This window comes from Gnatocerus cornutus, chromosome 10, assembly GCF_029298725.1.
Source record: "Gnatocerus cornutus isolate USDA-ARS CGAHR chromosome 10, icGnaCorn1.1, whole genome shotgun sequence".
In the NCBI taxonomy this organism is placed as follows: domain Eukaryota; kingdom Metazoa; phylum Arthropoda; class Insecta; order Coleoptera; family Tenebrionidae; genus Gnatocerus; species Gnatocerus cornutus.
In genome coordinates, this window is record NC_142242.1 from 684094 (window position 1) to 818724 (window position 134631).

The 134631-nt window shown below is 35.6% G+C and overlaps 22 protein-coding genes and 1 pseudogene across 36 annotated transcripts; 9 read left to right on the forward strand and 14 right to left on the reverse strand.

Annotated features, from left to right (window-relative positions):
• Window positions 1-13647: 13647 nt before the first annotated feature.
• On the forward strand, window positions 13648-16023 carry LOC148166923 (peroxidase-like). Its single transcript, XM_088047675.1, has 9 exons — window positions 13648-13928; window positions 13972-14297; window positions 14346-14690; window positions 14737-15076; window positions 15123-15279; window positions 15325-15495; window positions 15542-15740; window positions 15788-15893; window positions 15942-16023. The coding sequence occupies exons 1-9, from the start codon at window positions 13822-13824 to the stop codon at window positions 15997-15999; spliced, it is 1809 nt and encodes a 602-aa protein (XP_087903801.1). The 5' UTR covers window positions 13648-13821; the 3' UTR covers window positions 16000-16023.
• Window positions 16024-16943: 920 nt separating this feature from the next.
• On the forward strand, window positions 16944-19099 carry alien (COP9 signalosome complex subunit 2 alien). The gene is made up of 7 exons (XM_088047219.1): window positions 16944-17125; window positions 17260-17454; window positions 17503-17628; window positions 17676-18018; window positions 18066-18395; window positions 18441-18582; window positions 18630-19099. Exons 1-7 carry the CDS (start codon window positions 17072-17074, stop codon window positions 18772-18774), a joined length of 1335 nt encoding a protein of 444 aa, XP_087903345.1. The 5' UTR covers window positions 16944-17071; the 3' UTR covers window positions 18775-19099.
• A 54-nt stretch (window positions 19100-19153) lies between these two features.
• On the forward strand, window positions 19154-21535 carry LOC148166925 (protein ABHD8-like). Its single transcript, XM_088047218.1, has 6 exons — window positions 19154-19919; window positions 19965-20226; window positions 20457-20707; window positions 20754-20927; window positions 20985-21195; window positions 21243-21535. Exons 1-6 carry the CDS (start codon window positions 19537-19539, stop codon window positions 21354-21356), a joined length of 1395 nt encoding a protein of 464 aa, XP_087903344.1. The 5' UTR covers window positions 19154-19536; the 3' UTR covers window positions 21357-21535.
• Window positions 21536-21572: 37 nt separating this feature from the next.
• wal (electron transfer flavoprotein subunit alpha wal) lies at window positions 21573-22910 on the reverse strand. Its single transcript, XM_088047220.1, has 4 exons — window positions 22740-22910; window positions 22277-22694; window positions 21862-22229; window positions 21573-21812 (listed from the first exon to the last, which is right to left on the reverse strand). Exons 1-4 carry the CDS (start codon window positions 22773-22775, stop codon window positions 21636-21638), a joined length of 999 nt encoding a protein of 332 aa, XP_087903346.1. The 5' UTR covers window positions 22776-22910; the 3' UTR covers window positions 21573-21635.
• Window positions 22911-22973: 63 nt separating this feature from the next.
• LOC148166927 (patj homolog) lies at window positions 22974-27572 on the reverse strand. Of its 2 annotated transcripts, XM_088048033.1 has the most exons (4): window positions 27497-27572; window positions 26679-27442; window positions 24516-25228; window positions 22974-24333 (listed from the first exon to the last, which is right to left on the reverse strand). In XM_088048033.1, the coding sequence occupies exons 2-4, from the start codon at window positions 27417-27419 to the stop codon at window positions 23289-23291; spliced, it is 2499 nt and encodes an 832-aa protein (XP_087904159.1). In that variant the 5' UTR covers window positions 27420-27442; window positions 27497-27572; the 3' UTR covers window positions 22974-23288. The 2 variants fall into 2 exon arrangements, with proteins under 2 accessions (XP_087904159.1, XP_087904158.1); XM_088048032.1 differs by having other exon boundaries at window positions 26679-27542.
• A 1608-nt stretch (window positions 27573-29180) lies between these two features.
• Window positions 29181-39326, reverse strand: krz (beta-arrestin protein kurtz). Of its 4 annotated transcripts, none has more exons than XM_088048038.1 (12): window positions 39234-39326; window positions 32721-32833; window positions 32636-32666; window positions 32356-32416; window positions 32071-32261; window positions 31831-32021; window positions 31490-31771; window positions 30654-30797; window positions 30268-30411; window positions 29547-29633; window positions 29353-29496; window positions 29181-29271 (listed from the first exon to the last, which is right to left on the reverse strand). In XM_088048038.1, exons 2-12 carry the CDS (start codon window positions 32753-32755, stop codon window positions 29181-29183), a joined length of 1401 nt encoding a protein of 466 aa, XP_087904164.1. In that variant the 5' UTR covers window positions 32756-32833; window positions 39234-39326. The 4 variants fall into 4 exon arrangements, with proteins under 4 accessions (XP_087904164.1, XP_087904160.1, XP_087904163.1 ...); XM_088048034.1 differs by lacking the exon at window positions 39234-39326 and adding an exon at window positions 36870-37023; XM_088048037.1 differs by lacking the exons at window positions 30268-30411; window positions 39234-39326 and adding an exon at window positions 36870-37022.
• Window positions 39327-40153: 827 nt separating this feature from the next.
• On the forward strand, window positions 40154-44597 carry Rab6 (RAS oncogene family member Rab6). Of its 2 annotated transcripts, none has more exons than XM_088048039.1 (6): window positions 40154-40383; window positions 40649-40707; window positions 42110-42269; window positions 42319-42524; window positions 42576-42642; window positions 44030-44597. In XM_088048039.1, the coding sequence occupies exons 1-6, from the start codon at window positions 40314-40316 to the stop codon at window positions 44098-44100; spliced, it is 633 nt and encodes a 210-aa protein (XP_087904165.1). In that variant the 5' UTR covers window positions 40154-40313; the 3' UTR covers window positions 44101-44597. The 2 variants fall into 2 exon arrangements, with proteins under 2 accessions (XP_087904165.1, XP_087904166.1); XM_088048040.1 differs by lacking the exon at window positions 44030-44597 and adding an exon at window positions 42739-43827.
• Window positions 44598-47773: 3176 nt separating this feature from the next.
• LOC148166930 (dual specificity protein phosphatase 3-like) lies at window positions 47774-49191 on the reverse strand. The gene is made up of 4 exons (XM_088047569.1): window positions 48648-49191; window positions 48438-48601; window positions 48168-48391; window positions 47774-48120 (listed from the first exon to the last, which is right to left on the reverse strand). The coding sequence occupies exons 1-4, from the start codon at window positions 48669-48671 to the stop codon at window positions 47900-47902; spliced, it is 633 nt and encodes a 210-aa protein (XP_087903695.1). The 5' UTR covers window positions 48672-49191; the 3' UTR covers window positions 47774-47899.
• Window positions 49192-49307: 116 nt separating this feature from the next.
• nkd (NKD inhibitor of WNT signaling pathway naked cuticle) lies at window positions 49308-56353 on the reverse strand. Its single transcript, XM_088047756.1, has 5 exons — window positions 55931-56353; window positions 51953-52161; window positions 51698-51811; window positions 50780-51375; window positions 49308-50720 (listed from the first exon to the last, which is right to left on the reverse strand). The coding sequence occupies exons 1-5, from the start codon at window positions 56025-56027 to the stop codon at window positions 50024-50026; spliced, it is 1713 nt and encodes a 570-aa protein (XP_087903882.1). The 5' UTR covers window positions 56028-56353; the 3' UTR covers window positions 49308-50023.
• Window positions 56354-61527: 5174 nt separating this feature from the next.
• woc (zinc finger protein without children) lies at window positions 61528-68264 on the forward strand. Its single transcript, XM_088047345.1, has 16 exons — window positions 61528-61891; window positions 61938-62625; window positions 62672-62776; window positions 62821-63071; window positions 64131-64319; window positions 64367-64634; window positions 64681-65392; window positions 65442-65653; window positions 65703-65999; window positions 66285-66463; window positions 66511-67020; window positions 67065-67275; window positions 67321-67568; window positions 67614-67752; window positions 67797-67896; window positions 67943-68264. Exons 1-16 carry the CDS (start codon window positions 61880-61882, stop codon window positions 68115-68117), a joined length of 4296 nt encoding a protein of 1431 aa, XP_087903471.1. The 5' UTR covers window positions 61528-61879; the 3' UTR covers window positions 68118-68264.
• LOC148166933 (major facilitator superfamily domain-containing protein 6) lies at window positions 68230-70889 on the reverse strand. 2 transcript variants are annotated; one of them, XM_088047347.1, is made up of 7 exons: window positions 70769-70889; window positions 70243-70720; window positions 69210-70145; window positions 69013-69164; window positions 68813-68968; window positions 68433-68767; window positions 68230-68389 (listed from the first exon to the last, which is right to left on the reverse strand). In XM_088047347.1, exons 1-7 carry the CDS (start codon window positions 70887-70889, stop codon window positions 68255-68257), a joined length of 2313 nt encoding a protein of 770 aa, XP_087903473.1. In that variant the 3' UTR covers window positions 68230-68254. The 2 variants fall into 2 exon arrangements, with proteins under 2 accessions (XP_087903473.1, XP_087903474.1); XM_088047348.1 differs by having other exon boundaries at window positions 68433-68761; window positions 68810-68968.
• A 2142-nt stretch (window positions 70890-73031) lies between these two features.
• On the forward strand, window positions 73032-79638 carry LOC148166934 (uncharacterized; annotated as a pseudogene). The gene is made up of 7 exons (XR_015770888.1): window positions 73032-73763; window positions 75595-75800; window positions 77416-77478; window positions 77902-77914; window positions 78100-78331; window positions 78433-78481; window positions 78532-79638. The product of XR_015770888.1 is annotated as an uncharacterized LOC148166934 (transcript).
• Window positions 79639-79672: 34 nt separating this feature from the next.
• capt (adenylyl cyclase-associated protein 1) lies at window positions 79673-85510 on the reverse strand. 4 transcript variants are annotated; one of them, XM_088047698.1, is made up of 8 exons: window positions 85368-85510; window positions 81464-81569; window positions 81066-81417; window positions 80684-81014; window positions 80481-80638; window positions 80227-80433; window positions 80035-80178; window positions 79673-79985 (listed from the first exon to the last, which is right to left on the reverse strand). In XM_088047698.1, exons 3-8 carry the CDS (start codon window positions 81378-81380, stop codon window positions 79899-79901), a joined length of 1242 nt encoding a protein of 413 aa, XP_087903824.1. In that variant the 5' UTR covers window positions 81381-81417; window positions 81464-81569; window positions 85368-85510; the 3' UTR covers window positions 79673-79898. The 4 variants fall into 4 exon arrangements, with proteins under 4 accessions (XP_087903824.1, XP_087903825.1, XP_087903823.1 ...); XM_088047699.1 differs by having other exon boundaries at window positions 81464-81581; XM_088047697.1 differs by lacking the exon at window positions 85368-85510 and adding an exon at window positions 82988-83506.
• A 244-nt stretch (window positions 85511-85754) lies between these two features.
• On the reverse strand, window positions 85755-90202 carry Naprt (nicotinate phosphoribosyltransferase). Of its 2 annotated transcripts, none has more exons than XM_088047669.1 (8): window positions 89789-90202; window positions 88795-88965; window positions 88619-88745; window positions 88485-88568; window positions 88292-88416; window positions 87649-87961; window positions 86177-86852; window positions 85755-86127 (listed from the first exon to the last, which is right to left on the reverse strand). In XM_088047669.1, exons 1-8 carry the CDS (start codon window positions 89865-89867, stop codon window positions 86050-86052), a joined length of 1653 nt encoding a protein of 550 aa, XP_087903795.1. In that variant the 5' UTR covers window positions 89868-90202; the 3' UTR covers window positions 85755-86049. The 2 variants fall into 2 exon arrangements, with proteins under 2 accessions (XP_087903795.1, XP_087903794.1); XM_088047668.1 differs by having other exon boundaries at window positions 87571-87961; window positions 89789-90201.
• A 909-nt stretch (window positions 90203-91111) lies between these two features.
• LOC148166937 (uncharacterized) lies at window positions 91112-93661 on the reverse strand. Its single transcript, XM_088047457.1, has 6 exons — window positions 93468-93661; window positions 93078-93248; window positions 92842-93033; window positions 92281-92795; window positions 92046-92235; window positions 91112-92001 (listed from the first exon to the last, which is right to left on the reverse strand). Exons 2-6 carry the CDS (start codon window positions 93207-93209, stop codon window positions 91846-91848), a joined length of 1185 nt encoding a protein of 394 aa, XP_087903583.1. The 5' UTR covers window positions 93210-93248; window positions 93468-93661; the 3' UTR covers window positions 91112-91845.
• Window positions 93662-94672: 1011 nt separating this feature from the next.
• LOC148166938 (uncharacterized) lies at window positions 94673-102286 on the reverse strand. Of its 2 annotated transcripts, none has more exons than XM_088047876.1 (6): window positions 102046-102286; window positions 96652-96790; window positions 95640-96600; window positions 95063-95595; window positions 94882-95014; window positions 94673-94832 (listed from the first exon to the last, which is right to left on the reverse strand). In XM_088047876.1, the coding sequence occupies exons 2-6, from the start codon at window positions 96785-96787 to the stop codon at window positions 94769-94771; spliced, it is 1827 nt and encodes a 608-aa protein (XP_087904002.1). In that variant the 5' UTR covers window positions 96788-96790; window positions 102046-102286; the 3' UTR covers window positions 94673-94768. The 2 variants fall into 2 exon arrangements, with proteins under 2 accessions (XP_087904002.1, XP_087904003.1); XM_088047877.1 differs by lacking the exon at window positions 102046-102286 and adding an exon at window positions 96864-96951.
• A 994-nt stretch (window positions 102287-103280) lies between these two features.
• Window positions 103281-108427, forward strand: LOC148166939 (uncharacterized). The gene is made up of 15 exons (XM_088047765.1): window positions 103281-103638; window positions 103688-103923; window positions 103969-104087; window positions 104136-104412; window positions 104458-104571; window positions 104619-104866; window positions 104913-105342; window positions 105738-105797; window positions 105844-105926; window positions 105977-106065; window positions 106118-106429; window positions 106476-106599; window positions 106648-107181; window positions 107227-107940; window positions 107992-108427. Exons 1-15 carry the CDS (start codon window positions 103435-103437, stop codon window positions 108165-108167), a joined length of 3720 nt encoding a protein of 1239 aa, XP_087903891.1. The 5' UTR covers window positions 103281-103434; the 3' UTR covers window positions 108168-108427.
• Window positions 108428-113359: 4932 nt separating this feature from the next.
• Window positions 113360-115239, reverse strand: LOC148166940 (mid1-interacting protein 1-like). Its single transcript, XM_088048082.1, has 2 exons — window positions 114997-115239; window positions 113360-114165 (listed from the first exon to the last, which is right to left on the reverse strand). Exons 1-2 carry the CDS (start codon window positions 115041-115043, stop codon window positions 113571-113573), a joined length of 642 nt encoding a protein of 213 aa, XP_087904208.1. The 5' UTR covers window positions 115044-115239; the 3' UTR covers window positions 113360-113570.
• A 4259-nt stretch (window positions 115240-119498) lies between these two features.
• On the forward strand, window positions 119499-122752 carry LOC148166941 (uncharacterized). Its single transcript, XM_088048026.1, has 7 exons — window positions 119499-120161; window positions 120211-120346; window positions 120394-120689; window positions 120744-121164; window positions 121212-121411; window positions 121459-122217; window positions 122265-122752. The coding sequence occupies exons 1-7, from the start codon at window positions 120015-120017 to the stop codon at window positions 122448-122450; spliced, it is 2145 nt and encodes a 714-aa protein (XP_087904152.1). The 5' UTR covers window positions 119499-120014; the 3' UTR covers window positions 122451-122752.
• A 167-nt stretch (window positions 122753-122919) lies between these two features.
• Window positions 122920-127713, forward strand: lbk (leucine-rich repeats and immunoglobulin-like domains protein lambik). Of its 2 annotated transcripts, none has more exons than XM_088047179.1 (11): window positions 122920-123318; window positions 123426-123569; window positions 123637-123780; window positions 123831-123974; window positions 124022-124165; window positions 124213-124435; window positions 124490-124655; window positions 125291-125605; window positions 125655-125936; window positions 125988-126263; window positions 126314-127713. In XM_088047179.1, the coding sequence occupies exons 1-11, from the start codon at window positions 123146-123148 to the stop codon at window positions 126802-126804; spliced, it is 2502 nt and encodes an 833-aa protein (XP_087903305.1). In that variant the 5' UTR covers window positions 122920-123145; the 3' UTR covers window positions 126805-127713. The 2 variants fall into 2 exon arrangements, with proteins under 2 accessions (XP_087903305.1, XP_087903307.1); XM_088047181.1 differs by having other exon boundaries at window positions 126326-127713.
• A 17-nt stretch (window positions 127714-127730) lies between these two features.
• spidey (hydroxysteroid 17-beta dehydrogenase 12 spidey) lies at window positions 127731-130559 on the reverse strand. Its single transcript, XM_088047184.1, has 4 exons — window positions 130401-130559; window positions 130166-130344; window positions 128516-128638; window positions 127731-128467 (listed from the first exon to the last, which is right to left on the reverse strand). Exons 1-4 carry the CDS (start codon window positions 130442-130444, stop codon window positions 127803-127805), a joined length of 1011 nt encoding a protein of 336 aa, XP_087903310.1. The 5' UTR covers window positions 130445-130559; the 3' UTR covers window positions 127731-127802.
• A 78-nt stretch (window positions 130560-130637) lies between these two features.
• LOC148166944 (glutaryl-CoA dehydrogenase, mitochondrial) lies at window positions 130638-132858 on the reverse strand. Of its 2 annotated transcripts, none has more exons than XM_088047183.1 (9): window positions 132636-132858; window positions 132420-132484; window positions 132333-132362; window positions 132135-132269; window positions 131854-132087; window positions 131550-131679; window positions 131053-131502; window positions 130846-131006; window positions 130638-130746 (listed from the first exon to the last, which is right to left on the reverse strand). In XM_088047183.1, exons 2-9 carry the CDS (start codon window positions 132469-132471, stop codon window positions 130685-130687), a joined length of 1254 nt encoding a protein of 417 aa, XP_087903309.1. In that variant the 5' UTR covers window positions 132472-132484; window positions 132636-132858; the 3' UTR covers window positions 130638-130684. The 2 variants fall into 2 exon arrangements, with proteins under 2 accessions (XP_087903309.1, XP_087903308.1); XM_088047182.1 differs by having other exon boundaries at window positions 132420-132549.
• Window positions 132859-133442: 584 nt separating this feature from the next.
• LOC148166945 (caveolin-3-like) lies at window positions 133443-134104 on the reverse strand. The gene is made up of 3 exons (XM_088048028.1): window positions 133959-134104; window positions 133735-133914; window positions 133443-133688 (listed from the first exon to the last, which is right to left on the reverse strand). Exons 1-3 carry the CDS (start codon window positions 134091-134093, stop codon window positions 133491-133493), a joined length of 513 nt encoding a protein of 170 aa, XP_087904154.1. The 5' UTR covers window positions 134094-134104; the 3' UTR covers window positions 133443-133490.
• Window positions 134105-134631: the final 527 nt, after the last annotated feature.

The window sequence follows — 134631 nt, forward strand, 5'->3', positions numbered from 1 at the left end:
ATATGCTACATTTCTTGGCTTCTCAAGTTTGCGTCACACATGCGAGCACTTCAATATTACCCGGCAATAAAAATAAAATTTTCACATATGCCGTGTTGTTGTTTAAGAATCATTTTCATTTCCCTCGAAAATCAATGACTGGGCTCTATCTAGATAGATAGATACCTGTCGTGTCTGTCCATGAATAATACAAACATCTGTCCAAAGAAAACGCTTGATGGATATCACCTTAAAATAAAAAGAACTTTATTAGAAATATATAAATCATGTTATCTCCTGAATTTGATTTTCTTGGAATCGTACCAGTTCACCCTTCTGAACAAGATTTGTCTAAAGAATTCCTCGAAGCAACGACTATTTCTCACCATGAAATGTACCATTATTGTTCTTCACACGGATTTATAGGTTGGCTATAAATTTCGATTTTTGTTGGTATTCTCTAAGTTAAACAAAATATTTTGCTGCACTTTACACAATACATCAAATTTCTAATAAATCTTCTCAAAACCATTCATCAACTCCTTTCCGCTAACAGCACTAATTAAATAAAACTAAATACACCTCCAAGTTTATTTAGCGAGTTATTAATTGAAATTTTCTAGTGTTGACGCTGATTTTAATTGACAAGTCCAATTAGGGACTTTTTATTTAAAAAAATATATCCCGGCGCATCCACCATTTTTTAAATTGCGCTCCAAAATTCTCAATATTTTTTTTGCTCCCTCAGGAAAAAAAAAATATGAAAAAATTACTCTCAAGCAACTTTTGTAGTTGAGAAACTTAATTAAATTTGAAAACATTATTTTACAAATATCTCATTTCGATTTAGAATCAGGGAAGCCAATTCTACTTTGGAAATAACTTTTGAGTGGTCGAGTAGAAATTTCGTGTAAAATGTGTTAATTAGTTTAAGAGTATAAAAGTGAGTTAGTGGTTGAAGAGTGTTTGTTTTTGTTATTATTAAAGTTGAGTTGTGTAGGTACAAGAATAAGTATGAAAAATGATAAAACGTAAGAAAACGGTAGTATGACGTGTATTGATAAATTGCCGTGAAAAATGGATACATTACACGATGTAACATTTTAACTTGTCACAAAATATGCTTATACTAGTAAACGGCAGTTTTTGCCACAACTGCACAACTCGACTCCTAACATTTGTAAGCGGCCAATTTCCTTGAAAGCATCTAAAATGGTACAGGTAACACAGACGAGATGTGTAGCTGATCCTTTAAAAATGTAGTGGTGGCTCGAGCCAGGCCGAAACGTGAAAAATAAACTCTTATGTCTGCCTCCCACACAAAGAATCTTAAACATTTAGAACAAGACCAACGAAATGACGTGATTGGCTCTCGAACGAACTTCACTATAAATCGATCCTTCTTGAGCGGTATTTAGAAATATTGCAATCACTTAAATTTTATTGGCGTTGTCAAATATTGGAGATTTTCCACTCGCTCTCGATCTTTAATGACTCGGTGCGATATGATGACACCGCAGAATTTCAGAACTCAAGTATCCATCGGATGAGCACTCGCTGACGCTAAATAAGAACATCACAAAATGGGGGACAACAAAGGAGAACGGCAAAAAGAGATGCACATGCAGAATATGAGTTCTTTTCACTAAAGGGCGTCATCGCAATCACTGTGATTACCAAGCATAAGCAAACGCAGCGCATCTCAAGAAATTATTTCGGATGTGCGCTGAATAACCGCGTATTTTCACACCTCCTCCGCTTCCATTGAACCCGAATGTCAACAAACTGACAATCAATCTCGGCCACAATAATTACTTCCAAACACCTGATGTGCTCTCGACCTTTTCTACTACAAAACCTCGCGCCAAAGCAAAAACACATCAGTTTCATTTTTATGACATTTATTACCTCTTTTAACGCCAAACTTACCGTATTTTCTTTTCATTTACTGACGGGCTAATACGACTCACTACCTCCGACCTTAGAATAGTTTTAACCTGGAAAACTTGATGCAAACAAATATTTCTCTGCCTTCTCGCTCTGAATTTTTCAGCTGGATAAGACTGCAAGAATATTTGTCATGGATCTTCCAAATGAGCACGAAAAACGTGTCGAGTTTGTATGGAAATACAGCAAAAGCGTTTTAATAAAACCTCTCTCTACTGTAATATTTGGCGAGAACGTCTAATACCAAAACCATTAAGTCACAAACTAAATAGAAACGAGAGCCCAACTACGACTAATAAAAAAATTTATTTTTCAAATGACAAAATCTAGTACAAAATGTGCAGCAGTATGCTTACAAAGAATTTATTCCAAAGTTGATCAAGTGCATTTAAAAGCTTCGTTGAGCGAGGGATTTTAGGTCAAATTTAAAACATTAAAATTTTATACATATGAATAAAGAGACGAATTTTCTTGAAAATTCATCATGTTATCCGTTGCAGGAATTATCTGTAAATGTAAAAGTACAGATATCAGAGCGTTTAATTTACTTTTAAGCTGTTTGTTAGAATTATATGTGAGAATATTTTGTAAAAGCTGGCAGAGTGTTTGGCAAACATTTCATCTTGGGAGCAACGCATCCACTGTAAATGAAGTTTTAAGTAAACAATACTTTTTATAATAAATTTGCGGTGAATGTAATTATATTTTGGACAATAATATCGGGTCGCTTGAGAAGATTGAAAGTAAATATAATAACCGGGCATAATTAAAAGTAAATTAATTTGAATCTCAATAAAATTTTCCCCGAAATAATTAACGTGAAAAGGTGTTTATTGGAATAATTCGTTTTAAAAGAAATAACCACCTGTAGCACCGCTATTACCATCATTGTCCTACACTTTCGCATTTAAATCTGATTATCAAGTTCGTTACAGCTTGTTCCGGACGTAAACATCGTCACTTAACTCGAACCAACAATTGAAATTGCGTATTATCGAAGGGAAAACTGAAAACATTTTTTTTTCATTCAAGTTTGTTGTTCATTTTTTCACTTATCGATTTCTCGGGTCGCTCAGGATAATTGATCGCGCTTTTTTCTTCCTTTTACTATTTGAGGTTTTGTTCAAAGGAAGCCCGTAATCGACAAAAATAAAGCATAATCAATTTCGTTGCCGACAAAGAAAATTCTTATTTTTGTGGTATTTTACTCAAGTGTATAAAATAGAGGTTCAACCCTCTTCCAGATAACCGACTATTCAGTATGTCTACTCAGCTAATAGATTTTGCTTAGTGGTCCTTAAACTGTTATTTTGCGCTGACGTACGATGCTCAACCGGACCAAAACCGTATTACATTAAAACTTACACAGTCAGCTTTATAAAACTACTCATTTAACCATTTAATTAATCAAATAATCCCAAATAACCCCAATTTTACTAATTAGCATTTACATTCTCCGAGTTCCGCTCAACCGAGATTATCCCACATATGAGCCAAAACTCAAATTCTAACTCTCACAACCACACAAAAACATTATTTAATTTTTTGTTATTTAAATATTTTGTGATTCTGTTAGAGCTTGGGACACGATGTCACAAAGCTTCTAAAAAATTTACATTTGAAATGTTGCAATGTGTGAGCAGTAACGTGCGCTGCCCTCTCTGCGTGATGACATGCCAGGCGATCTAAATTATTTACTTTCCAACAGATGGCAGCATTTATGAACAAAACACAAACTGTTGATTTAATAAATATGCCTATAAATAAAATGACAGATCGTTTTAATTTTATTGGAAATGTAAGCAGCGTACATATCCCCGCTCATGGAAAAACAATTAACTTCGTTACAATAACATTGCCCGTTAATAATTGAACATGAACTCAAATTGAAACGTATGCTGATTCAGCTATAGCTCGTAATTGACCGCTCATCTATTAAAATTCTGCAGCAATGAAATAGGCAATGCTTCAATTGACCAAACTGAAACCACCGCACGTGATTCTCGGTTACTTGGTTAATTTTAACACTTCCAGCGTTGATTTGTAACAATGTATCAACTTTACCGCTGATGAAACTTCATTCGCCAAATCCAACGAATTGCACTAGTATACTACTACCTCCTCTGATTTTTAAGTTTGTTTTTGGTCACAACTGCTTTTTATAATTCATAATACAAAATGGTAGAAAAAGAATAGTACGTTACATAATCTACTATTAGGGAACTTATTGAGAAATCGAAGAAAATATGCTGGAAACTGTTGCATTTATAAGAGTTGTTATCGGTTTTTTTTAACGCTTTAGAAAATTCCTTGTTATTAACAACCACTTTGTAAATACCTACAAACTTAAAGTGCCCTCGAGAAACTTACTCTTTACCTAAAAACAAAATTCTAATGGAAAAAGAAGTAAATCAATGCTTTAGGTCGAGTTTCTACACATTAATTCCGAAAACACAGTTGTTATTCTGTCTGTTTGAAATTTGATTTAAAAATTCTCAGGATAATTGTGGAGTTAATTTATCGAAATAAATAGCGTTATTAGGTGTACCGTGTGTATTTAAAGTTTGGCGCAGTAAAATTGCTTTAGTAGGATGACAATAAAATAAAAACAAACACAAGGCAGGTTTCATTAGCACACGTAACATCGTGAAAGCGCAATCCTGAGCCAGTAGTGTTTGGCTTATACGTGAACCTATGATACTATCCAGAAGTTAATTGAAACCAACAAGAAATGTTCAATGAAGTAATATGTGCGATCGCAACATGGTGCCAATAAAATCAAGACACGTTTGAGCCTTTTATACAGTGTCTTAAACCCTGAGCAATTACTGGGTGATTTTCTCGTTGAGAAGAATAGAAGCGCGTTGAAAGTCCTAGAGGAATCAATCATCATGGATGTCACATGGTTTCTTCTTCGATTAAATAAATATTTTTTAAATCCGATGTTGGAAATTTTTTTCGGTTAGCGGTCGGATTTTTCATTAAGTAGTTATTTGAGGGATAGTTTCGTTGAAAAATGAGTTTGAGACGTGATTAAGCATGTGGTCCACGCTGTAATTGAGAGACCATTGGTCAGAATTATGAAGACGGGGAATAAGGCAAGGGAATCACGTAGAGTTTTGACACTGACAGATTTATCCTATACATACACGACTGCGTTGCAAGATTTGAAGAAAATATAAAACCATATCTAGTGTATTCACACCCAGAACGCCCATGGGCATGAAAGTGAGATGCATGTTTCCATGATGGTTACAAGGTTAATCCTGATTTATGATATGTTGGAGAATCCTTGAAGGACATAGAAAAACATCTTGGAAATAGGAAATATATTGCGGCTTTATACACTACCGTGAACGCCTGAACGGCTTTGCGCTACTTGACAACGGAGAAAAATGTTCGCATTTCTCATCATCACTCAACTTTATTGTAAACTCTAAGCATGAAATAAACTGCTACACGAAATGCGTTCGAGTTCATTTTCCATGAAACTACCGTTGTCGTTAACCTATTCTTATTAACTTGAGTCTGCTGCACGACAGGGAACCACAACCCCTCTACCACTTCAAATGGCCATTCACATCCCCATAACTGTCAGACTTGAACAAATTTATATAAAAAGTAGCCACGCAATTACATCTACTTTATACCACAATAACATAATTACTCAACAATTCGCACATCGACTAACCCTCACACATTGCTGCATTTAATCGTTAACAACTCTCGTTAATGTCACCACAAGAAAATACGTAAAACATTTATCAAACATAACGACAGGAAGCTGTTCAATCTGATTATTACCTTTAACACCTTATCCGATAACACTTACAAGCTATAAACTACAAATTTACATACATCTAGAAACACAAATACAAGAAAAATTTTAAAAGAATTTTGCAAACCCCAGTAGAATATAATATAAGGTAAAAAAAATTTAAATAATCTGAACTAATTTGAAGAAAAAAACGATGGTGAAAACCGCATCTTTCTCTCTGTCATAGTTCCGGAAACATTGAGCTTCAAAAATTGCAAACAACTGACCCTTACTCAGTTAATTAAAATCTGCGCAAAATTCTGTGTAAAATAAGTTCTACTTTACTCCAAAAATAAACGAAATATCGACCTCACAACTCTAACATAGTTTTAGTCATGAATTTTTGCGAAAATTTGCAAATTTCGACTGTAGAAAAATCAAAAAACTATTTCCTATGTAAAAAATTGCGAGAAAAACGATGGCGCAAACCGCATCTCAATATCTGAAATAGTTTCCGAGATACCGAGCACGAATTGTTCTGAACCTTCAAAAATTTGGCCCTCTGGCGACAACCCAAAATTTTAAACGGCCATAACTTGGTTATTTGTTGACAAAAATTAAAAAGTTATCATGTTTTTGAATTCAGCGTAAAATTCTGCGTAAAATGAGACCCAAATTTGTTGAGTTTGCTTAATAAATAAACGAGGTATTGGCCAAAAACTGTTTTGGAAACATCATTTTAGGGTGATTTTCAATCAATGTTTTCAAAATGAAAACGACGATTAATAGCATTGAATTATACATCAGTCGAAAGAGGAGCTCAAAATCTATCTAGTGGCCAAATTTGAGATCGATCGGACAAATAGTTTACAAACTTAGGCCAAAAATAAAAAAATTGAAAAATTTTTATCGTTTGAGTCTGAATTTTTTTTCGCGAAAAATCGACTATCGAATTTTGGCCTTTTGAGAACATTTTCTAACGTAAAATGAGCCGAGAAAAAGAATGGCGCAAACCGCATTTCAATATCTCAAATAGTTTTCGAGATATTTAACTTTAAAAATTACGAAAAATGAGAAAAAATGAAAATCAACTTTCCGAAACTTTGATCGGCCATAACTCAGTTATTTGTTGTCGGATCTGAATTTAAATCCCAAATTTGAAATCTGCGGAAAATTCTGCGTACACTGATGTAGAATAACTTAAAATTACTCGAAAAAATAAGCGAGATATCGATATCAGAAGTTTGGCATAGTTTTATTCATGAATTTTTCCGAAAAACTCTCGACTCTTGCGCCCAGGGCCCCAACTTGGATCCGCCCCTGACTTTTTTAACGGCTCACAGAAGTTTTTATTATTACAAATTTACTGGACCAGACGTTAATAAAAAAGAAAATTGTTTTTACAGGAAAACCGCGTCTTTCTATTGTCCCCTTCGTAATAGCAAAGACATAATTCGAAACGAAAAATTAAATTTAATGGAGCAAACGTAAATATTAAAATATGTGTCTGCAAAAATGTAAATGTCGGCGGATCTTCGCTATTATTAGCAGCAACGCATGGTAAAGTTGAAATTGAAAGAAAATCGTGTTTGTTCGAACTTTACCATGTGTTGAGTTGGGAGTTAGAAAACTGAATTTTAACGCAATCAATTGTTATAACTCGTTTAAATAAACACTTAATTAAAAAAGTTTGGCAGTGAAGGAAGACGAGGAAAAAACTAACTATAAAAGAAATGTTATTAAATATCGGTACTAATAAGTGGAATATTTTTCCGTTTGCACCTAAATGATCAAAGTTAGGAAAATTTGTCATAAAGTTAGGAAAATCTCGTGAAAGTTGTTTTTGTCACGTCCACCTGTGGTTCCTGATAAGAGACGAACAACGAGCTCGTTTTTGTCGGGACTCATACAATCCGCAAGGCTATACCCTGATTTATATGCCATGTATTGGGAAACGTTATTGTTTCAAGTACAATTTTGGCTATATGACCATTGATTTCACATGATTGTTATTAACTAAAGTAGTTAATAGCAAATAGGTCAAGCACTTCACATTGAGATAACATCGGTTATCGAGGTTCAAATACATTTGATATAATCCTTTAAAGGCGACCGGATATTTGCTTCACTTTGTTTATTTTGATGACATGAGTGTTTTTAGGTTGACAACAGTCTCATGACTCACAAAACTGTTTTTTAAAGGATTTAAATTATACGACTTTTGTAATGAAAATACAAACGTCTGTCGGAGGAATTATGGCTAATAATATAAACCAGTCGAAATTTAAATTGAATTTAATAATTCAGTGCACACTTCAGAAACGTTTTTCAATAGTGGTATCGGCGTATCCTTTGGGAAATTTTCGAATATTCCTCGGGGCCAGTCCACCCCTGGTTGACTTGAACGGTTCTCAAACCACGCACTGTTGTCCGAGGAATTCACATATGACCAACTTTAAGACTGACACGTTGTAATATCACTATACAGAGCGATCTTTAATCTCTTGTTATTTTATCCTGTACAAACTTGTATTAAGTGCAAAGTTACTGTGTGAAAGTGAAAAGTCTAAGTTTTAGTAATTATCGTCGGATTAAGCGTACTTGGAAACTTTCATAGTTTTTTTCTTACATGTGCTGTTAAGATAAGCTTTTTTTGCTTGAATTTGATAACAACCTACACATGATATATTTTTCATTGTAGGATGACAACGAAATTGTGTTAGTATTTAAGCCGTTATTAGAAGGAGCGGAAGCTGTATACAACGTGGGGGAAAAGGAAATCAACAAATGCACAAGAAATAAAGCAAGTGGAATGACACGATAAAGCTCGCTTTGCGTTTTGCGAGCGTGTCGCTAGTAACCAGTACGCACAGTTCGTTGTTTATGTTATTAACGCTGGACCATTCATCCTAGCAGTAGACAGATACAGAGCTTAATAAAAGAGTAAGCAACCACCGTAAAGGAATAAAACGTCACCAAGAGGAAAACATGCGGAGGAGAGCAATTTCAAACATATTGCATTATATTGTGGACTGTGCGAGATCGTACCCAGGGGCGTAGCGAGATAATTGCTCGTGAAACGCCGAAGCCGGCTAATTTTTAAAAAGAGCTTATCTTTACCCACTGACATCAATAAGTCACGCGAATTTCTGCGTTTCCAGGGGCATTGCCCGATTTCTTTACACAAAACATTGACTTTCATTGAATATTTACAACTGCTTAAATCTTTTGTAGAAAACTCATCTAACTAAAATGTCAAGATATTTCAAAAAATCGGAGAAATCTTATTAAAAAAGATTTAGAAACGATAAAGACGAGGGCGAAAACTGCTAAATTATGCACGAGCGTTAATGTACATGCATGAGTGCAAGAAAGTCCTCGATCCGAAACCAGAATTGACCACAACTTAGGCTGTATGTAAATTTAAAGCCCCGAAAATAAGCGAGATATCGATATCAAAACTTTGCCATAGTTTTAATCCTGAATTTTCGCAAAAAACTGCAACTTTCGACTTTTGGAAAATCAAAGAACTATTTCTTATGTAAAAAGTCGCGAGAAAAACGATGGCGCAAACCGCATCTCAATATCTAAAATAGTTTCCGAGATATCGAGCACGAATTGTTTTAAACTGTCAAAAATTTGGCCCTCTGGCGACAACCCGAAATTTCAAACGGCCATAACTCGGTTATTTGTTGAAAATAATTATAAAATTATCATGTTTTTGAATTCAGCGTGAATTTCTGCGTAAAATGAGACCCAAATTTGTTGAGTTTTCTTAAGAAATAAACGAGGTATCGGCCAAAAACTGTTTTGAAAACATCATTTTAGGGTGATTTTCAATCAATGTTTTCAAAATGAAAACGACGATTAATAGCATTGAATTGTACATCAGTCGAAAGAGGAGCTCAAAATCTATCTAGTGGCCAAATTTGAGATCGATCGGACAAATAGTTTACAAGCTATGGCCAAAAATAAAAAAAATGAAAAATTTTCATCGTTTGAGTCAGATTTTTTTTTCGCGAAAAATTGACTTTCGAATTTTGGGCTTTTGAGAACATTTTCTAACGTAAAATGAGCCGAGAAAAACGATGGCGCAAATCGCATCTCAATATCTCTAATAGTTTCCGAGATATTTAACTTTGAAAATTGGGAAATATGAGAAAAAATTAAAATCAACTTTCCAAAACTTTGATCGGCCGTAACTCAGTTATTTGTTGTCGGATCTGAATTTAAATCCCAGATTTGGAATCTGCGGAAAATTCTGCGTATACTGATGTATAATAACTTAAGTTTACTTTAAAAAATAAGCGAGATATCGATATTAAATGTTTGGCCATAGTTTTAGTCATGAATTTTCGCGAAAATTTGCAAATTTCGACTGTAGAAAAATCAAAGAACTGTTTCTTAGGTAAAAAATTGTGAGAAAAACCATGGCGCAAACCGCATCTCAATATCTAAAATAGTTTCCGAGCTATCGAGCACAAATTGTTCTGAACCTTCAAAAATTTGGCCCTCTGGCGACAACCCAAAATTTCAAACCGCCATAACTCGGTTATTTGTTGACGAAAATTCAAAAATTCTCATGTTTTTGGATTCAGCGTGAAATTCTGCGTAAAATGAGACCCAAATTTGTTGAGCTTGCTTAATAAAAAAACCAGGCATGGCCAAAAACTGTTTTGAAAACGTCATTTTAGGGCTATTTTCAATCAATGTTTTCAAAATAAAAACGACGTTTAATAACCTTGAATTATACATCAGTCGAAAGAGGAGCTCGAAATCTATCTACTGGCCAAATTTGAGATCGATCGGACAAATAATTTACAAGCTATGGCCAAAAATAAAAAAAATGAAAAATTTTCATCGATTGAGTCGGAATTTTTTTTCGCGAAAAATCGACTATCGAATTTTGGGCTTTTGAGAACTTTTTCTAACGTAAAATGAGCTGAGAAAAACGATGGCGCAAACCGCATCTCAATATCTCTAATAGTTTCCGAGATATTTAACTTTGAAAATTGGGAAATATGAGAAAAAATAAAAATCAACTTTCCAAAACTTTGATCGGCCGTAACTCAGTTATTTGTTGTCGGATCTGAATTTAAATCCCAGATTTGGAATCTGCGGAAAATTCTGCGTATACTGATGTATAATAACTTAAGTTTACTCTAAAAAATAAGCGAGATATCGATTTTAAATGTTTGGCCATAGTTTTAGTCATGAATTTTCGCGAAAATTTGCAAATTTCGACTGTAGAAAAATCAAAGAACTGTTTCTTAAGTAAAAAATTGTGAGAAAAACGATGGCGCAAACCGCATCTCAATATCTGAAATAGTTTCCGAGATATCGAGCACAAATTGTTTTGAACCGTCAAAAATTTGGCCCTCTGGCGACAACCCGAAATTTCAAACGGCCATAACTCGGTTATTTGTTGAAAAAAATTAAAAAATTATCATGTTTTTCAATTCAGCGTGAATTTCTGCGTAAAATGAGACCCAAATTTGTTGAGTTTTCTTAATAAATAAACGAGGTATCGGCCAAAAACTGTTTTGAAAACATCATTTTATGGTGATTTTCAATCAATGTTTTCAAAATAAAAACGACGTTTAATAACCTTGAATTATACATCAGTCGAAAGAGGAGCTCGAAATCTATCTACTGGCCAAATTTGAGATCGATCGGACAAATAATTTACAAGTTATGGCCAAAAATAAAAAAAATGAAAAATTTTCATCGATTGAGTCGGAATTTTTTTTCGCGAAAAATCGACTATCGAATTTTGGGCTTTTGAGAACTTTTTCTAACGTAAAATGAGCCAAAAAAACGATTTTGCAAATCGCATCGCAATATCTCTAATAGTTTCAGAGATATTTAACTTTAAAAATTAGGAAAAATTAGGAAAAATAAAAATCAACTATCCGAAACTTTGATCGACCATAACATAGTTATTTGTTGTCGGATCTAAATTTCAATCCCAGATTTGGAATCTGCGGAAAATTCTGCGTAAAATGTTGTAATTAACGCAAGTTTACTTCAAAAAATAAGCGAGATTTCGATATCAGAAGTTTGGCATGAAAATGTTGAGACTTCCTTACATGCTGAGAAATCTAAAAAACGTTCGAAAGAACCCTAAAAAATATAAACATAAATATAAACAGATGCTGTGCGGACTCGCAGAGCATCAGTTTTCATTTAAGACATATCTTCCAGGTAGCAGTTCAGTTCATTTTTTATCGTACGTTAGGTTGATATAATTTAGTAAAACGAACGTTTTTCGTTGGAAAGCATTCATTTTAATTAAGACGAAGTATACGCTTTGATCGGAACGAAATGTCATAGGTAAAAAAAAATGTAGGCACTAGCCAATAGAATGTCGAAAAAATACGGGAATATTCAAACCCGACTTCGTGATATTTCAAATTTTAAATATTTCCATTTGAATTATTTATGTTACATCGTCCTGGAGGAATAAGGAAAGACACGGAATCCTTTGCATTAATTTTAAAATATGAGTCTTAGAATTTGTACCAAATAGCATTATTGTGTTTATCAGAGATGTAAAATACATACCGGACTCGGTAATGTAGAAAATAGCGAGAAAATTTTATTTATTCCAGGGATGCATCGGATCCTTTATATCAACACATATCCACAACTTACAGGTGTCTCCATCACATGTCAGAAACACGCGGTGCTTACAGCCTTTCGAGCTTTTGGAGCTTTGTATCTATGCTCTGAAAATGCGAGCTGCTATAGAAATTTTCCAGGAAAAAAAAGGAAACGAATACTTTTTATCATAGGTAATGATTTTGCCATTTACTCGAGTCTTTAGTCGATACCTGTTACTGCGGCATATAAAATCAAAATAAAGGTGAAATAAAAACTGACGCTATCGATGCGAACCGCATATAACAGGATAGCTTATAAACGTATCAAATACAAAGGCAGCAATAAAGTAGGCAATACAATTCAAGAGAAAGTCGATCATCGAAACAATGCAAGCATTGCGAATATATGCCAAAAATCCTACCGAAATCCTTGTTTTATCGCACGATCGCTTAATTCATCGTTGGGGATTTTGCAACAAAAGCGCAATCACACAAGCAAAAACCTCATTAAAACATCTTAAAAACTTTCAACTATTCACATGACTCGGGTTTGATTTTTTCAACAATGAAATTTTCTGTGTGCTTTTATTTGTCCAAAATTTCATTTTTAAAGCACCAATTAATCCACTTGATACCCTTGACATTTATTTATTGATTTTATCTTAATTTTTGTCGCGGAAACATCCAAACTCACTTGATGCTATTTGTTTAATTTCGGTGCAAACCTGATCATTTTTAAAAGCACAAAACAAATAGAATATTGAAATTCTCCACAGTTAACAGTGGAAGTCAAGATAAAAATACACGCGACGATTACTCAACCGCAGGTGTGAAAATTATCAAAATATTGAGCTTCCAATTACCAGAGATTAGTTATTAATACTCGTATAAACAAATTTGGCATGCATGAGAAAGCCAACCCCTGTTCAAGCTTCGATTGCTGCTTCGAATATTCATGTAATTTCATACCTAATGTTGTAAACAGTAACGCAATAAGCAACTATAAAGTGCAGATTCGATGGATCACTTAATACCTAATTCTACTCTAATGCACACTATTGTTTAAATATAGTCATGTATTACATATAGTTTTGGTATAATATATGAAACTTTATCAAATTCTCACAGTCGGATACCTCGAATTAGAATTGGAAACTCAATGGAGAAATTATAATCTCCAATAGACAATAAAAACAAATATTGATCTTTAATCAGGTAATTACGAGTGATTGATTGCCAAATATCCGTCAGTTTTAAACACATGAGATTCCCTTATCTTCTTTTTTTGAATCTTTACGTACTGCCAAAGTGGATAAGTAACACTTATGTTGTTTGATGTTGAATTAGTAAGGAAGATTATCATCAGTGGTGCCAAAAAAATCAGATAGAACTAGTACCCCTACCTCCGCATTTTTTTTCCAAAAATAACCGATAAATCCTTCCTAATATTTGTTTTTATTGCTCAACAAAAGATAATGCCCCTCTTTACAAACCTATAAAAAGAGACACCTCTAAAGTTTGCTACTGATTGCAACCATGAAGTCCGTTTTAATTCTGTTTTTCCTCGGTCTCTGTGCCGAAAATTTCGCGTTCAAACCACCAATTAGTCCTCTTTACACTGTCGACAAAACCAAAGGACGCAGGTACGTTTCCGTTATTAAAATCGTGCTCTAATAATAAATTTAGCAATCTCAAATCGTACGACACCTGTTTTTTGGAGGCTCCAGAATGTGACCCCGCAGCAAAATATCGAACTTTTGATGGTTCTTGCAACAATCTGGATCACCCAACTTGGGGAATGGCAAAATCAGCTCTAGTCAGATTATTCGAGCCTCGCTACAGCGATGGAATAGAACTACCACCGGTGTCAGTAGATGGAGCGGAATTACCCAACGCTCGAAAAATAGTCACGACTATCTTTTCCGATCACGATGTTCCCGACACCGTGTCTTTGATTGTAGCCCAATGGGCACAGTTTATAGCCCATGACTTTGCATCAAACGTTAACAAAGGTAAGAGCTATTAAACTAGTCGTGGTATTATACTAACTTAAATTGTAGAAGGAGTTGATGACTGTTGCGCTTCCGATGATCGAATTGTTTGTCTCCCAATTATGATCCCAGAAGACGATCCGTTCTTTGCACAATATAACAAGACTTGTCAAGCTCTTACTCGAACAGCAACTACAGTTTGTGGCGAGTGTAGTTCAAAAGAAGCCAAAGTTCCAATAAACGGAATTACGCATATTCTTGATGGCTCTCAAATTTATGGTTCTGATGCAGAGTTTGCAAAAACTTTGCGCTCTGGAGAAGGTGGACGTTTAGATGTACGAGTTTTGGAAGATGGTAGATGTTTCCTACCATCCTCTGGTTCTTGTTACAATTCAGATGTGTGCTACGTCGCAGGTAAATCCTCAAAAGTCAATTATTGGATTTATAAGGACGGTTTTAGGGGAATCACGTGTGAACCAGAACACGCACTTAACTATTTTGCATACTATGTTAGTGAGAGGCCACAATATTATTGCTGATGGACTTGAACTCTTTCATCCTGAGTGGGATGACGAAACCATTTATCAAGAAACTAGAAAAATCATCGTTGCTGCTTATCAACACATCACTTACAATGAGTTCTTGCCGTATATTTTAACAGAGGAAATGGCGATTAAAACTACACTAAAACCAAGTAGAGCAAAATATCAGTATGATCCAGAGCTTCCAAATGGTGTTATTGTGAGCTTCAGTAATCCTTCATTCAGAATTTTCCATTCTGGTCTTCAAGGAGCTCTAGCGTACGTTGTTTTATCCCAAACTATAAAATATTACAGTTTGTTTTAGGTTGTACAACTATCATTTAGTGATGACAGGTCAAATCAACCTGACGGACTATGTTAACTCTCCGGGAATTATAGAAGAAGACGATAACTTTGATGGGCTCATTTTGGGTGTTATAACACAACCCATGCAAACTATTGACGAGTTCTACACTTCCCAGGTTAGATTCTTTTGTGAGTTGTGGCGTATTAAGTCGTTTTTTTAGATTGAAGAGAAATTATTCCGTTTTGCCAATCCGTACGGAATTGATCTGAACGCTATTGATATACAAAGAGCAAGAGACCACGGCGTTCCTGGATACCCAACAATTATCTATGCTTGTAAAGGTATAGAAATCAACGATTTTGATGATCTCGCTAATCTGTGGCCCGCTGAGGTAATTTCTCAATCAAACAAAACCGCTAACTAAGACAAATTTCTAGAAAATTGAACTCGTTCGTCAAATTTACTCTTCCGTGGAAGACATAGATTTGTTCGTAGCCGCAAACTTCGAGATTAAACAAGAAGGACATAGATTGAGTCCTGTTTTGGAATGTTTGATAGGAGAACAATTCTATCGATGGAAATACGGCGACCGGTTTTGGTACGAAATTGAAGATCAGCCTGGTAGTTTTACTCCAGGTACGTATTTTAAAAATTCTGTTCATATGCTTAAACTCTAATTTCAGCGCAATTGGAAGCTATTAAAAAAATTACTTTGTCTCGTTTGGTTTGTGTTACTGGAGACCATATAGTAAACGTTACTGTCAACGCTTGGGCCCCTCCTGGCGACAAGTAAAAAGCAAAAAAATTGTAAACAAAATGTTTGATTGATTTTTTTAGCAATCCGGTTGTTTCATGCGATGATATTCCAGCTCTGGATTTAACACCCTGGATCTAATAAATGGAGGAAGTGATAATTTAGTTTAGTTATATATCAACTCATTTAATAAAAATGTTTATAAAAATATGCACTTTTTTTTAATCGAAGCTGTACCAATGCTCGTATTTTTTGGCTCAAATTTGAAAATGTCTTGAAATATCTAAATTGGAACAGTTATCAAAAAACGGCAAAAAAAACAAATTTTGGACTAGTAGTCCTTTAAAATCCTGCATAAGGACAAGGATGGATTTAGCCCCGTGCTATTTGCGATTTAATTTTCTAAAAAAATAAATACATACGCATGGTTTATTTGTTAGTTATTTTACCTAAAATATAATACACAAAATCAAAAACAATTATCAGAAAAAATATTTTATTGATAGTTACACAGTACCCTTTGACGCTACATTTTTACGCGCCACTGAATGACATTTTCCCTTGCATCCGCTTCCGCTTCATATGTCGGTTATAAAAATTGAGTCTGTTAAGCGTCAGCCTAAAATTCAGAAAAATTGTGTTTTCTTGTACTGAAGAACTAAACTAAACGTTTAGTCAACATTTGAAACCATGGTTGAAGAGAGAGATTACTTAATATATGAAATTGAAGAGGATTACCGCTGGGTAAGCTTACATAACCTCTTGAGACAATTCTGCAAAAAAAAACCACTTTCAACGTTATAAAAAACAGCAACAAAAAACAGATTTCGGACCTCAACAAATGTGTCCTAAAAATCCAATCAAAAATGCACAGGCAGGCATTTAGTCAAGGTTTTGGGATGTAATTTCCTAAAAAAATGCGTGGAATCCGTACCTCCACACTGAAGGGAGGTCAAAAGGAAAATATAATACACATAAAAACAATTAACAACTGAAGAAATGCTTTGTTGGTAGTTGCACAAAATACCCTTTAACTTTGCCTGTTGATACGCCACTGGTCGAATTTTCGACCCCGCCGCCACTGTGTATTCGTCCTCGTCATCTGTCAAACGTTTTAAAAATTGAAGCTGTCAATCGGCAGCCGAAAATTCAGGCAAATTGTGGCTTTTCTCAAATTTTACATCTTTTAAACGTTTATCGAACATTTTAAAGCATGTCTGACGCCGAAGACGACTTTATGTGTGAAGATGAAGAGGATTACGGCTTGGTAAGCTTACATAACCTCACTTTCTGGGACGATCCAACAAAAAATACTATTTTTAAACGTTGTTTGGAGCCTGTCATTTTATTTTATAGTTTTTTAGTAATTTTCATTGTTGTTACTTGTCATGTTTGTTGTAGGAATATTCTGAGGATAGTAATTCAGAGCCTGACGTTGATTTAGAAAACCAGTACTATAACAGCAAATCTCTGAAAGAAGAGGAGCCCAAAGCTGCTTTGGCTTCATTTCAAAAAGTTTTAGATCTGGAAAGTGGAGAAAAGGGAGAATGGGGGTTCAAAGCTTTGAAACAAATGATAAAAATCAATTTTAAATTGGTACAAACTGACCTATTATAACTTCATGATTGATTTCTGTATTTTTAGGGGAATTTTGAGGAAATGATGAGCCGTTATAAACAACTGTTGACTTATATCAAAAGTGCAGTAACGCGGAATCACAGTGAAAAATCAATCAATTCAATTTTAGACTATATATCCACTTCTAAAAATGTGAGTGACTGGCAACTTTCTATACAATATCACCGTTTTTCTTGTAGATGGAACTGTTACAAAACTTTTATGAAACTACTCTAGAAGCTCTCAAAGATGCAAAAAATGACAGACTATGGTTTAAAACAAATACAAAGTTAGGCAAGCTATATTATGACCGTGGTGATTTCAACAAATTGGCGAAGATTCTTAAACAATTGCACCAGTCGTGTCAAACTGATGATGGGGAAGATGATCTGAAGAAAGGGACACAGTTACTTGAAATATATGCCTTAGAAATCCAGATGTACACTGCACAGAAAAATAACAAGAAACTTAAAACTTTGTATGAACAATCCTTACATATAAAATCAGCAATACCACATCCTTTAATCATGGGGGTTATTAGAGGTAATTTTAATTTTTATTCCTACCTAGTCTTTAATTTTTCTCCCTAGAATGTGGCGGTAAAATGCATTTGAGAGAAGACGAGTTTGAGAAAGCCCACACGGATTTTTTTGAAGCTTTCAAAAATTACGATGAATCCGGAAGTCCGAGAAGAACGACGTGTTTGAAGTATTTAGTACTCGCCAACATGTTGATGAAGTCTGGAATTAACCCCTTTGATTCACAAGAAGCTAAACCTTATAAAAATGATCCTGAAATTCTAGCAATGACTAATTTAGTGAACGCCTACCAAACCAATGATATCAATGAATTTGAGTCAATTCTAAAACAAAACAGGCAAAACATTATGGATGATCCATTCATTAGAGAGCACATAGAAGGTAATGATAAAATAATTTGAGTTTTTATTATAGCGTTCTTTTTAGATTTACTCCGCAATATTAGAACCCAGGTCTTAATCAAACTAATTAAACCATATACTCGGATCCAAATTCCTTTTATTTCAACTGAGTTAAATATAGATGTTTCTGAAGTAGAAAATCTTTTAGTTTCATGCATTTTAGATAAGTATGTCTTTCATTGTTGTATTTGCAGAGATTTATTGTCGGTTTTAGTACCATTGAAGGTCGCATTGATCAAGTAAATCAAGTTCTTTTCTTGGAGCGAGCCGCGGTAAACATGGCCAGATACAACGCTTTGGATCGATGGACAAATCAGTTGAACACTCTTCACTTATCAATAATTAATAAGATGGCTTAACATCTTCGTTTTTTTGGGTTTGCAGTTTTCAACTAACCCTATCATATTTTCAAATGTTTTAATAACCATTAGTTATTGTTGTATACATTGTAAACTGTATTTCATTTTAATCTATTTAAATGACTGATACGATAGCTATTTCAACAATAGCCTGTAAAATGTGATACTGGTGTAAAATTTATTCAAGCAGATCACATTGTTAATATGTTAATTTAAAAGTTTTAATTAGCGCATGATACTTTTTTGTTGTGGCAGATGTAATTTTGTATTTTCTGTAGCCATTTCCACTTCATGAAAATAAATTTGAAGGTTTACACGCAAGAAACTAGTTTCAAATTATTTTAAATTTTCGTCCGTCAGGGCCACCAACTCCATTTTCAAAAAGCCCCGTTACCTGTCAACTGTCATTCCACTTGTCAGAAATGTTTTGTTTATTGGTTTCCAACAATATTTACACGTTTAAATGATAATTCCTAAGACTGTGATAAATGAAATGTGGCAAATATTAACAGAAATCTGAAACGTTTTTCGAAAATAATCACCTTTTTGATAAGAACCGTAAAACTCGGCGCTCCTTTATTTATTTAATTTAACACATGAGTGACTCAAACATTAAAATACTTTTAGCCTAATTTGCGCGTTCGTTCCACCAAATACAGCTTCAAGTATACAAGGAAATGTAGAAAGTTCACTTGTAATTGACCTATCTAAATGAATGTGGGCTGGTTTTTAACACTGAAGATGGGTGTAACATAAGGCAAAATGACTGAAGAACAGTTCATTTCAAATTCGAGTGGATGTCTCCCCAAAGTGTTTAATTCGTGGCAACAGTTCCTCTCAACTTTAAATTTTAAACATCCAGTGTACCCCCTTGACCCTGTTGCACCTGAAAACAGTGAGTTTTTCATAATTGAGTCAAAAACTCGCATCAGAATTATACACGTGGGGCTCGAAAATGTCCACAAAGTCGTCAGTGCAAGATACAGCTTGGAACAAGGATCTAAAAGAAATTCACTCTCGGAAGAATACTGGTTCACTAAATGGAACAAACCTCTGAAAATTGGGAACTGTAACTGCTCTTTTCGCAAATCTTTCAGACTCTCAGTGTTCTCAAACCAACCAAAAGTTGAAGAGAACAGAGAAAGGTGAGTTACAAAAATTGGGATTTTGGGTTTAAGTTGGGGTTTTAGTACCTCCAGTTTTGATGTCATCCCTAAAAGAATCGTCAATGTTGAGACTTTTGTTGAGAGGATCATTCAGGAGACTATATTTGAAGCATTTCAAGAATATTATATTTTGAGGAATCATGAGAAAGGGGTTGTTAATTTGGGGTTCCAAAAAGCAGAGGATGAGGATGTTGTTATAAGGAAAAAAACACTTGGGGGTGTCGCAAAACAGAACAACAGTGGGGGAGGAAAAGCTCATTGTTTGCACAAAAAACATTCCCAAAAGGTAACTGAGAACTGAGATTTTTATACTTCCTGTCACTTAAAACACACACTTTACAAACTAGTTTCCTCAACACCCACAGAACAACTGAAGTCATATTGGTAATTAAATTCGTTAAAACTGAGTAATGAATTTTTACGGTTGTCTTAATCACCTCTCACTACAATTACTTAACACCCTGTATAAAACAATAGTCATGGTCGTTCTGGTATTAAAATCGATTTTTATTGCAGAAACCCCTCATTATCCTCCTCCACGGAATCGGCAACTCTGCAGATGTATGGTGGTTTGTCATTAACAGCCTTGTTAACAAAGGCTATGAAATCATTGCCCCTGATATGTTGGGACATGGCTACAGCTCAGCCCCCAATAAAGCCAATTTGTATACATTTCACAATTTACTAATCCATATTATCACGATCTTTGACCATTACACCGCCTCAGACGACAAAAGAAAATGTATTATAATAGGACACTCCTATGGGTAAGTAATGTGTGTGTTAATAAGGTCCATTAACGCACGATTCTAGGTGCAGTTTGGCCACGGCTCTATACAGACATAGAGCGCCTCAAATAAGCCAACTTATCTTGATAAGTGGTGGTGGCCCCACTCCGTTAGCTGCACCAGTGACGAATAATGAAATCTCGCCGTTTGGTTGCATTCACACTTTGTTTAAACCACTTCTGTTTTGTGGTTTAAAAAGGTAATATAAAAAAACGTAAAAGCACCAAGCGATTGCTAAAATATCCGTTGATTTCAGGAGCTTTTTATTTTCGTCCCGTGGGAAACACTTCAAAATTTGTGATGCCGAATCTGCTATCCCCCCGCAAATTGTAACTTATCTGTCAATGGGGCAGAATTGGCCTGAAGGGGATGCAGCTTTTCACAGACGGATTTTGGTACCGACTTTGTTGGTTCATGGTTTACAAGATAAACAAATTACGCTTGTTCAACAATGTGAGATGGAAAGGGTAAGAAAGTTTGTTTTTTAGACAGGGGGGTAATGATTTTTTTCTAGACAATTCCACGAGCATTTCTCGAACTGATTCCAAACGCTGGACACATGTCGATGTTGGAAACACCAGAGCATCTCAGCCACATGATCTTATGTTTTATCGACACTTGGAGTTAAGATTTTCTAGGAATTTTACCTCAGAACCATATTTTTGTATTAGTAACTTATTAGTAGGGAAGTAACTCAAATCACTGACGTACGATTAATTGTGATACTAAATTCGAAGTAACAAACCGTCCAATTTTATACACTTTACACTTGTTAACTCTTTTTTAAATAAACATTTCTAAGCAAAACTTGGGTTTGATTGGTATAGAACAAAAAATGCAAAACTATCAACAATCTTGTATCTCAAAAATAGTTATATAAAATTCCGAGCAACATAAAAACGTGTTCTTACAACTTGCCAGTGAGCTCTGGCACCGCCTTGAAAAGATCCGCAACGAGTCCATAATCAGCCACTTGGAAAATGGGGGCTTCTGGATCTTTATTAATAGCAACAATAGTCTTGCTGTCTTTCATCCCAGCCAAATGTTGAATCGCGCCGGAAATTCCAACAGCGATGTACAAATCCTACAGAAAAACCTCAAAATTTTCAAAGTTGCAACACAAAAAAACTTACAGGTGCCACAATCTTCCCTGTCTGTCCAACCTGGAGGTCATTAGCGACGAATCCAGCGTCAACAGCAGCTCGGGAGGCCCCAACAGCCGCGTTCAATTTGTCAGCTAGATCGTAAAGAAGTTTGAAATTATCTCCAGACTTGAGTCCTCTGCCTCCACTGACTACAGCTTTAGCACTAGTCAATTCTGGTCTGTCTGATTTGCTCAATTGTTGGCTGACGAAAACTGTTAAGTCAGTGGCGCATCCATCTGCTGAGACTGTCTCAGATTTGGCGGAGCCACCTTCTAAGGTATCAGGCTCAAAGCTGGTGCCTCTGACTGTGAGGATTTTGATCTTATCGTTGGCTTTAAGGGTCTGGATTGCATTACCTATGAAATTAGCTCTATTAAAGTTTCTGAATGGTTAAAGAACATACCCGCGTATATACTTCTAATGAAGGTATCAGGAGCTTTAATTCCAATGACGTCTGAGATTGGTGAGACGTCGAGTTTTGCAGCAACACGTGGAAGAAGAGCTTTTCCAAAAGCAGAAGCTCCAGCAACAATATGTGTATAATTAAACTGTTTTTGCGTCGATAATACCAAAGGTGTTAAACTTTCAGCAGTAAAACCATTAAAAGCGTCGCTTTCAGCGACTAGAACCTTAGATAAACCATTGGCTTTAGCAAGGGCTTCAGCAGCTGGGCCACATTTAGTCCCAGCTACCAAAACAGAAATTTCTCCTCCTAGTTTCTTTGCAGCTGTTAAGGCATTTTGGGTTATTGGAAGCAGACCTTTGTTGTCGTGTTCAGCGATGACCAAAGTACTTTGAAGCCTTTTAAGGTGGTTAGCAAACTAGAAAATTTAATTAAAATCAGAATTTTTACCAAAAACACAAACCTGAGAGGTAAACTGCCGGGAACTAGTGGACAACATCTTTGTTTCAGTCGCTTTTAATTAAAATTGTCCAGTTTCCCCGAAATTTAATCTTATTAATCCAATGTTCAAAGTACACTTTCACAAGTGAAGTTAGCTGCGTAGTCACGTGACTCAATGTCAAGTATTGATTGAATACACATAGTCGACTCGTTGGGAATGTTTAAAAGGGGTCGGAAATAATTTGAAGTATTTTGTTTCAACAGAATGTTTATTTATATTGTCTAATAAATGTAAAATTACAATACAAATGAACTTAACTATGAAAAATATCTGAATATCACGTTGGCCTAGTTAGTAATAAAATAGAGTATGTGATAATAAATATAACATATTTTGATTAGAGTAACTAAAAGCAACTTAATATCACATAAAGATCAAGCAGGAATGACAAACCTGACTCCCTATATAATTTTGTTATAAAAATTTAGAAATAATGATATCGCCAGGTCCTCGTTTAAAAAGTGAGTTTAGACGAGGACTAGACAACATAATTCGCTCGTATCACTTATGTTATTCTTGATTTACTTTAGAATTATTTGTAACAAATCGATTTTGATCCACATCTACTAATGAACTGTGAGCAACTGTGTCTGGAATTGGCAAAGGTTTAGCTACGCCGATTCTAACGATTCCTTTAGGTGCTCCTTTAAGAGCTTGCACAGCTTGGTCTAAAGAGGCATTTTCTAATACTGTATCATTAACAAACAATAATCGATCACCAGGTATTAACCTGCCATCTAACTGAGCTACCCCGCCTGGAACTAAGCTTCTAATAACAATGACAGTATCATTGGGATCAATAGGATCCTGATAATCTAAAATAGAAAATCCAAGACCCCTCTCTCCTTTTACTAACTCTATAATCTGCGGTTCTGAACTCCACATAGCTAACCCCGTGAGAGGTTCTAATGACCTGGATTTCATTTTATTGAAAGAACTATCTGAGCTGACTGCTGCGATGCTACTGGCTAAAGATCCATCCGATTTAGCTTTAACTAATCTATCTGAAGCCGGCAGTAGATTGTGTAAACTTCTGTTAAGCGCTGCTCTTTCCGAAAATGCCGAATCTTCAGAAGAGCGTTGGTCAAATAAGTTAACTGGACTCCTTCCACAAACCATGCATACGTTAATCGGTAATTCTTTTAGTATAGAAACAACTTCATGGTGGTTCATTCCTAGTAATTTGTGGCCGTTCACTTCTAAGAGTTCGTCACCTGATCTGAGGGTTCCGTTTTTACCGACTGGTCCCTCAGGCAAAATCGATCTGATATAATGATGTGGTCTTACTTCTTGTCCATCCTCAACATCAACAGTTCCTTCCAGACTAATGCCTAGTCCGCCTTTTTCACCAAATTTTGTTAATTCCGCGACCACAATTTCTGTTTCAGGGCCCATTACTTTCTGCCACTTTTTTCGTATTTCTTCTTCTGTCAATGGAGTTGGTTTGTCTTGGGCAGTTTTTGCATATCCGCAAAATAAGTCATTTTTTGCCTCAACCGGTTCTTCGGTATTGTCATCGTTACGAATAAAATTCCCATCTTCTCCTTTAGGATATCTGAAATTCATATACATGATACTTTTAAAAACAATACAGTTTACTACATCCAGACACCTTCATTAGTACATTAGGTAGTGTTAGTAATTAGTAAAGACTAGACAAAGGATTAAGGTTTAACGATTGAGAAAAGCAACTAAGGGGATTTAGCACTTAAAAAATTCCACGTATTCATCTATTACCGTGGCACTTCAGTTGGACTTGATGGTGTTGGTGGTTTTATTTCACTAGCTGCTATTGCTTGTTGAAGTTGTTCATACTTTGGCCCATGTAAATATCTTTCCAAGCACAATTTTACCACGTTTCCACAGTTCCGCAAAACCTCAACAGCTTGAAGATTTGTGTATCCCTGCAAGGACTGTCCATCCACTTCAACTATACGATCGTTCACTTTGATCCTTCCGCTAACATCAGCTGCACTTCCTTTGCTAACACTCTTGACAAAAATCCCCGACAATTCTTCCTTCTCACACACATATCCGGCGATTGTAATTCCCAAACCTTTCAGATCTTTCTTCAATTCCACTACAAACTTCTCCATTTCCGGCATCTTCACCGCCATATCAAGATTCAACAATGGTAAAGAAGGAGAAGCTGGTACTCTTGACAAACCCGTATAACTCTTAGACTGATCAAATTGATAGAGATCAGTTATTTGATCCATCGCTTTATGAAAGATTGGTGGATATTTATGTTGAATCAAATAACGATCCAGTTCTACCGAATCATTTAGAAGTCTTGTAGGCACAAGCGGAGCTGAAGATCCTAAATACTTATATTCTGGAGAACTAATATCAACTGGTCTTGCTACAACTAGCCGCACATGAGTTCCAGATTGTCGTAAAACTGTCGCCACTTGTTCTGAGCCCATTTCGTGCAAATTCACATCACCAATCTACAAAAAATTCAGGTAAATTTCATTTTTTTTTTCCCACACACCAACGTGACTTATCAAACAACACACAAAGAACATTCCTTCGTCAAAATTCCATACCAATCGAAATAAAAATCACCGATTAATCACCAGTTGAAGTATTTCCGATTGTTTAGCAGTCATTATAAGGCAGAAAAAGTTTGTTATATCATCGATTTCTTCGGGTAAGTACTCTTTTTTGTTGATCTGCTCTGGTTCAAATTTCAAAGATTGTTAAATTGGTAAAAAATTGATGCGGATTCATCGACAAACGGTTACATCACGCTTTGATAACAAATTTTCTTGATCATTTGAATATTTCGTATCCAATAAACGCAAACAACGAAAGTTAAATGGTTTACACCTTAACAATGAGGGTTATAAGAGAAATAACCCAAAATGCTTTTTGAATAGCTACCATTCCAATGACGTTGTCAAATTTCTTTTCAGATCAGTAATCATTGTTATTATGTGAAAATTGCGTAATAATGGATAAAACATTATACGGCACTATTTATTAGAATCGTTAGGTAATACAATCGACTCTCGATAATTCGAGTTCGAACAGAATCTGTAAATTGTTTTAAGGGACACAACACTGTGCTTTTTGAAAGTTTTGTTTAAGAAAACTACTGCATGAAATGTTTTCAAATTTCAAAATATTTAATTCTGCCCGAGTTATTAAGTATCCCAAGCCACTAGAAAAAAAAAACTCCACTGCTGCAGTGATTGCGGCTTTCACTATTGTTGAAATAAAAAAAAATAAAGAGATTATTAAACTAGAAGTTTATCGTACAGAGCAAGATATGCAAAATAAAACAAAAAATTCAAGACGATCGGATTTGTCTTCGTGTTCAAAAAGAAAAATTTAAAAATGTAATTTCGAGAAAAACGCGTTTAAAGATAACTTTATTATAGTTAACAGCTGTAATAGTTTATTATACTAATACCTATAACTGAAAAACTATTTAAAACATTTATTTGAAATTTTGGTATGTTATTTTCGAAGACTTTTTTGCAAATTTCATATTGGTTAAAACGAATTGTAACTGATGGAGACGATAAAACAAACCCGGTCCGTTGGAATTCGAATTATCGAGAGTCGACTGTATCTAAACTACCCCCTTTGTACCATAAATAACTATTAAATACAGACTGAATATCGCGAAACTTAAAAGACTTTTTACTACTCAAATTGGCCAAACTTGTGTTAATTTTTAATTCAAAAAGCAGAAAGTAATTCAAATTTCGATCGAACATGACAAAAATGCCACATTTTCCATATCCCTAAACATTTTCTGGAGGCTTTGAAATCTAATTTGAGTTGGTACCTCCCTTAGCCAACAGTGCTACCAATATAATGAAAGGCTCGTCGTTTTAAAATTCACGTTAGCGTGTGGAATGTATGAACCTTTAAGTTTGTGAGATTTACCTGTAAGATGTGGTCGCCGCTCTGTAATCTCCCGTCCCTATCTGCAACCCCTCCAGGTAAAATAGTTTTAACGACAACCCCCATGTTCCTCATGCCCACAATTCCAAATCCTAGTCCAGTTCCATCATTAATCAAATCAATACTTTCAACCTGAGACCATTCACTGCTTAATAAACTGTCTGATCCAGTTTTAGACGCGTCGCTTCCAATTGAAGGAGATCTATGAATAACATCGTCATCGCTAGAGTTAAATCCTTGATTATTTTGCAATAAACGAAGAGTTTCTTGATTGCAAATGTTTCCATTTAAAGTTTTACTATTAAGGAGTATCATTTTATTGTCAGTGGTGTTAAAAGGATGCACATGAGGTGAGCCTGGAGAAATGGGGGCTGACGGGACTCTTTGTTCATCAAAATCTCTGGCAGTTGAGTAATCATCTGCATAATCTGGATCATACAACTCTCCTGAAGGAGGAACATTCAACACCAATTCTCCAGAAGCTGTGATATCAAAGTCTACAGGTAAAATGGATGGATGCTGACCTAATTGCTGGTTCAATTCGCTCAAAGAATCCTGGACAGTAACTACGCTTCTAAATACGGGATTTTCTAGCACAGATATCAATAAACATAAATCTTGATATGTGTTCACTTGCAGTTTGGGGTCGCTTAAGTCATCTACTGTTTGCTTTATATCTTCTAGTAATTGCAGGGCACTCGATATATCAGCATTTAAATGCATTATCAATTATTGATAAAGAATTTCTAAGGAAAAACAAAATTTAAGTACAGGAACACACCCTCAACTAACTTCACAACCCTCGAGAAAAAAACAAATGGGGCTTGAGCCAACGTCAGCTGTCACTCGACAGTACTACCAATTCCGAAATTTTACCAAGAATCCCTGACCAGTGGCGTAACATAACACGCAGGATCAAATAACCAACGGATAAATTCAAGGGAAGAAAAGAAAAGACGGAATCTATTCCTAATTTATTGTATTTACTTAGTATACACAATTATCTTACAGAATGATTACATGAAATAAAAAGAACTGCAATAAATATCTAGTATACTTTTACAAAATAAAACTCCACTGAAAGAATACCCATATGAACAAAAAAAGAAAATGTGGAGGTTAAAAAATAAAGTAGACTAGCACTGATATGAACGAAGGCAGCCACACCGATGGAAACTCAAGGATGATATAAATTTGAAGAAAATAGATTTATCACAAGGCACAACGTGTATGAAAATAGTTACAAAAATAGAAACTGATATGATTCCTTTGTCAAATAATTTGTACCAGAATTGTGCTGACCACATAAAAAAAAACTATCACAAATACGTAATACTGGTAGCATTATTATTAATAAAATAAAATGATTTTTTGCTTAGTGATAAATATTTTCTCCTTATGACATGGAAAGAAATGCAATGAGATTTTGATTAAGGCTAATGCAATAATCTACAGACAACAGACAAAACACAGCAAAGACAGCACATAAATAATTTTAGGAAAGCTTTGTGTATACAGAAAGAGAGGAACATACATACATTTTACGAACATTAACCCTAAAAATGTTGTGTTGAACTGCATTTAGGTAACAGTAGCACTTAACTAATTACCCAAAACATCTGTGGTTGTAATCATAACTACCGCAGATTTCATCCATTCCAATAATTTTGCACAAAAAAATATATCTCTATCAGCCTTTATATTATTATGACTACAACCAAAGTCAATACTTCCATTTGAGTATAAAAGTGCTTTAAAAAAGTAATACAAAATACTTACTAATTAAATTCAGTACAAAGTTATCGTTAATTGTAAAATTAATATGTAGCGTTATTTTTATTATGCTCTGCGAGTAATTTAAACTTTTACACCCATTATAAGAGACAGAGAAATCAAATGCAAGACGACTATTGAAAAAGAAAATAAATACAGCCAGTTGAATGTGCAATTTTATACATACACCACTAACTTAAAAGATGGTCAACTTAGAGAAGTACGAAAGTAGCAGACACCTACGAATTTTGAGCTCTGTGCTTCTGATAATAGGTATATAATTCAATAAATATACAAAACACAGATCATAGAAAATTAGAAAAACTAAGTTTCATTTCTGTTACGAAGCTAGAATATGGTTTTATATTACAAAGGTTGAAAAGAAAACTGGTTGATGTCTACTTCAGGGGTTTTTAATCGTGGCACTCGACTCGACGCTTGACTAGTATTCTATTCTTTTTCATTTGACTTGACGAAAGCAATAAAACTACAATAAAAAGAGTGCACTTTTGAAATAACGTTGAAAAAATTAAAAACCCCCGTCCTAAAATAGAATAAATGGGTGCATTCTGGTTGTGACTGGCAGCACAGCCGATGACTAGGGCACACACTTGGATCATGGGTTCACACCTAATCGCAGCTGATATACACATCAGTACGTATGGGTTGGAATGGACGGGCAGGCTGCATAGCCATAGCCTGTACCTTCTTTCATGCGTCTGTCTCACCTCCTTTTAATCGAAGACGAGCAAAATCTTCAAATATTATGTCATCGTCGTGGTCTTGCAAGTTATTTTCGTCGCTAACAAAATAAACTTTATTACCAAAACGCAGAAAACGACCAAAAATACTGGAAAGAATCCGAATTTTAGAAAATACGTACGCATCCAACTGGATCAAATTGGCATCAACAGGAACATCTACTCCTACGTCTTTACTGGATCTTCTGGATCCTGGCGCAGGTGGTGGTGTTTCTTCCTCGGGTTTGGGATGCATAAGAATAAAGGGAAGTTCCGCTACTAAATCCCTAAAGTGATGTTTGTTATTTTTAATCGAAAGTGTTGTGGAGTGACTCACCCCCCTAAAGCTCCTAAACATAATTTAACCTTTACTTTATATTGAACAATAATTCCCAAATTTTCTCTTTGTGACGGATCCGCAACTCTGGAATGAGATATTGTCAATCTTTATGTAATAAAAAAAGAAGAAAATACTCATGCAGTTACAAATCATGCAACTAAGTGGTTTGGTTTGTATTAAAATAGTTGGTAAGTTTCTGGCGATGAAATAAGGATAAGATAGCCAATTAACAAGATTTTCAAGAGTAATTTAACAAGAGGAAAAATTAATACTGAAGGGGTTAAACTAAATACACGTAAATGTTGAATTATTTGAAAAGACCAAGGTGTTCCAATATCGTATGATGCATCAACAATGTAGCAATCAACTTTTGCTAAAACATCTTATTATCACGAGTATCGTATGATAATAAAATGTCTGGTAACAATAAAATAATGAACTTGCCTCTGAAATTGCCATTTCCATATAATGTGCTGAGCTTCTAAACTAACAAAATAAATGCATTTTTCGAATTATCATGCACATTAGTATCAAAACATTGATATCCAGAATTGTATCAAAACGTTTCTAAAAAGCTGTGCGTATTAACGTGTCAACTGAAGGTAACTCTCTAGAAACGTATATCCCGTTCAGGCAAATTAAGCATATTTAAAAAATAATATACATATAATTGGCAAAAAGATGGAGGCGAATATAACAATATTGTTTGATAACTTACAAAGTACTCGACGCTAAGTTAGTATCCTCGTGCTTTAACTGTCCGTCCAAGGCGAGGCCCCACTTATCCTTATTATTGGCCAGAAGAGGTGTTAGAGTGAACACTTTGCTCAAAGTGAAGCCTGGGCCGATGGGACAGCTTTCACTACCCAAACCAAATCATAAAAAATCATTTTAAAATATGCATACAATTTTCTAAATCTGCAGACACTGCAATCCCATCGCCCTTAAAATTATTGTATATATATAGCATGCAAGAAAACCAACACCTAAAATTGGTTCGCTGGGATTTGAACCGTTTACTACTTTTACTGCAATCAATATCTCAAACTTTCTTGTGGTGACTGTCAGTGGTAAATAGGGAAGGCGAGCTGCAGATAAACTCACATAGTGGACGAAGCCAAATTGGTGTCCTCATGCTTTAGTTGGCCATCTAAAGCCAAGCCTCTTTTGTCCTTGTTATTGGCCAAAAGCGGCCTTACTGAGAACACCTTATTCAATGTACACCCTTGCGGTATCGGACAACCTGCACTATAATACCCTCAGTATCTTATTAATCATTACTACAAAACTAAACCCGAACTCATCACGGTATTCGTTACATATAGATCCATCTTATTACATAAACAAACATAATCAGCACAGATCTCATGAGCGAGAAAGGATATTCCTAGAAGAGAGAGATTAAAACACTCCGATGCACATCAAGGGCCATTTACCTAAATAAAAAACAAAAAAAAAACAAATAGAAAGTCAAAGAAACTGACCAAGAATCTTATCTCCGTGGCGCGTGAAATCTATAAAATTTTATTTCAAAGACATTCGAGTTAAAAATGTTATTACCACAATTTATGTTATCAGTTAACACGGATGCAAGTTAAAACTCGCATAGCAACGGTGAAAAAATCCAAGGATCATTTTCCATAACTTCTGGTTGATCTAATGATATAACAGCAATTTAGCGTGCAACAGCGACATCAGCTATGTGTTTAATAATTTAACTTTTTTTTTTGTCACATGTTATTTAATTTACAAGTAATTGGATAAAAACTGCGTTCGAAAACATTCTTGTCTGCTATAAATAACGAAATTAGTTATCACGTAATGAGTTTTTGTTCATAAAATTCAGAATGGACCTATATCTAACTATTACCTTTATCGCTTTATTTTTACAAGTGCGCATTAAAAGATTTAGTGCCAAATAATAAACACAACAAACTTACTCGCTTTCCGTTTCTGCAACTATACATTTATACTGAGCAGTAGAAAAAAGGCAAATGTCAGCAAACTGTCGAACTGAAACTTTAATTTTCTTGACTGTCCGATTAGAATTATTGGCTATATGGACGTTAACTGCGATATTTTCACCATGATGGTACAATTCCTTGTCTAACGAAGCTTCTAAATGTAATTTATTCGGACTCATCATAAACTCTTTACTAACTTCAACGGATGGTTGTTCTCCCTGTTTACTTGGTGCATACATTATCTTACGAATCGCCAATCTATACAACAAACAAGTTACATAAAAGCTTTTAAATTAAAACAACCTACGCAAACTGACCTAACTGAGTTCCTTTTGTGGGGTTTGTCGTCTTGAGATTCACCGACAAACGCTTTAAGCTCATAATCAACACCACAAGGTTTCCCTGTATCCCCAGGAGCTGGCTGTAGAGTTACAGAAGCTGGACAATGTGGTGGCAATTCAAAATAAAAAGGATAAGCGTTTGGTCCCAATTTTTTTATAAGTCGTTCCTGGAAAACTAAGCTCGAAATACCGATAATGAGGGAATTTGATAGCCACCTGTAGCCTAGTTGGTTCTCGTTTATTTTTACTTTCTGGCGGATAAATTTGCTCTGCTGCTAAATACAGGTCTTTACGAAATGTTAAACCTAAGACGTCTAAATCTTCACGGCCATACCTGAACGCTGCCAGGACATGACCGAAAACTTTTCTATCTTTTACATAATCGGGATCGATGAGCACAACGCCATCTACAAACACACATAAGCTCTCCTCAAACAAATTAAAGCCTAAATGGCCCATGTAGGCTCTATTAAGCAACAAACTAATCTCCTAAGTGCTTACCTATAGGGTCCACGTGGTCTATATGGTCCACGAAATCCCGCTTGCCTAAATATACCGTTATCTAAAAGCAACAACATTTTCAATCACACTATATCCCACGGGATATCCCGCTTCTAAGCTTCAAAACCGCACCGATAATGGCACCATGGTTTCATTTAAAACATTTGCACCAAACATAAAAAATATATAAAAATAGCACGAGGAAATAAAGTTTCCGCAAAACAGAATCCGCCAAGTCTTAGAAGTGAGATAACGAGAATTTTAGGACCTGCAAACTTACCTTTCCATTAGGGGAACTTTTCTTAAAAACCCTGAAACGTTGCGAAAAGTTTAAAATCGGGTAAAACTCAATAAAACATTTTTACCTCGTGGCTTGCCTCTTGCTGCTGCCATCGTCCATATCTGGGCTAGAAGGACCCAATGTGGTGCCAGGGTCCGTGGGACAAAGTGAGGGCACGTTGTGCCCCTCCAGTCTGATCTGCAAATAATTTTTAAGTAGAGTAAGTGAATGTATGACGCAACTCAATTTTGATTGCTCTTTATATTTATAAATCGGAACCAATAAAAAGCTGTTTAGACGAACGCAAATTACAATACCGTTCAATAAAAAAAAATCAGAGGAATTCCTGCGCGTCTGAATTGAATTATTCAAAAACCGCATTTATAGTTTTGCTAAAACCTCGAAACTTCCGCTAATTAACCGTAGATGATAGTCACGGCTTGAATAAACAAGACTTCGAAAATAATTCGAGTGGAAGGGATTGGATACTTTAAAAATACGAAGTCAATCAAAATGTTTACACAGGGAAATCAAAAGACGGTGTGCTTTCCTAAATCTAGTCGATTTTTCGTATCGATCTGTTATTTGCACTAGTGATTGGGGCTCAAATCTAATTTAAAAGTTTACTGACGACAATCTTAAGATCTCATTTATCCTTTCTCATCACTTTATTGATCTCAAACAACGGCGACCTGCTATACCGTCACGCATTCATGATAAAAAGTAAATTCACTTGCTTTATCAAATCTCTTCCCATCCAATCAATTCTCCCCACAGAACCAATCAAATTCCGGATTATTCTTTTCAAAAAACACAAAAGTCATAAAACGGACTACATCACACAGCTTAAAACTACCTGAAAAATTGATACATGTATCTTACTTTAACTCATATACAGAGCGATGAAGCAATGAAAACATTACAGGATTAAACATTTTTTCACGCTACCAAATGGCGTAAAGTTCAATCCTCCACTTGTAAATATTTACTTAAAATTTAGCGTGATTATTTGCTTATGATTGTACACGCTACTGCTACAAATCTCTGCAGCAACAATTTGGGTAGATAAGATGTTCAACGGTGGCGCATTATTTTCAATTTATTTTTAAATAAAGATGTGTATTGTGTGATGTTGATAAAGCTGCCCTGTTTTATAAGCGGCTGAACAAATATTTTTATATAGAAATCCATGAACTATCAAGCTGTGCATGTGCGTGTTTTTGAAGCAATCACAAGAACGTCTTTCATTTTTGCTTATTGGAAATTATGCAAATGTGTTTGAATTCTATTGATAATTGGATTAACAGCTATGACGGGCCCCTGAGAACCATAATTGAATAATTATCAACAATTGGATTTCAAATATTTTATACCAGCAATAATTAATCAGCAAATTTAATGAGTACTCGATAAAACACAGTTAGTCAACAATGAATAGTTTCTTTACTCAACCATTTAATCATAACCATGGTATGCTGAAGAAAAAACAAATAAATGACACTTAATGGCGTCTAGAACAATGGAAATAAGTTATCGGGTTTTCTATTGTTTTCAATAATTTTAATTACCTTCTAATTTGCGCAGTTCTTTAGAATAGAAAAATCGACCCTAAATCAATTTCGATCATTTAGAAAACGTTCGGAATTACTTTCCGGTCGTTTTACCCGTAAAAACATTCATTAGTCGGCTGGGTTGCAATTTCCCTCCAAAACGTGATTATTTTCTCAACGACGGGAAACTATAGAATTGTCAAAATAAAGTCATGAAAATTCTTGACAACTCGACAGAAAATCGTGTTTGCTTTTAAGGAAACCAATTAAGTATGCTATTATTTGATATGCACGTATAGGGGGAGGATTTTAAACCTCGTTAGAAAACCGCCAATCTTAATAGTGAGTTGTCAATATTCATAAAGCAACCCCTTGTCTAAATTACCATCACGGAATACTTCAAGATAATTTTAGAACTCATTCTCCACTACGCGCCTCTCTAATAAAATCCGATATCGAACTCGGGACTGTTTAGTCAAGCTGACACAAAAAAAAACGGTTATCTTATCAAAAACTCGCGGGGATAATTGTAAAAATGTCCACGTCATTTCCGGTTTGATGGGCGTCCAGCTAGAATAAAATCGCCACTTTTAGTCAACGGCGTCAGGAACGTTATCAATGATTATACAAATTAGTTTGAAAACCCATTAAATCCTTCGTCAATATCACCATTTCCATGTTTATCACTAATTCCTTTCTTAACTAAACTGACACTGCATTTTTTGCCAAGACTTTTAAGGTCATTCGTGTATGTTACTCGACCCTCGTGAAGCTTATAAAGCGGATTTTAGATGAAATCTGATTTCGCCGAGCTAAACGCGCCGTGTTAAAGATAAAAGAACACAATAATGTCGCGAAATTTGATTATATTAAAGACGAGCTTTAAACCGCGGGACATTGCAAGAGTGTCTTCAATGAACTTCTGTAATCTGTTTAAGAGACAGTGCGAGATATTTTTCTCCATTTAAATTCTAACAAAATTTCCAGTCACGATAAAACATCATGTATATTCATGTAGTTGACGCAAATATCATTTAGTATGCAAGGAAATTGACGTGTAAGTCACAAATAAACAAAGAAACCAAAGAAGTAATTACACTAACTGTGGATAAACTACAATGATAGCACCATATGTCGGTCCAGAGGTGGTGATAAAATCTAATTAGCGTAAATTTTGACAATCCTATAATAACCGATAATGCTTCATAAAAGCAATTTCTCGCCGGGAAATTGGAATGATCGCAGACGATATTTACCATGAAATATGAGTCTAAATTAACACTTGTCAAGTTTATTGATGACATGATTTGTCTGGAAGTGATTGATTTCGTTTAATTCGAAACATTTAATTAATTCATAGAACGCCACCAAAATAAACAGACGCCACCAAAGTAATGATAGAAGAATTATTCAAAAGGACGCACCTCTGTATTTAATTAAATTCCGTATTAAACAAAGTGACCACATTTTAAAACGCAATACATCAAAATTACACACGCCCTATGATAAAACGCACAAAGTGCGTGCATCTATCCATGAAATAACGCGAAACGTGTTATTGTCGCGTATTACTATTATCTCGCTGCTATGATATACTTCCACAAGGGTGGTGATGAATATGAAATCAGTAAATTTACTGCGTTATTTACGCGGTTTTTATACACTCGCCACAATTGTTAGATAACTAGATAACGCATGACGTCTTGCAATACTGGTGAGTCGAAGAAAGTGGTGAGAGAACAAGGAAACACTTTTAGTTCATGATTCAAGGATTCCATATAAAAGTCGGATTCTTCCCAATTACCGGAATAAGTTCCGGATTCTTCCATTCGAAAACTATTGAAAACATAATTCAACGCATTGCTCCTCCCGGGCTCGAGGTAATACGCAAAATCAATAATATTTATATTTATTTGCACGATAAAGTTTATTTTTAAAAATTCTTACAACGTCAATATTAGTAGAACAATAAGTCTCATGAGACAGTCGTAATTATCTTCACGGATAATTTCCAAGATTATTATTGTTATCTATAATATTGTCTTAACCGTTTTATTTGTTTGGTCATTAGGTTCAGTTACTTTCCACTGATGTTAAGGAATAAACACAACAAAAATTGGTGATTTTTCCTATCAACTTCCGATGGTATTTGAATCGTCGCTACGTAACCGCACATGATATTAAAGAATAAGCGATTACTCATTCCAGTTTCCTGTTTTATTATCATTAAATAAAAATTAACACAAACCGGCCCTGCAATTTTATTCATTATGATAAATATGTGCACGTGAAGTGGCATAATTTGCATGTGCATCACTGAACTGAATTTCACCTCAATTTGAATATGTTTAGATATTCGGAGTTAATTAATGTGTCAAAAAACTGTGCAACATTGTTCTCTACGCGGTGAATTTCCAAACTTTCATATTGCAAATTTGCAAACTGGTGACAATTTGATGCAACGAAAGACCTTTCGAGAAACGCAGAAACTTTCTAGGTATAAAGAGCAATCAAAAAGGTAATCATTCATTCTGTTCACTCGAAGCCTGAAATGCATGAAAACTGAGTTTAAAGGCTAATTAGCTGCAACCGGAAGATCTGGGTCCTTTTATTGCGTTTACATCGTTGTGGTGAATAGAAAATAATCCAAGCAACCGGAAAAACCAAACCACACATCAACTCACCTCTTTGCTATCAATCTCGAACCGACCCATCCGCCCATTGTAAAACCGAGCAATCCAATTCTGGATGGGCGCAAAAAAATTACTCTTCCGCATATTGCATAAATTCCAACGAAACAAAAATTCGACAATAACATGAGAATTTCCGGAATATTCACTAGATAAAAAACGTTACAAAAAAACGGTCAAAGCTCCTACACAATTTGTGCTGTGAACCTGAAAAATAAGCTTAAATGTCGTATCTCACATCAAAGATCAATCTGTTAGTGAAACACTATCGATTTAGGAACAGCGTTATCAACGTGTTAATAGCAAAACTTTGGTTACAAGACAAACTTTTTTGGGATTCAATATAAACAGAGATTTCCTCCCATTGTGCACGAATTGATTTTATATAAAAAATCTGATACAATGGATATTATAACATCATTTACATTTACACGAAACGGAAATATTTTACGGTTTATTCCCTACTCTTTCAGAATAATTCCTGGCGCCGTTTTTCCGTTCGACACAGTTTCCTCAAAGTTTTTACAGTTTGTATTCAACTCGCGTACTGGCGAAAAACAAACCTATTGTCGTAACGCATTTAAAATGTCAGCAAAAATTATCTGGGAAAAATAGGCCTTTTATACACCCAGAGTCTTAGCCTAGAAATGCCTAAACCGTAGTTTGCTTTATTAATATCAAAAGATTTTTCTAAAACTGTAAAATCGTTCCGTAGTTACCTAATGAATTATAAAATTTATGACCTTCGTCGTGTCAAAAAATGCAAATTTCATTAAAATACTATCGGGAATATTGAACTAAACAGTTTGGAATTGCCAATATTGATAAATTATTATCAGCAACTGATTTTGATGTACAAGTATGTCCATAAAAAACTCGACTTTACCTATGCAGATGGAAAAAAAGTCCAAGTTTTTTGTGTTGGATATTGAGTCATTTTTGAGCAAAAAAAGGTTCTTTCAATGGTCCCTTTCGATAAATTCCATAATAATTATCAATTACGAAGTATGGAAATTTCCTAAATCGCCCACAATTATGGGTTAATCATTCAGATTGCGTCATGTCTTGAGAATTTCCACGGAAAATATGACGAGGTGAAAATTTTCAGTTGATAACGTATTAATTATCGCTTTTGTTTGGTACTGAACTTGCCTCATGTTTTATCAAAATTCTGCAAAGCTGTTCCGTCAAACCATCCATGATATTAATCCAGCTAACTTAAACGTAACTTTAGAATATCAATAGCTCCTTTTACTCGGAGTTCATGCCTGGGCAACAATCTTTTTAACAGTGTCCAGTTCCAATTTAATGAGGTCAAGTTTTCCCGGAAAGATCTTCATTTTCGTTGGAAAAACTAATTGATTTAATGACGAGGTAGTATACATCATTAGTAGCCTTTCTAAAATAATTAAGTTAAAGGGTTTGGGGCGTAACTTGGTCTTCAGAGTAAACTCAATTTGAACGCAAGTCTCGTCCTTTAGCGCCAACAGCATTAATGTTTCCCGCAGTGATTCCCCGAAATTAATTCCATGAATTATTCCGATTTTCCCAATGAACACGTGTTAATAAATAATAGCGACTAGCTGAGATTAGACTCCTGGAAATTTTCAATTTTCCAGCGGTGCGAAATTTAAACAAGTTGTGTTGATTGAACGACGTTGAAATATAGCAGAATTTTTAATATGGTGAAATCCACGTGGAAGCAAGTAATTTATGCGAAAGAGGTATCAAAGCGGATTCCTAAGTAAAATTAAACAGAAATATGATTCATGTAACACAATTGATGTTCACCTTTCGCTTCGAATTTCCAAGTATGCTCTGCTACATCTAAAAAGACGCCTTAATTAAATTTCTTATGAATCATAGGAAGTCGGGTAGATACTCGCCCATCTTCAAAGTAAATAGTTATTATCTTTATTTGAACACATTTTTAATCTGGGTAGATAAGAATACCAATAAAATTTTCCCTTCTGATTCCTGGACTAATCGAAATGTATTCTGATATTAATTTAGTACTTTTCAGTGGAGGCTTCGTACTTTTTGAAAAACCGTGACTTCGTGACGAGAAAGAAAATATTGTCCCCTAGATATCACAACAAACTTGCAAACACAACCTTCAATCAATTTAATAGACTCTACCCGTCTAATTAAACGGGACATGTTTACAAACAGCTCATTACATTAATTGCAATGCATTTGCTCATTATGTGTCGAAAATTCGCCGGAAAACGTCCCAAAAAACACACTTTGCAGGTTATTACATTACTGCATCTCCACATAAAATTGCCTTAAAACCACCAAATAAAAACACCACATTTCAAAGTATTCTAAAAAACAAAACTCTTAATTTCCACTTACGTGTACACAATTTTCCTGGAAGTGCCAAAATTTCTAAGTCCACACGTTCCAAAACACTCGATAATCGCAGCCTTCAAAGGTCTTCAAAACGACGAGATTTTCACCAAATGCAACGAAACAACCGCGAATTTTCACAGTTTCACCACAAACAAATTGGTGTTCCTTCCCATTGGAATACTTTGGGCCTTGTCCAAGTTCCCAACTCTAAAAACTGGGAAGTGTGCCGGAGTAGGGATGCAAGCGAACTCCAGCGCATGCTACTTTGCGTTACCAACCGTCGTAAATTACTGTTTATAAATCCTTATTTACCGGAATTTTACACATTGGGGGCCCCAGAAGCTACCAGAAACACCCAGATGGTTATCAGCACACACACTGCTCCCCCAAAATGGGTGTGATTATTTTTAAAACTGTAAAAAGGTTATTTGTAGTACCAACTTGACAGACTTTGGGGGAACTTACGTCAAGTCATCGCAGCGCGAAAATCCCAACACGATTTCAAATTTGAAACAATCAAAACCACGGAGAATTTTAACACATTTTTTGCAAAAAAAGATTTCGGTGGTGTTTACAATTAACAATCAATAATTATGGGGTTAAGTTTTGGAAACTTCGTCCAAATCTCTCAGTTTGTTGTGCAGCAGTGTCAACATTGTGTATAAAAAGTTGCCTATATCAATTCATTTAAAATTAAATTAAACACTTAAAAAGGATGAAAAACTGATTATATTTAATATTCTTTTGATTAAAATTTCTGGAGCATTTTTTTGGGTTGCCGGATTTAATTTTCGGGCTCGTGGGATTTCGGTTGTTTGACAGAAATTTCCCATTTTGGCGGTAGTTAATTAAATTTTTATTTGGAGGGTGATTTTGAAAATTAAACTGGAAGTTGATTATCATTTTAATTTTTTGGTCACTCCCAAATGTAACCTGCGCAGAACTCGGTGTCGTTGTCCGAGTCGGCCGCTACCGTGGCGTATTCTGTCATCGGTGTAGAGTACAGTTCGTTTTCCTGTGATATTTTCTGTGAAATTCGCTTTTTGCAGGGGTTTTTAAAAGAATTGTTAAGTTTTAACAAAAATGTCTACATCAGGAGACTTCGGTAATCCTTTGCGGAAATTTAAGTTAGTTTTCTTAGGAGAACAAAGTGGTAAGTGTTGACGTTTCTTGATGAGTTGTAAACTTTCATATAGACCTGAAAAGATCAATAAATGGGTATTTCACAATTTTCTCAGTATTTGTTTAATAATTAATCGATTATCAAACAATGCAATTTCGGTCGTTTTTCATATCGATTTTCATAGACATGACAGTTCATTTCTAGGTTATGTTTTGATATCCCTGATAAGTCATCTTATTTTCTTGTTATGAATCACTTTTTTTCAGTTACATTGTAATCTGATCTCATTTTTCAGTCGGAAAAACGTCACTAATTACGAGGTTTATGTATGACAGCTTTGATAACACCTATCAGGTAAGAATGAGTTATCAACTTATCACCCGAAATTTTGAGATTCCTCAGCAAAAAACAACTTCCTCCATTTCCTAAGTCTGATTACCAAATCCTAAGATAATAGCTCGCGATAGCACCGCCCACACACCCCAAACAAACAAATTCTAGTCCAGAAGCGTAGGAAATCAGTGTTCTCATATCATAATCGAGTTAAATTTCAAATTACAAGTTGCTTCCTACCAGCCGGCAAGGTTTTACCACAAGCCCTCACAAAATTGTTGGAGATACCGAGACGGTTTGATTAAATTTTTTTAATTGGGAGGAACGCTCGAAATTGAATTTTTCAACGGGTTTTCTCACTATTGTTACGACGGATGCGAGAAGCGAATAACATTTCCTCTTCAGATTTACATAAAGTCCCGGAATTAGCTCCACATCAATTATCGAAAATCGAACTGACGGGATTTTTATAATTACGCGTTGAAACTCATCAAAAGATAATAGAATTCCAGTTTCATGTGCAGGAAAATAAAAAGGCTTTTAATCAATACTTGGCTCTTGCACCGACTCTATTTTATCCACCAGGAGCTAACATTTCTACTAATTACAAAATGATGGATTTAAACCCACTCGAATCATTCACTTACACAATAGCCAGTAAAATGGACAAATTTTATTCACTCTCAATACAAGGCATCCTCTGATAATTTATTGTTCTACCTCCACAGTGTGGTGAGCTTCTGGGAAACAAGTTTCCATGAACAGTCACGCAATTGTAATTATTTTAGAAGTACAAGTGGTTCTTTCATATTTCCTAAATATAACTGGTACTTCTAAAAATAGGATTTATGTGAACGGGGTGTAAACTAAACACTCAATTTGATTTATTACTGCTATTGTTGGTTGATGTAATAAAATGGAAACAGCGGTTTTCGAATTTGAATTGTGTTGGTACGCCTGCTTCAAACATTAAACTTTGTTTGATTGAGGCTATAACATGTTTCAAATTCCAACGCCGCCTTTGTCCCGTTTTTGTGATGTTTTATTTAAGCGTACAAACATGCAAAACAGTGTCGGTCGGCTCAATAAAATCGAATCATTCCGATTCCAAAGGAAAAAAAGTATTCATTTTTTACTGGAAACTAATAAGTATCTGTGCATATTGCATCGCTATTATTCCGCCCAGTTCTGTTTCATTTAGTCTGAAATATGATAACAGAGAACGCTTCAATTTCCGCTTCGGCCAAATAAATAGTGTTGCCCACAATGTTTACACAAAAGGGCAATTTCGCCCATTTAGATATCGATTTTGTGTCAAAATTCTCCGAATCCCACGCTTTGGTTTTCCGGCAGGGCTACCAACAGATCTGAAATTCCAAAGCCTTGTTGTATGTAGATTTGTGACTAACTCGTGTTATTTTAGGCGACTATAGGAATTGACTTCTTATCTAAAACAATGTATCTTGAAGACAGAACTGTAAGATTGCAGCTGTGGGATACAGCAGGACAAGAGAGATTTAGGTCATTAATACCATCATACATTCGCGATTCCACTGTTGCTGTCGTAGTATATGACATAACGAGTTCGTATGAATAAGAAGTTGAGGTATCGTTATTTATGAGTGATTGTAGATGCCAATTCCTTTCATCAGACATCTAAATGGATCGACGATGTTAGAACGGAGAGAGGCAGTGATGTTATCATTATGCTAGTCGGCAATAAAACAGATCTTTCCGATAAAAGACAAGTTAGTACGGAAGAAGGAGAAAGAAAAGCTAAAGAATTAAATGTTATGTTTATCGAAACTAGTGCAAAGGCTGGATATAATGTTAAACAGGTATTCTCTAGAACTGGTCTTTAAAACCGCTGAACTAAAATCTTCTTTTAGTTGTTTAGACGCGTGGCTGCCGCGCTGCCTGGAATGGACTCCACGGAAAACAAACCACCAGAAGACAGTATCCTTTTCGCATGTCACATTTCGCTGTTTTCTCGCATGATTTATTTATGATTTTGCACTGATTTTCTTTTTTATTTTCCTTAATACTTTTTAGTGCAAGAAGTTGTGTTAAAAGACACACCAAACGAAGTGAAAGACCCGGACGGAGGCTGTGCATGCTAAATCAAGGTTCATTTTATTATTTTATTAGCTACCTTGTGTAGAAAACTGGGAGATTTCCGACAAATTCTCGATTTTTTTGTAAATAAACATGTCAACTCCAGAATTTGTCGAAATTTCATGTGTTAGATGTAATCATAAAGTATTGCCCTTAAACATTAGCATTATCGTAATTTTTATTTATGTAATATAACGGATTTGTCTTATCTCAAACTTAAACTAATTTAATTGAATTACTTAAAGAGAAGCGAATCGGTGGCGCACGTTTTTCTTATATCGTGGGCTCGGATTCGAGTTCTCTGGTTGTTGCATTTACTAAATCTGTATTGGACATGATTTCAAAACTTGTGAGAACACTTGAGGGTTTTAACATATCAATAGAACTAGCAATTTGATTGAAAAGTGTTCAAATAAGTGACTGTAACCGTGCCTGTAAAGTGAACAAACACTGAACACCAAATTTTATGTATTTGAACAGTTGAAATTGAATAAAGCTGCAATTTGATATCCACGATATTATTATTATGTAAGCTCAATTGTGATGATAAAAATTAGTGTTAGCACATTCCGCTGCAGCTCGTCCAGTTATCAACGCATTTTTGTAATACAAGCTTGAGATTCAATGTGGTGATGAATGGACGCGACATTTTTTTGTTTTTTAGATCTTGTTTAGTGTCATAAACGCACAACATGTCCCAGCTTTAAAAAAACGGTTCTTTATTAGTATACTTTGGGACAACTTGCATGTGGCTTGCTAATTAGTTCCTTATGTAATATATACATATTTATGCAGCAATATTAGATGTTTATAATTTTACAAAAAGTAATAAAATGGTTATAGTTTTATACTTCTGCGTTGACTAACCCTTACATTGCATAGGTACAAAGTATCGAAGGGTGCGAATTATATTAATTTTAGTTTTGTTAAAGCATGTAAGATGTATTAATTTATTGTTTGTTAATATTTCAATTTTATGTATTTCTTGCGTCATGATACCAAGCATTTAATAAACTTTTTCGTATATTACCTTTTTCAATGTAATTAAAGCCATAGTTTGTAGCGATAATTTGCTGAATAAGAGTGCTAAAATGTAGTAGATGTATGCATTTTTATTATCGTGCATATTGTTTACTTAGGTAGTGTTGTAACCCTATAAGTGAGTTTTGCAAGCATGACAGAATTGCATGTATATTCTAACATGGTTTATTCCTTAACATCGGTGCAGCAGTGGATCTACAAACGCAACCTCAGCTTCAAAACGACCAACATGATTCAGAAGGAGGCTGCATGTGCTGAAAACCTAGAAATCTCGTTCAGAAACCAAATATTTAGTTTACACAACCAAAGTAGCCTCTGCCTATGTTGACGTTGAAGCTATAAGTGTGACATTTATTTGCAATTGGCACTTTATGTGTGGCATGGAACATCCACTGTTACAATTAATTGCATTTTAATGTAACAAGACTTTAAACTGTGTATGAGGTGATCTGTAATTTTTCTATTAAAATGATTTGCCTATTAATTTCTTGTCATCGTTACTCGAAGTTTTTTAAGCTCAAGTCGTATTATATATATGGAAATGTAAAATCAAATTACATATTTAAATAAGCTTTGGCAAATGATGATGTATCATTGCACTTTAATATAACAGTAATTACAAAAGTCTGATGTACATAAACCCTCATTTCGGAATGCTACTGCGATTTCCTCGTCAGCTCTCACTTATTCTGTTTGTTATGTTGTTATGTACTGTTCAGTTTTTATCAAAAAATAAAGCTAGATTAAGTAACTAACCAACGACTTTCTTTGCTTGGACAACTAATATTTACACGGTATTTTTAGACTGCAAATTGCTAAAGATTGGTTCATAACAACCCACTCCCAAGAACATACGCCAACGTATTCAACCAAAACCGATTCTAAAGTCCAACGATTACAGCAGGAGTACAAATAAAAAAGTACAGGTGGCCGGAATGTCGCGCCTATACTTTGAAAGAGAATAATAACTGGGTACTCGTAGAATGAAAAAAACAAAATAAGAACAATGTTGCTGTTTTTTACGTAAATCTGTTATATCAGAAATTCATCGAAACTTGAAATAATTACACAGAAATCTTCAATTTTCGCATTACATTTTTTTCCGTTTTACATGGCATCGTCCAATAATGCAGTGTCCACGAAGTGTGCTACATTCAGGACACTTGTATCTAAATAAGTACTTGAACGAATACAAAAGTTTTAATAGTGGTGTAACCGATAAATCATAAAATAATTTGCTTCAATGTGAAGCGAGTAGTTTATGAACGTTTAATGCGCGTTTAATAATAGTTAAATGTATCAATACAAATGTTCCAATGTAGTTTCATTGTTGAGACCATTATTCTTTTAAAAAATGCTTTAAAATCATGACTGGACCTCCATAAATTGCATAATACAAGAGCTAAACTATTTTTTACACTTTTTTTGTGTTTCTGGATGATTAATAATACTAATTAACAATTTTTTATAATTATAGCTTAAGTTTACTCTAAAAAATAAGCGAGATATCGATATCAGAAATTTGGCATAGTTTTAGTCATAAATTTTTGCGAAAATTTGAGAAATTTCGACTGTAGGAAAAACAAATAACTATTTCTTATGTAAAAAATCGCGAGAAAAACGATGCCGCAAACCGCATTCCAATATCTGAAGTAGTTTTCGAGATATCGAGCATAAATTGTTTGGAACCTTCAAAAATTTGGCCCTCTGGCGACAACCCAAAAATTCAAACGGCCATAACTCAGTTATTTGTTGTCGGATCTGAATTTAAATTCCAGATTTGGATTCAGCGTGAGATTCTGCGTAAAATGAGTCGAAATTTATTGAGTTTACCTACGAAATAAATAAAGCATTGACCAAAAACTGTTTGGAAGTGGTCATTTTGGGGTGATTTTCAATCACTATTTTTAATTTAAAAACGACGTTTAATACCTTTGTATTATATATCATTCGAAAGAGGAGCTCGAAATCGATCTACTGGCCCAATTTGAGATCGATCAAGCAAACGGTTTACGAGTTATAGTCAAAAATAAAAAAATTGAAAAATTTTCATCGTTTGAGTCGCAATTTTTTTTCGCGAGAAATCGACTTTCGAATTTTGGACTTTTAAGCACTTTTTCTGACGTAAAATGAGCCGAGAAAAACGATGGCGCAAACCGCATCTCAATATCACTAATAGTTTCCGAGATATTTAATTTTGAAAATTGGGAAAAATGAGAAAAAATGAAAATCAACTATCCGAAACTTTGATTGGCCATAACTCAGTTATTTGTTGTCGGATCTGAATTTAAATCCCAGATTTGGAATCTGCGTAAAATTCTGCGTTCACTGATGTAAATAACTCAAGTTTACTCTAAAAAACAAGCGAGATATCGATATGAGAAGTTTGACCATAGTTTTAGTCATGAATTTTCGCGAAAATTTGCAAATTTCGACTATTGGAAAATCTAAAAACGATTTCTTATGTAAAAAATCGCGATAAAAACGATGGCGCAAACCGCATTCCAATATCTGGAATAGTTTCCGAGATATCGAGCATGAATTGTTTCGAACCTTCAAAAATTTGGCCCTCTGGCGACAACCCAAAAATTCAAACGGCCATAACTCAGTTATTTGTTGTCGGATCTGAATTTAAATTCCAGATTTGGATTTACCGTGAGATTCTGCGTAAAATGAGTCAAAATTTATTGAGTTTACCTACGAAATAAAGAAAGCATTGACCAAAAACTGTTTGGAAGTGGTCATTTTGGGGTGATTTTCAATCACTATTTTTAATGTAAAAACGACGTTTAACACCTTTGTATTATATATCATTCGAATGAGGAACTCGAAATCTATCTACTGGCCCAATTTGAGATCGATCAAACAAACGGTTTCCGAGTTATGGTCAAAAATAAAAAAATTGAAAATTTTTTATCGATTGAGTCGGATTTTTTTTTTCGCAAAAAATCGACTATCGAATTTTGGGCTTTTAAGCACTTTTTCTAACGTAAAATGAGCCGATAAAAACGATGGCGCAAACCGCATCTCAATATTTCAAATAGTTTCCGAGATATTTAACTTTGAAAATTGGGAAAAATGAGAAAAAATGAAAATCAACTATCCGAAACTTTGATCGGCCATAACTCAGTTATTTGTTGTCGGATCTGAATTTCAATCCCAGATTTGGAATCTGCGTAAAATTCTGCGATCACTGATGTATAATAACTCAAGTTTACTCTAAAAAACAAGCGAGATATCGATATGAGAAGTTTGACCATAGTTTTAGTCATGAATTTTTGCGAAAATTTGCAACTTTCGACTATTGGAAAATCTAAAAACTATTTCTTATGTAAAAAATCGCGAGAAAAACGATGCCGCAAACCGCATTCCATTATCTGAAATAGTTTTCGAGATATCGAGCATGAATTGTTTTGAACCTTCAAAAATTTTGCCTCTAGTGACAACCCAAAATTTCAAACGGCCACAACTCAGTCATTTGTTGTCGGATCTAAATTTCAATCCCAGATTTGGAATCTACGGAAAATTCTGCGTACACTGATGGATAATAGCTCAAGTTTACACTAAAAAATAAGCGAAATATCGATGTCAGAAGTTTGGCATAGTTTTAGTCATCATGAATTTTCACGAAAAACTGCAACTTTTAATTTCGGAAAATCTAAGAACAATTTTTTATGTAAAAAATCGCGAGAAAAAGGATGGTGAAAACCCCATCTTTCGCTCTGTCTTAAATTTCGGAGATATCGAACTTACACCTACATTTCGGAACAAAAAATTCACTATCGGAAACTTTAATCGCTTCTAATTCTAATTCCAAAATCAGCGCATCATTCAAGGAGACCCATCCGGTTCAATTTCTTTCCTATTTTAGAATAATGTAATAAAAAAACGAATCAAGCCGTGCTCATTACGCAACAAAAACTCCTTGAAATATAACAAACTAGAATTTATTGTGCTCGTGAAAATACAATTTGAAACCGATAAAAACAGAGTTATCATACAAAAAAAGGATACAAACTGGAATCCATAATTCGGCCAATTTCCTCTCCTCTGCACGTTACAACAAATAACTCCTAAACGTGGGTTGTCGACTTTTATTAAGAACAGAATCGAGTTGTGCAAGATGATTTAAAAATCCGGGATTGGGAAAAACCCTCCGCCTTTTAAAAGTAAACGCTAAAGCTTCAGCTGCATTCATCCCTTTATAGATCATTAGATATGCAATAACGAGGGTTGCGGATCTGGAAATTCCGACTACACAATGAACCAACACTTTTCCTAAAAAAAGAAAATGAACTTGGGAAGTTTTTCAATCAATTCTCCACCTCCGCTTTTCACTGCTTGATCGATAAATCTCGCCGCTTCGTCGAAATAAACAGATATGTTCCATGAAGGTCTATCATGACCTGGCATACCAAAATAAGAAATGTTCGCACTTCTGTAGAAATATTGGTTTGTGTTGACTTGGTACTCATCCATGCCTTCAGCTGCGTTTAGGACGTGGGTAAAACCATTTCTTACCAAAAACCTTTTGTCTTTTGCCGTGTATCTGAAAAACGGAGGATCATTGGGATTTTTGGGGTCTCCGAGCTTACTTGTCTCCTAGATACACCCCTGTTGTAATAAAATTCATATCGTGTGCTTCTGAGACTTTCGTCGTGTGGTCGTGCGTTGGGGTGTAAGTAAGTCCATCGAGTAACTCGTTTAGATACTTTCCTGTGATAACTTCTTCGCGGTTGGTTCTTGGTCTCAACGTTCCCTAGATCGCGGATTTAATCAAACAGTTGTTACAAAACCACACTTACATTATATACACGATCACGCCACATTGCTCCAAATTTCACGCTTGTATTTGCCTAAGTAATCTCACGTGTATGAGATAAAAATATAAGAGAGAAGAGAAGACAATGTTTAAAATTGGAACACTCGCAATAACAGTCTCCTTTCAAAAATAGACTTTTTGATGGTTTGCCAAACATTTACAATAGTTGATCTGATCTAAGCGCGTATGTAACCCGTCGGATGAGCATGGAAATGGTAATCGTGTAATAATAGGCACAATTAGACACTGACACATTGGTTTATTTGTTGTATATCCTGTGATCGGAAATTGCTTTGTTGTTTAAAAAGTGGGCTGTGGTATTGAAACACCTTGTTTGGGGAAATGACTCAGATGTTTTTGTTGCAAAAAGACAACACATAGGTCAAGCGCAGGCTGTTATCTTTTACGGTACTTTGATGGGATCTTGGACTTAAATTGTTGTTATAACGAAGCGTTTTAACTAGCGGTATGCATAACAACTTAATTTCTTAGAAAAAACACGTCTGGAACTCGCAAACTTATTGGCAACGCCTTTGAAAATTCGAGCAAACACGTGTAACTATGGCAACGTCAAAAACACTCGATAATAAAACATTTTATTTCTCAATAAATATGATCTAAACATTATGCATTAATAAAAAAAATAACTAAAATAGTTTATTAAAATATAACATAATTTATTAATACAAATAGTTTCATTCTTATAGTCAGACTTCTTTCAATCAGGGAAGTTCTATAAGAAGTGGATTATTTACAATTTAAGTTTCTTATATCCCTGAATTGTCGTATTTGCCGCCTTATTGCCTAAATTATTATAAATTAGTACTTGCACAGAGGTAGTAGTTTGCATTTAAAGTAGGCACATTTATGATTTACAGATAAACGTAATTCAATAAATACTATTCTGACAATCACTTAACATAAAAATATATGAATACTGACTTCAAATGAAAATAACAAAGTAACATAATATCAATAAAATTAGAAAATAATTTAATAAATACTCATAACACTACGTTATAATTAAAAGTATAGACTAGTCGTATGAATATACAGATATTTATCAAAGAGCAGAGTATTATCAAATTTTAGAAAGCCCCCTTAGTGTTCAACTTTGGGTTCCTCAGAGATTTCATGGGTTAATATCAAAAGAAGTGTACACAGGCCTTAAACCGTTTCTGAATTACAAGAAAACAAAATAACACTCCAACTGGTATCTACAAAATAGGAACTTGAACCTTAGTGTCGATGCCATTAACAAAAAGAAAAGTAATTCAGTGAATTTAAGGCATACCATATGATGGTCCCCATAATGAAAATTCGTATATAAACAGACCTATATTTGAGAATCTACAACTGCTATACAACCAGAGGCGGCTCTTGATAATGATGGTAATGGTGATGGATATGTTCATGGACGTGATGATGCTCATGTCGTTCAACCCCCGGTGCAGCAGACGGCGTGCTATTAGTCTTCTCCTTATAAGTAGATTGAGTGAAATGGTTACTTTTGGCTTTCTCTTTAGTATTCAGATTCGACGAGAATTCTTGTTCCAACCAACGCACAACTTGTGCCATCGCCCGCGCTTGATCCTCTTGTCTGTTCCTATGTCGAAGATAATGCGGCGAAGACGTGTGTCCCGTGACCACATGCGGACTTTTCGGGCTTTTCACTTCACTGACACTCTTTTTTGGCGTTCTTTTCGATTTCAGTTTGTTTTCATCGTTTGTTAGCGGATACTGCAAGAACTGATACTTAAATGGAATATCCGTCAGATCGTTTCTCACGCGGTGTTTTTTACACTTTTGTTTATTTAGCGACATTTTTTTATTCGACACGCACATTACCGCGTCTATAAGTTTGTCGTATTGACAAGGGGTTTGCGGAAGCTGCGTTGTATTTTGGAGAGAGGCAAGATCCACGTAGAAGTGAGTCGGGTCGACTATGTTTGCCAGGTACTGCAGCGGGTTCGGTGCTACTTTAGAGGGCTTCACGTGGTGCTTGTGAGTCTCCACCACCTGCTTCGTCTGCGTGCTAACATGGTTGGAATGTTTTCTAAAAATAACGACCAACATTAGAGAAAAATCGGAGGAATAGAATCGCTGTTAAATTACCTGGGCGTTTGAAAACCTAAGTTGTTTTTATCCATGTTGGCCTGTATGATTTCGAGCAGCTCCTGCCGTTGCAGCGACCCGGACCTCTTCTTGGGTTTCTTGCAGTTTTCGTTACAAACACTCTCTTTTACGAAGAGATTTGGGATTGTGTACCGCGGACTCGACTGGCATTTCTTTTGATGCTTCTTCACCTTGCGTTCGGTATCAGAGCAGCCTTCTTCTTCATCACTGGAATTGTCAGAAACCCGACTTTGTGTATCCGAGCTGTCATCTGATACGAACGGATCCTGTTCGTGGTCTTCTTCAAGTCTATTGCAGCAATGGTGTTTTTTGTTGGGCGATTTTTGTTTCGTTCTGCAATGTTTGTGTTTTTCATGCACTCGTTGTCTGATGGTTACATTCAAGTCTCTTTTGTATTGTATACTTTCTTGGGGTTTTTCGTCATTGTCTTTTTGGTTGATGATGGTTGCACTGACGTGCTTTCGTTGGTCTGGTGAGACGGTAAGTTTCACCTTAATTGTTTTGCTACCGTAATGTGGGACTTTAACTGATGATCCTAGCGCTTCGTAAATTGTAGTGACTAAACCAGCGATGTCCTGTAAAGACGAAAGGAGAGTTAAAAATCGGCAGGAAGCGCATCTTAAAGTGAAAGAATTGGTATTGATGTAAATCTTGTAATAATATACATCTCGAGGAATATAAATAAATGACAAGGCAAGGAGTGAGTAGGATGTGATTCTAATAGCATCTAAACGTAATTTCTCTTGTAAACAAAGCAAGTTCAAAGAGAACACTAGATCAAAGCGACCGCTACTTATAAATTCCACATTAAAGAGTGATTTATGTATAATTTTTGGCGCAAAACTGATTTCACACAAACAAGGTAAGTTACTAATTAATAACTTCCTCAACACTTACATCTTTAGTTATTTTTCCATGCCCATCAAAGTCGTAGAGAGTGAACGAAAATTCTTGCCTCTCTTGACCAGGTTTGTTATCTCCGTCTTCTAAAGAAACGTCACAAGAGAATTCCTGGAAAAAAAAGTGTTGCAGTACTTGAACCTTGTTTACCAATATTTAATATTACGTAAATCAAATCAGATAAATGATAAGGCGCTTTGTGATTACCGCGCGGCGAGTTTTTGTTGTGATTATCGTAATGAAAAAATGTACCTCAAAATTGAGCTGATGTTGAGGTGTTTGTTGTTTTTTTGGCATGGAAGAAGTATCCTCGGTCGGTGTGGATGGTGAGGCTGAAATGTCTTCAGGCTGTAAAGGTGGTGTTGTGCAAGCTGTTCTCAGCCTTTCATTAGCGTCAACTTCTGACCCTAATCGGCCCAGAAGTTCCTCCGTGTCCGACACTTTACCATCTCCACACTCCACTAGAAAAAGATCATTGTTAGCTTATGCAACTAGGATCAAACGCGAAAATTTAAGAGCTATTTGTATTCCTCACATAAAGTATGTTGAGGTCTGAAATGAAAGTAAAGAACGGTCGCTGGAATGCGTACGGCTCCAGGCTTCTGAGGAAAGTTACAATTAAATAACTATTTGGAATTTAGATTAATTACTCGAGATGAGGTCCGAATGTTTTCTTTTTTCTGAATCTGATACGCGTGAGTGTGTTTGCCACATAGCGTTGATTGTGAAAAAGTAAATAAATAAACGCGTTGTTTACTTTGCGAGTATCTGAATGATCCTTTTATCGTCGCTTAAGCGCATCCAGTTTCACAAACTTTTTTCCATTTGCGGAATAAAACATGAAAACCCGAAACAATTTGCAATTAAAAACACACAGCGGCGGCATGTGCATTATAAAGGAGTTATTTCAAGGTATCTTAACTGTAGAAATTCTTTTGCTTTGGCTGTTAAAATAAATGTGACGTCATAACGTTGTTGGTGGTATTTAGGCGCTGGATCTATTAACCGAAAGTCTAGACACTTTCTTTGGAAATTTGCGAGCAATTTATAGTCGCGTTAATTAAATCGTGGATATTTACGACTAATAAAATTACGAAATAAAGCTAAAAATTGGAAAGTTAAACAACTGCTACACGAACAAAGCCTTCAGGTAATGCAGTTTTATGGCTTCGAAACTGACGAGGTCGGAGAGCATTCATAGGTTCTTGGAAAAGGATGAATTGGGCATGTTCCGAAAAAACTGTGGGAGGTTGTAACTCAATATTTTACCACCACTGAAGCAGAAAAAATATTTCCTTTTAGAACATTCCTCTCTTGCACGTTTTCGAGTAATTATGAAATCAACTGTCTCTGATGTTTAAACATTTATTAAATGACTAACGGGAATTTATACATGGCGCCACTACAACTCTTTCCCGGAACTTGATGTCGGCACCTTTGATTCTAATGCTTGTATAAATATTGATTTAACCACATAGCAAAACTACAATACTCTGTCGGCAATAACTTTGATATCACTATCAAAGTATATTAAATATTAATCAACAAAGCCGCCAAAAGCAAATAAAATAACAATTATTGGATTTATTTCAACATTTTCTTTCAAAAATTCACATTTTTTCCGTGTAACTATGACTTGCTAAATATAATACCTTGGGAACCACCCTGAATCTACATGACATTGTTTATCACGCGATCCGAGTTTCATAACACGGAAACATCTACGTCAATGATATTTGATAGTATTTTATTTCGTTAATGTAACATTTCAATCTTGAAATGTGCACTTTGTTGTCGGCATATCATATCTAGCTTTTGAAGATTTTGCAAAACATTCAACCGACAAACGTTTCCTTCGGGTAATTTATTAACAGGAAAACAATCTACGCCAATGTAATTAGACACCACATAAAATGATTTTTTTTACGTCCGTAACTAAATACGTCATGCTTATGTGTGAACGGAGAAATAGGTTACGGAATAAACAAAACTATAAAATTAACCAGCGTAAAATGAAAGTTCATTAGGTCCCTTTCTTAATTGCCCTAAAGTAGCTAATTGTTCGTACTCCTTGAAAAGTTGGGACTTTTTCTTCAAGACCCCCAGGTAAGAATGGCAATTAGCCCCCTGTCCAGCATCGTTTAAACGACCCCTTTCTTTTTCGATTTTGCATTTGTCCCCATTTCGCTTATTCATAGCTGACCGGATTTAATACGGGTTCATTCATTCATTAATTATTGCCAGTCGCTGGTTTAATTTATGGTGGCAATTAGTGTGTGGCTGAACAGTTGGAGAATTTTGGAATTTCGTCTATTCGCTTGGGTGTATAATTATGTATGTGTGTGGCTCCAAAAGTGAAAAATTCAGTCTTTGAAGTATTTATGCGACAATTAGCAATGACATGAAAATTCCATTTCTACATGAAATCTCGTCAATTAGAAAGTTTGGTTCCTTTGAGAGCAATTCGGTCTGGTTTGAGGTTCAGTACTTATTTTATTTTGGCTCCACGGTTGATGGCTATCTCCTAAACGAGCGGCCTTTATGAATGGATCTAAATATAGAAAGTGATTTAAAGAAAAAGCGCTGTATCTGTGAATTTATCAAACCGGAAAAAATGTGATGAAAAAAATAGTTCAAAGTAGTTTATTATTTATTCGAAACAATTAAGATATGTTATCTAACCGAAACTAATAAACTTATGTATAGGTATATACACAAGAGCCGCCATAAAAACTTTTGATGTTAGACCCCGATAAAACTCTGATAAAATTCAAGTAAATACAGGAAACATCAAACCCATTTTACCTCGCGATCATAACAAAATTCCGCGGAAGTCACCCTCAATAATTTCACGAATAACTTTACATTAATCACGTCAAAATGAATAATAGATTAACGAATCACCAACAATCGTAAAAGGCCGTGCAAGCACTGACCATGAAAGATAATGCAAACGTAACTACTTCTTGTAGGCGGTAATAAATTTTCCAGCGGTTTATTAACTTCTCAACTTTGTGAGAGGATTGGAATTTAAAAATAAAATCCTGGAGATGATCAACTGCTATTAAAAACTTTGGTGTCAACTACCAGCGAACTAAAATCTTTTCATGTGATCACATTGAAACCACTTTTTTTTCAATTTTCGTTTTTCGACTAGATAGATAATAAAATATGCGTTATGTAAGATGATGGAGCTATAAAATTTACAATCCAAAATAAATAAACTCCTGTAAAGATATTTTCATTGAGTAAAACCTTCCGATTCTAGAACTAGGTGGCCTGTTTAAATATTCGCAATTTATAAATTCGTTTTATTTTTAGCGAGTTTAAATCGCAAATTGGCGCCAGTAAGTCGAATGACCTGTAATAATCGTGCACAAAACATTACCGCAAGTTTTTTTTGATCGAGATTCTTCATTTCAGTAACGGAAATGTAGACAATGACAGCTGAAAATAAGAATGACGACCAACTGAGGTTGAAACAGCAATTTTAGCGGCATTCTTTAAAGACGTCACAATAAAATAGTAGCCCTAAGGCCACATTAGTTATAAATTAACAGAATGTTACACGTGGAGCGGAATAAACACGAAAGGTTTCGCCGCAGGCAGATCCAACCTCAGAGATGTACTTTCAAAATAATTTCATGCATTCTTCGAGATTAGCCACTGAATAGTCAAGGAATAAAGCATAAAATTGTGATTAGTGATCCGCCACGACCGGAGTTTCAGGGTTTACCGTGGGACTGAAGAACTATGCGACAAAAGGAATCGCCAAAAGACGACAAAGCCGGCAGACGAAGATGACAGGCCACCATAAGATCCCAGATGCAAGAAAATGCCGACAACATTGTTGCCAGATCATTCAGTGTGACTTCGGCCCATTAATCTCTTCGAAATCAAACACAGCACGCACTTTCCATGTATGTCGTTACCGCTAAATTGAAAATATTTTAATAGTCTCAAGAGTTTTTTTTGTGTAGTTTCTTCAGCGATAAGAGTTAATAGTTGTGGTTTAGTTTTCGATGATCGCGCGGGTAAACAAGCTATTTTATTTATATTGCCATTAAATTGTAAAGATAAATCGTAATAACAGTTTGAGGACGTAACCCCACGAATTGCGGCACTGTAAAAGTCAGATCCATGTGTTATTTTCATGTCCGAATATAAACGGGTTCATTTAAAGTTTAAAGGTATTGGAAATATTGTCCGACAATGCAAAAATCTCAGTACCTGAGAATTGTTTATATCCGTTGAGAAACTTTGTTTTCCACCACTTGACCAAATTATTTGCCATCTGTGAATTGTGCATCGATGTCCAGATGTCCATCACAAATTATCCTAACAATGGGTACATTTCACTCACAATCACTTGATAACAATTTTCAGTTAGAGCGAGAGTGCGCGTACGACAACGTGCGACGTAACCCTCACTAACAACACTGTGGTCACTATTAACAGCGTACCGGCTCTATAGTACGTTCCCCAATGGAACATCATTGTAACTCATGCGGTTCGGGTCAGGCACTGGGCTATAGGCTATACGCTATATGCCGGAGCCCGAGACGGCAGATAAAGCTTGGTCGACGTGTACGCAACTAGAAGAGCCAGGTGCAACACCCTACTCTGTAGAGATTGGCGCGGCGCAGCCAACACCAGTAGCTCGTTGAAGTGGGGGTAGAGGGATCACTTCAGTACGGTAAAGAGTAAAGACTTGCTCATGGTCCGCAACTTTTCAAACGAGTTGCGCTTTCAAACTAAATAAACAATACTCGTCAAAGAGAACACCCCAATACCAACTGCTCACATGGCTAACACATCGACAATGCCACCGACAGCTTCCAGGAACAACAAACCCAAATTCTAGGCGAGTCCTTTCTATTACATAATACGCAGGCTGGAGCTCCACAAACAAAACGGCCGAAATCATGATCACATTCAAACCACTTTACTGTTTTTCATCAGAACGACTTTGTTGACATCACCACAAAACTTTGGAACCTTTTTTTTTATTTTTGCGTCACATGAGCAACTTGATAGTTTATCACAATCTGGAAACGTAATACGAACTACCTCAAAATACAAAGTTCACTTTAAAATCGGCAAGATTATGATCACATTAAAGCTTTTGTGTCCCATAAGAAACTCGACAATTTTTTACTACCTAGAAAATGAAAATTTTAGTGGTTTTTTTTGTTCCATTACCGACTTGACAGTTTTTATAACATGGGACATAAAAAACGATATACTAAATACATACAGGGTGAACCCACATAAAGTACGAAGATTTTAACCCCAATGTCAGACAATGCAGTTTTATGTAATTATCAAATTTGGCGTTCAGAAACGTCACAGTTTCCGAGAAAAAAAATTAAAGTTTGTAGGAGTTTAATCATCGCTTGATAGCATTACTATCAAAACGCGCGTCAGCATTTTTTGACGAAATTTGGTGTTTGGGAATAAATTGTATTTTTGATAATTTTCTGTAGAAATTGCTGTGCGCCACTGAATTATTAGAGGTAACCTAGTTCAATGTCAATCTCAGTCCAGGCGATCAAAAAATTGAGAATAAAAACGCAATGATCGTGGTAGAGAAATGTTGGTTTTACAGTGCCAAATTGTCAAAATTTGGATTATTTTGAGTTTTGTTTTTGAGTTTATTTTGAGTGAGAGCATTTGGTCCATAAAGCGAGTCGGAAAAAGTCACCATACGACTCAATCAACATAACGATTGGCCTTTTTGAGGGCTCCATTTATTTCAAACAAATTAATTTTTTGCAATACCCAATTTTTGAAATGTGTCCTGTCTTTAAAATCAGTAATTAAAAGAAAGTTAAACAAATCCGTGTCTCATTTCGATTTTTTTTGCAGTTACTTAAAATCTTTGCACTTTATTTGGTTCACCCTGTATACTTGACTCGTTTGTAGCTTTTTGAAATTACAATGTTATGATCATATTAAAACCACTTTGTTATTTTTATGTCGCATGAGGAATTAATTTCTTTTAACACAGACGGGAACAGAAAATATGCAAAACTTGAAAAGTCATAGTCTAATATGTAATAAAAATTCGTATGACGCTTATAAATTGCACGGTTATGATTATGATCACATTGAAGGCACTTTTTGATTTTCAAATAAGATAAAAAATCCAAAAACTACATAATAAAACTTTTTTTTAATTTGTTCGAATTTTATCTATTAATACAATATGATCCACGATGAGTTTATTCGACATTTTTCTCAAAATTACCTTTAATTTTTGGTAAATCAGAGTGTACGTGGCGATCTGCATAAAGCGAATTCTTTTGGAAATGTACTTTGATTTATTTATTTTATTCTCTCAATGTAAAAATTATCAATTGTTATATTTCACGCACAAAGTAAAATTCTACTGAAATTTAAAACGTTAAAATTGAACTTTTGACATTAGAAACGTCAACTGCTCATTTAGTTACCACTCTTGCCAACTATCACGTTTAGGATATGTTGTTTTCGCAAATCCTAGTAACTTTTGTGTTTTTGATTTGACATATTATTTATGATTATGAAAATATTTAATTATAATTATGACACACTAAACTTTTCTACAAGTTGTAATGGCAGATTAGAAATGAGAATGTTTATTGAATAAGAAAACTAAAATGAACACCTTTAGAATTCGTTGTACTTTTTGTCGTATTTAGTTTTTTGCTACTAACTAAAATTAAAGCTTTGTTACGTATAAATTAAAAAAGAACGAAGGCGGTGTTCTATAGCTCTTGTCGTTGCAAATCTTCTAAATTTATGAGTTTGTTTATGCTACAATACCTTCTATTGTCGGTCCTACATCAAAGATAACTGTCTTTCTAAAATAGGAAACAATCATTTAAAATTTTTAAAGCATTTGTTTTTTTATACCGTTTTTCTTTTACTACCAAGTCCGTAGGACGAATATGACTTCTTTGATCTTCCGCCAAAACACCAACATGGTCGCATGATTTCAAACTTAAATTATAATAACACGTTATGCAATAAACTAAAAGAACCTGATAAGATAAAAATAAACCCGTTCCATTTAATCACAGCCCTTGTGATTTATTTCTATTTTTAGTTTGATTGCTGATCTCAGAAACTATTAGCACCATTTTTACAACACGTCGGCTAAGAGGGTTTATATTTAACAGCTTAATACTTTGGAAATTTTCCTTTGAAGTTAATATGAAACATTTTTTCTATTGTCAAACGGAAAAATATATAAATAGCAGCACTAGGAAGACATTTCCGAGACGTGCTTGTATTTCATCATTAAAATATCTACAGATTTGCAGGTTTTCTTTTAGAAGCGATGATTGATGTTTTGTGGTAATGAGGTAGTGGTAGTAATTGGGTGATCAAGTCACTATTAAAGAAGAGATATTTTGTATTGTTTGTGGTTAACGGGGAATTTCATTTATTTAGCATTAAAACATCGTTATATCATGAATTTGATCCTGTTATGAATGTGAAGTTGCATTTTATATGAAAATGCCATCATTCCAGAGGCGCAAGAATGTTCAACAATGGAGGCAAAATAATCCGATGCGTCAAAGCTTCGACAAGAAAAAGACATAATATATTTATAATAGTAACTAATTGATAAGATTCTGAGCTGAGTTATGCATAGTATTTGATAAATTGATATGATTATAAGAAATGGGAAGTGGGAGCGGGCGGCGGACACATGTTGTTTCTGTGAATTTGAAATTTGCTTTCTTTGTGCTTGTGGACATTGAGGAAACAATGCCGAAACAAGTGTCCCTATGAAGGCAGGATTCGGACGCACATGGTGGAGGTAGTTTTCAGCGAATTTCTTTATTGAGGTGGTTTCGCTTTTCATGTTGTAAACTGTCGGTGTCGGCAAAGGAAATCCATGACAGAGATAGTCGGGATTTTGAAGACCGCTTACTGTTCTTTAGGAGGGGCAAGGGAATCAGAGAAACTCAGCCGCCTGTGGAGGGGCGCGGGGCTTTAGAAGCGGCGCTCTGTGGCTTTAGAGATCAGCGCGGCACCAACACAAACTAGTTGATTTCCTTCACTATTTCCGGATAAAAATATCTCCGACAGATCACACTAACCTTAAAATATTACCTTCCCTTGTCAACACAAAACCGAGACGAACCCTTTTTTGCTTACACAAAAAATCCACCACTCGGTTACAAAGTTATACAATAATAAATAAAAGCCGCTGCACAAACAAAACGAAGAAAAAATTCCGGACGCTTTTGATCTTCCCGCCCTGTTATTACAAGTTCCCTTTACCGTTAATTAGGTACATTTGATTACGGACTACACTGCCAATATAATATACAACTCAGTTTCCAGAAAACAACAATAATATGTGGAAACAAATTTGCATTATATATTATATCGTAATGGGACTAGCTTTTTTATATAAAGCCAAGAATTCTGAATTCGATTAGGTGACTCTGCCCTTAGCTTTTACATCTTGTCTGTAAGATCAAAGAAGCCGCTGGAACGTTGCTTCAGCACTCTGACCGCCAGCTGTGGCGGTAAAATGATTCAACATGGCCGCCATATGTCAAGTGTACCACAAATTATAAGAGCTCGCCGAAAACGTCTTAAAACCATGCAGTTATTTTTTACTAATAGACTCTCGGACTTTACAATAACATCAATACTTTGCCCCGAGCATATAAATATTGATAAATATGTACTACATTGTAGTAATTATAAGAATACTGGGCATCATTCATGAATGGCTTATGTAAGACTGTTATCAAAACATAGTCGCCATTCATTATCGAAAGAGTTAGGCCAAGGTTTTTGTTTGATAATCTCTGTGACGTCATTTTTTAGAGCGCGCAAAGGTCTTTCGGGTCGTGGTGCAAATGACGATCACCGCTAGTAACCACAACCACAATAACTATTGTTTGTAGCCCAAGGGCTAGAACACAGCGTTGAGAGTTCTAATTTTATCTTTTTGTTTTTTCAACTAAAAATGGATGTTTTTTACGATTCGCTTCTTCAAGGGTACTTTGAAAACAAACAAAAATAGGTGTCACATAAAAACCTAAGGCTATTATGACATCTATGATATATATAGAGTGTGCTTTCAATCTTCAAATATCTTTTAATTAAAAACGTTATATTTAGAGCTGACAAGCCGCTTTATATTTAAGTTTTTGAAGAATGACGAAATCAAACTAGAAACTATTAGTCGAAGGAATTTTGTCGAAGGACCCCTATTTTAATAGTTGATATCCGCGCGCTGTATAGTGCGTGCCGAAGCGGTGAGATCAAAGAGGCGGCGTTTCGATTGAAGTCGGACAATTACTAACTGGCCTTGAATTAGAGAATCCCTCACACCTCCCTCGACCGCTGACCGGTCACCAAGCAGTCATTCTAGTCGAGACGAAGCTCCTATAAATATAAACATTTTTACAGTGCAAAACTCTTAATCGAGGTTAAGTGAGCATTGTTTCGAGCCAATTTCACTCACTACCTCCACCAGAGACAACTTTGCACATTTTTAGCCAAAATAACTCTGATAACGTGATAACGTAAATTCAAGTATCACGAGCGTCCTCTGTTGACCACTCGCCCAAGCTAGCGCGCATCTACTACAGGTTCCTGTAATTGCAAGAATTTTCAATTTGAAAGCACAAACTGATTTGTATCAATAAGTAACCTTTTATGTGAATCACTCTGTATATTTTAGGCAATTTTTTATATAACTACGCAATTATTAGTTAATAATCGCACGTTTACTAGAAAGTGGAGGTTTTGAAACGCGCCACATATTGGCGCGCTGTAAAAATTTGATTCCGCGCGTTTAAGTTGGCAGCTCTGTTGTTGTTTCTTCCAATGCGCACGTTGTCCGAGTTGGTTGCCACCATTATTGTTAAAAGTGAGAAATGTTTAATGTTTGTTAGTTTTTTGTAAAATAGTAAAATGGTTGCACATATTCGTTTATGATAATTAATTGAAAATGAAACTAATATATTAGGGATTTTATTTACTTTATTATGTACTAATACTTGATAATGACATATAATAGGACGCCGGCGTTTCATTAGTGAAGCATAAGCATTATCAAGTATTCGAAATTTTACTTAATTTAATTTAAAGAGCTTATAATTTCATGTTATTATAGTGAGTTGTATATTTAGTTAAAAGCTCTAAAACTGCGTTTTTACCAAGATGAATGTTGAAGTAAGTCAGAGTTACCTAACCTGCAAATTGTAAGATTTGATTTTAGGATATTTTTGAAGATATTGTACCCTCTGAAGAAAGTCAAACTCCAGTATTGCTACCTCCTGGTGACAATGTGGAGTCAATGCTTTCTGATTCTATTACCACAGATCTAGAAGATACCTCCAAGGAACTAACTCTAGAAACATGTCTAGGTGAAACATCAACTCCTAGTTTAACTAATTCCACTGAACTTACCCAAGTATTTGATTCAATCATGGAAACGCCAGATATTTCGGAAAAGGAAAATAGTCCTTCAATTTTAGAATTGTCAGAAAGCAACAAAAGTGAAGAAGTTGATGAACTACCTTTAGAAGCGACATTAGATTCCACGTCTTTCCCAACTATTCCAGCTATTGAAAATGATATTAGTGAAGATATTTCACAAAAGACACAAGAAGATAGTTGTGATAAACTCATACAGGATGAAGATAAAATGAGTAGTGCTAATGTCCTTGATGAGATTGAACAGATTAGTGAGAGCTTAGAAGTTGACAAACTTGAAGAAAGTGTGAAAGATACCACAGAAGAATCGAAGATTATAGACACAACAAACATATCTTTAGACACAGAGCCACCTGCAGAGGAAACCATAGAAAGTGAAATGCAAGAAGAATCACAAGAAACAACTAATGAAGATGATAAGGTTGAGATGCAAGAAGAATCTCAAGAACACACCAATGAAGATGACAAAGGTAAATTCTTAACTTCACCCTCATAATATCATTTTAATTATTTTAGAGAAGGAACCCCAGAACTCTATAGAATACGTTGATTTAAATGAGGCAGTTGATGAAGAAAATCCAAAAGAATTCCCACCCTCTGATAAAGATAGTGAAGATAGAGGTGGGTTTCCACACTCCTTAATCATCTCTTACATTTTCTTGTAGATATTGACCAAGGCACCAACTCTGTAGATACTATGGATACAAACAATTTTAATGACGACGACGAAAGTCAGAGAGAAAATCCACTTTTTATTAGAGTTAACTTGGACAAAGAAGATAATGATAAAGAGAGCAATAAAGAAGATCTGATGGAGGAGGACCCTATAGCATCAGATACTTTCATTCCTGAGAACCAGGAAGGGGCTGACGAGGAGCTATGCATCATCCCAGACACTGAACGCGTTATTTCACAGGTAAAAACGGGACGAAACATCAAATTTTTTACGATTTGAATTAAATTGCACAAACATTGCCTAATAAGTTCATTAGCAAGAGTTGCCAAAAAAGTGCACATTTTTTGAACTTCTGTAACACTTCGATAATTTCTAAATACAGTCGACTCCGCTTAATTGGGACATTTTATAAAAGACGGAATCAAATGTAGGTAAAGTTTCTCCTTTTTGTCGGATAATCGGGACAGAATGTTCTGGAATTCCACATTTTCCGAGAAACAAAATATAAAGCGCATTTTTTCTCAAGCAAAATATAATCAACTAGACAATTTAAAACTCTCCACTAAGAATTGGACTACAAGCTTCTTGTGTTGGTTTTAAATTTTTAATGTTTCTGAAGGATGTAAGCATTTTAACTCTTAAAAACAGTGGCTTTTAGTTTTTTTTGTACAAATTATTGTTTTATTTATAACAAAATGTGAATTAGTAAAAAACACTTTTTTCGAGATTTTACTGATCTCCGGTTTATAGGGACCTCCCGATAATTCGGACAAAATCCATTTTCCCAATATGTCTCAATTAAGCGGAGTCGACTGTATTCTTATACAATTTTCTTTGAAAATAATCAGAACCAGTTTTCAAGAGCTATCGAGTAATCGAATGGAAAATGTATTAGTGTTGATGTTTGTCTCCATTCAAAAGTTTTTTCAATTGGAAATTTATACCGCTCGCTTCTGAGAACTTTTTTATTCTCCATACAACGGAAACATCGTCGGACACCTGATATCGTTCATGTTAACCAGTGCCGTAGTCAGAATATTTCATCCCCAATGTTCGAAATGTACATAAGTTAACCAACATTATACAACAAAATTGTAAAAAATCGCGTCAATCAAATAAGTAGTAATTTTTTTTTATAATAGCAATGACCAGTTTCTTTGGGTGCAAAATTTCAAGGTGTTAACAGAAATTGCGATTACGGTTCCAAATTTTTTACCGAATAATTTTCTCGCTCTTCGAGCAATTGTGTAATCCGAGTTCGTCTGTACGAGGGTTTGCTTAGTCAGTTTTTTTGACTAGGCTGAGAAAGAGGCCGCATTTTCGATCCCCCCGTTACGTGATATTTCTGAAGCAACTTCTTCCACTGACGTCAATGAAGAGAGCGTTTCTTCTCTGCAACCTACCTCAAACGATGCTCCTTCCACCATCAAGTTTGTTGTATCAAAATGTAATACCGAAGACTTTCAAACTTGTTTGCAGTGCGTTCTGGTAAACTCTTCATTTTTATAGACTCGAGTTACAGATTTTTTTTGTAGAAACGTAAAGTGAAGTATGCGGTAACTAAAGACGATAACGTTCAGTATATCTGTCATGATAATTGTTTGGATAACTTCAAGTTAGAGAATGCCGATAACTACGTGTTGAACTGGGAAGGGGAGATCCGAGTGAAAGACTTAACTAGTAATAAAGAAACGCCAAAATTGTCCTACGAACGCAAATGTATCGTATGTAAAAAGAAAACCGATGACGAGGAAAATAATCTCACGTGGGAAATAATGGATTTCTGTAACGAATTTTGTTTATGTAAGTACCAACGTGGTGTTGTCGTCTCCTAACGTGTTCTCTCCAGCGAAATACCAAAAAGAAATCGGATCTGTCTGCGCGAGTTGCTCTGCAGAAGTGCACCCTAACTCCCTTGGAAAATACTGCGTCCGTTTCGGAAACGACATTCGCCAGTTTTGTACGAGTCACTGTCTCGAAGAGTACAAAAAGGGCTTGAAAGTCTGCTCGTATTGCCAACAAGACATGTCTTCTGAATCCGACGGTTTTCTCGCACCCGTTGGAGACAAAGGACAATTCAAGGACTTCTGTTCACAAATTTGTATGGAAAAATATGACATGATGACCAATAGTAAGCCACCGAAAGTTCCGGAAGGAACAAAATGTTCAGTCTGTAAAACCGATAACACAATCACTATAGAATATGAAAATGATGGAACAACCAATCATTTTTGTAGTGATCGATGTTTCGTCGCTTTTAGTTTTGTAAATAATATAACTCCAGGAAAATGTTCAATGTGTCGGAGAAATTTCCCATCGGAGACTCTCGAAAAAAATACAATGTTCTACGATAACGTGCAGTACAGTTTCTGTTCCAATAGCTGTCAAAATAGTTATATCATCGCACATAGGAAAATTGTCCCCTGTGTGTGGTGCAAAGTTAAAAAGTATAACTTTGATATGATCAGAAGGTATTTTAAAACAGGACCAGTCCTCAACATGTGCAGCATAAACTGTTTGAGTTTGTTCCAAGTTTCAGTCAACGCTGTTAATTCAAAAAAGTAAGTTCCTGAATTTGTTTTGAAATTGGTAATGTTTTTTTTTTCCTAGAACGGTTTGTAACTTTTGTAATAAGCGCCACCAGCCGATGTACCATCTAACAATGTCGGATGCGACAATCCGAAATTTTTGCTCATATTCCTGCGTGATGTCCTTCCAAAACAAATTTAAAAAATCACCAATCACCTTAGCTAACTCCGAAGATCCCGTGCCTGCTGGTGAACCAAAGAAAAATCGAAAATTCTCCCTTTCTGAATCATCGCGTAAGTAGTCACTGTTTTAAGTACATTTTTTTCCTATTCGTAATTTCAGCGAAAACAACTTCCCCGCCTTTACCTGTGATAAGTAGCGTTCAGAGTTTAGCCAGTAAAAACGGCAATTTCACAAACTCGCAACAAAACTCAAATAATAGGAATCAAAGGACCAAAAGTAACGCAAATCAGCAACAAATGAATTCAAACGACGTTCCTGTGAAAATCAAGCATCATATTATTATCAAATCTTCACCAATGCCGGAACAAAGAAATGTTTCGACGATGTGTAAGCTGCGGCAGCACCATAAGAGTACTACTATGAAGCCCATCATGACGGACAAATCTGTTCAAACTGGTAAGAAAATTTATTTATTTATTGAAACGTAACGAGTGTACAATTGAAAATGTTATTATTATCAAGTTGGCGTGCCTTTTTGTGTGTTAATAGCAGACATGTATTTATGCCTTCGTTTCCTTCTATCCAAAGCAACGCTGGCTTGATGACTTTTTTGATTGAACATCACCTTTCCTGGCGATGCCCCTTATAATAATAATTTTATACGGCTCAAAAGGACCATTTTGTTCACTAGTATATACGATATCGTGCCGTCACGATTTTGACAGCTCATTCTAATTCCAGAGCAACGTGAAGCCGAAAAAATTCTGATTCCTATCCCAATTCCTGTTTACATCCCGTCTCCTCTTCCTATGTATTCAGTTCCGGCTCCCTATCCTCTTCCGTTTCCTCTTCCTATTCCTGTACCAATTTTTATCCCAACTACTCGAAATTCCGCTAAAGGTATAATGAAAGAAATTAAGGTAACGACCCCTATAACTTATCCATTTTATGAGCTAATTGATCGTAGAAAATCCAAGTGAAAATACCGACGGACCCGTACGAGGCTGAGTTACTAATGATGGCGGAGATGGTCGCCGGTGATAAAAAAGAAGAAAACACAGACTCGGAGAGCGACGTCGATGACGCCGGTCCCGGTGACGAAGGGAGTTTTAGTCCTGAGCCTGTCGACGCTAGTAACACTTTCGGTGACGATATGTTACAAATGGCCCTCAAGATGGCGACGGAATTAGAAGAACCCGCTGTTGATCTAGAAGGCGCCTTGACTGCCAACACCATCACAGCGCCTCAAGGTACCGAAAACACAAACGAAGAAGCAGTTGATGATCCTCAACCCATGTTGCACATGGCGGATAGACAGACGTACAAAGGCCGGAAACGAGGAAGAGGAGGCGGAAAACAAGGATCAGGGACGAAACGCAGGAGAATGTCGCAACCGGTGGACATTCCAGTGTTGCCACCACAACCGGTGGCACCGGCCGAACCTGCGGAGAAACCTGACGCTCATTTATGTCTCAAGGTAAAAGGAAAGTGTTAGGTGACAATTTTATCGAAGTATTTTAGTATACGTTTGGCGTTAACGCGTGGAAACAATGGGTGACGACCAAAAACACTGAACTAGAAAAGTCTTCCAAGTATGCGAAACCATTCAAAACAGAAATCTTACAGTTAACAGCAGACGAGTTGAACTATTCGTTATGTCTCTTCGTTAAAGAAGTGAGGAAACCTAATGGAGCTGAGTACGCTCCTGACACTATTTACTACTTATGTTTAGGTGGGTGTGAAAAGTGAGTTTTTCTTGGTCATTGTTGATTTCCAGGTATTCAGCAGTACTTGTTTGAAAACGGTCGCATCGACAATATTTTCTGTGATCCTTATTATGAACAATTCACTGACAGTTTAGATGAAGTGGCTCGCAAATTTTCAGTACTTTATAACGACTCTCATTACATCGTAACGAGAGTAGAAGAAGAACATTTATGGGAAAGCAAACAACTGGGTGCTCATTCCCCGCACGTTTTACTAAGCACTCTCATGTTCTTCAATACCAAACACTTCAACCTTACTGTAAGTTCCAATCCACCATGGAACTCTTCTAATTCTAAATTTTAGACCGTGCAAGAACACATGCAGTTGTCATTTTCACACATTATGAAGCATTGGAAAAGAAATCCGAACCAAGCTGGGGTTGCTCGAGTTCCGGGCTCGCGAAATGTTCTTTTACGGTTTTACCCTCCTCAATCTGCCATGCGTAAGTAGTTTTTTTGTTTTACGCGAGGTAAATAGGTTTTATAGAAAACAACACGCGGAAGAAAAAGGTTTACGAACAACAAGAGAATGACGAGAACCCGCTTCGATGTCCTGTTAAACTCTATGAGTTTTATTTGTCCAAATGGTAAGAAGTTGGGGTCTTTAATTGTGGTGTTATTATGTCTTTTTAGTCCTGAAAGTGTGAAAACACGCAACGACGTGTTTTACCTCCAACCCGAAAGATCCTGCGTACCTGATAGTCCTGTTTGGTATTCAACGACAGCGTTAGCACAAGAAGCGTTAGAAAAAATGCTCCATAGGGTGAAAATGGTGAAAGAGATAAATGTCGCACTTTTAACTAGTTAAGTAAATAGATTTGATTATATAATTCTTATTAAGTTGTCCTTTATTAAAGATACTGGATATTTGTATTGTAGCTGTCATAATAAAATTAAGTTGTATTTGTATAAACTTTATTCCAACATTAATAAAGAGTCAGTATTTTATACAGGGGGTTCAGTATTTTTGTTATCATTTTGTGATTTGACAGTGTCATAAATGATCTCGTCTTTTTCGTTAGGAATTAGAGCGTCTATTTCCACTTCAGAAGGACTACTCGATTTTACGTCAGGATGTATCTAGAAATGTTATTTTAATAAAGTCGATGCGTTGTAATTTTACCTTTCCGGTGCTAGTCGCGGACTGGCGATTAAGATAAGTGCTTGAAATTCTCAGTTGACTGGAGCTCCGGCGATGGTTGACTTCCACTGCTGATTTCAGAAGATCAACTTTTGAGTTACTTCCTTTCGTTTTGTTAAACATCCCACTGGAGTAACTCCCTCGTCTCATGCTATTACTTCTAGCTCTTGCAATAAGCGCATGTTCTCTGTTTCTACCCAAAGAAGTCAAAGAACCGATCTGGTTATACTCAATCACCAAACTTAAGCGTTCGAAACTGACATTAGTCCCTTGATCTTTAAATTTCGGCTCTCCATCCTTCAAGTCCGTGTCTTCATCTACAATTAATTGTGAGTTTAAAGAAAATGAGGTGTTCTTACAACCATCTTCGGTGGTTTCAATAGTACGGAAGCACAAGAAGTGCATGATGGCATATGCGACTCCAGAGATAACAGCGATCAAGCCCATGAAACGGAAACCTTGACGGATACCGAATTTTGCAATGACGTGACCACCAACGAAGCTGCCACTTCCTCTTCCTAAAATAAGGGTTGAAAAGGGTGAGATTTCGGGGTACGGTTACCTATGCTAAAGTGAGCCATGCCGATGACGCCGATTAGAGTCGCTAAGAGACCTTTTGGGGCGAGAATAGCGCAGTATGTAGCGGCGGCCACCCACATCATGTGTACCGATAAAGATTCCAGAGCTTCGAAAGGGAAGCACCACCAAGCATTCCTTAAAAGCGAAGGTAAACAAAGTGGATACTACGATGGTACTTACTCTATAAGCGAATATCCAACAAGTCGAGCGGAATGAGCAAAAAACGCGACAATGATGACAGTAATATGTCCGAGTTTTCGTGTTATATTATCCGCTCCGTACAAGAAAGGCATGCTACTAAGAGTACCGACAGTAACTGTTATGCCTAAGAGATAATTCGGTGCTCCTAGATCTTTCAAATAGAAGAAGAGATAACTCTCGATGAACCCCCAGAGGTTGCCTAGGATAAACAAAAAACAGATGAAGACAACAACGTGTGGCATTTTGAAGATATTCTTCAGGTCCTGAAAGATGTTATCTGCGGGTAATTTCGTTCCCAACGGCATCATATAGACGGCGATTGAAGAGATGACCAACAACACATCATACGTATAAAACGCCGCTGAGTAATCAGTGTAACCAAGTCGTCTACTATTCCAATCAATCAATGCCCCTGTCATCGGTGAAAACATCGCCATTCCCATGCTCGAAAACAATTTTTCTTTACCGAAATCTCCACCGTACTTCTCTATCATCGTCAACGCGATAGGATCCATAATAGTCATACCCGCAGTTTGCATAATACTCGCTAAAAACCGTAAGAAAAAGTAAGTCCAAAAAACTTTATCAGTGCACTTTTTGTACACCGGGGGACACTTTTCCGGTCCTCCCGAGATAAAATGACACTTTTGCAAAATGCAGTCAATGGAGTAGTTATTGAGACGCTGCTGAGTGCTCATGTCGGTTGCTTCAGACACTAAACCACCACATCGTAAATCGTTTTCTTCTAACTCGGTAACATTCACGCGGTAACGTTTTAAAAGTTTCTCTCTAAACCGTTTTTTGATGTCGATGACGTTGTCGTCGTCTTCGGCGGAGTCCAAATCGATGCCGCCTTGCTCGATGGGCTCCCCCAAGTTGGGGTGCATGTCCAAGGTGAACAATTGCGTCGAGTTTCTGGAATTGAAGACAAACACGTCATAAAGTTTGCTCGTGATTTATCTGATTCCAAGATAAGAAAACGCCGCGTTACGAAACATGTAATTGTACGCACCCTTTCAAAGTGTTATTTTTCTTATTCCTCAAATGGAAGTACAGATCATCGGCGTTTCCTTGATCCGTTTTCCCTCCGCTGTTGATGGTGAAGGGTTTTTGCAACAGACAGTGATCGACGCACATGTCTAAAGCGATGTCGAGTTCTTCGGTTTCAGGACATTCTCTGCTGGGGCAAGGGCTCCACCACACCTCCACGTAGCCTTTTTTCGGGTGTGTAATAACATACCCGGATGGAACATCCCCAGGGATTTCTTGGTGAGGCAACAAGAGAAGACAGTGGTGTAAAACCGCTGTTAAGATAAACGATATTATCACAACAGGTTTGTATCGGCCGAACTTATCCACCAGGAATCCTGTAACTGGAGGAGCGACGAAGGTTGTGAATGGCAGTGCTAAGTATATCATTGCTATTTCTTCCATTGTTAGACCTATACTTTGCATGTGGATGGTCAAATATGGTACTAAAGACGAAGTTGCTGTAAAAATAAAAATATTATCACGAGGAGTTGCACGGTTTTTTTTACCTCCGTAAAGAAAAAAGAGAGTTATTTTTAACATAATCAAATTCTTGTTGATTTTCCATCGGTTTTTCTTAGGGGGTTTGGTAATTTTTTCTTCCATGGTGGTGGATGTGTCTGTTCCCATTGTTCACAGTTTCACGCGGCAAAGAGAAATGAATTGTTCGGCAGAATTTCTTAAATTTTTATTTGTTAAAAGGAAGATAATACTAAGGACAATTAAATGTTTCATACTATTTGTTTAACTCAACTGCATGTGTGAATATCAAACACATTTTTGATATGCGATTAAACTCGTAATCGCTTAATAACTCAAATATAACGTAATACACCGTTGACGCAGACTTTGCCAAGCGAAAATTGTGCGAATTTTCATATTAAACATTAATAAAGTCTTCTGTACACATTTCTGAACACATCGAAACAAAAATATAAACTTCAACTTCGGTTATTAATTCGATTAGTTCTTTCGAATTGTTGCGTAAAAACAACGCGCCCTTGCGTAACTGTGAATAAATATCAAATACTTTATCAAGACTCTGTAAATATAACATTTCTTATTTTCCTTCAAGTGGTTGACATTTTTATGACTGCGTTGTATGACTGTTTTTGTATACCTACTTAAGCTCTAATATTCATTTTACGTGTTCTGGTGAGCACTTTGTCTGGAATAAACTGACTACATCGCTTGGAAATGTATAAATTTATTATTTTTCTCTAAGGACGAAACAAAAATTTCTCTTTATCTTAACATAGATTTGAAAGACAATGAAATTGGAGGTTGATGTAAAAACAATAGGTTTTAAATCTCCAAAGAAGGAAACTTCGGATTTTTCGAGGCTACTTTCTGGATAGAATTTGAAATCGGTTGGTATTCCTGTAGTCATGTTTTAGAAATGTCATTATTGTCATTAGAGTGGTTTTTATTTAAATTCTGCCGGTATTTGCACCAGTATTTTAATAAGTGAGAAATAAAACGAACAGAAAGTAGTTCTGAGAATTTTATAAGGGCAAGTAGTCAATACCAACTGAAATTTAATAACAGAAAGGTAGATAATACTTTTATGTGTACATCAAATTCCAAGAATTGTGATTCGTTTGCGACGCAGAAGAAAAATTATATTGAAGAATTTATAGTTTCATAGGAGGATTTGATTATCTCACACAATGCGAAAAATTATTTACTTTATGTTTGTCACTGTAAGAAAAAACAGATAGAACTACCAACAGAATTTAAATTCCAAAGCCCGCTTCGTCGCCGTAAAAATGGCGTCGGTGGTTGTCGAGTTTTCCTCGAATTAATAAGCAGATAAAATAAAAACTGGTTGTAAATTGTGTTAAAAAATTAAGAAAAAAAAGTTTTATCAAGTTAGTTTCTAAATCTAAACTTATGACGTCACTACGTTTATATACCGAACTGTCAACAACTTCATCTAGGATCTTCTAGTTCGCGTCAAATTGCAACAAAACTTTTATCTGATGTCTTGTTGCAATTTCGGTGTTGATTAACTGTTTTTATTGCCCAAAACGTGACTTCTGAGAATTCGATGTAAACGTAGCTTCCAAATGTTATGTCATGAGTTTGACAAACTTAGTAGCGCGTTTGTATCAAATTTAAAATAAAAACTGAAAATCTAACTTGGCAATGATTTTCTTTTACTCAAAATTGCTAAAAATTATAATTTTAAAACGTCGCGACGCCAAACATTCATATGCTTTAAAGTTAAAGACGATTTTAGGGGTTCTGCTCTTACAGTTAGTGGCATAATTGTCGTTTGGTAACATGAAGTGGATATCCAGGAAATGAGTTTTTTCTGGTGGTATGAAATGGGTAAAGCTATTTAAGTAGCGGAGAAAAACACGCAAATTAACTTCGAGGAGTGTAAATATTGCGTAATTCTAGCATTGCAACAAGAAGTATTAGGAAACAGCAAGATTTATTGGCGAATTGCTTAATAGCTTGTTTTGGGTTTGATTCATATACATTTGAATAGATTTGTGACTGGAATAATGCTAGGTCAAAACACCTTTAATAAGTATTTCTGTTGCTATGCCAGAAACGTGTTCAAAAGGCAAACAAAGCGTGCAAAATACAATAGATCGGAAATATCAACACTCTTTCTATAACAAGGCACTAATTTTGGGTTATTAAATTTACCTATAAATTATTACACGTTTAGACCTCATTGTTCTAAGATTTTTTTCTTAATTTGAACCGAGTGGGAGAACGTTTTTCTGCGCGCATGCGTATGTACCCGAATTTGATTGGCTGATGACTGGCGCAATGTGGTTGTGCGTTATGCGTTATGTTATGCCTTCTTATGTCAATTGTGTCAGTATATGGACGAAGTGATGGTGCAGGTGCTGTTATTTTTTTTTGTAAAGTAGAACTTTTTCGCGATTAGATTCGGGCTTTAGTTTTATTTTAAACGCGTTTTAATTTACCCGAATCTCTTTTAACCTTCCGTTTAGTAATTTATCACTTTCAATGCTACCGCCACCGCAATAATGTCCTCTAAGCACAAGCATGACAAGAAGACCAATGTAATCAACCGCACCACCAGCGAGACCTTGCGTCTGGGGGATGCCGAGCTAAGGGTGCTCCCTTCAGCTAACCCCCAAACGGCTAGGAAAAAGATCCAGAACTCGTCCAGTTCCTTCCAGATTACCGCCGTCAGCATGACCAGAACCGACGGCGATGACTCCGCAGATGATCTGGACACGGATGACATCTCCAGAGTGACTGACAACGAGACTCCTAGCTTTTCAGAGGACTCGCGAGACACAGATGATCATCAGCTTGAGCCCCCAATTATGGTGGAGCCGCCACTAGTCGAAGTCAAACCAAAACCACCAGATGAACGCTTTAAGATTGTCAAAATCCCCAGCACCGCCCCCCTATGTCGGGGGCGGTGGATTTGCGTGGACTACTTCGACGATTCCGAAAAGGGGCTCAAGCGGCTGGACAATGCCACACGACCTCCTATTTTACAGGAACAAGGTATTTTTTTTTTCAATTTCAGATCCCTGCCACGAACCGAAGGGCACAATTTCGAGGGTGTGTGAAATCTCAAGGACACAAATCAGATGTTTTGATATTGCAACTGTTTTTTTTTTAATTCGGACAGTGTCGCCAACCCTTCAAAATTAAATTAGACATCAACACGAATTGTAAAAATATTATGTATAACAAAAATGCTCTTCAGTTTTTTTGAACCTGGCCAATCAAAATTCCCGATTAAACTGACAGTGTCACCAACCCATAAAAATCACATATTTCTATATTACGGCATTAGAATGACGTTATTCTATGTTCAAAAATCATACTAGAACTAGCTTCATTCATAAACGATTTTTAGTGACTTTTATTTTCACACTAAAAATCGTGCTGGAATGAGAAGTCACTAAAAACTTGAATACTAGCTTGATTTTTGCAAAAAATTCAAAATAAAAGTCGTAATGTAAAAAACATTATCTAAAACTCGTTGCAGAGGCCAATTCCAGCACTCATGCTGGAAAATAGGCCATTCTGCAACTTGATTTAGAATGGACTATTCGTAGCGAAATAGCCACGATAACGTGGCGTTCGAAATTTCAGGCCTTTTTCACTTTTAAAAATGTTTTCAATTTGAACAAATTTGCAGCAATTAAAATCAAATGTTTTGCAGCTGCAGCTGCTATCAGTCGCCCAATTATTTCCTGTTAATTAGGAGCATGCATATTTAATGATAAAATAGCAGGAATTACGAATTTTCATGCAGATGGAACTCAACGAATGTTCGAGCAAAAAGTTACGAGTTTGTTGCTTAAGTTAAAAAATAAATTTGAATGAAATAAAATTCACAGTTGTTATCGGTCGCCTAGCAACTGAGAATTATTAGAATATTTCCTGATATTGCAGAAACCATAAATGAAATCTAATTTGATTTAATGGACCATTTGACATTTTATGTTCTTATACACTCGGTTAAACAATCGGTGTAATAAAAATTAAGATTATTTTTACATCGTCGTAATGAGACCTGAGTTGACATTTCTTTCATTAAAAAATAATTACAGGTGTATATTTTTGTTTTCTAAATACTTTATTCGTTTCTGCCTAAACAATCGCTGTAATAAAAATTTAGATTATTTTTACAGCGTCGTAATGAGACCTGTGAGTTGATATTTCTTTCATTAAAAAAATAATTGCAGATGCATATGTTCGTTTTCTAAATACTTTTTCGTTTCTGCCTAATAATAACAGTTGCACTTTTTTCCTTTCCGTCTGGATTTGATTCGATTGAAAACTGCCAACTTCAATTGATTCTTACTCAAACCCTTGTAGTCTTATCAGCTTATCAGTTTAAAAGAACGTGGACTGCAGTTTTATCCCGGACTTCCATGCAAGCAGCGCATTTCCCCTATAAATTAGGGAACAAGCTGTGTTTATTTTAAGGCCAAGCTCCGTTAAAGCCATCTCCGAGATGGTTGAAGTGGATAATGTTTTCAATATAATCCGAGTTCGTTGTATGGAAGCTCTGGAATCTGGGCCACGGATATGCGAGTAACGTGATAAAAAAAAGCACTACAATTGTTATTAATTAAACTTCGACAGCAATCGAACAAGAAACACGTGAGTTTTTTTAGCGTCGCGACGCTGGCGCTGCATTAATTATTGTTTAAAGGAGGTTTTTGTTATTAATGTATTTTTTGCTATCTTATTGTGACTATTACATAAAACCATTCGTGGTAAACATTAGAATATTCGATATATTAGTCTAGTTTTTGCCTCAAACCCTTCAGACTTACGAGGGTTTTTTGAAGTAATTACTGTCATTTATGTATTTTAGTTTACACATCGCCGCATTTTACAAGTATGCAGCAAAGTTTTAACGTTGCTACTAAACCTGCCGGAACTGTGAAGGGTTTTCCTCAGGGCTATTCCTCTATTTTGACTAACACAGGCATGGCACCGGTCTGTTTTGGAGGCCGGGACAACATCGCCCAAATCAACCAGAAGGCTGCCAATCAAGCATCCAACGTAAATGGGCAAAAGGTAATTTTCTCCAAGATTAGTTTCTCATATTTTCAGGTTCACGTAACCGCGATCTTTTAAATATGACGTGTCAACAATTTTACAGTGGCTTCGGGTTGTCATTGACGAGATATTTGTGTAGGGGAGATGGGGGCTCATTGTACACCGGGGAGTTCCTACATTATACATTAAAGTTTGTTCACCGCACTAGTTAGAGACAGAAATGTGATTTTTAAGAAGAAAATTCTGTTTTTATTCTTCATGGTAAGCTACAGAATATAATTTTTATTATTACAGTACAACCTCGATTATCCGTGCTTCTCGGGACCGGAACCTGCACGGATAATCAACTTGTTAAATAAACATACTTTTAAGGCAGCAGAATTATTTAGATCGTTTTTTTATTAAAAATATATAAAAATTTTAATACAATTTATCAACATCTTAACAATAACAATTTTAAATATTGGAAAAATTGAAACAATCAACTCTTATTAGGTACACAAAATTAACTATTTTGTAATATAACAATTTAGTACTTGTATTTATTTTTTTTTCGTCCCAAAATTTTTTCTGTAACTTGAGTTTTCAGTTTCCCTAATTATGAAGGTTTTCATTGCAGAAGAATGTATTTCAAGCATTTTTGTTAATGTTTGCAAACACTAGTATTCAATGACAAAAAATTTAACTCATAATTTTGTTTTACTTTGCACTGACTTAAATCTCTTTAAACTAGACGAACCGTACTCGTGAAATTCTAAATTTTAAATTTTCTAACATTGAAAGCAAAAGTACGAAGTAGTTTTTCTTCGATTTGTGTATTTTTTGTAATGCACGGAGGTTCTACTGTATAAAAAAAAATGCGCCCCGTGTGGGGTTGGGGGTTGCACTGTTACATTTTGCAGCCGTAGCAAAAAATGATAATTAAATTACATAACAACAAAATGCCTCAATATAAAAATCAATGAACTAATTTTTTGCGCTCGAATCCGATTTCAATCGCATTCTCCAATTTATTTGAATGACATGGTTGATTTCGCACGTTTTTTGTTATAAATAAATCAGTGAATCGGTTAATTTTACTTAATTTAATTAGTAATTAGTAATCGCCTTGTTTCGAAATTTTAACCCAATCAATGAAACAACTTATGTTCTTTTCCATCCAATCAAAATCGTATTCACCCAGCCAATGAAAAGTCAGCTGGGATATATAAGCGCTCGAATTGGTTGTTTTATGTTTTTTGTTTTTATAAACACTTTAATAAAGACGACGGTATAATAATTTTTTTTTGGTTTCTCCATTAAATAAAATAATCTTTGGATCGGCGATTATTTATTTCGTGCCATGTAATCGCGATCTTAGAAATATGATAAGTCAACAAATTAACAATAACTTCGGGTTGTCATTGACGCGATCTGAGCACACGTTTTGTTCCTATATTTACACACGTGGGTGTAGTATCGTCATTAATAATCATTATCAAACGTTCATTCGGAAAAACGTGGTGGGAATCATCAATGAATGAGTTGAATCAATCTAATTAACACCTGAAATGGTGTTTATCCGATTCTTATTTGCATTTTGTGTCAGTGCGTCACTAGACCACCAGTTTTTTAGTCTCGTTTTTATTTCCAGGACGATATTCTGTCTGACATAAAAGTTGCCTTAACGTCAATGCCAGCTTCAAATTCTGGGTGAGTGACTTTGTAAATGCATGCATGTTGAGACCTAAATTATAGACGCTTTGTGCTTTTCATAAAACTACAGAGCTGCTAGTTACAAGGTCTTGATTTCAGGTTTCACAGCGTCGAAGAATGATTATGTTAAGTTCGTTTATTTTGTTTTATGTTTAGTTTCTTTATATATATTTTATTTGTATCTAATCGTTGTCATAAGGCTGATGGCATTATGTTAAGTTGCATGGTATTTTTAAGAACTGAGCCATGTTGTGATTTGAAATGATGGTGATTTTGTTTGTGATAATTAGTGTTGATGTTACTTTGCTTCGTACTTAAGACTAAGCGATGTCGATGAGATGGCACTTGCTTGTTGTAACAGTATTTCCTTTGATTGTCGTCACAGAGACAAGATTTCTTAATCTGCACCACAAATCTCTAGAAGGGCCCGAAATACGGTGATACTCTGTTTATTAAGACAGATAAAAAAATCCAGTTGTGGGCGGATGGAATTTTCCACATTTTGTATTGTTTTCAGTTGGTAAATATATATTGAGTTATCCTTCGGGTTGTTTGACTTCTTGCTTGGGCTTTTCTTCGTTGGCGGCAAAAGACTGCGCGTGTTCACACGCGTCTAAGAAAGTCCAAACGCCGGCGTGAAATGTGAATCGATATCAGTACTTGAATAGACGCAGTAATATAAGTGTTGCCGCAACATGCAATTTTCTGCTTGATGTAATGACGACAGAACACCGCGAACTTCTGGAGAGCCCTTTTAAGGGTTCTGGAGAAGATGTTCCGTTGGTTTTGTCTAATCACGATTTTAACGAAGCCACAGTTTTTGCTGTGTATTGCTTTATTAAAAAATTTGTAGGGTAAGTGCACTGTAGGGTGCTGCACCACTGCATGACTCGCTTTGTTTTGTAGGGAAGGTGTGGGAAAAACGGATTTTTTAAAAATGTTTATTTGTACCTAGGTCTGCTCCCAATAACAACAACATTGATAGGAAAATCGAAGAAGCTTTGGTAAGAAGTAAAAGTTTATAATTCGCTATATTCACCTGTGTTGTTTTAAGGATGCGGTGAAGACCCATTTGATGGTGGCGGTCCACAAAGAGGTCGACTTTTTGAAGACTCGAGTTAGTACACTAGAAGGACGCGTCAACGAGTTAGAAATTGAAAATTCAATTTTACGAGTTAACTATTTATTATTTAAATCTTAAATTTGTTTTATGTTTGCATGTTGATCTCATTTATTTAAATTGTTATTCCTTGAAGAGGATCGGTTACTTTTGTACCTTGACAATACTTTAAAAGCAGTTGTTGGCTTTGTAAAAATCTGATTCAATGGTGGTGTAGATAATCATCGAAATTCAACGGGATTTGTTCCAGTTTTTATAAAATAAGTCTCGTTGAATTGAATTTTTTCATCGTACTATGTAACTTTGTTTTTTTCCATCTTTCTGGCATCAGCTATAGGAACCACGGCTCTGACAAATCTGCTATTTCCATGCACATCATTAACATTATTTATCATTGAAATCTGCTGTGCCAGTAAGATGGATATGTTTTCTGTCCAAAATGAAACAAAGGGATGAATCTAGAAGAGGTGATAAGGATTGTGATGTTATGTTAGGTTTTTTAAATGTAGTTTCGTCTATAAGGTAATTATTATTGTCCGTGACAATACCGATGGACTGGTTTCATTTATTTAACATGAAGCAATGATCATTTTATGAATGGAGGAATGGTTTATGGGGGGGTGTGCATATAAAAAAGCTTTATGGTAGAGTATACCAATAATGGCTGTGCTAGGAATTTAGAATACTCTTCAAGAGTATGTCATAGCGTATTTAGTTTGTTTGAACATTTTCTATTTTCATATTGTTTCATTTGACAGTATTAACTTAACCAAGTCCAATAATTTCCCTGTAGCTTCTTAAGTATCCACGTGAAAGCACCATTTAGGCGTAATGGCTCTTTCACACCGGTTGGTAACTAATCTCTCACCTCTCCTTTGACATATTAGTGAGACTTTTGTTATTATTAATAATTTTAATCTTATTTTTTCGTGGTTTATGCAGGTGCTCGTCATCTTTTGTGCCATATTCTTTCATCAAATGAAGAGAATGACCATGTCATATTTTATTTGTGTTCTCTTTAATAAAAATCTTAAAACTAAACTCTCTTTTTTCCCTAACCCCCAAATAAAACTCCTTTGAACTAGAAAGCTGTTTAATCCAAGTCTTAGGCATAATTAAATAATAATTCAGACGAAGTAAATTCTTGTTATTGAATCACTCGTGATATAAAATCGCACTGATATAAATCCACAACCAATAATTAAATATTGCTTTATCATAGTAGCGGTAGATATGGAAGTACGAATTTACAAATTTATGTATAAAATTGCTTAAATGTGTTAAAATTAAAATCTAAGTGTTTAGCCTTTGTTCTCCACTATAGTTGTGGAGAGGCCTTGCCCTGGAACGACCGTAGTTCTGTACTGCTCAGGAACGGGATGCTCCGTCTGAAAAATCCACACTAAACAACATTCTAACAATAATTTCGGTATTTACATAATCCCCATTTCCTTTCGGTACAAGGACGTTCATTTCTGAGGACTTGGAACTGACGATCACCACATCTAACGACTCAGGACTCAAGTACATTTGGCAACCATCGGTTTTATCTATTGATATTGTTGGAACTTTACCAAGCACCTACAAACTCAAACTTAACAACATTCCACCCACTCACTTTCAACATACCTGCATTTGAACCGATTGACAGTTGATGAACTCCATGGATGACACCAAACTATCAAAAACAACTGACGTCTTCTTGCAGGAGTCTAAAGTAATGGAGTTGATTTTCCCCTTGATGACAACGGTTGAATCCGTACATCTGAACAAATACACCACGTTGTTCATTTCGGCGTTTTCCACAAGAAGGTTCTGGTTGCCTTTTTGGTATTCCTGAGAAAAAACAGTCAAAATATGATTTTATGGAGGTATTAACTCACGATGAGCCACTTCTTCCCATCTCTGACAAAAACTGGCGGCTTGTCGACTATCGAACCTGGGCCACCACCTCCATGAGATGGAGTCTTAAAAGGTGCTGGTCCTTCTCTCAAAGTCGGGTTCTTGTGGGTTTGCATTTCGGACGTGACCTTCTTTAAACCTAAACAAACCGTTAATAAAAGTTCAGTTTGGAGACGAGACTTACTTCTGGTGATATTTTCTCCTTGGTTGATTTGAGCAAATAGTGCCGATCTGTCGGCGTCTCCCGCTCCTGCAGACAGATCAACTAATACCGGCGGTGGTGGAGGGCATCCCGGTGGTGGTGGAGGCGGCGCGGCTGTTCCCTTTCCAGCCCAAACTAACCCAGTGGTGTGTTGTTGTTTAACAAACGCTTGGAGTTCTGTCAAAGTTTGTAGCCATGCTTTGACCCAATCGACGTGTTTCTTGTCTTTTTCCTTCCAATCTTTGAGGACTCGGTTTGTGTAGAATTGGCCGGCATCGTTCATTTCTTTGACGTATGGCGCGGGGGTAGGACTCTGGAATTTAAAATTTCCAATAAAAGAGGAAAAAATGTTTTAGTTACGTACCACAGTGACCCATCCTAGTGCGGGTATGCTTTCGCTGATCGCCGAAAGATGATTGAAAAACGGGGACGTGCGGTTTTTCTCCCGGAAATTTTGTATTGCACTAATTTGATCACTTGTCGGTTTTAACAGATTGATGATTTCAGGTTGACTGGGTTGTTTCGATTGACTAGCTACAGTCAAATATTGCAACTGCATTTGAAAGGCATTGTGGACCAGTTGGCTGTGTTGGCCGACATCACCACCGATTTGTTGTGATACTTGGAGGTATTGTGCTAGTGGTCCCTGTATGATGGCGCTAAATCCCTGGACACTCATGTTGATCTCTGGTGTATTAGTTGTCTTAAAGTTATTTCTGAAATATCCTGTTACGACTGACCGCACACGAACATAATACTCACAACAAGTGTTCAATTGGAAGGCAAACTTTTTCTAGACGAGAAGTAACTGTCTCTAGTCTTGTAATTAGATCTTCTAAGTCACTACGGAGGTAGCTCTCATCTGGTGCTGAAACCAAATCTGTGATTCAATGACCTCACACTTTATGTAATTGAGTGATGAAAATTATCGTAACTTCAGATAACTAATAACTCAAACAATGTAGTGAGTTGAGGGGGGAAAACCGCAACTTCACCACGAAAAATGCGATAGCAATCGATTTTAGCTACTTACGTTGCAAGAAAAGACACGAAAATGCGTTTGATATAACTGAGATGTTTTGTGCAGATGAGCAACTGCGTATTTTTAGAATGCGTTGGCAAAAATGTTTTTGAGTTTTCCGTTATGCGCAAGATTTAGATTTTGTGTCTAAATAATCGTTTCGCAACGCACTGTGCAAGTATTGGCAAATTGAAATATTTGCACTGTTCGAATTTCTTACTATAATTGTTTCATTAAAATATCCTGCGATCCATTAAATTTGAAATTGTAACTGGCTTTGAGGAAAAAAGTCATGTCGTAACTAACACGAACACCGACATACGTTCGAAACATGGCCTGCTTAGAATGGGGATTTAATGGTTCACACGATATAATTACCGTTGGTAACAATAGGTCATAATAACTACCAAATTTGTAACTACTAAACTTGTTTATCTTATCCAGTATCGGAGTTTGCTTTTATACAGGAAAACTCCGAATGCATTTCGCAACAACAAACTTCCCTTTAACTGGGTTAAATAAAGTAAATAAGATCAAAGTTGGCAATGTAGAATTAACAGTATCATCAATTTTTAATTAAACGCAAAGCAAAGTGTACGTTTATGGTTCCGGTGGAATAATTCTGTTATTAATTCATATGGACTTAGTGGAGTAAATCCTGAAGGGTTTAACGTCCACAATTCAAAGGGTTGTGAAATTGCGGGAATCAAATCTGGCGTGCGAACTTCGTTTTGAAAGATGAGATTAAATTTCTTGTAGTAAAAGTTGGAGAAGAAAATAAAAAACTGCGATTCGGTTTAGTTCAAAGAAAGTAAAATTTCTAATTGCTTGGTGACAAATACGAAAGAATTACTGGTACGATCATACTTTTTACGGGCTTGGTAACCGCATTTAGAGTAAACAGATCGAATTTTAGTAAAACGAGGTCACTGAAAAGAATCAGAGTCTGACATTTAGAATAAATGAAATTCTTCTAAACTCGCTGACCTGAAATTTAGACAGGAAAATCTTGGAAGAAGGGCAATACTCGGTTTTATCGGGTTATCATGTTTTTTTGTGGCCAAAACACTCAAGTTTGTGTGTCAAAATCGGATAAGGATTTAATCAGTGCTGGAATTTCTATATTTGATTGGGAAAATCGATTAAATCAGACAAGATTCATTTTACCTAGTGTCACGTAAGTAAATTTATCATTGTGACAGTGACATAAAACCCCCCTGATACTTTCTAAATTTGATAAAGAAGTAAGGGATTCCTCGTCTCACCTCCCGCAATAACGGGTCCAAAAGGGTCGAATTTAACTCTATGTTCAGAGGCATGTTGTGTAAGATCTATAATTTCGGAAAAAAGCCTGTGTCTCCTGAGAGCCAACTCGTCTTTTCCAACTGGGGTAGCAGGAGGTGTACATGGTGCTTCTGAATCAACAGTTTCCACATCCTCGGACTCTCTAAACCACGTAGGGAGCGGTGTGTGACTCCTACATGTCCCCAAATTATCGGCGAGTTTGACTGCTGGGCCGACACCTTCACAAAACACTTCGTCATCATCGGAAACTTCGATTTTAATGTCAGACCCGTCTGAATTGCGTTTACTTTTCGAGTTTATCACATTATCGAGGATAGGTAGTTCGTTGGCTTTGTTCGTTTCGCACTTTTTACCCGCATCTGTTGGCATTGATTCGTTGTTTGATTTACTTTTGCACCAGCAACACTTGGAGAACATGGGGATTATGGTTTAGTTTTCCATGGTGCACTAGGCATAACGTCAGCATCACACACGCGAGATGATCATCCCCGATCTTGGTGGGGATCTGAAGGGTTATTCCTGCTAGAACTGTACAGTTCCTGCGCCTTGCCAACCGCGCCCTACATGACAAACGCGAAAACGAACACGCTTTTACTTCCGCAAATTTTTCAATGAGACTTTTTCAAAAACTACCACGCATCCGCTGATCGATCGAGGGAAGATGTATTCTCGAACGAATAAAAATCATCTATTAATCATTTTTGTCGACCCTAACACAGTTCCCGACTTAACGCGCCGGAAACTTTATGTAGTGGCAAACTAAAATTATTTCACCAATCAATTTATAACATAGACAGGGAACGGCAGATGGCACTTGGAGCCTTAACCCACGTTTAATTATTGTTTAATTCTTCTAATTTCATACATGTAAATACTTTCCACGTGCGTTGGTTTACTTAGGGTCGTTTCCAGACGAAATACTGCACATAAAAGAGGATTTGCTGAACAAAGGGATTCACAATTATTGACCGGGACTGCTCAACAAAACCAACAATAGTTCAATGCTAGAGGAAAAACGATTCTATCTATTGTTAAAACATTTTGCAAACAATTTCGGATTCGATTTTTAAGGTGCGACGGGAAAAATACCTCCACGATCACATTCCACTTAAATTAGATTTGCTGCAATTGGATAACGTGTAATGTAATCCTTCTCGAATCCCCTGGGATTATAAGCACACAAAACAGGCAGACATTGTAAACAAGACGTTTGCTTTTAATCAACTTTTATTGCCAATTTTGTTTAGTTTCTCGGTATCGACACATGCAGAAATGAGCAATCTTCAATTAAATGAGCTCATTTGGTGCTGTGGGCAAAAAACCTCGAAAACAAGCAGGTAGTCAGGTGCTATTTTATAGCATGTTGGCATGTTTTGTTTAAAAGTCATCCAAACGACACAATAAAAAGCAAACAAAAAAGTAAAAATAATATAATACACAAAAAAAATAACTCGTTATATCATACTTATGCATCATTCCAAAATAACCAAAATTAAAACGCACTTAGTGTGATTATATGTTATTATTTTATTTAGAGCGTTCACAACTTAGCAACAGTACGAAATCTTTTATTTTAAACCCATTCATTCCTTCAAACATCCACAATAAACATCGCGATGGTATCTATTTTTAAATGTCCTATTTATGCAACGATAGAATATTCTAAATATATCCCAAAAATGATTACTTAATTCCCGCGGAAATCTTAAATCAGAACTACAAAAAAAGACAAAAAAGTTTACGTCAAACAATCAAAGCAACCTATGGATCAGCGTTGTCGAAGCTCGACTGTATTATTTGCACATATACATAAATTTTACAGTGTTGTAACCTAGTAACAGTTTTTTTGGTAAATATTTATAATGTTACTGTTAATTCCTAAATTAATTTTGTTTTAGTCAGTCCCCCCTGTATATATCTACCGTTATTTACAAGCGAATTGAGTCAGATAAAATGATTCATTCTATTAAAAATATAGACTTTCTCGTGCGATTTCAGTGTCCCGATTTTACCTAAAATGGCAATCGCTTTAATGGAAATAATTAGATATCTGAAGGGCATTGTTCGCGATTTTAAGATGAGATAAATGTCAATGTCAAAATAAATGACACCTATGAATCAGTGCATGATGTCAATATGATTCAGGCTCAAGAGCTGACATTGCTTGATTTTCACCCCTTTTTAGCCCCCAATTGTCATAGAAAATTGAATAAATCAAACAAATGCTGACGTTTGTTCCTCTCTAATTTTTACCACTTCAGAGACAACCAAAAAGCCGGCTAGTTCAATATTGAAACCAGAGCTCCCTGGAACACGAATTTATGATTTGGGGGCACTTACCTTAAAATAAGGGCGACTTGTCGTGGAAAATCACAAATTTACACTAAAATTTCAGGTCTTAACCAAAACTTTGCAGCTGACAAACACTGGGCGGCTGCCACTGCTACTATCGCTATCACCACAGTTTACTCTATAGTCCGTTACTAATTTCACACAATTAATACTGGTATCTTTGTCTAATATGCAGGTGTGGAATATGTCCATCTCTGTCATAATTGTGTACGAACCATCACCATGGAGATGGAGGAATGAGTCATAAAACCTCACTAGATGAGCGTCAGGTGGCAGCACTGCTCTTAGTAAACGGAAAAGTTAAATTTTGAAAGTTATGGCACGTTATCAGTTTTGGTGTTAATTGATCATAAATCTGGGTGAGTAAACGTGGAATTAATTTTCTAGGTTTTATTACAAAATATTGTGTTTGTTTTGAATAACAGAAATTATAAAAATATGGTACAAACTGCGGTATAAATAATCCAACTTCTACCAAATTTGGGAACACAAATTAGCGTGAATTCATGGGAAGATACTACTAGAAGCCTATTGTAAATAATACAACTCACAGCCAAGATACATGGAGTCCTTGTGCTTTTTTATTGTAACAAGAGTGGACATAAAATTTGTACTAGGTAAAGCATTAAAAGTGCCATGACTATGACTGTCTAACTCCTTAAGACAGCTCTCAGGACAGTTCACCAATGGGGGCGTTCTCGAGCCATAAATTATGAAGGAAGTTGTACAAGTCGTCACTCACTGCAACCTAAAAAACACTCAGTATAGCCTACTATTCTAGGTCGGTACCAACAAACCTTGAACGGTGTGGGATTTAGATTCCTTTTTATATCAGGTCTTAAAGTCTTCAATGAGGACTGTACTCTCTGCTTAATCTGTTGGAGATCTGGTAAAGGCTGACAAATGCCCCCATCTTTCCAATAGACAGTCAAGAGTCTTTCCACTCGCGATGGAATGACGTAAGCTCTCTTAGACTCTATAAACGGATGGCGACATAGAACTTTTTCGTTTATACTAGGAGGTAGTTCTATAGATCTTTGCAGTAGATCCACAAGAGCGTCTCCACTTTCACTATACAACCTATATGCGTCTTTTCGACCAGGCATTGTCACTTTCCCAACATCTTGGCTAAGCTTAATCCTAGGTTGCTCGTTTAATTCTACTAATTTGTACACGCAGCCTAAGGCAGGTTGTCTTTGGCAAGTAACCAAATGAGTCCCAATACCAAAACAATTAATTTTATGCCCCTGTTCGTTTAGACTTAGTATAGTTTCTTCGTTAATATCGTTGGAAGCCATAATCATCAAGTCTTGAAACCATGGAATGTTGTACTTCTCACTAATCTCAGTGAAGAACTGACGAGCAACATTAGATAAATACGCCAAATCGCCACTGTCTAAACGAATACCAATAGCTCTGTATCCCAAGTCGTTCAGAGCTAACGCCACTGAGCAGAAATTGAGGAGGCCGCTCCTGAAAACAACACTTCTAGCAACTTGAAGCTTCTAGATTTATACAACTATACATGCTAGTTTTGCCATAACAAAAATTTAGAGTGCACATCAGTGCGAGTGAGTACATACCCCGCATACCCAGCACAGGTTTATTATTTCGGCTGGTTTTTAGTGATCCACCAGCAACACAGATTCAGCCATAATCAAACCATGTTAAGTAGGCCAGCCATGAACCAGCATGTGGCGATGGTTAAGAATTCCCAAAATGGGTGATTTCATGCCTTACCTTGAAATGTAGTTTTGCTGATTGGGTAACAAGGCAGATATGAGCGGTTACACCACAATGAAAATGCGCCACAAAAACGAGAATCTTACGTTTTCTCAGTTTTTTTTAAGATGAAATGATGTTAAAGTGCGTTCAATTATGCCACAGATGAAACCTTTTATGGGCTTTTGACTTATCAACTGTTTATGTAATTGAAATGAACGTAAAATTGTGTATTGTTCGTCCGATCTATCAAAGTAAAAAAAAATTGAATTTGTTTTGTCGGTGTGATTTCTGGTTGTTTTCAGTGAAAGCATGGAAATCTTGTGATCATGAAGAAGCTTAGTTCTGGTTCACGTCTGATATCCCACGTCTGGTGGTGGTTTGTTGGCGATGCATGTCTGTTGCTGGCGACAGCTGAAATGATCTAGCCCCTTGGAGACATGCACCCAAAATCGGTCCATGTGGTTACCTGTACTCGTTATGCGTTTGGGTGTTGGGCAGAGTGACAGGCCACTTATGGGTGGCGTGGGTCATGCGACAGGAATACCTCTTAACGTCATACGTATCAACTAAAGCCATAAATCCATCAGGAAATGCAATAGCAAAGGAAATTAGGGCTGCCATTTCTCCATCACTCGCTTCAGAAGCCACAACCTTGAAAATAGAGACCAAATCTGTTCTCCATTCCAGAGCTAGTTGGAGAAGATCTCTTGGTTCACCTCCAAGTTTGGGTTCCAGGGCTGTGTTACGAAGATCTGTGAATCCGTTGAATGAAGTGATGTAGGCATGAGCATGTGTTCCTTTGACAGGGATATTGAAGAGTTTTCCGGCTAACACGTTGCTGGTACCATCAAACCCTCCTGAAAAGTGGTTGGGGAAAAAAGTCAAGGTCGTGCGTGTTAGCCAATTGTATCAAGACTAATAAGAGTATAATAGGGGTGTACTAGAGAATGATTAATCAAACGTGTGGTCTTCAAAATCACAGCAGATTCGTGTGTATCGCGCATTAAATGGTGCCAGGCAATTCACATGGCACGGTAAAAGTTAATAAGTTGCCAGAAATCCTGTTAAACTTGACGGTTATCTGCAATTCGGTATTGATTGTGCTACCTATATTAGTTCACACTGCCTGGTACCAAACAACAACATAAAGTAATTCTTGATACTTATTTATACCTAATAAATCATACCTATGTAGGAATATTTTGACGCTGAAAGACCCCCATCGGGACCTTGCGCCCTCCTCAAACCAAACTCAAATAATTTCATATTCCCCGCTGCCATCCGGTACCTTGCTGCATTTGTAGCCATCAAACTGAAATTAATCAAAACTAAAAATACATACTTCGATTCCAGATTGATTCTAAAGAGGATACAATTTACCTTGCGTAGTTTACTAAAGTTAGTAATGTTGTCTCAAGCAATTGCACTATGATCAAAGGACCTTCAACTCTCATCAGAGGCACTCTGTAATTCTCACGTTAAAAACTAGTTTCATTAACTCTTTTTACAGCTACCTTGGAAATGCGACAGACCCTTCTGCAATAGCGTACAACGTTACATCTTTGGCGGACACTGAACTCAAAAACTCGTAAAACTCTTCTTCTATGTTTGACGGTAACGTTTGCTTCAAATATTCAATGTCTACAACAAAACTATAACCAACTGTCCTAAACTAAACGAGGAAACCTACCACTTATTGAATAATGGAACTTTTCTAAGAACTTTAAACATTCTTCTAGACCTGCGAAAATCGTGAACTCTCCTTGGAAAGGGTTTTTACGGAAGAATAAATCAAAGACGGAGTAGTCCTTTGTTTTTCCTGACTTCCAGTAGGCGTAGGCCATCGTTATTTGATACAGGTCTACCAAAAAAAATTTGAGTCATTTGTGTCTTTTTTTCTCATTTATATAATTGTCTTCTAAAATTGAAACCTATTTTTATCAAATTACAAATATTATATGTGGTTTCACAACATACCTATAGATATTACGTCTATGAGATAAAACACGATAATATCATAAGATTGAAACTTGTGTTATATCAGTTTTTTTGTTATAACATTTTTGCCTTCCTTTTTGGTTTTGGGAAACCTGGCTTGGTGCATCGCAATGCAAATTCATCAACTGCTGGGTTAACAACCTCGTGCTTGACGCAATTCAAAAGGATAATTCCACAGTCAATACTTTTGTTTTGTACAATTAATCAGGTCACTTTTACGTAAGCCACAGTTTTAGTCATTCATTTAACTCTAATTTTTCCAATTAATGTATTAATTAGTCAGTAAAGAGTTAATAACCAGATTAATTCTATAAATATTTGCGCGTAAATTCATTATCATTATCACAACTAGGAAAAACAGAGTTTAATTCGGAATATCAGATTGTAACATTAATTTGACGCACTATCTTCAATATAATTAAAACATCCTTGAAAAAAGTATGTTTATTTCCAGGAGTGATAAAATTTAAATTCTATATAAATAACAACTTTAAAACGAGGTTAATAGATTTTTGCAATGACTAAACAAAAAGCGCAAATATAAAAAAAAGCGCGGCAAAAAAAGTTTAATAATTTTGGCGCGCTCAATTGCATAATGCAACAAAACGAAAAAATCGAGCGTGGTACAGTTTGTCATTTTGAAAAAATAAAATCTCCTTTTTTTATTATTAAAAAAAATGAATTACCTGTGAGCAGGGGCTGCACAATTCCATTTTGTCCTAACCTACGGTCTGTCATTTTCGAAGTTTGCTGTTTATCCGCCATCTCCCACAACTAGCACAGTATCAAATAAATTTGATATCTCACACTGTAAATGCTCATCTGTGCAAGTTGACTTCGAAAGCGCTACTAAAATTGTAAACCGCTCAAATCTTACACTCGCCGATCAAATATTATTTAGTTATAGTGAACAAGCGTGTTGAGTAGAAATATTGATCAACGCGGAGGTCAATGCAAGGGCATCATAGCATTAAAACTACCGCAGATTATCGTTTTAACTAAAATGTGTCGTTGTTATTTAAAAAATACACTATAGCGAATAAAGCAGGAAAATTCGTGACACACAGAGGTTCGGGCCAACACAGCTAAAGCCGTTATCTGTTATCTTCTGCGGTTTTCTGAACAAGGACGTGAAGTTACCGCCAAAATTTGAAATTTAGGCAACCAATTGTTTTTGTTGTTAGCAGTCACAAACGCTCCGATTGGTCTAGATAAAATTGTTTATCGGTGTGTTTTCAAAATTGCATACACTAGCTTTGGCGATTATATTTTATAAGCGAGTCTTAAATTATTAAGTTCCGTATCCATGTTTATATAGTTCGGTGAAATCCCTATTTTTAATAAAATTCTTATCGTTATCGATGACCTCATAGTTATAAAAAATGTGCTGTTAAATTAAGTAGATCTTGTCTTTTTAATGCCATACAGGGTGGTCACAAGGGGCTTTTTCGATATTTTTCTCAAAAACTACAAATTGTGTTCCATTTGAAATCAAAGTTCTTTTACTTTGAAGTAACCGCCTACAAATCACACCTCTATAATATGTTGCAATATAAGTGGCGGTTTTGAAAAGATCATATTGTACTTGTCTTAGAAACCAAATTTCACTTTTTTGCTCACAATACGAAAATTATAAATAATTTTTCTTTGTTATCCAATTTTTTTTTTTTAAATTTAAATATCTCTGAAATGTTGTAATTTAGGTATCTATAGGACATTATTTACACAGTGTAACAAAAATGTGAACATTTTCGTTCGATTCGTCTTATCCGCTTATTTTTGTTCCCAAAATTTGAAATTTGCATCGTTTGTAGTCTATAGTGGGCCAGCCTGTATAAGTGTTTTTCGAAACTCGAAACCATTTGATGTATGAATACAAATTGAGTTTCTTCGCGATTATCTCACCGATAAATTTTGCAAAATGGGAATAGTTCGCGATGTCACGAATCTACCTCCAAGTTCTGCCAAGTTTAGAACATAAAAAAGTTATTACTAAATAAAAACACTCGTTTCACTTTAAAATGGCCTATATTTAACAACTTTATTTACACGTTGATCTAATATTACAATATAATACTGCAAGTATCAGCCATAGTTAAATACTAGGTATTCACTAAAAAGAACTGTAGAGTAAAAAGCGCCAGTATAAAAACCCTCTTCTTGAACAGAATTTATTTTATGAAATGTCATTCTTTATCTAAGTGTCTTCCAGTCAGGATGAGTTAAAACGTAAAATTTATCATTATCATTGCGGCCGGCATTTCTACAGTTCTCTTTAGTGCAACTAAAACTTTTTTGTCACTTTTTATTCTTCAGTACTGTGACTCTCCAAATGAATATTTTTTATTGCTATATAAATAATGACATTAATTTTTCTACCACATCTTGACACATTCAAGTTTTGTTACATAATATTCCAATAAAATTAAAAAATCGTATACAAAATTCATCACAGTTGATCTACTATAATAATAGGGAGAAGGTAAAAAATGATTTTTTTCGAAAGAAAAGTACCAAGTGGGGTTATATCCAAAATTAATATTTTCCCAGATCTAAACACCGAATAAAAGGCGTAACGAAACTTAATGCGAAATTAGATAATTTTCGATAATTTGGAATATGACATCCGGTTACCTACACACATACAATAAATAGTATTTTACAACATTTTTTCGAACAGAACATAACCTCACTTGTTAATCAGGTTCTAAAGGTACACCCATTTTCACTTTTTCTATTTTACCTATCTCATGATTTTTGCGGCCCTTTCTCTGTCTCGTTCAACTTCGATAGGGTGCATTCTTTTTCTATGGGAGAAACAATTACCAGAACTTGCAAAAGCTTTAGGGCAATAAGGGCATTGGTATGGTCTAGCACCAGTATGTTGATTTATGTGGAACTGAAAAAAATATTTAGTTTTGGAACTACATAAAAACAACTCACTTTAAGATCTTGATTTCTTTTGAAGGTTTTGTCACAAAGGGGACACTTATGGGGCCTTAGATCACTATGAGTGATAGAATGAGCCCGTAAAGTGCTATTTGTGGGATACACCCTTCCACAAACTCCACAAGGATATTGAATTCCTCCATGGTACTCTTTATGCCTATACAAATTGCACTGTGTTTTAAATCTGTAACAACACTGTTAATACAAGCAGTGATCAACGAAAACTTACATTCTTCCACATATATCGCATCCGTATTTCCCTTTAGGTCTGTGCGTTTCTAGATGTACTTTAAGATTACCTTTCGTCGAAATCGTTTTACCACAAATCGGGCAAGAAAATTTGGAATTCGCAAATTCCTCACTGTTATCTTCGTCATCGTTGTTTGTGGAAGCATCGTTTTCTTCAGTCTCTTTCTCTTCATCTCCTTCTTGTTCCATCCAATTATCGTGGCTATTGAGTATTCGTTTACCATGAGGAGAGTGACTCCATGTATGGTTTTGAAGAGCAAGTTCTGAGGTAAAACTCCGAGGACATGATGGACAAAGATATGGTTTACGATATTTCTCGCAGTTTTCACTTTCTGACAAGTTCTCTCTATGCACGTGCCCTTCACTGTCGGAAGCAACATCTTCGTCGTCGTCTTCTTCCGTTTCTAAGGAGCATTGTAAGATCATCATGGGATCGACACGCACTTCCATTTCTGTTATTTCTGATTCAGGTTGTGTTTCTTTTTCTTTAATTCCCTGGAAGGTTTTGTTAAAAAAAGGGTTTGTTTAGAAAGCGACTTACTTTGGTTAGGTACGTGTGAAGCAACGATTTATTCTCTATATTTTTCTGTTCTAGAACATTGCTACTATTTGTGACGAACTTGGTCATTTTATCTTGATTTCTAAGTGCCATGGTGGCAAATCTATGAAAACCATCGAGTTTCTTGTAACAATCCTCGCAGATCATTTTTGGTAGCTTATCTTCAGCGGAGATCTAAAACGACAAATGGAGGTGTTTTTTTGACAGATTGCTCTTACCGTTAGAGCTAGATATCTTCGGATTTTCGCATGGAGAAACAATCTTCTTGCTTCTTCTCCGAAAAGAAAAATACCGGCATTGAATTCAGAAGAACATATCCGACACCATTTTGAGAGTACATTTGTTTCCATTTTGACACATTGGATTAGATTCGCGATAAAATTTCCACCCTAATAATTAAAAATTTGTTGCACGTAAGAAGGCCAATACATAGCGTCTCGTAAAAAAGTACTGTGCTTAAACAGAGCTCATTGCGCACACACTCTATAGGTACAATTCATACAATTTCTGTTGCGTGCTTTTTAAAAAACCTAATACATGCAACCCTCCCAAACAAGTGGCAAAAAAGCGATTTACGTTATTAAAAACAGACGAAAGGACGAACTTACAAGTATTGATTCTCCTTTCCGATGTCAATTCTATCATTTTAACAACGAATTATTTCCTTAACACCACCACAAATTCGGTAATTTTCTACTTTCTGATTCCCAGACGTCAAAATACACGTGCAGGATGTTCCCGCCATCTCGCAATAAGAGTCGGTAAGCGTCGACCGCCCCCATCGGTGCTCACAAATACTGCTAAAATCAATACCAGCCACCCCAATTGTAATGACGCAAGTGCTTTCTAATTATTCTTTTTCGTTTTTTTAATCAATAGTTGCATAAAATAGTGCGGGATACACAAACGGCCCAATCTCAACAATTGTTTATTATTACACAAACAAATTCTTCCTATATTTTCAAAGCGACGATAAAAAGCCAATTTGAGAAACATGCAGCTCCAATTAAAACAAACGTTGCTTTTATTGGCTCATTTTGGTGGAATTTTCGAATTCAAATAAAAGCCGATTTTAAAGACAATGACCTTTCTCGTTAGCATGGAAAACATCTGAGGCCTGAATTTGTATGCCTGTAATATCACGTGTACGTTATGTTTGTTTTATAGGTACAAATCTATTTTACCTGACAAAAATATTTATTGATACACCGAATTCGATTTTAAACGAAAATTTAATAATTCAGTGAACACGTTTGTTAATTCTGCCGCTGGTTTTGACGAGCATTTTTGCTCTCAAAAACGCTCAATTTGATTGAGAATTTGATTTCATTTAATAATTTGAACGTCAAACTGTCAAATTTCTCAAATATTCAGTTTTCATACATCAAAACCGCTGCGGTGGTTTTTCTAATCAAGCCAACTGCGAATGGAAATTTAATCACGATATTTACAAAAATTATTTAAAAAATTTGCACGTAGAATAGGCCAAGTTTGCAATTAGTAGAAGCCAAATTGGACTCGATAAACAAACAAATAAATAATTGCATAACTTTAAGTGTCAATGTCATTTAGTGCTCGCCACCTGTCAGACTTTTTGCATTCCGTAACACGCCACGTATTTAAATGCGTGGTCGCCAATATATATCATGCACCAAAGATATGCAATACATAATAATGATCTTCTCAGAATTACCTCTGTCGAAATATTGCGGTTTATGAAAGTCAACATGCTAACGGATTTTGTAACTTCCAGGAACACGTTCAAATTGTCGTTCAATTATTACAATTAACGCGTTTAAAGAAAACCCACAAATATCTTTCATTATTTTATTACAAAATTATAAAATACAGTATCACAAAACCCAAGTAAATGCAACAGATTAGTTACGAATACATCAGTTCTTTATATTTATGGCGAAGTGTTTTCATAAGTACTGGACTGAAGATTTGTACAAGATTTTGCTTTGGTGGATCTGCAATGAATACCCTTAGACCTAAACCCGCAAATTCTGTGAAACTTACAAAGACTTCGATTTATTCCTCCTGCAAATATGTAACGCAATCGGTCCGTTTTTCACAGTTTTGAAGAGAAGAACGGCGTCAGCGTGAGAAATGTCGTGACATACTTGTCCATTCACGGCCAAAATTTCGTCTCCTATGGGAAAAACTCGTCATTTGTTTTCTCAATTTACTTAGTACTTACCAGCTTTGAGACGTCCGTCTTCTGCTGCTTGTCCGTTAGCCAGAATAGTTTTGACGAAGATGCCGAGAGCGCCTTTAGGGGAGTCTCGACCTCCGACAATGGTGAATCCTAGAGATTTTTTTCCAGGACCCTTTTCTAGGATAACGGTATGGAAAGTGCAGATGGTTGACCGCGGTCTTCGTGGTAATGTACAAAAATTCGTGGTAGAATCAGACTTAGGACTAGAAGGAAATGCCGATTCGTTACTTCTGTTGCTTCCGGTGGCTGCGCGTCGGAGGACTTTATTATAGCTACTATGGCTAGAACTGTTTTTCTGGAAGTAATGGTGTCTTTTATACAAAGGGCTGGCGTCGGAAGGTCGGTCAAAATCAACAAAACTTTCTTTCATTGCTTTTTCGTGTTTTCGCGACACTAAAAGATCGACTCGAAGTGAAGAAGTACACAACGATTGTTTTGCTTCTGCCATGTTGAGACCAGAGATGTCGCGACCGTTGATGCTGATAATTTCGTCGCCAACCGACAAATTCACTTGCCTGGAACAAAATGTTAGAGAGATTCAAACAGTTTGATGTTGTACCTAGCAGCTACTCCATCGGGGACTATGTGGGCTATGAGAAAGCCATGACAGACTTGCCTACTTTTCGTCAAAAATATGCCCAACTCTTCGTCAGCTGTCCGTTTTATGAGCCGCACCAATGTTGTGGTTTTATTTATTAAAATTTCGTCTTTTTCTTGTTGGTAACTGTGGAACATCTCGCGTCTATCAAGGGAGAGTGCTCTTTGAGGGTGACTCCTTTTGACTTCTTCGATCTTAAAAGTGTCGTTATCACCGGAGGACAATCCTGAATCGTTCACGAGGATCCCACTGTCGGAATCTTCATGATCTACTAGCAGCAACCGATCTTCTTCGTCATCAAGAATGTTCCTCTCTGGTTCATGACAAAGCGACTCGTGCGTCTTCTGGAACTCCGTCAATCCCGGTAAAGCTCCATAAGAAAAACTCCTGAGTTTAGTCCGGAGGTTCTTTTTCTTCCGCGGGTTCTTGACACGTGGAGACTCGGCAAGAGGACTTGGATTCTTGTATAACTTATTTAGGAACTTGTTGGTTGACGACTGGAGATATTTCTCCGACATCGCTCGAAGTTTGGCAGTGAAACAAGATCTACGCGAAAGACTATCATATTGACTATCACTAGAACCTAGAAGTTCCAAGTCTAAACTTTGACTGTCACTAGTTTGAGCGTAATCATCACTACATTTCGACACTGAACTACACGAAGGCACATCCACGACAGTTGAGGCAGTGGAATTTGAACGAAAACACGAAAGTCTTGTATGTTTGACTCGATCCAACAAAGGATTCCGTTTTTCGCGACAGTGACTACTGTCGGAAACAGTAGTTGGTTTGACACTACGCGGTTGTGACTTGTAACGTCTTCGATCTGATTTTTCCACTATTATAACACTGTCTTCTACGTTGTAGAAGTTCGTGTCGTTCTTGTTGTTTTGTCGTCGAGCCCACACCGCTGGAGACATTTCTACAAGAAAAAACAATGTTGTTTGGGTACTGGATAAAAGACGAGTCTTACCAAGTCGTGATCTCCGCTTGACATGTTTTGGTGGTGTCAATATCTCTAAATTAGTTGTTTGTTCGGATTCTGGCGTGCGCAAGGGTGACAGACTGAGGAGTCTAGGGGCTTCGCCCTGTTTACGAAACCACTTCATTTGCTATAACAAAAAACCATACAGTTTTATCGAACTGGTTTAGCAATAGAATCTAACCGAGATTGAAACTTGTTACCTTTAAAGTTTTCTTTTCGTTAAGAAACGTCAGAGGACAAGTTCGTACGTTCTATGAATTCTGAAATTACTGTAGCCTTGAAATAACTTGCTTTCTGCTACAATCGAAGAATATGTACATAAAGAGTGCTAGCAACTTCTAAAATCATGCAAAACTGGAGTGGCGGTCTTTAAGATTTAATGAGAAACGTTATCACGTGAGTTACCCATGTGAGACCACAACATTCCAATCAGTTAATTATTCTTAATTCTGCGTATCGACAGTTTTCCTTTGAAAGTAAAATATCAAGGCGATTTTTAAAGGACTACGCATTATACAACTCCGTCAAGGAAGTGATGTTCTTGAACGACATGATGGATGTCCAACAACTCTGGACGTGCGCTGGTTAAAAGCCTAGTCATTTACTTAAGTAGGTGCGATTTTATTTAGGTTACACGATTTGCAATAACATATACGTCTATTAAATTTTAAATGGTTAAGTGGTGAAAGCAAGAAAGTGCCTGAAGATGGTGGTCGAAGGTCAAGGTGTCAAGCCTCAAAATTAGGTGTCACAGGTTCAGAAATGTGCTACTGTTTATCAGTACAATAATAAACCAGAACAGAATGCTTTCTTAAGTACTGGACTAATCAGAAATGGTAATAAAATTTTCCAGTAATTTAACGGTTCGTTTCGCAATAAACCCTGACTGTTTTTTTTATTATCTAACTTAAACGAATTTTGAAGTTAACTTTGATGGATTCTTACATAACTCCGTGTCAGTTAGAAAACTGCAAGGTGATTGCAGCTCTTCTCAAATCCCGCTTTCTCTCACTTATTGTCTTTTTTACTAGAGGCCAAACGTGTGTGGTAATTTGATAAGTGCCTCGATATTTGAAAAAGCCACGTTTTGGTGTTGCATTTTACAATGAAGTTGTGCCTCGTAAAGTTCCCAGGTACTATAAAATGATATCAAGAATCGTTATAATGGTTGAGTTTGGTCTTTTCCATTTTTTCTTTGTTTGAACAATCACTTTATCACACAGTTTAGTTAGAACAAAGGTTGGACGAGATAATAGCTTTTGTTTACTTAAATATTGAAACAGACTTACACCATCTACACACATTTTAAATATAGCCAAGCCATGGCCATTAAACTACGTCCTTATGACTAGTTTTTGTACCACCTACAGTTGAAGATACGTATCATTATCATTACGAGATAGGGAATGACCGTAAGAAAAACCTATCAGACAAGTGAAGATGTTACATAACGACACGCATTCCTGCGCACTTTTGACTTTCAATTTCAGCAAATATGTCGATATTTTACAGAACGTGCAATTACACAATACACAATACGAGTGTTTGGATAAAAAAGCAAACATTAAACCTTAAATGCACTACTAAACGTTGTTTTAACGGTTGAGATTAGATTTGTGACCAAAACTATAAAATGGAAATGTTTTTCTTGACTTCCTGTTGTGCATTTTATTTCCACGATTATGAATAACAGATTTTTGCAATGAGAGAATCAAACCATACAACACCGAGTCATCATTTCAACTAGTCATCACGGTTGAATCAGCAATATTGATGAAGTATTTGGAAAAAAATCACAAAAGAGCCGCGTTGTAATCTCAACAAAAGGATAATGAGGAAAAATAAACACCTGAGGTTAGTAAATAACAAGTGTAAGAAAGATGTAATTTGTATTAATTAAGTTTATTTGTTATTAATTATTATGTAGCAACAACATTCCTGCATACTAATATGATTGTTTCATTTGAATAATTCTGTGCAATTATATGGAAGATGAGTGAGGTAAAACCGCAACATTCAGTTACAAGAGCCCAAAAACGAAGTGACGGAATTTATTGTTATTATGTGAAGATACGAATCAGAATATTTCGTGGCTCGTTGAAAGACGTTTCGAACAATAAGCGATGATTTGTGTTAATTGATCGAGGTATAAATTTTCACACCGAGTTCTGCTTATAAGCGAATGGTGAACTGACATTAAATTATAAGTTGGCCACAACAGCATTTGTTGTGTAATATTTTCTCAATGTAGAAAGTACACTGGAATTTCAATTACGCAATATAAAATAATTAATCATGAGAAACGTATGTGATTCCATAATTTCAAATAATTGATCTATACCGAATGCGGATGTTTTATCAATCAGAACGGGTTTTTCGTCTTCCTCAGGTATTTCCGATGATGCTGCCAACTGCCACGCACCAATTCGAAAAATTTACCAAACGGCCAGTTATCACAAGAATGCTGCACCGTTAATAATTTTGAATGAACAATAATAGCGTAACGCAATTACTACAAGTCACTTGACTTACCCAAGTAATTAAAATGTTACAGGTGTGGCCTTTTCACGGTTCACAGCATTCAAATCTGCGATTCGAGTAAATTTCAATGATCGAATCCGATGGTGACAATGACCCAATTAATCAATTCAGCGTGACATTTCTACTTTTTATAATTAAGGAACGCGAAAATCTAAATGATTCATGAAATTCTGCAGAATAGCTATGATAAAACGCGCTGAAATGTGTGGCACAGGCTATAACTACATTCCATCAATAATCGCCTCGAGATACGAAAGCGAAATTTCCAACATTCATGTAATGCAATCTGAAGACAAATTATGCTTTCAGCACCGGCAAATCATTAAAAAATTACAGCACACGTGAAGAAACGAGTCCGAATTCTGACGAAAACACGTGAATCATTGTGTGACATAATAAAGATTCCTAATTTTACGTCATTCCTATTTTCAATTTTTACCAATTTATTGAAATTCAGATTTTCAACTTCCTCCAACATTTTATAACTTTGAACTTCACTTTCGCAGAGCAAAAAATGGATGAAAGTCTCCCAAAAAACTGTCAAAGAATTTATTAGTAAACAAATCTGAAGTCTGTTATTATACGTGGGCAAAAAGTGGCTCTAATTATACGTTTTGGAATAAAATCGTATGTTGGAAATTAACAAACTCGTTTTTTTACATTAGAGAGTAACAGTACTTTTTTTGAACGACAAATCGACGAATTTGTAATATTTTTACATGCACTGGTTCTGGTGGTATCGACTTTCTAGTATTTATTTCTGATCCACTTTTTCTATAATTGTTATATCCGAATTTCGTTCCCACATAAAAATGTGGAAATATTTACCTGCCAATGAATAAAAATAGTTTGTTACCCCGAAATTACTCATTACTCCGCGAAGGTTAAAAGTGTGACTGGAAACACTGCATTGTTATTGTATTAAAATAAAAATATTATGAATAATGTTTGTTTGCAAAATTTTTTCGTTTGTAACATATGCAAATATATTATGTATTTATAGAAGCCCACACCTTAATTCAACTTTATGTAGTGTCAGTGAAAATGAAGAAAAAAAAATCGCTGGTATATTCAACACTCAAGGTTCTAACAACTTCCATATCGAAGTATTAACAGCCTTTTATAGCGGAATTTTAATAAATCGATAGACTCGTTTAAATTTCAGCTACCGGAATTCTACCTGGCAATTATAGCGGTCCAAGTTTGATGGAAAAAGAACTAGCTATATTTTAATCACTGACAACATGTAGCATCACAGTAATGATGCTGATCCTGCCTCAACCATTGCAACCTTGACGAGATTTACATTTTTGACCCCTGTGAAAACCTTCACCTTTTTCCAAAAGCGCGACATTTGCAAAAAATTACGATACTCTTCAATCTTCTTAATTTTTATTTATGTTTACGAAGGTATTAATTACTCGTCAATGTAAAATGATGTAATGTAAAAGACTGTGTGGAAATGTTGAATATATAATAAACACGTTTTTATGTTTTTTACCATAAAGGTAAAATGTTCAAAGCGACCTGAAAACATAAATTCCACTTTCCTGAACGAGCACGAATGATTTTTCCGAAATTTTGCAGCGGTGCTTGAAGTTTTTTACTGTTCTTTGTTGATGCAAATTGTAATTTATAAAGTACGAGTCGATATATTATAGACAATGCACAATAGCATAATCTTCGCTTCCGTATCGAAAGAGAAAATACAGAGCAGATTTGAAAAGAAAAAGAATGCAAGAACCGCAAGCTCGGATGTAAAAACTAGATGATGAGCTCTATCGCTTTCACGTTTGAATTTTTCAGTATTTAAGTCTGAGTCTTTATATGACCACAATGACATGACCGACGGTCATCTTTGTCATGTCCGCATCAGTGGACTCTGAAGACTACTCGTTCATAACTACAAACCTGTGAAATCGGACAAAACCTTTGCAAGGAGTTCATCATTCGACGACATTTCCACAACCAATCGATTAATAAATCGATTCCGTTAACTAAAGATTGACGTTTTTTCAAGCATTAAGTGCGATTTTTATTGCCGTTCGTAATAAAGCTAAATATTTGCATCACGGTTCGCTTAACCAAAAAATTGGATCGTGTTAACGAACTACGTTGCATTTTGGAATTCATAGATGTTATTGTACGGTTTAATTAATAATGAATGACCTTGTTCGTGGTCGTTTTAGAAAACAATGTGATCATTGATGGGCTGATATCGAAAATTTACATACTTTCTGTTCGACGAAAGCTTTTTCCTATGACATCCTGTCATTATTTCATAGTTTGAAGCACCGGGATAATTAATTATATATGAGAAATATCAATACAGTAATGATGTCTTTGCGCTTAAATAACAAAGGTTCCAAGTGAATTTCTCAGCTATTGTATCGTTAAAAGCACAGTTTAAATTAAACTAACAAAGATTCCGTTTTCTCATAGGCACATGCTTTCAAACCTCTTAAATAATTATTATGTAATTATTGAACTTAGAAAGAAGGAGCCACTTTTAGATCCAGTTTTTTAATCGTGCGTAATTTCCTGCGATTCGCTTTCACATTTTGTATCCAATCGAAAAAATCAAAGTCACTTCCGTGTTATTAGATTTATTTATCGTTTTTATTGTTTGACCTTACCTGCTAATCAAAGCTTAATTTGTCAATATTTTCATAAAACTTACGCGCTGAACAACTAAATTACTTCATTAATTTACGCACACGAATGTAAATTTGTTCCATTTAATTTTAATTGATTAAATCACAGATCTAAGATAACAATGACACAATTACCACTAATTAAAACCTAATATAAATATTCTTGGCCAAACATAACAGAACTTACCTTTGCCGTAATCCGGTTCTCTCAAAACCAATGCAGTTTAAATCACATTTTTTCTCGCACATATGACTTAAGTCAAAGGTGCGCGACTAGAAACAAAAAAATCTTGACATATCAAACCCACTCAGCGGCTTCAGCTTTGACTTTCCTATCGCCACTGCTTGACGAATACTGATCATACCATACCATCGTACTCTACTCAACCATACAATAGCACCCAACACGCTTGGATGTGGTAGCCTTTCCAGTCAGAGAACCACTTCTTTATCAAACTTCGCTATTAATTCGCTGGGTTGATGCATAAATCAGACAACTGCGAGAGCGCTACGACTTGTTATATTTATTGTTTTCATTTGTAATTTATATTATTGATGGGTAAGGTACATTAGAGCACAAGTATGGAAGAGCGAAATTCAGTGGCTACCAAAAGCTGCGGGTCTCTACTCCTAAACATACCGTCGTATTATGAGCTGCCTAACAGCACACTAATACAGTGAAACTTCTCCAAACGGACACCTCTCTTAAGCGGACAGTTTTGAACTTACCTATTTCGGTGAACTATAAAAATTCAGATTTGTTCTTGCTTACTTTGCCTCATTCATACAAGACCAATAGTTTTCTAGGAAACTCCCGATTCGCATAATAATACTAATGTTTCCTGTTTTTAATGATTTTAAATTTGAATTTGAATTTGAATTTTTTTAATTAAATCACATTTCTGTTTTTTCAATGTTTTATTGTTTATGTTTAATGACTTACACAAAAAGGATTTATGCAATGCTTGTTTTTTCATTAATCTTTAATTGTTGAATATAAATTATTGGTTTAAAGAAGTTTCGCTTTATTTATGAAGTACATACAGATTTTTATTATAAAAACGTTTTTGAAAATTTGTATCCTCTCTTTTAAGCGGACAAAATCTTGACCCCCATTGGTGTTCGCTTAAGGGAAATTCCACTGTATGTGTCTTCTTTATTGTCACATTCAATGTCACGGTTTGATTGGTTTATTTTTAAAATATGAATGAAATTAAGTGGATGAACCTAAGAAATCCGAAGAATCGGAACTAATTTGAAGGACTGGAAGTACCTAAAAATCACTTTGTTCAGTTTATTGTTTTTTTAAGACGCATTTTTATCAAATGGAATAGCGCGCCACTTTTTGAACGCGGGACAGTCAGGCAACCAATAATACACGCAAGTTTGTTTTTCTTTTAGGGAATTAATTTTGTCGTTTTAGTGACTTGGTCTCCATGGTGTCGTTTGACATTTGACAATATCTCCATTTTCCAAATCCAAATCAGATGCTGGCTATTTTTGTGCCGTGACCATAGTTTGCCATAACAGCGAAAATTGGATAGTGAAACGTTTGTTTTCAAGTAAATAATTAACAATGAATAGTGACCCGCTTGAGTATATCATGGTGAAGCAAACTTGTCGCTTTTTCGCTTACAAGTTTGAAATGGGTTCAAATCAAACATCTCCAGACGCATCAAATATTTATTCACTGGAATTTTTGAAAGCTCTGTATGACCGGCCCAAGGAAAACATCAATAGGATTATTAAAGCCAACTTGGCGGACAACGAAATTGAGAATGTAGTTGATAATTCTAAAATTAACCTTAATCTAAACTTGGTGGTTTTAGGGTGAAGTTGAAGTTAAAGTTGAGAATGAAGGGAAGTACAACCTTGCTGAGAAGAAGACATTTTTGGAGTTTTTTAAGAAAGTTGTTGAAATGAAGTCACAACCTGCCAAGCAGTGGACAGATCTTCAACATTATTTGTGTTTTGTGTATAGATATTGCATGACCAGTGATCCTCATCCTGAGCAAGAAATATTATCACCTTATTTTATTGCAGACATGAGAAGCATTGTGTGCAGGTATGTCATGTGATGTTATAACAACAATACATAATATTTCCACAGTTTAATGGAAGAAGACCAAATCCAACTTTGCCTTAGACTATTTTCTCTTGTTAGAGAGTACACAATATTTGCTCAGAAGCAGCACCAAAAAATTGGAAGTATTGAATCAGCCATTGAAAGTAATTACTCCAATTTCAAACCTATCAAAACTCCATCTAAATTTTCAGGTTTGTTTTACTACTATGAAGCCTTCTTGTCTGCTACTAAGAACATATGTAAAATATTCCCAGAGTTGGAAAAACTCCTCATCAACACTTACAAATTAGGTTGGCTGGATTTCAACACCTCAATATTCATGTATTACTTTTATGAAACTCCTTACGTTCAAAATATTGTGAGTGAGTTCGAGCAAATGAAAGACAACGTCTCTATTAAAGCGGCAGGAATCTACACTGTTTTAACCGAGTTACATAAACTCTGGAGATCTCAAATGTTAGGAATCAGGTGAGATTCAACCTCCTAAAACCACCTCTAAGTTTGTGTTTTCAGTACCTTCATAGCTAGTAAGTTAGGAGCTAAATTCAAGGGTTTGGACAACAAAATGATGTCTTCTCATAAGCGCATCCTATCTAAAAATTTCTGGATTGATCGCTCGTCAGACGAGTACGTTTTTGTGTTTGTTTGTTCTTAAAATAATTGGGATATTACAGGAAAAATCTCCAAGATATGCGTTTATTTGATTGCCAGTTGTTTACGTTAGTAGGAAACAAGAATATAACAATGCCTGATCCAACTTTGGACGACTCAGGACAGTGCATTTGTGAAGATTGTCTAATACTAACTTACAAGGCAATACTAGAATATAACCAAAACAAGGTGGCTTCAGAGTGTATGAAGGTTTCTTGCAGGTTCTGCAGACAGCAAGTTGATCTAGACCATTTCCAACAACACATAAATGGTAATACTATCGTCTTCTCTGAACTATCTCTAGGTTAAACTTCTAGGCCGCGCTCTCGCAGAATTAGAAGGCAACAACTGCATAAACCTATCTAAAATCATATCTGACAACATGGACATAGTCAAACTGGGAATGTCCAATTCCAATTCAAAAAACTCCAGGAAAAGCAAAAATGACTCTCAATGCTCAGTTATTCCAAACCAAAAGTCTTCTAAACGCCACGAAAACGGAGACATTCCCAAAAATCCGAGTCCGAAACTTGCGAATGAACCACCGATTTTTAAGAACGACATGGACGATGATATTGATGTGACCAGATTAGGGTTTCCGGATCTCGAAGTGACGAAAATGTCCAGAAAAACCTTTTGCAATTTCCTCAAGTACAGGAATTCTCTTCCGAGGTCGGATCGAGACAAAGAGAAGAAGTGCGAACGGAATGGGAAAGGAGCAGACAAACCCGCAGTAGTCTCAAACACGTAAGTCGAATTTTGTTAGGCGGCTTTTAATTTTTCCAAGATTGGCAGCTCTGAGTACTGTCAAAAGGATAGGTTTTCGATTTAACGTTAAGCTGGTCGTGTAATCCATCAAATTTCCATTCACAGTTGGGTTTGAAAAAAAAAATGAAACTAACTTTACCGCTGCAGTTTTGACGTATTACAACCAAATATTTGATAAATTTTTTAAGAAACCGTCATACGCTAATAATTTAATGAATCATGATATCAGACATATTTCTCCGCTTATAACAGTTGTTTTTTAACCGAGTTCATTTATAATAGATGAACCTGCCATAAATCACTTTTGGTTGTCCGTTTTTTTATTTAACAATGAATACGTTGGATTATATAAGACTATTATATAATATTTTCAGTGTTAAGCAAGTGCCACCAAAACCCGACGAAAATAAGAGCGTCGACGCTAAAAATTCCAAGTAAGTCTTTTTTATGTATTTTTCCGAAACTAAAAGCAATTTCCAGGGGTACTAACACATCAAATAAAAATTCCGGTGTGACTTTTCCGTGCGGGCACAGTTGTAAACTCGAGGAAGAATTGAAATCAGGTAATTGAAAAGAATTTTGGTAGTAATCCGCTCATACTTTTTTGTGTTAGAATTCAAAAAAGCTTATCAGGATACTTGCGATCATCACAAAGAATCAAAGAAGTGCGACTGCACTTTTTGTGAAGTGTTCGGGACTACGGTAATTCGTAAATAAGTTAGTTTTTCGTGTGTACAAAATGACATCTTTCCAGACTTCGCACGTACATAAAGCGAATGAAACACGTAATAGGTTGAGAATTAGGCTAAATCAGAGGAATGAAAATGGAAATAGTGTTGCAAAAGCAAGTAAAACTAATCAGAGTGCCACTAAGAATATTGCGGAGTCTCCGGCTGTCGTTCCCAAGCACAATCTTAGTGAAATGACTACTCCTACTGAAGATTCCAATCCATTGATGAACGATATTCATGGACTATTGAACTTTATTGAAGGGAACACCAACATGGATAAATTTGCTCTGGCTGAGAAGAAGGCAGCGAAGAAGGCGAGACAAAGACATAAAAAAGTGAGTGTAAATAAGAAGAAGTACAAATCTGATTATATCATTCTAGGAACAAGAAAGATTAAAAATCGAAGAGGAAGAAAGGAAGCGCGAGGAGGAAGAAAAACGAAAAGCTGAAGAGAGACTTAGAAACGAAGAACTGGCAAGACAACTAGCTCAGAAAGCTTCTAAAAGTAAAATGAACACAATGTGATTAATCGTGCGTTAACTGATTGTTTCAGACTCGAAAAAAGAAAATAAAAAGAAGAAACAAAAATTGAAGAATCAAGAGAGTCGTCCCGAATTAGTGGAAGAAACAATTCCTGCCATGGTAACCATTAAACGAGTCGCTCAGAATGATGCGACTTCACCAACGGTTACAATAACTCTCAAGGGTTCAACTCCTGATCAAGACAAACTTTTATACACTCTAGTTAATGGCCACGATGGTAATAATGCTCAATTAGCCGAGAATAAGAAAAATAAGAAGAACAAAGTTGAACCTGTTACCAAGACTGTTAATTTAGAAGTAAATGCAGCTACAAACCAGAAAAAGAAAAAGAACAAAAACGACAAACCCAATCAACCGACAAATGTTGTTACGAAAGAATTACGTGTGACGTTAGCAGTAGATTCAGTCAATACCAGTGATAGTAAAAAGAATAAACAAACGAAACAGGGAGAAGTTAAAGCAAGTGTGAAAAAACCCGAGATTTGTAAGAAGGAGAAAACTAAAGAGAATGATATTAATATTCCAATGTTAAAACTGCCACCAGGTAATAATTTTTTTGTCGAAACCTTTCGTAATTAGTATGTTTTAGGAATAACAATAACAAAAGTCGACGGTCCAATGACTGATAGGAATTACAAAGCCATGAACATTGAAAGTCCTCCTTATAATTCCAATATTCCCGTTAGTAAATCAGGTGTAATCGTCGTAGATACCGAGAAACTAATCAAACAGTCGAGTGTAACAACAAACGGGACCAACGCCGTTGCTAGCAAAAAGAGCAGAAAAAAACGAAATAAGAAACAGAAAGAACAACAAAACAACGCTCCAACGGTGCAAGCGAAGCCGTCAATGGTGACGTTAAAAAATCCCATTTTTCAGAACATGCAAAATGGACGACCGGAAGCTGAAATAATGCCAGATTTAAGCGGCGGTCAGTGCCAACAAGCTGCCATTTTTAAAAACGAAAATGGGATGGTTACTATAAGAAGTTCAAGGTTACAACAAAGTTTAAACAGTGGCTCTCCAATGCCAACTTTACTACCGGATTTGAAGCCGGTTCTGGGGCCGGAAGTTCCTAGCAGTTACATGTCGACGGGTAACTTCCCGGAATTTTCGAGAATATCTCCTTTTAATGCTCAAGAAATTCTTTCCGGATTACCCGGTATTGAGATAACGAAAGTTGACAAAAACGCGACAAAAAGTGATTTGGACAACAAGAAATCTTGTCACACAGCTGAAGTTTCGATAATCCCAGCTAATAATTCTGACAAATTTAATTTTGATAAAGATGACTTGCATTATGGTAGTAAATAAATCGTTTTTACTAAATTATTTTTATTTCTTCGTTTTTTAGATAACGTTTTTACTCCAAAAGATATTCTTGACGACATGGATGCGGATGAACGGGAACTGGAAGCTTTCAAACGGTTCTGCCAACAATCTGTACCTCCTAAGCGCAAGGAAAAAGTTGCTCATCTCAATGTGAAAGATATTGTTTTAAAAAAGAAAAATGACAAAGTTTCCGCTTAGTCAACACTTCAGATTTAGTTCAAGATCTAATCTTGAAGATTTACCTTTGGTATCTGAGGCTGGAGTCTCCAAATTGGAACTGGACAAATGCCACTTTTAATTTACTTTTTTATTGCTTCTTTAATGCACTAGTGACTATCGCTAGAAACACTTACAGTTTACGCGATGTTGTCCAGATCTAATCTGATTGTTTATTAGTAAACAAATGTGATTTAGTTTTTTCACAAAATTTACATGTTTTTTTATTGCCAATAAAATAAATGTCAAATTTGAGGTTTTCATTAGAACCTTAAACGACCACCATCCAAAAATTTTTAATCAAAAGTGTCACATTAATACGGTAAAAAATAGCGTACGGTATAATTCCATCTAATTTATATTAATTGCAGACAGCGTACACCGGTTTGGAATTTTTTATAGAAAAATAGTTGATATTTATATTCCAGTTAATTACACATCGTGGAATCTTTGAATAATTAACTGAGTGCGATTTCATTGTCTCGCACAATTTTTCCATTCACGTTCTTCGGAACATTTCTACTCTTTTTGATTAGATTATATAGTTCCTTGTCTTGTTTACCTTTTACAGTCCACACTAAAACACAAAGTCGCAAGTTAAAAAAATTTATCCGTCCAATTACCTCCTAAAAACAATAGATTTTATGATAATTCAGTTGTTTCCGGTACTTTAAGTAAGTTAGTTATCTAACTAGTTTACATTAGAATAAACTATAAATTGTTTTGACATTTGATAATGTTTTCACTTTAAATCATCACGCGATTCTTTCAAAATAACGTCGCATTCTTTGTTATTTTGGTTGTTTTTACAATTTTAACAACACGCACGTGAATCATTTTAGCAATATTTTTATTGGGAGAACTCTCAATGACTCAGTCAACTTTATCAATCAATTTTCTTTAATTAATCGAAAATATTTACAGCTGCTAGTTTTGTTCGTTGTTAATCACAACTCGCCACATCTTTTCGTACTTAAATCATAATAAAAGTGAACATAACACATTAATGCGTCAGTTTAAATTTTTTCTGCAAATTAGCTGTCGAACTTAATTTTATGTGTTACAAGAGTTATTTAATGGTTAAGACACCGGAACGTTAAATTTCTTTTATTAATTTGTACGCCCAAAGTAGAAACGTCTGTTGCCAACTTAGATATAAATTGATACAGGCGATTAACTGTTGTAAATACTTTTTTATATTATTGTTGCTAAGAGGTCAGTTAAAACGTACATACTTTGTTACAGCATTCGTAAAAAAATTAAGTGGAAACTGATTTTTCCTTGTAATTAGTTATGCTGATGCAAGCGCAAAAAGTAGTTTCAATTAGCTATCCAGTTTTTTATTGTTTAGTGGCGATAATTCAAACTTCATTTATCTTATGTTTATTGACAAAAATTAAAATATTATGAATACCCTACGTAATTTGTAAACAATGATGTTTAACAATAATAACTTAATAACAAATAAAAATTACCAAGACTGGGTGGACACAATTCAATAGCTATTATGTATTATCTCAAGAATTAAATTAAAGTGTAGGAAGATGTAGTGGTTAGATAAGATAGAGTAAATCTCCCCGCGCTTTTATCATCTAAAAATTAAAATTCCGAACTACTTACACATTAAATTGCAAAATTCCGGAATAGTGTTTACGTTATTTGGAACACAATTTTTTGACGCAAATGCATTGTAGGCAAATCTCCTAATTTACATACAAGCTAAATTTAAAATTCGGCAGGATGTAAATAAATGTTACTTTTGGAATGTAAAAAGTGTTGATAACTCTTTTACAGATTTTTTCTTTGCAGAGGTGAGAACAGTGCTACCAACATTTCACAAAAGTGAAATGTAGATGATGAAAGCTAAATTTCCCGTTTTTATCAACTTGCAACATCTTTCAAATGTACTCTTTTATTGTGGTGCAATGTTGCTAAATGTCATTTTTCAACGCAATTATTTTTGTTGAAGAATTATTTCGGTTATGATTTCTTATTAATTAATGATAACTGATGAGAGTGGACTAAATTTTCAGGAAAGTAAAAGTTAACCCACTTTAGACAGTCTAACTACGAATTAAACACGGAGAAAAAAGTTAAGGATAGGCGTGCTAGGCATGCTAAAAATATTTCTACATGCATAGTTTCTTAAATCATTCTTATTTTTGCAGAAAATCGAGAAAACTTCGTCATTATTTAATTATACTTTGACAATATAATTCAGCACTCAATATTTATTTATAGATATTGAAAATTGATGCAGTGGGGAACATCTGCACGTTTCTATACAACCGCTACTTTGTTTCAAATTAGGAAACATTACTACTTTCGTTGTCCTAGAATCAAAAGAATTCTCATTTGCGTTGATTTGTCTAGTCGTACCTCAATTAGACGGTTTGAAATGAAGAAACCAACTAGTCTGACTGATATCTAAAAGTCTTGAAATGTTTTCGTGGTGACTAATTGCACTACACTGCACAGGTTTTGTTTCCTGCGTAATTTAAACAGTTTTTAAGGGGCAAAACCAGGGTGACTACTGCATGAAATGTTTTCAAATTTGGAGAACATAGTTCTGCATAAATAATGAAGAAAAATTGAAATTTTCTGATAAAAATATTTAATTTTGGCCAAGTTATTAACTATCTCATTCACTGGTTGAAATCAAAAAAATTGAAAAGATTATTAAACTAGAAGATATTTCCCGTACGATGACCCTCGATAGTGGAGAAATTTTGGAATTTGACAAAATGGCGGAGTTTTGAAAAAAAAATGCCGAATTTCGAGTTACAACTGCAGCAAATTTGAAAAATGTAGTTTCGAAAAAAACGCGTTTAACGTTAACTTTATTATATTTAATAACTGTATGAGTTTATTATACTAATAGCTGTAACTATTTAAAGCAAAAACTATTTAAAATATTTCTTTGATGTATTTTTTTAATTGTATAAACTATTAAAATATGCAAAAAAAATATCGGGTTTTTTTTCAAAATTTCACACTGGTTGGTCCCTTAACAATGGCCATAAAATATTGGGACTTCTATTTTCTCTAAACTGAAAATTGGAAATATTTATCAATTATTATTATGAATTTTATCATTTACAACCAAACAGGCCTTCAGAATGTCATATGTCCAACAATTCCTTCGAAATAAAAAATTAATTAATTAGTCATTTCGTTTTTTTTTGTTTTAAAAATGAAGTTTAATTAATAATACCCAATTTTATCCAAAGGAGACAAATTTTGTTCTCGCGTTGTTGACAAGTTTTTGGGTTGCACAGGAATAAGAAAAAAATGAATTTCACAAGCTCACATGTTGTTGTCAAAATTTGAGTTTTGAAAGAGTCGCGTGATGATTGATAAAGAGATCTCTGCAGTGAAGAAATGTATAATTAATAATAAGCATTGTTATGAAATAATTTATATTAGTACTGAGATAAGATATTTTAAAATGAAGGAAGGAACAGATCGAAAAATTTTCAAACCAAATAGAAATAAAGAAGGTAACCCACAAATAACCGACCTTAGCCAAACACGTTTAGTATAAACAGAGAGTATCATTGATGACATTGCGTTTGGAACATTTTTATTGTAAGTCGCAGAAAATAGTTGTTTGAAACTCTGCCGTCAATTAAAGTTCAAGAAACCTTGACTTGATACTTCCGTGAAAACTGAATAAAAACGTTCATACAAGATTCAATAATGGACCAAAGTCCAATATTCTCGGGCTTCCGTCCTTGGTGGCGAGTCTAGGTTGCGCTACCTCATTCGTTGGAAAATAAACCAACTTTCTTTTCGTCTGCGAAATTACCTTCGCTTTGTATTCCACATTTTTTCTTCTCGTGGCGAAAATCACAGTATATTGACGATTTTGAAAAGTTCCTGTTATTTCAACCAATCATGCTCTATTTTACCTTTGAAAGCGGTTTTAATTATTGGTCCGAGTAGATTTCGTAATGAAATTTGGAAGATTTCACAATTACTGACAAACAAATATTCATGTCATCATTTTTGTATTAACGACTAAATTACAGTGCGAGGCATAATTTGACTGGCGATTGAAGGTTTGAGAATGAAAATCACCGAATTCATTGCCGAATTTCAATGCTAATTTAACGGGGATTTCCTGCAGTTTTTTATTACACTGGAAGCATAGTATCCGTTTCAGGAGGTGTGGCAATACCAAAGTACTTGCGATGTTTCTTTACAAAACAACGCGATTAACTGATGAGACCTTACACTTGTTTATTAAGGGGATACAATTACATTTCTTGAAAACGATGACGTTTCGTTTTAATCTTCAATGCTATTTCCGGCCCTTTTGTCTTTCTCTTTTTGCGTCGCGGAATTCGTGTTATGGAATTTCTTGTACAGGTAGACATCAGTGAAATTACGTTATTACAACTGCGGCATGCTCAAGGTTTTTGCGTCAACAGAATAATTAATTGAATCCAAAAGAAGATATCTTACAACTGCAACTTATTACGTGTTCTAGAAGTCTATCGAAAAATACGATTTCGGGTTTTTTTAATAACTAGTTATCTAACGCGTTATGTAAGCTCTTCCGTTGCCTCTACCAAAATGTAATAATAAACCCGGAACTTTATTATTAATACTCTTATAACTTTTTTTCCGCAATGTGCAGAACAATGCCCGCAGTGACGCTTTCGTTTAAAACGGTCGTTTATCTGTTTTTTGACATGTGTTTCCAGGTGACGATAAGACAAATTGTATGTTTTTACAGTAAAAGTTCCTTTGCTTATCAATTTTTATTAAAGCGTTCAGTTATGTAACGACTATAAAACAATGTTTGTTAAAGCGTTTGTTTAGATAATTATTGACAAAATTCAAGGTCTGTGCCCGAAGTTTTCCATAACGGCATGACAAGAAATGTCAAAGTAGCAACAACGCAAAAGTGTCAGGGAGAAAGTTCGTGTGAACATCCTCTAGAAAACAAAAGAAATAACCGATTTCCGAGTCAATAATGTCACGTTATTAATTTGAAATTAGTGATTTGATTAGCCTAGATTTACAGCGACCTAGAGTTTGGTTTTTTGTGATAACCATCCATAAATGGTATAATTTTCGGGTTGTTTTTGCTAATCTAATCTTGCAAATATCAACGTAACGTAGGATAAATATTGACAGCAACGATCTAAAAACGGTGAAATGAAAAGCTTGTTAAATTAAATAATATATTTCATATTTCATTTCCTTTACTTATCCAGAGGTATACAATTCAACTCTCACTAAAATAAATATAATTAATAACAATAAAGGAGCAACACAAACAAATTGACAATATCACTCTTTTAAATTAACTACACGCATTCATCCACACCAAATCACTCATCTTCATTCACACCAACCCCTCTTGAGAGGTTTTTATCACACTGGCCCTCCGATATCGTGTTGATAACGGGAAGTGAGGTATTGGGCAGCTTCAGTCATCTGTCTCAGCGAGTGTGTGAGTCCTACTAAATGTCTTCTAAAGTTCTGCGCGACTTGTTCTGTTCGATCTCCGTAACACTCTTGTGATTCCTCAATTCCTGAATCGTTTTCGTTCCCGGCATCCGATTCGGAATCGCTGATTGTCGATGCTGACGAATTTGTAGAGGCTACACTAACAGTTGAGGGTCTACGGACGTGCCCTTTGACAGTGGTAACAGGAGCAGGAGCTTCCTCTGCAATTTGCCCTTGGCCCCATAACAGATCAGCCTTCACACTATGCAGCATGTTATAGATTTGGAACAGATCTACGGAACTAAGCAGTTCTTGGACGCCGTGTTTTGTCTTTTGGTTCAGTTTCTTCGGACAGGTTGGGTCATTCTCGTCACCCACTTTCAGATCCATTAAACGACAAGGCACCAGGATTGTCTCATCCATTGTGTTCACGCTCTTCACGAACTTCTCCATCAAATGCAAAATACTCTGATTGGAGAATTCCGTGTCATCGTTGCGAGCAATGCGGCGAAGACAATTCCTGAAAGCAAAAACGTGCTATTCAATGATTTGATCTTGCCAACAGTTTTGATGTTTGGTGACGATCTAAGATCTAAGAATAAATTCATGACCAAAAACAAACGTAGGTGCGGGAAATCCGTGCCAAGCCGAATTAAGAAAATCTGACTAAAATCCTTGGAAGGTGTGAAATTCGTGATCAAAGGAAACGTTTTTGGTATTTTTATCGTTATCATTCATGGGAAGCGTGGTTTTGGCGAAAATGATACATCGATAAGGTTCGTCATTTTCTTAATAACTTGAAATTTTGACGATTGTAAATCAATTACGGTTAATCAATCCCTTGACCAAGTTAACAATGAGCAATTAAATTCAGGTGTTTAAACGTCTGAATGAGAAAGGTGATATAAACAGACAATTATCAGAGACAATTACATGATCGTGGGATCTTTCTCTTCAATGATCATCACCTGATTTGAAGAATTGGGGGCGCCCTAATAATTGGGCGGACTCCCAAGAGTGGGCTAACAGTTAATTAAGAAATTTCGAACGGGCCTAGTTTCAGATTTCGCGGGTTCTTTCCCTAGGCTGTTAACCTTGGCGCCCTTGGGCTACTAGATTGGCATCCGGGTAAGCCTAATCCAACTACATAATCCAAAGGGCGGATCTCAAGATTTGAAATAAAAAACTCGTGAAATGAGACTTGTTTATGAAGTGTGACACACTTTATTATTGCATAATCAAAGTAGCAGGTGGAATTTAAAATGAATGTTAGCTTTCACCTGACGTGGAAAACAATGTCAAAATTAACAAAAAAGTGTGAACTACCCTTAATGAGAGACTAATTGTATACCTGCTGTTTTCTAAGCTGGCTGTGATGTTATCAGCGTATGAATTCATATTGAGACGAGCTTCAACTAACACAAAACCAAACCAAATTCACAAAGCACAACAAACTGCTCAATTCAAGAATTGAGAATTTGAGTTAGTCCTCGCGCTTAACTCTAGAACTCGAACACTCACTCACACATTAGTGTTTTATACGAGGATGACGGATGACAGGAGTGGGGCTCTGGAAAAGGCGTGACTGTGTTATCGATAAACAGAGGTCGTGATCTTTGCATTTTATTCAAACAAGCTGGAAACCGAGCTGATTACCAACTTGACATTATGTCATCACTTTACTGGCGCAGAAACAAGGAAGACAAGAGCCCAAACAACGTTGTTGTTATTTTTATGATTTTTAGACGAGACGCTTTGTTAAATTTGCTCCAGAGCCCCAACAGTCAGGCCATAATACCGCCATGTGATTGGCGATTTCCACATTACTTTCCTCTCATTGGCTAATAGTAGTGATACCACTTTTACGCGGATTATTTAATTCTAGTAAGGGGTTTTTGGCATTTGAAGAAAGTTTCCGGAGGCAAATGACAGGAAAAACACACGTTTAAAAATTCCTTTAGTAATGATAACCATTATTATGGTTCCTTGCCAGTTTTTCCCCACAGACGTTGGAAAATTATGGCTCATTTTAGTAATGAATTAGACTTTGTCGGTTTCTTTGTCATCTAAATGTAATTCAACGAGCGGACAATTAGAACGGATATCGTCCACATTCCATTAAAATTTTAATATGTATAAAATAAAGGAACAATAGCTGGAAATGTATTTACATGTACGCACTGTTCATTGTTTCATGTAGATCAGTAAAAAAATATTTTCCAATAATAGCGCTTTTACATAACAATAAATCGATATTTACCTTGCGCATATTTTTAATATTAATTATAACCACAAAAGCAATTATCTTATTTCTTGTTAAAAAACGGTTTCTTTCCAATCACTCCTGCAGTAAGATTTTCTTGATTTTCTCCTCTCCCAATTTAGCCTGTTACCGACTTTATTTGTTTTTCTACAGTTTTTTTTTTCATTATTATCTTTTCCATGAGGTAAAATACCTTTGGTCGAAAAAGTGATTCTCTTCAATTTTTTTTAAATCGAGATAAGACTTGATTCTTTTTTTTTATTTTCTTTTGAAGTCGAAGCAAAAATTGCCGACATCCTCCAAAAAAATTCGCAATTTTGGTAATTTTAGTGCAACACCTACGAAATTTAGGGAATTTACTCTTTTTGAGTCGTGTATTAACTACACCAAATTGCAAAAATGTGGAGCAAAAGAGTCAAATTTTAGAAATTTTCATTTTTTAAACCAAGCAAAAATTGCCGACGTCTTCCAGTAAAATTCGTAATTTTGGTAATTTTAGTGCTACAGCTACGAAAATTGGGGAAACTACTATTAATCAAGTATTCAAGATTTATGTAGAACCGTTTCAATTTATCTCTTTTAGTTTCGAAGATATCGGGGTTTGAATATTTGGAAAAACTGAAAATCGAATATCCAAAAATTTAAACAGTGATAACTCAGTTATTTTGTGTCGCACGTCGATTTTAAACGTAATTTTGGAATCTGTCTGAAATTCTGCTCCAAAAATAAAGGAGGGATCGATTGAATTAGATTTGAACGAATTAAATCCGAAAAATTTTTCAAAATGGAGATATTTTACATAACAATAGATCGATATTTACCTTGCGCATATTATTAATATTAAATATAACCGCAGAAGCAATTATTTTATTTCTTGTTAAAAACGGTTTTTTCCAATCACTCCTGCAATAACAATTTCTTGATAAACTAAGAAAATTCTCTTCCAAATTTGCCTGTCACCGACTCTAGTTGTTTTTCTACAGTTTGTACGTTTGCCGTTTTTTCATTATTATCTTTTCCATGACCTTAGAATAATAATACATTCTATTTAAACTATTATGTATCTGATTAGGATTACACAGGTGACCGTGGAACTTAAAAGCCGCAAAACCGATTGCTTCAATTAGAAAAGTAAAATTGCAACAATAATTAACTTTGCTATAAACCGAAATATTTGCAAATGTGGGCAATTAAATAATATGTCCAAGTTTAATGGCAGCTGTCTAAATCGTCGGTTTTCTGTTTGTAGTTGAGGCCATCAAAATAATAAAATGACAATAAAGTGAGTTTTTAAATGCATGGCCATATATGTGGGTCAAATCATAACCATTTGGAGAAATGAGTCTACTAGTCAAAAATGCGAGAAAAACGGCAATTTTGGTACGTTGCTTTCTTCGGGGTCGAACGAAACAAGTTTTGAAAAACCGCAACACGGGCACCTTGAATTTGCAGTGAATGAACTCAATCAATAGAAATTTCTCTAAACTATCGATTTTTGTATTCCTGGGAGAAGACATAAATAAAAACAAGGGCTAAATAAATATGCAATAAACACAAGGTGATTTAGCCTATTATACCGTCGTGATATTTCGGTTAGGGTTATGAAAATGTAGTATCATCATCACCTTCTCTAGAATTGTTCCGAGAAAAGTGATCAATCTACGTCTTTTCCTTTGTGTTGATTAGTCTCCAGAGCAATTTCCTGAAAGGGAGAGAAGCCCACCTTGTTTTTATTTATTACGTCAGGAGTAAACACGTTAATATTATTTGAAAAAATTTATAGTTGCGCTTTTTCCAAGGTAATCTTTCATAAACAAATACTTCCAAGCACCTCGCAAAAAAGTCTGTTAAACCTGTGGGGTCAGAATCAAAACAAACCATGACCGGTTGTTGTCCTGAAAATTGATGAGATTCGGTGAATTTCCACTATTTGTTACGATTGGAAAAATCGTACTGATAAACAATACCGGCGACCTACTTTAACCAATTAATTAATGGAATGAAGTCGTTGCTAATTTGAAGAATTTCAAAGGTACTTGTCCGCGAACAGAGAAATGTTTGAAAGAAGTGTGAAAGTGATCATCGAATAGCAAGTCCGTTACAAATTTTTAACTTTCCTTTGACCAACTTCGCCTAGCTGCGACCTTAAAAGATTTATTCGAAATCGTCTAGAGATAAAATTTGATTTGAGTTTGAGTAGGTTTTCCTCTCTCAAATTCAAACCTTGAAGTACGTTACTCAGATTTTTGTTACTAAGCTCTTGACTTTTCGGTCTAAGTACTTCATAACCGTGTTATCAACCGATCAGGTAAAATTTCACTCCGTAACCGAATGACTGATTTATCTTAGGAAAATATTGTTATCAAATGTTTATAAACACAAGTTAATAACCGCACTACAAATAATTCAAAATTTTGTAAAAAGGAAACCGATTCTCACCTTGCTGAGTGTCAATATTTTGGCGCAATTATTTGCAATAAGGGAACTTTACAACTGTAGACAAATTTGTTAGAGTCAATATTAGATCACTAAAAAATTGCAAACTGCGTCATTGTCTTTCTAGAAAAGCGTAGTTGAATTTTTATCGGCAAAAGAATTATTTGTACAAGGTAACGACTGGTTTTCACGGCCTCGCCATGAAGAAAAATAAAGAAAAGTCGCATTTTATTAAAAAAAAATTAAAAAAAACGATTCTTGTCGAAAATGGATCTAAAATGAGAGAATTTACTTCTAAAAATGTTAGAAGCTCGCATCTTACTACCCACAAATTTTCTAAAATCATAAGAAATTGTACCTATCAACTCTATTTGATCTATTAACTATCTTTTTGTTAACAAATTTGTTACAAAAAATCAAGAGTTGTTTGATTTTCGAATTCGCTCAGATTCTTAGATTAACACGCTTTGCATCTTAATCCCTTAATATGGTTCAAATTTGGTTACTTTTTTTCGAGTTTTTAAGGGGTCAGATTTTTTTAATTTTGAAGCCTTGACGACTGAACAGATATGAACAAAACAACGCAGATTCATAAATTATTTCGCGAAACTCAGACAATAGATTGGAACCAGAATAATTCATTACTTTGCTCCATAATTTAGCATGGTCTGAACAGGGCCGCCTCGCCAAATTTTAGCGATTTTAGTAAATTTCCACATTGGGTCTTACAGTCTGAAATTCCCACATTTAATTAACAGTTGGATTTCACACAAATTTGGAAAACTACAATAACATTGGGAAAGTTTTTCTTTTAATGACTTAACAATCAATCAATTAATTTCGGCCACTTTATTATAATATTCCGATAATGTTAATTTTTAAAATAACTGTTGTCTTATATGCAACCCAACATATATCCATAATAATTTACATTGTATTGTCTTAATTGCGTTTAAACGCGTTTTAACTATATGGAAGGTTGTTGCATCGGAAGATAGTTCAAAGTTATTAAGACTGAGTGCAAAATTTTGAACTTTGTCTCATGAGCACATAAAAACAATAACAGTCTACAAAAATCTGAACTTTGTACGACGAGAATCTCCTATTCGACCCAATTAAATGTGCAGATAAAGGTATTTTGATGAAATTGTTTTGTTTGTTAATTCTGTCCCATTTAAGACAGGTTTCATTGAAACGATAAAAACGTTTCAATCGGAGAAGTCATTAATCAATTTTATTATTAGAATTAAGCGTCGCGGATCTACAACCTAAGCCAATTTTATTCGTGGAAGCAATATCGTCATAACAAATAAAATTCCTAATTTCCTGTGCCGAGTGATCATTTTTAAAATTGTGGTTGTTCCGCTGTTAAAAATACTTTCAGGAAGTGAAATCTTAATATACAAACTGTATTTTTAGCCCTTTCAAGTGGATTGTGTGCTTTCTTTTCAGTCTCTCGGCATGAATTTGCGCGTTACGGTCCTGACTTTTAAATGACAGTTGGTAATATTTTTCTAACCAAAAAGAGTTTTTCAAGTTTGTTAACCTGGCTAAACAGTTTTTTGGGGTTGTGGGCTGGTAATCGGAAAGTATTTTTAAAAATGTAACCCAATTTACTTAAATATTCGAAAAAACATGATTTGGAGGTGATATGAGAGTGTCTTTATAAAATGAGTTTCTTTTTATGTTATAAATGCAATACTAACCAAGAAAAAGTCATAGAGTTAGACTATTCTCGTTGTGGAATCTCCGAAGTGCCTGTTGATGTTTATAACAATTCACCAACATTGGAAGTATTACATCTTGAAGGGAATAAAGTGAGTACTTTGGTGTTAAAATCTCAGTTTTCGATAACCCCATTTTTAGCTCAAAGATCTGTCACCCCAGTTGTTTCAATGCATTGATTTGAGGTATCTAAACGTTAGTGACAACGAAATTAGATCTATTCCACCGCTTATTTCTAAACTGAACAGTCTGCAAGTATTAATTTTTAGTAAAAATGGTGAGGTTATGTTTAATTTGTTGATTGACCTAACACACCCATTCTAGCTTTACTTTTGGAAGGAATCTCGCCAAATATTGATAAACTGCATAAGTTGACAATATTAGATTTAAGTATGAATGATTTAGGGAAAGTCCCTGAAGCTATTATGAGTCTGATTAATTTGCAACAGCTATGCTTGAATGATACTGGAATTGATTATGTGCCTGCCAATATTGGACGTCTTTCGAATCTGCGGATATTAGAGCTAAGAGACAATGGTTTAAGAGAACTACCAAAGTCTATAAGGAGGCTAACAAACCTCCAAAGATTGGATGTCAGTGATAACAACTTGTCTCAACTGGTAAGATGATAATCTGCGATTCTCTCTAATTAATTAATTGATTGATTAATTTAGACAGAAGTGTGTGAGTCCCACGGGAATCTGACTGAATTGTGGATCAACGGAAATAATATCACCAAATTATCAACTTCTATCACTCATTTGAAGAAAATTAATGATTTTGACGCTTCCTATAATAATTTACAGACTATACCAAAAGAAATAGGTCAATGGACCAAAATAACAAACTTAATTTTAAGCTTTAATCAGATCGCAACGCTGCCAAAAGCTATAGGAAACTTAAGGAATTTACAAGTTCTCAAACTTGAATCTAATAATTTAGAGGAACTGCCAAATACTATCAGCAAACTGACAAACCTCGAAGAGCTGAATCTACAGAACAATTTTATCACGAAATTGCCACCGGGAATTGGACATTTGAGAAAACTGGCGACGCTCATCCTCTCGGACAACAAACTGGAGCAATTACCACCAGGTGAGAAATAAAGAAGTCTGTGTATTTTTACATTTTTATCTATTTAGAAATCGGAAGTTGCTGCGCCCTGACAATCTTAAATGTCCACAATAATTACCTGCACAAACTCCCCGACGAAGTCGGTCATTTACAAAAACTGACCACTTTGGGTCTCATCGGCAACAAACTGGAATATCTACCGATCACAGTCTCGAAATTAACGAATTTGAAGGCCTTGTGGCTCACCCCTAATCAAACCCAACCTTTGGTGATTGTCGTCGTTTTGTTTCTCAACATCTAATTCGATTTTTCTAGATACACTTACAAAACGAGCAACTTCCAGACGGTCAAGTGGTGTTAACTTCAGTTCTTTTCCCTCAGATTCCTCTCCCGGAAACTTTGCCTTCTGTTCACATCCCTATCAGTCATCAAACTTATCATATTAGTTTTAACATGGATAATATCCCAACGGAGGCTTCTCTTAGTCGTACTCCAACTCCGCACCACAAAGAACTGCGCCGGTTGCGTAATATTTTGCGAACCACGGAGGTGCCTGAGAGCCAACCTCCGAATATTTCGGAAATTAAAGAAGCTAAAGTGACGCACATTTCTGGTGATTTGAACGTGTCTCAATCGAGTTTGTTAGATAAAAATGAGGATCAAGTTGATGCTCCAGATCATGAAGGGGTGGCGCTTTACAAACCACCCAAAGGGAAGGATTCACCTTGTATTGAAGAAACTCCAATGAAACAACCCCCTCCTTATCATATCGCAGCTGCTTACTCAAAAAATGCTCATTTGTTTGCCCAGATCTGCCCTCCTAGTCCTCACGATCAACCCAAACAGTTTAGCCAACAACAACCATCGAATATTCACCATCCGACTCCGAAATTCGCTAGAAACAGATCTGAAGACCTCGAGTATTATAAAAATCCTCCAAGTCCAAACGACGGTAACGAATCTGGTAAGAAAACCAAATGGCCGTTTGGACCTCACCAGATTTGCAAAGTTCTAGAAGTAGAGTTGACAGGATACAGAGTTTTAGGAGACTTTCATATTGTTGCCAAAGGCGATGTGAGTGATTCACGAAGCTTTATCTCAACTGAAATAATATTTTCTAGGGAATTTACGTGGACCAGGTCCATCCAGCTGGAACTGCATTTCAAAAACTCCAACCTGGAGATAAGATACTCAGTTTTGACGAAATCGATTTCACTATTATGGATACTCATTCTGCTTATAAAGCTGCCTATCAAAAAATCGGTTCTGTTAAAGTTGTAACTGTTTCGCGCAAACAAGTGTCTTGACAAATTATTTATATTTAGATTAGTTATGCATGCCTAACTATATCTCATTAAATTAATTAATTCATGAGGAGAGTGATTGAGTTGTTTTCATTCACGTGCATTTAACATTATTTAATGTTACCTCGTATTTGTTTTTATTATTTAACCAGAGGCTGTGAATTAGGTTAAGTTAATGGTAATAACTCAGAGCAATTGTTATTTATTTATACATGATGTGTGCATTTGTAGCCAGCTCACTCTCTAACTTTGACTAAATTCTTACTTTTTTATATTTCGAAAATAAAATCTTGTGTCTATAATAATAACGTTTATTTGTCATTTAAGCCCAAAATTTTTTTTTATTCGGACTGAATCTTCAATAAAAATATGTATACCAACTTTTGATTTATTTAGTTTTTAAATTTGGCGCTGCAGTAAGTTAGCGACAGGAACCTGTAATCCTGGTGGCCGAGATGGCGCTCGTGCGTTTTCGGTTTGTTATTTTATTAATGATGGCTTCTGTGTGTACTTTACTGCGTCAGTATGTTGCAAATTCGACGAATTTATTGAATTAAACAACGCCCTGTATAAAAAACAGTGAAATAGAAGTGTAGTGCAATGTTGAAAGCAACAAACACCGTAAAAATGCTGCCGAAATGTATTAAAATATACAAATTTCGGTCAAACTATTGTGGATAATTGAGTGTTTTGTCAAAATGGTGGGTGTTTGTTATTTGGCTACGATCATTATTTACATCATTAGTTCTGCAAGTTGCACCAAAACGAGGGATTGTCCAGAAATTTGTCATTGTTTGGGGTATTACGTTGACTGTTCTGCGAAAAGATTGAAAACTGTACCATCGAATGTGCCTAAATGGACTATTCACCTGTAAGTCCTCTTTTGTTTACATCATTATTACTTAATTTTAATGTCTTTTTGACAGCTAATAAACTAGACTGTTACGTAGTTACACATTCCTTTCATTCTTTTTTCAGTGATTTACGTAATAATTCCGTTAATAACCTGAGTGATGGAGTTTGGAAAAATTTAACCAACTTGGTTGAACTCAAACTAAACAAAAACAACATTTCTGTTATACCCAACGATGTATTCAGTTTTCAAAAGCAGCTAAAAATTCTGTAAGTACCGAGTTCGAAAAACGCGACAAATTGCGGTACTTCCTCACCACAAATTTTTGTATTTTAGTGAACTTAACCGGAATCATATAAAACACATTGATGCTCTAACATTTATGTCATTGCAACGTTTATTAATATTGAAATTGAAACGAAACCAAATAAAACAGCTTAAAGATGGGGCCTTCTATGGGTTATTATCTATTGATAAACTGTAAGTGTTTATTTTGATCCTAGGTGTGATTATCAATGTTTATTTTTAAGAATCTTGGATTACAATAATATACAGGTGATTTCAAAAGTTTGGCTTTATGGTTTACAAACATTGAAAGAACTGTCTCTCAGTCACAATCGTATTGATACTATTGAATCGTCAGCTTGGGAGTTTTGCAAGCAGCTAAACACTCTGTAAGTTTAATTCGCATGATTTTAAAAAACTCACGCGTTTTTTATAGGGACTTATCTAACAACAAACTAGAATCCATTACCGTCGATACGTTCAAATTTCTTGGTGATCTCCAAAAACTAGTATTAAATAACAACGAAATTACGAACATTAAAGAAGGAGCCTTCAGCCATTTACCAAATTTAAAGACATTGTAAGTATTGTCGGTTTTTTCCAACTGTTTTTAACACCGAATTGTAGATTTTTAAATAACAATAAGATCTCGTGGATAATTGAAGACGACGCAAGTGGAGTTTTCCAAGGCCTGGGAAACTTGTTGAAATTTCATCTTCTAGGAAACAACATCAAGTCCATTAACAAAAACGCTTTTGTTGGCTTAAAAAACATCACGTATTTAAATCTGAGCAACAACAATATTACCTCCATTAAGATGAACGCCTTTGACGAAGTGCCTTTACTTTCGGTAATACCAGACAAACACAAAAGTGTAGCAGCAGCTACAAGTTCTTTTTTTTAGAATTTCATTTTGAACACCACTTCTTTGCTTTGCGATTGCAACTTACAGTGGTTCTACAAGTGGTTGACCACCAGAAGTTTTAAAACAATTCACGCCGTTTGTGCTTATCCTGAGTGGCTAAGAGGAAAGTCTTTGCTAGAAGTGCCTGCAGCAAACTTGACTTGTGGTAATAATTTTTTTTTACTTTTAATAAATCGTTCGCCAAATTACACTGGTCTGCAACGAAATCATCTTTCAAATTTGTGGTATCACGTATGTATTTTTTCCTAATTTGTATTTTAAACATTCCCACGTTGCTACTGAAACAAAGCTATTGTAGCAGTCTTTGTCCAAATGGGATATTATAGCATTGAAAACGAATGCGGAAATAGTGGAAATAGTTCTATTACAAGAACAAATTAGTAAAAATAGTATAAAAAACTCGTTTATAACTCATCCCTTATAAAATTCGCGGCCTTGTCGCACGTTTCATAAACTTGTATTTGTGCCTTAAATTTTGTCTTATGAAACTAGGTGTTTTAATATACTTTTTTTTAATGTTCTTTTGTGTGTTAAAACGAGTATTTCTTCAGTTATTGATTTATTTGAATTTAAAGCAAAACATGAGTATTATTTTTTTTAAATCATATAATAACTATACGTGATACATGTTTTTTTGTTATATATCTTTATTCAAAAGTATCAAATCTATAAAAAATATGCGTAATAAATAGAAGGAGAAATTTTTGTTTTGTTTTGCAGACCAGTGTTATAAATGGGTTTATCGTAATAACCTTTTTGTGTTGTCATTATAACTTTTAGATGATTTACCGAACCCCCGCTTGATCCAAGAGCCCGAGCCCGAGATAATGGCTTTAAAAGGAGAAAACATTAGTCTTAGTTGCACAGCCATGTCCAGTTCCAACAGCGTAATGACTTTTAAATGGAAAAAAGACAACGTGGAACTCGTGAACATGCATATAGAGTCGAATTACAGTACTGACGGTAAAAATACAGAAGCAGTATCCAAACTTCACATTAGTACAGCTCAGCATTCCAATGCTGGCAAGTATCAATGTGTTGTCTCAAATGATTTCGGGACTACGTACTCCCAGAAGTCCAATATTTCAGTTTTAAGTAAGTTAAATGATCGCGATTAAACCCTTCTAAATTTACATTCTTGTAGTTTATCCCACTTTCCTTAAAATACCTGCCAACGTAACGGTTCCTGCAGGAGAAGTAGCGAAATTAGTTTGTGATGTTTATGGAGAGCCTCAGCCTGAAATAGCGTGGCAAAAGGATGGAGGAAATGACTTTCCAGCAGCGAGAGAAAGACGGATGCACGTTATGCCAACTGATCATGCTTTCTTTATTATGAAAGTAAAAGCCAGTGATATGGGGATATATAGTTGCACCGCGCATAACGCTGCAGGGACGATTGTAGCCAATGCTTCCTTAACAGTACAAGGTACGATTCACTCCTCCCGCACGTTTATTTCTGAGATTTGTTTTTTTTTAGAAAAACCGTCTTTCGTAAAAGCCATGGAAAACAAAGAAGTGACGGCGGGCGAGCTGGTGGTGCTCCAATGCATGGCCAGTGGCAGCCCAAAGCCCGCCATTACATGGTACAAAGATAACGAGCCAATCCGTGCCACCGAGCGTCATTTTTTCACTGCGGAAGATCAATTGATGATCATTGTCGATACCGTACAAGCAGATTCAGGCAAATACGACTGTCATTTGAATAATTCTTTGGGTGAAAAAACTGGTTACAGCTTACTACGCGTGAAACCAGGTAATATCGCAGCAATTTGTTATTTTATAACACAATTTTAATTAAGTTAGGTTTCGTTCTAGGTAACTTCACCCCGACTGACATGATGGGTATTATAATAATTACAGTAGTGTGTTGCGCCGTCGCCACTTCGGTTATTTGGGTGGTGATAATCTACCAAACGCGGAAGAGATTAGCACCGGCATCTAATAATTCGCAGCTAGAAGGTCCAGTTATGGAGTTTAATGACAAGAGTGTCGTTCAATACAAAGATAACGTCTCTGATAGATCATCGTGTAAAGATAGTGGGACTGGAGATTCAGCGAAGAGCAACGACGACTTGGTACCAGAGGAATACAACTTGATAATAAACGAAGAACCGTCACCTTATGGATGGAGTGAGGTGCGAGTCGCTAGTATAGCGTACTTACCGACAGATCCGACGAATTCCAACACTCCTCTGTTACCACACACTCCATACGTAAGATCGACTAATCACGATCGAGCTGAAGAGGCCAGCGACACTGTTCAACAACCAGCAGAGGCGACCGAGGAGAAGTAATGCTGAAGAGTCAATTTCCTATTCAATGGTACAATGTATATACTTTTGTATTTTTTTAGTTCCTGTTTCTAGAGTTAATTTTTGTTTTTAAGATTGTTTAAAGGGCGTCGTTGCAGTTTGTTAGTTTGACTTGAAGCTACATATGTTTTTTGAGACTTATAATCGTGACAATAAACGAAACTAACTAATACTAAAACGCGGACACGATGAAAAACCAAATAAGTTAGATTTATACCAAAGCATTTTGTGATGCGGTAAAGACCGGAGGCCTTATCTATTAAATAAATACAAATATTTTTGTAGGAGTATAACTAAATTGCGAATTCCATTTAACTATGTTGCGTCATGTGTAGCTTCGAAGTGATCGTCCCAGTTTTAATTACTTTAAAATTCCCGTGATATTATGTTAAGTCGACATAATTTTTATATATTAACAAAGTCTAGTAGAGTACTGCCCATTTAAAGTATAATTCCTGTAGATATTATTAGTGCAGTTGCAAGTATTGAGCTGTGTGTTGAATTTATTTATTAATGTATGTTCGTTGCGTGGATGTGTTGTTTTTATTGTGTTATAAGCAATTTATTTTATTAACACTATTTTGTTAATACGTTTTAAATCTATGGTATTCGATATTTTTAAGTTCTTGTAATCCTACTCTATAGTATTACTAAGTATACCTCATTGTGATTATAATTTTGTCCAAAATAAAATATGACATTAGAATGTAAAATCGTTATTAGGGTTAGTAGCTACTTACACTATGCCCTAGTATGTCAATGTCTTCATGGTACGCTTTATTTATAACAAATATGCAACTGGAAAGTATTTAAACGAAAATTTTCATTTTAGGCATGTTAGCCACGCGGCAGTTTTGATCTAATATTTAATTAAAACTTTAGCCTTACAAATGTTTTAATAATCCAACTCCAACTTTAATTCCTTTATTATCAACTTCAAATTAAATACATAGTATCACTGACACAACCAACCGCCCCCTTCAATTCTTCACCCGTCGCAAGGCTCGGGACCTAATATTTTCCATGGTTCTAATGATCAACCACTTGGATATTCTAGGCGAGAAGGCATCGAGAGTCTGCACTACTGCCACAAGAAGAGTATGTGGAAAATATCCAGTTGTATGGTCCAACACTCCGATAGTTTTTGAAGCTTCTTTGACAAATTTAGCTGGTGATGGAGCCATCCAAGTGGATGATCGAATTTTCGACATATTTGTCGCAACATATCCTGGAAGAATACACTGAACTGTAACACCACATTTTGAATATTCCGAAGACAAATCTTGGGAAAACTTCTCGACGTAGGCTTTGGTGGCTGCATATACTGTCAATAAAGGACTTGGAATTTGAGCTGCCGTGGAAGATAAATTGACGATGACGCCACGACGACGCTCCGTCATTCCAGGTAAAACAATTTTACACATATTCGTCACGGAGTAAATATTACAATTGATTATATTGTTATAAATTTCGTCTTTGTTCTTCAAATCTAGGAAGTATTCGGGATGAGGGTAACTCATTCCGACGTTGTTAATTAAAACGCCGATTTCCAATCCGTTCAATTGCTTATCGATCTCGGCGTAAATGTGGTCAGTTCTTGTGAAATCGGCCTCGATTATTTTCGTGTCCACTTTGTATTTCGCCGCTGAAATTACAAAATTACAAAATTAATACAAACGTGATGGGATAGTACCTATTTCTTTAGCCACTGCTTCTAGTTTTTCTCGGGTTCTGCTTATGAGGACCACGTTCAGACCCTTTTTTGCCAAGAGCTCTGTGTAGGCTTTTCCGATCCCGTCGGTGGCTCCAGTGACGACTAAAAGAAAAAAGATTTTTATTTTGATTTTTTCTAATAAAAAAATTTTATTTTTTAAATGAATATTTTTTCCCGAAGTGTTCCTAATATGCACATGTTCATGAGAGCACATTTGACAATTTAAAATTACAACTTTTCCAAAGAATCAACACTTGTTGCAAAAAATGCAAAAAATCCCTACTACGAGTATTACAGTTTATTACCAAAACTTGTGTTTTTTTTGCTCTATATAATTTTAAGATTTGGCACAGTTAATCAGAAGGTGCCTGCCAAGTGGTAACCTCCCCAAATTTCATTACAATATTTTTATAAATTTAAAAATTAGAGGCTATAGTATGAACTCTTCCAACTTTTTAGTTCATTCTAAAAAGAAAATTTTCCAAAAATTGTATTTTTTGCTCTAGAATTTTGAAATTTTGTACCGTTAATACGAAGAGCCCAAGCAGAAATTTCCGTAAATTTCATTGCTACATTGCTAAAATTTCCAAAATTACAGGCTATAATAGAAAGTAATTGAATTTTTTGGCTCCTAAAATCAAAAATTTCATCACAATATTCTTACAAATTCCCAAATTACAGGCTTTAAAATGAACTCTTCCAACTTTTCAGTTCTTCTAAAAAAAATGTATTTTTTGTTCTATAATTTTGAAATTTTGTACCGATAATACGAAGACCTCAAGTAGTAATTTCCCTTAATTTCATTGCTTTATTGCGAAAACTTCCAAAATTACGGGCTATAATAGAAAATAATAATAATAATGTTAAATTTTTTTGCATTTTTGCGTGTTTAATTTGCATTTTCGTATTGTTCTATAAATGAATCAAATGAAAGTTTCGTCAAATTCATGTAAATCGTCAATAATTTTTTTAGCCATTTTTAAAATGTCGATTCCGCGTTAATTTTGCGAAAAATTAAGAACTAATTGAGTGAATAGCGGTTACAAAATTTTTGTTTTCTCCCATAAGTGCGCTCGCTTGTTCTAGTCTTAGAAAAAATAAGTCAGTACGTTTGTTTTGACTTTTGGGTTATCACAACTGATAAAACCCTTCGTACGATATTTTGTAATATCGTGCGATCATTACGAATCTGATCTGATCCGTCCAAAGTTTCTGAAATAATCGCGATCTTATCGATTTTCGAGCGTCAATAAAAATTTGAATATGCAAGTAGGTAAACTGTCTTTTATGTAAACATGATTTATTGGTGTCAATAGACTTCACACTTTTTTGTAAAATTGCAGAGCACGCGTTGTTTTATCTGTGTCACATAATTTCCACACAATTTTGCGCCTCATCAACAAACTCCTATTGTTCCACGGACATTTGAATTTTTAATTTTGACAATCAGTGAGTGACTTGGTATTTTTAGTATTCAGGGTTACATTGGGTGTAAGTCTTATCATGTCAACGCCAACAAAAGTATTGTGCATTGTAATTATTGTTATCACGAAAAAAGTAAGAATGGAGTTTATGCACGCACATGCAGTTTTTCTATTATTTTTTTTTTATTATAAAAAAATAACTTACCTGCCCATCGCCCTGTTTCCTTTAGATCAACAGCATTGATTTTTAAATTCACTGCTAGGAAATTATTGTAGAAAATTTTAAACAAAAACCGGAACAACTGGAACCCTAAAATCGATACGCACACCAACCCCAATTTTTCTAAATTAGTGAACATTTTGACTTGAGTGCGTTTACGGGAGCTACAAAAACACTGATATAATTACAAAACACCAATGCAAAATGAAACACCTATTACACTGATAACATTGCGGCATTAAGTGTAGGTATGGATTCGCGCATGCGTTTCCGGACTTTCTCAACCCCTTTCTACATTTTTTTAGTCATTCGATATGGTCGCGGAGAAAATAATTGATTACGTTTAAATACTTTGACGACTTTCACATTGACCTCCTTCTGGCGAATTTCTATTCTTCAACATGTAGCAAGTACCGTAGAGAGTTGTATTCGTGCTGTGCTAATAAAAGATAAACACTTATCTCTTTAAATAAGTTTATTTAGAAAGATAGAAAAATATAACAGTTAAAATGCGGCGATTCCGGTAACTGCACGGCCCAAAATTAATGCGTGGATGTCGTGGGTTCCTGAAAAAATGAAATTTTTGGTGTTTGATCAAACAGAGCGCGAAGTGAAAAACCACTTTCTTCATAAATTGACGGTTAGAGGACCTAAAATTTTCGTACCTTCGTACGTGTTGACTGACTCCAAATTCATGACATGTCTAATAATGTGGTACTCGTCATGGATACCATTTCCCCCTAGCATATCCCTTGCGACTCTCGCGATTTCTAAAGCTTTTCCCGCGTTGTTCCTCTTCAATAAAGAAATCATTTCAGGTGAATGTCTGTAATTTTCCACCGTAAAAAAATCACATGCAAAGTCCCTCTTACTCTTTTTTATCCATTAATCGTCCGAGTTGAAGACACCCTTGCAACCCAAGCGAGATTTCTGTAATCATATCCGCGAATTTCTTCTGCATGAGTTGGTTGGCTGCCAGAGGCTTCCCAAATTGTTTTCTTTCCAAAGTGTAATTCCTCGCGATGTTTAGGCACGTTTCTGCAGCTCCTAGTGCCCCCCATGCTATTCCGTACCGCGCGTTATTCAAACAACTAAACGGACCTTTCAGACCTTCAACATGCGGCAAAAGGTTGTTTTCGGGGATTTCCACATTATCCATTAGAATCATTCCAGTTGTTGAAGACCGCAACGAAAACTTCCCTTGGATTTTCGGGGTGTCTAAACCTTTTCCGTTTTCTTTGCGGTCGATCAAAAAACCGCGGATTTTACCATCACATTTCGCCCAAACTATCAAAATATCAGCAAGGGGTGAGTTTGTTATCCTAGAAGTTGAAAGTTTAAGGTTTGATGGGTTTTAGTGAGGGCTCACCAAGTCTTGCTTCCGTTTAAAGTGTACGTTTTTGAAGAGGAGTTGTATTTAGCTCGAGTTTCTAGACCACCAGCATCACTACCATGGTTGGGTTCGGTCAGACCAAAGCAACCAATTATTTCGCCTTTCGCTGGTGGGAAAAAATGTAAACATCAATGGTAATGAACGGAAAGAAAGTTACTGCGCGGGTTTTTATGTAACACTTTGAATGTCATGAGCAAGGTTCCGTACCGTGGTAGTGACATAGATTTAGATGAAGACGGGAATTAAGTAATGATGAGAAATTATAGTTTTCTCCAATTACCTAATTTTGGCAAATATTTCTCTTTTTGTTCCGTGGTGCCGAAGTAATAAATAGCCCCCATTACGAGCGACGACTGGACGCTAATTGCAGATCTATATCCACTATCAATCCTTTCTACTTCTCTAGTTAGTAGACCGTACCCAACATTTGAAATTCCCGCACATCCGTAGTCTTTTAAGGTACAACCAAGAATCCCCAGTGCCCCGATTTCAGTCATAATTTCCCTATCAAATGCTAAAAAAAAACGATTTTTTTTTTCTAAACTAAAGTAAAGAAATTACTTTCGTTTCTGTTAGCTTCTAGCACCCTAGGTTGTAATTTTTCCTGGCAGTACGCCCGAAAGGAATCTCTGACGATTTTTTCATCTTGCGTCAACTGTGATTCTAGATTAAGCGGATCTTCCCAATTGAACAATACTGCAAGAAGTAAACAATGATAAGTTATCTCCAAGTGGTTGCGTAACAGTCAAAAACTCTCACCTTTGCTTGGAGATTTGCTGGAGAAGAACCCTTTGATAGTTAAGAAAAATGAACACCCTGTACACCGTTTTCATTCAAAAAGGATACGTTTGGCGGTACTTTGGCACAATACTTGCAAACTTAAGCGTCCTAGCGACATCTTTCTGTGGCAACTGGTACAAAACAACTAAGATTACTGAGCCATCTCGCGCAATCACAACCTTATCGCAAGAGTGACCTTTACCAACAATATTGATTTAACCAAAAATGGAGTTAAATATAAAATTGCATGAGTGCCAATCAGAAGGAAATATTACCACTTACCCTGTCAAAACTGTAATAACTAATCAACTGTTGTTTTCACCAGCAGTCGCCACACTCGCTATTTTTAGATCTTCGAGGTTATTTGGTTTAATTATGCCAATGTTATGTACCGCAAACTTAATATTTGAATGGCGTGTGATAAAAAACGAGTGGAGAATGCTTCGAAAAAAATCGGATGTCTTAGCTTGATTCTACTGTGGTCGACGCCACCAACTTGTGACATTGCAACTTTTTTATGCAACCAGAGATGCAGCGAGAAATATTCGGCGTCTAAAATCAATGATAACACAGTCCAACAAAATTTAACTTTTCTATTTTTTCCGAAGAAGTCTCAACTATTCTTCATAATCTTGAAAAACCGATTACCGTTTCGTTACCAGAACGCCCTGTATATCCAGAAACCCCTTTTACATCTTTGGAAAAAAAGTACTGTTGCGCAGTGTAATTTGTCATCAAGACGCCTATGAATTGTATCAAAGTGACAGTTTATGGTTTAATAACACGACGTGCCGAGCAAAATCCGTCGTCTTCTTGATGACAAATTTTTTGCGCCGTATTTTTTGAAGATAAGATTCCTTTGAATAATAACACTTTGGCGTCGTTTTTTAGCATCTGTCACTTGTCCGTTCGATTTTCTTATCGTGACTGGAACGTTGACCCTCCGCAATGTTGCTGAAGAAATTCAGGCTAACGTATTGATCAAAATGTTGCGTGTTTTGCAAAGGTGACCGAGAGAAGTTAATGTCCGTATTATAAAAGAAAGTTATGGCAAAATCACTACTTTATTTGGACTTTGGAGATACAAGTTTGGAGAAAAAATTGGAAGGCCCTCGTCACTACTTTGTGTTGGAAAATTTACACCAATAGCACATCTTTTTTTTCTTCCACCTCATCGTGAATAGCGTGCGTTTTAACTTTAATTTCTGACCAAAAATACCCGCACGCGGTGGTACAAGGGATGATAACAGCTTGAGCGAAAGCTGTCACGAAGTTCCTCGTAGTGGCGCAAGAAATCTTCCAAACTCTCAAACAAGGTGTCGTGCACCAAATTTGCTGCAATAACATGAAAGTACAATGTACCAAGTACCCAAATAATTACCTCGAACGATAAACACGCGAATGTGATTCCAAGACAAAAAGCGGTAATTGGAGCGCACACCACCGACAGACAAATATAGCAAAAATCTTTTGAAAGTTTGAAGCACTGGTTACTAACAGCCCAAGCACACTCTGGACTTCGGGTTGAGTTGGGTTCACCAATCACGTCTTCCCATGACACCTTTAAATTTTATTAATAAAGGATGAGGGTGTCACGGTAATTACCTGTAAATGTTGACTCAACTTTTTAGGGTCGCGATCTTCCAAGTCCATTTCACTTGATTCTTTAGCCATATCAGAGTAAGAGGAGTTTGGTTCTGGTTCTCTTGGAAAAACAGACCTTAGGTTTTGAAATACCATTTACGCGCTACGGTGGTAAATACAAACTGGCTACCGGAAAAACCTAAGAATCAACAAGTTTCTTATACGCCGGCGTTGGTCACTCCACGAGGAAGAATATTGATTTAGTCGCACCTTATTTTGGAGTAATTAAAGTTTTATTAAAGTCATTAGACAAAAAAGGGACACCGCCACAGGAAGGTTTATAATTCTGAATCTAATTATAACTTATGACATAACTAGCTTAGGTTTACGTTTTTTTGCAAGTGTTTAATTGCCCCAATACCATTTGATTGTTTATGTAAGATAATTTAATCAGTTCTTAACAGTCTGCTTCTTCATACGGTGGTGGTGGTGTGCGTGGAAACAATTTGTTTTGCAGGTATTACAAAATCAAGATTAACATTTTGCGCTACTTGGAATAGATTTATCAGTGTTTTTAACCGGAATGTAGGGTGCACGAATTCCCGGAGCCCTGAACTCCCATTCCTATTTTAGTTTTTTGAATTTAAAATGAGTTTTAATCTTCCAGTATAACAATATTCTGATAGATGTCGCG

Bases quoted from the DNA above. Each gene is read 5' to 3' on its own strand.
- Naprt (XM_088047668.1), bottom strand. From the start codon at position 89,867: ATGGCGGATAAACAGCAAACTTCGAAAATGACAGACCGTAGGTTAGGA. The intron at 88,569-88,618 runs GTAGCTGTAAAA...TGAGAATTACAG, and splicing joins GGGTCTGTCGCATTTCCAAG to AGTGCCTCTGATGAGAGTTG. The intron at 86,853-87,570 runs GTAACCACATGG...TGTTGTTTTCAG, and splicing joins CAAACGCATAACGAGTACAG to GAGCGGCCTCCTCAATTTCT.
- krz (XM_088048034.1), bottom strand. From the start codon at position 36,962: ATGCGGAAGAGTAATTTTTTTGCGCCCATCCAGAATTGGATTGCTCGG. The intron at 32,417-32,635 runs GTAAGTTTGCAG...TGTTGCTTTTAG, and splicing joins AAAGTTCCCCTAATGGAAAG to ATAACGGTATATTTAGGCAA. The intron at 29,634-30,267 runs GTAAGTTATCAA...ATCTCATTCCAG, and splicing joins AACTTAGCGTCGAGTACTTT to AGTTGCGGATCCGTCACAAA.
- alien (XM_088047219.1), top strand. From the start codon at position 17,072: ATGTCTGACGCCGAAGACGACTTTATGTGTGAAGATGAAGAGGATTAC. The intron at 17,126-17,259 runs GTAAGCTTACAT...TGTTTGTTGTAG, and splicing joins ATGAAGAGGATTACGGCTTG to GAATATTCTGAGGATAGTAA. The intron at 17,455-17,502 runs GTACAAACTGAC...CTGTATTTTTAG, and splicing joins TAAAAATCAATTTTAAATTG to GGGAATTTTGAGGAAATGAT.
- woc (XM_088047345.1), top strand. The intron at 62,777-62,820 runs GTGGGTTTCCAC...ATTTTCTTGTAG, and splicing joins TAAAGATAGTGAAGATAGAG to ATATTGACCAAGGCACCAAC. The intron at 64,320-64,366 runs GTAAACTCTTCA...TTTTTTTTGTAG, and splicing joins CTTGTTTGCAGTGCGTTCTG to AAACGTAAAGTGAAGTATGC.
- LOC148166923 (XM_088047675.1), top strand. From the start codon at position 13,822: ATGAAGTCCGTTTTAATTCTGTTTTTCCTCGGTCTCTGTGCCGAAAAT. The intron at 14,298-14,345 runs GTAAGAGCTATT...CTTAAATTGTAG, and splicing joins TGCATCAAACGTTAACAAAG to AAGGAGTTGATGACTGTTGC. The intron at 15,280-15,324 runs GTTAGATTCTTT...TCGTTTTTTTAG, and splicing joins ACGAGTTCTACACTTCCCAG to ATTGAAGAGAAATTATTCCG.
- LOC148166937 (XM_088047457.1), bottom strand. From the start codon at position 93,209: ATGGAAACAAATGTACTCTCAAAATGGTGTCGGATATGTTCTTCTGAA. The intron at 92,236-92,280 runs GTAAGTTTTCGT...GTGTTGTTACAG, and splicing joins TGCGATATATGTGGAAGAAT to ATTTAAAACACAGTGCAATT. The intron at 92,002-92,045 runs GTGAGTTGTTTT...TATTTTTTTCAG, and splicing joins AAAGAAATCAAGATCTTAAA to TTCCACATAAATCAACATAC.
- LOC148166930 (XM_088047569.1), bottom strand. From the start codon at position 48,671: ATGTGGCGTGATCGTGTATATAAT. The intron at 48,392-48,437 runs GTAAGCTCGGAG...TCCGTTTTTCAG, and splicing joins GGGGTGTATCTAGGAGACAA to ATACACGGCAAAAGACAAAA. The intron at 48,121-48,167 runs GTGGAGAATTGA...TTCTTTTTTTAG, and splicing joins TCAAGCAGTGAAAAGCGGAG to GAAAAGTGTTGGTTCATTGT.
- Rab6 (XM_088048039.1), top strand. From the start codon at position 40,314: ATGTCTACATCAGGAGACTTCGGTAATCCTTTGCGGAAATTTAAGTTA. The intron at 40,384-40,648 runs GTAAGTGTTGAC...CTCATTTTTCAG, and splicing joins TTTCTTAGGAGAACAAAGTG to TCGGAAAAACGTCACTAATT. The intron at 40,708-42,109 runs GTAAGAATGAGT...GTGTTATTTTAG, and splicing joins GCTTTGATAACACCTATCAG to GCGACTATAGGAATTGACTT.
- LOC148166941 (XM_088048026.1), top strand. From the start codon at position 120,015: ATGAGTTTCTTTTTATGTTATAAATGCAATACTAACCAAGAAAAAGTC. The intron at 120,690-120,743 runs GTAAGATGATAA...TGATTAATTTAG, and splicing joins ATAACAACTTGTCTCAACTG to ACAGAAGTGTGTGAGTCCCA. The intron at 121,165-121,211 runs GTGAGAAATAAA...TTATCTATTTAG, and splicing joins ACTGGAGCAATTACCACCAG to AAATCGGAAGTTGCTGCGCC.
- wal (XM_088047220.1), bottom strand. From the start codon at position 22,775: ATGTTGTCCACTAGTTCCCGGCAGTTTACCTCTCAG. The intron at 22,695-22,739 runs GTTTGTGTTTTT...TAAATTTTCTAG, and splicing joins CCCGGCAGTTTACCTCTCAG to TTTGCTAACCACCTTAAAAG. The intron at 21,813-21,861 runs GTAAGTTTTTTT...GTTTTTCTGTAG, and splicing joins CAGGGAAGATTGTGGCACCT to GATTTGTACATCGCTGTTGG.
- capt (XM_088047697.1), bottom strand. From the start codon at position 83,444: ATGTTCTCCAAGTGTTGCTGGTGCAAAAGTAAATCAAACAACGAATCA. The intron at 81,015-81,065 runs GTACGTAACTAA...TTTAAATTCCAG, and splicing joins CACTAGGATGGGTCACTGTG to AGTCCTACCCCCGCGCCATA. The intron at 80,179-80,226 runs GTATGTTGAAAG...TTGAGTTTGTAG, and splicing joins GTCAATCGGTTCAAATGCAG to GTGCTTGGTAAAGTTCCAAC.
- spidey (XM_088047184.1), bottom strand. From the start codon at position 130,444: ATGCGCGAATCCATACCTACACTTAATGCCGCAATGTTATCAGT. The intron at 128,639-130,165 runs GTAAGTTATTTT...TTTTTCTTTTAG, and splicing joins GGAAACAGGGCGATGGGCAG to TCGTCACTGGAGCCACCGAC. The intron at 128,468-128,515 runs GTACTATCCCAT...TTGTAATTTCAG, and splicing joins AGCAGTGGCTAAAGAAATAG to CGGCGAAATACAAAGTGGAC.
- LOC148166925 (XM_088047218.1), top strand. From the start codon at position 19,537: ATGACTGAAGAACAGTTCATTTCAAATTCGAGTGGATGTCTCCCCAAA. The intron at 20,227-20,456 runs GTAACTGAGAAC...TTTTTATTGCAG, and splicing joins ACAAAAAACATTCCCAAAAG to AAACCCCTCATTATCCTCCT. The intron at 20,928-20,984 runs GTAATATAAAAA...CGTTGATTTCAG, and splicing joins CTGTTTTGTGGTTTAAAAAG to GAGCTTTTTATTTTCGTCCC.
- nkd (XM_088047756.1), bottom strand. From the start codon at position 56,027: ATGGACATCTGGACATCGATGCACAATTCACAGATGGCAAATAATTTG. The intron at 52,162-55,930 runs GTACTGAGATTT...ATCTTTTTCTAG, and splicing joins CGGATATAAACAATTCTCAG to TGGAGTGTGGAGATGGTAAA. The intron at 51,812-51,952 runs GTACATTTTTTC...TTTTTTTTCCAG, and splicing joins AACATCAGCTCAATTTTGAG to GAATTCTCTTGTGACGTTTC.
- LOC148166938 (XM_088047876.1), bottom strand. From the start codon at position 96,787: ATGAAGTGGTTTCGTAAACAGGGCGAAGCCCCTAGACTCCTCAGTCTG. The intron at 95,596-95,639 runs GTACAACATCAA...ATTTTGTTCCAG, and splicing joins CCCGATGGAGTAGCTGCTAG to GCAAGTGAATTTGTCGGTTG. The intron at 94,833-94,881 runs GTAAGTTTCACA...TATTCATTGCAG, and splicing joins AGGAATAAATCGAAGTCTTT to ATCCACCAAAGCAAAATCTT.
- LOC148166939 (XM_088047765.1), top strand. From the start codon at position 103,435: ATGAATAGTGACCCGCTTGAGTATATCATGGTGAAGCAAACTTGTCGC. The intron at 104,572-104,618 runs GTACGTTTTTGT...GGGATATTACAG, and splicing joins ATTGATCGCTCGTCAGACGA to GAAAAATCTCCAAGATATGC. The intron at 104,867-104,912 runs GTAATACTATCG...TTAAACTTCTAG, and splicing joins TTTCCAACAACACATAAATG to GCCGCGCTCTCGCAGAATTA.
- LOC148166944 (XM_088047183.1), bottom strand. From the start codon at position 132,471: ATGTCGCTAGGACGCTTAAGTTTGCAAGTATTGTGCCAAAGTACCGCC. The intron at 132,270-132,332 runs GTGAGAGTTTTT...TACTTCTTGCAG, and splicing joins CAGCAAATCTCCAAGCAAAG to TATTGTTCAATTGGGAAGAT. The intron at 131,007-131,052 runs GTAAGAGGGACT...GGAAAATTACAG, and splicing joins CGATTAATGGATAAAAAAGA to ACATTCACCTGAAATGATTT.
- LOC148166945 (XM_088048028.1), bottom strand. From the start codon at position 134,093: ATGGTATTTCAAAACCTAAGGTCTGTTTTTCCAAGAGAACCAGAACCA. The intron at 133,915-133,958 runs GTAATTACCGTG...TAAAATTTAAAG, and splicing joins AGTTGAGTCAACATTTACAG to GTGTCATGGGAAGACGTGAT. The intron at 133,689-133,734 runs GTAATTATTTGG...ATGTTATTGCAG, and splicing joins TCGCGTGTTTATCGTTCGAG to CAAATTTGGTGCACGACACC.
- LOC148166940 (XM_088048082.1), bottom strand. From the start codon at position 115,043: ATGAATTCATACGCTGATAACATCACAGCCAGCTTAGAAAACAGCAG. The intron at 114,166-114,996 runs GTATACAATTAG...TTTTGCTTTCAG, and splicing joins GCCAGCTTAGAAAACAGCAG to GAATTGTCTTCGCCGCATTG.
- LOC148166933 (XM_088047347.1), bottom strand. From the start codon at position 70,889: ATGGGAACAGACACATCCACCACCATGGAAGAAAAAATTACCAAACCC. The intron at 68,969-69,012 runs GTAACCGTACCC...CCCTTATTTTAG, and splicing joins CATGGCTCACTTTAGCATAG to GAAGAGGAAGTGGCAGCTTC. The intron at 68,390-68,432 runs GTAAAATTACAA...TAACATTTCTAG, and splicing joins CCGCGACTAGCACCGGAAAG to ATACATCCTGACGTAAAATC.
- lbk (XM_088047179.1), top strand. From the start codon at position 123,146: ATGGTGGGTGTTTGTTATTTGGCTACGATCATTATTTACATCATTAGT. The intron at 123,570-123,636 runs GTAAGTACCGAG...TTTGTATTTTAG, and splicing joins CAAAAGCAGCTAAAAATTCT to TGAACTTAACCGGAATCATA. The intron at 124,436-124,489 runs GTAATACCAGAC...TCTTTTTTTTAG, and splicing joins ACGAAGTGCCTTTACTTTCG to AATTTCATTTTGAACACCAC.
- LOC148166927 (XM_088048033.1), bottom strand. From the start codon at position 27,419: ATGCATTTAAATGCTGATATATCGAGTGCCCTGCAATTACTAGAAGAT. The intron at 25,229-26,678 runs GTAAATCTCACA...AATTTTTTGTAG, and splicing joins GCGGCGACCACATCTTACAG to ATTGGTGATGTGAATTTGCA. The intron at 24,334-24,515 runs GTAATAGATGAA...TATGAATTTCAG, and splicing joins AGTCCAACTGAAGTGCCACG to ATATCCTAAAGGAGAAGATG.